The sequence below is a fragment of the Hermetia illucens genome, chromosome 1, assembly GCF_905115235.1.
Source record: "Hermetia illucens chromosome 1, iHerIll2.2.curated.20191125, whole genome shotgun sequence".
Classification (NCBI taxonomy): Eukaryota; Metazoa; Arthropoda; class Insecta; order Diptera; family Stratiomyidae; genus Hermetia; species Hermetia illucens.
In genome coordinates this window covers 114,420,120-114,564,298 of record NC_051849.1, presented here as the reverse complement: position 1 = coordinate 114,564,298, position 144,179 = coordinate 114,420,120, and the positions used below count along the sequence as shown (strand labels likewise).

At 42.4% G+C, this 144,179-nt stretch overlaps 1 protein-coding gene across 1 annotated transcript; it reads right to left on the bottom strand.

Annotated features, from left to right (window-relative positions):
• Positions 1-60,623: 60,623 nt before the first annotated feature.
• On the bottom strand, positions 60,624-108,789 carry LOC119661252 (E3 ubiquitin-protein ligase MARCHF2-like). Its single transcript, XM_038070500.1, has 7 exons — positions 108,650-108,789; positions 108,206-108,590; positions 94,555-94,689; positions 94,413-94,476; positions 65,600-65,752; positions 65,476-65,537; positions 60,624-60,972 (listed from the first exon to the last, which is right to left on the bottom strand). The coding sequence occupies exons 1-7, from the start codon at positions 108,666-108,668 to the stop codon at positions 60,834-60,836; spliced, it is 957 nt and encodes a 318-aa protein (XP_037926428.1). The 5' UTR covers positions 108,669-108,789; the 3' UTR covers positions 60,624-60,833.
• Between the last annotated feature and the right edge of the window lie 35,390 nt (positions 108,790-144,179).

The following is a 144,179-nucleotide window of genomic DNA, read 5'->3' as shown; positions in this document are numbered from 1 at the left end:
TTAGGGGGGAGGCGATCCTCATATATGCGAAGGCAAGTGCAAATTTGCGAATATAGCCATGTGGGATGTCAAATGAAAATCTCAATAAATACTTTCCAAAGCTGACCTCTGTTATGATATTTGATACAAAAAGAGCGGTATGCGGGGTCTGAAAAGTGATTCCTTTTTCACAGAGCTTTCTTTTTCTTTAGTGTCCGTGCTATTCACAAGCGAGGTCGGGTCATCATGATCAGTTGCGTCATTTTGATCTATCAAAGTTCTAATCTGGATGCCGCTATGAGAGTTTCAAATACCCATCCACCAAGACACCGGTGGAAAGTTAATTGTTGTTAGCGCGAACTACATGACCATACCATCTGCGATTGGTGCAACCAAATATCGATCGCGGATGTCCTTATTTCGGATGTGATCAGGGCATGTCACGCCACTAGTTCAACGTAACTTCTTTGTCCCATGGAGGGCAACAGGACGGATGACATTGCGGTAAATTTTAGATTTCAGATGTTCGTTTATACGTCGATCACAAAGAACATCAGTTGCGGAAGGCCACTTTGTCTAGGTTATGTTAATGCGTGAAACAATTTAATAACACAGGTCGGCATTAGATGATAGCGTTGACCCTATGTACCTTGGAGAATAGTATATTGTACACTTATTTCAACAAAATTTTCATATTTGTTTTTAGATAACTCAATTCCAAGTCGACATTTTTGTCATTAAAGATTATTAAAAGAATGGTTGAGAGTGAAAATTAGGTTCAAAGATATAATGGAACACAATTACAAATTCTACCGAAAGATCTTGGAGGTCTTCGCTGCTTCTTCTCAAAACGTATGATCAACCATCTGACCTTAAAACATTAAATTTACTTTCGTCAATAAACAAAACTTGCGAAAAGTTTTTGTGTCCGTACTACTTTGGGAAATATTGCCTCTTTTTAAGGTTTTTTGTAAAACAAGATTTTATTAAAATCGGCTTACTGTCTGTCTGTCACATGTATTTTTCTCAGAAACGCTTATAGCCATCTTTTGGTGGAGAGGTGAGTTACATAGTTCTACGTCATACATAAAAATGGGGGTGTCATTTCTTTTCATCAAATATTGTGTAGTGACCGCAACTTCGCAACAGGAGTGGAATCTCATTCGGTTCGTTCTTAATTAATTTGCTTAAATAATGCATTTCATAATGTGCAATTACGCTAATGTTCGCCGCAGATTGTACATTATTGAATGCATTCGAGCGAATTAATCTTGACAGAGGCGAATGATTTTCCGCATCCGAGGCGCATGCGCATGTTGCTGCAACATAAACGGAACAGAGTTGAAGGCGAGGTAACGGGAAGTGATGCGGTTCTGAGCGGAAGAAAAAGGCGAGAGGTCGAGGGCCGAGGGGCTTTTTCTTGTTTGATTTTTGGCGGGTGATTTTTGGAGGGGAATTTGGAGCTGATATTTTTTGAAAGAGGAGGAATTTGTGGAAAAAGCGGAATTTGGAGCTGGATATTTTTGCGAGGAATCAATTAATATTTGTAAAGACAGTCGAATCAGGGAAAATTGAAAAATTAAGGACGTGAACAGCGCGAACCCTTTGTCGTCTCCGTTCCAGGCAAAACAAATCTCCGGGACTACTTCGAAAACTAGCCGTGTCGTGATTTAAATTAATATTAACCGTAGAAAATTATAACAATCTTGGAAATAAATTGTTAGGCGGCTGCAGTTGATGTAAAATTTTCGAGGAGACTTGCCCGCGACACACCATTTATCTAGCCGGATTTCCTCCCTCTCTCGTCCTCCTTGTTCCCACAAAACCTGTAAAGAGACTTCTTAAAAAAGAAGAAATGACCTGAGGATATCAAGGAAGGGTGGGAAACTCGGATCCGGAGACGTACGGCTCCACGAGGGCGGTTGAGCCGGTTTTTTTATTTTTCAATTTTAGATAGCCTTCTGGTCGTTATTCGTTAGGCAGTCGCGAATTCCTTTGCATTGTCAATTTTGTAATCCGGTGCGGACCTACGCATCGGTATAGACAAGTTGATTTTGTATTAATGACACCTAAGGGATCAAAGAGCTCAAAGGAACCCCCACATTCCCAAGCCAGGCTAGCACGGAGGCGTGCAAGAACGTGTTGACCGAGCACTTTGATGGAGCTTCAATTCCACCACGGTCAACTTCGCCAACTTTTTAGGTTTCTGGGATAGCTCTGCCCTCTAGGTCGTTGTCGGCCACTTAGGATGATGGTTCGGATGATCAGAAAGAAAGTTCATTACAATAGTCAGTTTTGGCATTTGTTGGAAAGGCGGGGAGTCGAAATTTATCATTTCTTTCACGGATCCATTCTCAGAAACTACCCAACCGAAAAATCTGAGAAAATCAAGAGGCTGCCACTATATGTCACCTAGACTGTCAAATACCCTCCATTCCGATGTCTATTCAAATAAAGTTAATAACAGTATATTACTATAAATTTCAGTAATTGGCTGCAAAACCCTTCTTAACATTCTAAAAATTAGGCGATGATGGCTTTACAGTTTCTTACTAGGGCAGAGACAAATCGTCAGACGCTGCCTCACCTCTGCCCTGGGAGCAGCGTGACCGAAGCAACTCCCAGATGTTGAGTGTTTCTTTATATAATTCGTGGAACACAACATGACTACGAATTATATTGAGGGCAAATCTGCCGGTTTTCCGACTTGTTTCGGTCAATCTATAAACTAACGTTCCCCTGTATCCGTGAAAACTTTGCGGGCACTTGGTTTAGGATTATTTTCATAGTTTTGTGTGTGTGTGTTTGAGGTGGGAAGAAGCAAAAACCTCATTTAGCGAGTACGACCTTAGCACCTTCTTGGGAATGTGACCAGTCTCTCCAGACATTTCAACGAAAATGATGTGAAACAAATTTGTCTGAAGTTCTTTGGTTTTGAATAGTCGTCTTTCCCAAGCTTTGGTATGAAGACTACCTTCACCTTTTGCCAAGAGGAAGGCACGTAGCCCAGACCAAAACATCCTTGAAAAATATTACTTTAGCACCGCTGGGTAGATGCAATCCATGCCAGGTGCTTTGAAGTGTTCAAATGATAGTATAGCAGCGCTCTCCTTTTCATTGGTTACAACCGGGAGGGTTTGCAGAAACCCGCAATTCACTGTTTCCCACTTCTGAGACCTATTCTCCCGGGTGGTGTACTTCCAAGAGATTCTGAATAGTCTCAACTCTGGAGTTCGTGAAAGTACCATCATATATTCTAACAGAGTCCAACTTGTCCTTGTTAAGGACTCTGCACAGCCTGAAAGTCTCTCTTTCACCTTCCAGTTCCTCCTAGTATGCTCTAAAAGAGTCTCGTTTCGAATGTTTTACGAGCCTCTTATATTCACGCTGTGAGTTCCAGAAGTTTAGCCAGTCTTGATCTTTACTGCTTTTGCTAGCACGATTTAGAAGTCGTCTGGTTAATTTCCTGAGTCTCTGCAGTTCTCATTTTCACAATGGAACCATTTTACCGCGTTAGCCCCGGGAAAGAGGACAAGCCCCTTCAAAGCACTCTAAAACTGTTCGATTAAGAGTTCTCAATTGATGTTCCATAGCCAAGGGAGCTCAACTTTGTCGTGAAGAACTTCATTGAACTTCATCCAATCTGTTTTACTAGGATTCCGTCTTTGTATTATAGGCTGTTCGCCTGGAACAGTCAGACTAAATTCAAAATAACGGTGATCTGAGTGCGATACTTCATCTAGCACTCGCCAGTTTTTAATCAACTCTAATAAGTTTGAAGTACAGATTGTTAGGTCAATTGCTTCACTTCCTCTTGGTTCCACGAACGTAGGAGCCCACCCTACGTTCGCGATCATCCGATCAGCTAGAAAGATAATATCAAGCAGCTTCTTTCCTCTTGGATTGCATTTGCTACTGCTCCAACAAATATGCTGAGCGTTCGCATCACAACCTATTCAAAGTTCAAGGCCACTTGAATCTGCATACACTGCCAGATCCCTTAGTGCTTGCGTTGGCGAAGGGCACAAAGGTAACTATGACGTTTCTCCTGCCATTAACCTGGTGTTGTAAGTTGACCGCAACAGGATCCTGTGAATAGAATTGTCTCAGCATGTTGCCTCTAACAATTTTTACATCAGAACGCAGGCCCTTGGTCTCGAGGGTCTTTCATCGAAGAAGATCCTGCTCCCCTTGACGAAACCAATACCACAGATTCCCAGAACCCATGGCTCTTGAACCAGAAATATATAAAGACAATCCTGCAACTTTGTCAGCTTTGCTGCCAGTAGATAGGAAGAAGCTTTGGTATGCTGCAGGTTGATTTGACTAACTCTTGTGTTTGTAGCCATAAGTGCAGTCTAAAATGAAAACCGCCACTAACTGAACAATTTGCCGCGTTCAGTGTGGATCTCTCCGGGGCCACCAGCTGGCTTTTTTGCGTCCGATTTCTCTGAATATCGCCACGCTTGGTGGTGTAGAAACGTTCATGTCCTTATTCCCAAGAAACTTCGCAATTTTTTGCAGCGCCTTCCATCCCCAGATAGTCCAGTCATAAAAGCTGAAAAGCTTTTATAGTGGGAACGGGGCAACGCAAACTGGAAAAAAATCCATACGAAGTCTACATTTTACCACCGTCACTCACTGCAAAGCCGTTCCCTTAAAACCATCGCACCTCAACATCGGCCGTTTATTGCCGTCCGGCGAATAAAGCCGCTGATAAAATAGTCTGCGGAATCAAGTAGGTAAGCGGTACATCAACCAAGATACTTGGCTTGGGAATGACGATGTTCAAATGAAGTTCGTGAAAAATCTTACGATAGAAAATGGACCACTGGCAAAGGCGAAGAAAATAAATCGTAACAAACCTTGCAGAATGGGAAAAGCACGACACATCGACCGCGAAATTGATAAACATCTTCAACAGACACGAAGAAGGTTATATCCAACACTTTTTACGTTAATAGAAAAAAGGAGTGAAAAATCGTTGCTTACCGCCATCGACTTTCTAGCGAACGATTGTTTAATCGGCTACTTCAGAGCAGATTTCAACGGAATAATTTGGATCATCGTTCACTTTCACAAACATTGCCACTACAGAAAACTCCAATATGGAGAAATACACTGTGAAAAGGCTTCGCCCTCTTTAGATTGCATTTCTGGATCTAGAGAAAGCGTTTGATCGTGTTCCATACGAACTCATCTGTATGCTCTACGATATCACTTAGTGCAAGAAGAACTCCAGCTCTACTATAATCCGAAAAATAAAAATTCGGGTCTATTAAAAATGCACCTCGCTGCTCTTCTTTGCTTCTTGTTATGGACATTGTCAAACGGGACATCTAATGTCCAGCGCCCAATACACTACTTTATGCAGATGGTGTTTTCCCAGCGCCTAATAGCAAAAATGAGTTCGAGCAAATTGTCCAAAAGTGGAACCATCACCTTATGCAACACGGTCTCAGATTGAATCTGAATAAAACTGAATTTTTGAATTTCCCATGAAGCTAAAATCACTGTTATCAGCAGCTCCCAGAACTGGGGGATTTAAATGTCTCGAGTTAAGTGATATCAGCCAATGGAGAACTGCGTTATGAAATTGCTTCACGCATTAATGCAACCTGAAAGAAGTGGCCTTCCACAACTGGTGTTCTTTATGAAGTGTGACGTATCAAGCGAACGTCTGAAATATAAAATTTACCGTAATGTCGTCCGTCTACCGTTCTCTATAGTTCTGAGTGTTGGCCGAATATAAAAGGACAATGAACGGCGTCTTGTGGTAATGGAGACGAAGATGTTGGGTTGGACTAGTCGCGTGACACGTTTTGATCACATCCGAAATAAGGATATCCACGATCGATATGAGGTTGCACCGATCGAGGAAAAATGATGAGAGAGATGTCTTCGATGGTATGGTCACGTAATTTGCACTAACGGGAATTCACTTGCCAAAATTGGTCTGAACATCGAAGTTTATGGTAAACGACCAAAAAGTCGGCCGAAACAATAGAGACTTGATACCCTGAATTGGAACTTGAAAGTCTCGTAACGGCATCCAGATCATGCCTTTCATAGAACAAAATGACGGAACCAGTCACGACCAAGCGCACTCCTCTTGCGAACGGGGCAAAAGTTAAAGAAAAAAAACAAGATTAAATTTACTTGAATGATGAAATAAACTCCCACACATGTGGTGAATTACATTGCTGCACGTTAAATTTAAGGGGCTACCCATATACTTAAAAGATGCTGACGACATATTCTTCCCCCGATTATGACCATGTGGGGTATCACTGAAGCACTTTTCAAGACAGGTATCATTTTAAACATTGATTACAAAGGCTGGAAATGGGCGAATAAGACGTTGGCGAAAGTACTCCTTCATATATTGAACATACTATATGTATGTATACGTACCATATATGTTTGAAAAAATGTCGTTATGGTGTTCAGTACATAAAATATCAATCAATCGCTATTTGGGGTGTGCACTCTCGAGTCTGTAAACCCGTGAAACTTCGCATTTTTTGTAAAATCTTGATATTGTATCACAGAACATATTCCTTACTTAATCTTGGAGTAAACTCGAGCTAAATATGCATCAAATGCTTTCATTAGCAGCCATAAAATACACGTCAACGCTCCAAGGAACATAAGGATTATGTAGTAAACCCAGTGGCTAAAGGCATCATTGCCACATGCAGTGTGAGTAGAAATATCTAACAAAAGCCAGATAAAGTCTATGGAAAAAAATGGAAAATCACCTAACAACAATGGAGAAGATAACTTAAGATTAGAGGGCCACTCTGACAACAGAGGGTTTTGTAGTGCTTTTCCCGTTGTATCCTACATACAATAGATTAGATACAGCTCGTAACGGGTACACAAAGAAGATTTATATCCTGGCAAGAACTTCTAACAGGTATGCAGCTAGTAAGCAGCATTGATGAAGAGAATAAGTTACCCCCAAAGTATTGGTACATAAGAGGAAAAATATGCTAGAAAAAGAAAGCAGGAAACACCATGGGCATACATTTTACCCATCATATTTTTTTTTTCAACAATTTGTGGACCCTTGTCCTCAGCTGGATTTTGATTGTCACCTTCCAGGGCGAAACCCTAATAACTTTGGAGAGATGAATTGAACACGATGCTATGTCATGTGTTTGAATTCAAAAATGCAGAAATTTGTGGTGAAAAAGACATGCGAATCACAATAAAAAAGTGAACTCTCTAAAATGCATGATGTTGAAGTATTGCAGGTCTAATAAGTCAGAAAGCAACATACAAATTTCGAAACTGATACTTCACAAATGAAAATGTCGGCGGTATGCTTGTTTGCTCATTTGGCGTTAAATTTAGGTCTTATGCATTTCATATTATGTTTGAATACGCTTCGAAATAAATGGAGTATTTACTCTACCTTTCCAAGCATGCCAAGCCACTTTGTGTGTATTGCGTAACCTCAAAATGGCACTGTCGTTTATATCCTAGCCTACTTTCACTCCAGAGCAAACTAATAGCTTACTATGACTTTCCAGTATAATTGCTGCACTTAATGCCATCCGAAAGTCGTAAGCGGCTAGTGAGTACATGTACAACATATTATCATACATATGTACGATATATACATATGTATACCACGTATTCACACATTCGTTAATGAAAAGTGAAGGAGAGATTCTAAAGGCTGCTGAATTTTTAGTTACTCTGCTGGGAATATTGTTTAGGCTCGACCGCAATCTATTACTTTTCCTCCTGTGAGGTTCACATTCACGAAAAAGAAAAAATGTCAAGGCAGCTTGTGTACTATATAATAACAAGTCGGGAAAGCGGAAACTGGACGCTTCATGTATGAAATGATTGTGTATTTTTTTCATAAAAATAATTGAGTGTGCATTTGTTCCATTAGTGCCTAGCACGTAATAAACGAATATATTATGTGAAAATATCTACTTTCGCGTATTATTAACTTTATTTGAACAGATATTGGCATGAAAGATATCTCGGAGGCCTAGGTACGATATAGTGGCAGCCTCCTCTTTTTTTTTAGATTTTTGGGTCGGGTAATTTCTGAGAGTGGGTCTGTGAAAGAAACCACCACTTCCGATGCCCGCACTAACACCACATTTGGAAGGTACTACCTGAGACCTTTAATTTGAAACCCCACATGCACTATAATAGGTTAAAAAAAATGCATGTATAGGCACCCCTCTTAAATTCAACGTAGAATGATATATAGTATGTATATGTGTGAGCATTTGCAGTTCCTACCTTTCCACAAAATTTGATGTCAATCACTATAACGATTTCCGAGAAAAATGCGGCAGGCGAACGGACAGACAGACAGACGGTAAACCGATTTTAATAAGGTTTTGTTCTGCAAAAAAAAAACCTTAAAAGGGATATGTCGAAGGCAGGAACAAGATTTTACTATAGCTTTGCTTGCATCTATTTATCATTATTTTTAGGCGAACAATTATGATACCCTAATTTATATTGAAATTAAAGGCGTCAACCGTATATATGGTTGTTATTATTGTGGGGTATAGCGCATCAACCACAACTGCGCGCCATCGCTTGTGGTTACCTACAAATTTCCTTCAGCACCCCCATGGTATCCCGAGATGCCCACAATTCGTTCTGCATCAAGTGCGCTGGCCGCGACCCCGTCGTTTGCCTATCTTTGGAGAGTGGATTCGTGGGGCAACATCCAGTTCAGTGCCTTCGCCGGCTGAAACCATGCTCCCTAGATAAAATCGATCAACGCCTTCGATGCTCTGCCTCTTAATGCAAATAAGGAGAGTGTGATGGCACTGTCACAACGGGAGCCTTGGCTTTGCTTGTGTTTACCTTTAGTCCAGCTCTGCCTCTCTTCCCAAATCCAGAGTCATTGGATAAGGTACATGACCCAGTGAGAGGGCAATCAGATGTCATGAGTAAGGTGTTTAAGGAAGATGTCATCGTCCATTGAATTCCTCCGCGTCCTCCGGACAGGTAGCATGAAGAACGCCACCGATAACAAGAAGAAACAATGTGGGTGACAAGATACAACCCTGGCGGACTCTACTTTCGACCTCGAAAATCCCCCCGAGATTTCGCCCCGGTGCAGCACGGGACATTTTGCGCCATCATATATCGCTCTGATAATAGTTATTTCAGATTAATTTTTTTTTAAATTAATTATGAAGCAGATTGTTATAAGTACTATTCGTGGAAGATAGGGTTTCCTCCACAAATTTACATGTGTACAATTGAAAAACAACAACAACAATTAATCAGAAAATAAATTTTAATATCTAAGCTGTTTGCCAACATGTGGCAAAATATATTTTCCATTTAAATCGGGAACTGCTGATTTTATATCTGAACAAGATAACAATTTTAATACATAAATGTATGAGTATGTCAAATCAATCCATCAATAAATGTTGCGACTCTTTTTCCCGCAATTTTCTTCCCTAATGTTGTTTGGTGAAACACCAACCAACCGATGTAGTTGCTGGGAGTGTCGTTTGGTGAAACACCAATCAACCAATTAATAAATGATTAACCCTTTGGTGAAACACCAATGGGGAAAGGGTTCTTGATTTGGTGATACACCAACTCAGGTACCGAGCTCGATCAGGCTCTAGCAGCCTCACCAGAGAAGAAGAAAAAGGATGGCTTATTTCCGATTGAACTGAAACTATTTATTTTCCTCCATCAGGTTAATACAAATTTGGTGCATACCTAAGACATACGCGGAAATAGTAACAAATGTTGATGATCACAAGTGCGTACAATATACCTTGCTACCTTGTGGGAAAAAATGTTCGACATTGATCTGCTTAGGTTGCAATTTACATGCACGTGGAATAATGTTTGCAGATGTCAATGCGTTCATTAATTTATTCGCGTATATCTTACGTTTGCATTGCAATATAATGTATATTGTATATATAATATTACAGTATAAAAAAAATATGCAAAATATGAATAAATTAGAAGCATAGAATTCAACATCCTGCCCCCCGCTGATGATACGTAGGGTCATCAGATTCTTAGATGTGTATGGTGAAGTTGTTCGGGCAATTTCCTCTTGGAGCGGGTACTGGTTTGGTCTTCCGTTGTCTGCATATGAGGGTTCGATATTTCCAGGCTAAACTGAGGGTGATGAGAGCTGCTAGGCCAAGCCCGAACGAGCTCAGAACAGTGTTGGGAAGTTGATGGCGATGTATTTTGCTGTGAAGTTCAAGTTGCTGCTGTCTGATTTCCTTCGTTAACTGTTGTATTTCGTTTGCATGCGGATTGGCCCCACTTATTTGATTTTGGACAACTGGCTGGCGTATACATTGTTACCGACAGGGATCAACCTCGAATGGGAGATGGTCAAATTGCTGGAGTGAGTTTGATGTGTCTGCAGTATTATGTGGTTTTGCTTTGCGACACTAGCCTGATTTGAGACTTAAGATGCCTGATCCTTCAATATGCTGGATACTAGTAGAATAAAGACAAACTATGCTTAAGAATGATTCCTCAGTAACAGCATAAATCCATTTATTCGTTTTCGAAATTTCTATCAGGTGGCGGTTGTCATATTGGTTCTAGTTGATAGGATTCTGGTATCGAGATGTTGTTCAAGAGGTCGATTTCGCACCTGTTCTCACTTGCTCCGTGATGATAAATTGGATGTGACTGGGTACATAAATGAGATAAATTGTGTACCATTACGCAATTCGATACTTCGAAATCGGCCACCGGAATAGAAATAGTTGTTGAAGCTGGAATTGATGGAGGGCATCAGTGACATTATTCCATTGATTTACCACTTCTTCCAGTTTCTCTTCTAGGGCCTTGTATCATTGGTCAATTGTTTCCTGGTTCTCTCTCATGATTTTGATCGTTGCGTCCAAGACAGAAGTGTGGTTTTTGAGCAGATGGCATGAACCAATTTTCGGTTTTGGTGAATATCACTCATTTTTTCCGACATTTCCGTGGCCGTAATTCGAATCCAGAACTCCAAATAACGAGCTGGCGACTGTTCCTATAATGTTGAAAGTGCCTCTTTTAATTTTCCCGGGCGTTTGTTGCGTAGCCAGTAGCTCGTTTTCTTCCGCGAGGTGTAAGTAGCAGGTGTCGAATTTGATGAACCACTTGTTCACATGGGTCCCTTGAAGAGGAGCTGCTGGCTTGCTTTCACTATAACCCATAAAGCTGCATCCACTTCTTGTGGAGTCAATGGTTTATTGTTTACCACCAGCCTTGAACCTGTCCGAGTGCTTTTTGAAGGTTCAGTTTTGCCATCCTTATTTCTTAAAAGCTTTATGAAACGGAGGCAATATGCTATCACCCTTTGAAGCTTTTGAAACGAATTCGAATGTTCGATTTTGCTCCCAAAACTGCCTTCTTCTTGCTACGAAATTACCGGGCAAACGATCTTATCAACCTTCTGCTATTCTCTAGTTCCCAAACTGTCCTGTTCTAGACCTTGCTTCGTCCCTGTTTGTGTTCGGCTTGAAACACGAAGGCCACAATGCTTCTCGCCCATGTAAGAATAATGGCCTATAGAACCATAAGTAGTGCTCAAGAAGCTTATCTGGGGTAGTTCCTCTTGGGAGAACATCTGCTGGATTGTTAGCGGACCTCACATGCCGCCACTGGTCTTTGTTTGATATTGCATGAATTCTGGCGAATCGGCGGTCGACAAAGGCTGGACGTACTTCTGTTTGGCCGTGAATCCAACAAAAAACAATCTGCGAATCTATCCATAGGTAGGAAGTAGCTCCTCCGATCTTGAGATCTGCTTTTATACGGGATGCTAGCTCTGCGGCTAATACTGCGGCGGAAAGTTCCAGCCGTGGAATTGTGAGACTTGTCATCCCTGCTGTCGTCTTGGCTATGGGAGCTACTCGAGATCTTGAGCACAGTAGTCTGCTTATTACAGTACCGTCGGCCTTGATGGATCGCACGTATGTCTCAGCACCATATGCTTTCTCCGAAGCATCCGCAAATCTGTGATTTGTATTGGCACTCCTTCAGCGAACACATGTCTCGGAATCTTCACTTTGTCTAGATTTTGCAAGCCTTCCCGATATGGGCACCACCGTGTCTCCAGCTCCAACGGGAGAGCATTCATCATTAAGACGCACCTCCAAATCTTCAAATGAAATCTCTTGCAAAAGATTGTTATGGTTGGAACTCCATTTTCGAAGTTTAAAACCTCCTTTTTTCAGGACGGTCACTAATTGCCTTTGAATTTCCTTTGCAGTTGTAAGATTGTTGGCACCACTCATTATGTCATCCATATAAAAGTCTCTTCTGAGAACTTCGCAACCCAATGGATATTTTTTAGCGTTTTCAGATGCGAGCTTCTGAAGGCATCTTGTCGTAGATATGGTGGGGATGAAGTTCCATAGGTTACCGTACAAAGCTCGTAGCATCTTAAAGGTAGGCTTGAATCTTCTCTCTACCAAATTAGACGGAAGCGCCTTTATCCTTCTTGTAGTCGAATTTGGTGGTACATCATTTGTATGTCTGCCTTGAATGCAAACTTCGGTAGTCGAAATCGCAATAAAATTGTGAAAAGTTCTTCTTGCACGGTTGGTCCCACATGCAATATGTCGCTCAAGGAGACGTTCGTAGAGGTCTTAGCTGATGCGTCGAATACGACCCTTAATGTTGTGCTGCTACTATCTGGTTTAATTACACAGTGATGCGGTAAAAAATAATGCGGGTGAGGTATCTGATCCGGGTTGACTTCCTTCATGTGACCAAGGTCGAGATACTCCTTCATGAATTTGGTGTATTGGCTTTCTTACGTACTCATTCTTCGCAAGCTTGCGTTCTAATGCATAGAATCTGCTCTTGGCGGTGTCCGCTGAAGATCCAAGTTTCTCAACATTGTCTGAGAATGGCAAGCTTACCGTGAACTGGTTATTGCTTAAGAGGGTGTTCTGATTGAACATTTCTATGCACTGTTACTGTTACTCGGTTGTCTGTGCTGCGGAGGCCTCTGGTAGCTGCTCGATCTGCCAAAATCTCTCAATACTGCGCTCTAGAGGTTCGTCCATCGTGCAGATGCCGCATGTAGCAACAGATGCATCTCCTTCCGTCAGCTTTCGTGTAACTATCCAGCTAAGTAACGTGTTCTGCAGCAGCAGCAAGTTCTTCCCTAGTTTGATTTGTCCAACACACAAAAGCTCGTGGTAGTATTCTGCTCCTATTAGCATATCGAGTCGTCTCGATTCATTGCACCTTGGGTCCGATAGCTTAACGTTTTTAGGAACATTCCATGAAGACACCTCAAACGTTCGCGAAGGCTGCGGTGCCACGGTCTGAGGCAGAACAATTACTTCAACTCTTGTACAAACGGGCAGATAGCAATCCTTAAATTGGTATTTATATCAAAAATTCTTAAATTGTTGATAGGCTGCGGGATAGGTACAATAATACTTAAATTATTGTACACCGAAAGAAGAAAATACACTGCTTTCCGCTTTGCTTTGGCTTCTGGGCCCCTTTATTCCTATTCCTTTGTTTTTATACAAAAAATCTTATAACTAAGCAATTTACAATTTACATATTATGTACACATGACCTATTCATTCCGGATAGCTCTGTGGTTAGAGCACTAGGCTGTCATACGGAAGGTCGCGGTTCAAATCTCACTGGTGGCAGTGGAATTTGCATCGTGATTTGACGTCGGATACCAGTCGACTCAGCTGTGAATGAGCACCTGAGTCAAATCAGGGTAATAATCTCGGGCGAGCGCAATGCGTGACCACATTGCCTCCTAGTGTACCGTTACGGTATGGAATGAAGTGCTCTAACACACTTCAAGGCCCTGAATCCAATATGGATTGTTGCGCCAACGATTATTATTATGACCTATTCATTCATTCTAGCACAAGCGCATGTTCAGCATTTTTAAGGTTTTGTATAAAACAAAACCTTATTAAAATCGATTCAATGTCCTGTCTGTCTGTCTGTCAGTGATACGCACTTTTCTCCAAAACGGCTAAACCGATCCGAACGAAATTTGGTGGACAGATGGAAGCTATGAAATTTCACGCATACAGCGAGTGTCCTAAATTTAGGTGGAGTTTAAAGGGGGCTCCCCATACACGCGAAAAGGGGGATTCAAAAATGTTTTTCACCGGATATAGTTGTGTAGGGTATCAAATGAAAGGTCCCGGTTTGTACTTTCCGAAACTGACATTAGTTTTGGCATGAATTGCAAAGTGCGTGAGTAAGGAGTCAAAATGTTCGCACTTGAGGTGCGACAGGACTCATTTTCGGAAACGATCCAACCTAAAAATCCGAAAAAAATCAGGGTGGTGCGCCTAGATGAAATCTAGGCCTCAAAATATGTCCCACTTCCGATATCTGCTCAAATAAACTTACTAATACTATATTACTACTTTTTAGAAATTTACTGAAAAACCCCTCTAAATTCATCCTAGGACTTCCGAATTACGTAAGTACCAGCATAGGGGACAATATTTCGTATATATGTGCTAAATTTCATGGAAATCAGGCAATTAACGCCAAAGTTATAGCAATTCAAACTTAGCAATTTCGCGCGAGTTTACTGCTTCCAAAGCCATTCAAATCAGATGCTGACGTCATAACTACCCGGAATAATTGACATTCGCGTGGAATATTAAAGTCGCAGTTTATGAAGAATCTATTTATCTGGAGCCCAGGTTTTGTGTAAAACACTTATGTGAAATCTAATCTTCGAGAGATGTCCCATTCCGGTATCTGCTCAAATAAATTTACTAATAGTATATTATCAACTTTTAGAAATTGACTAAAAAGCTCCCCTTAAGTTCATCCTATGTGTACTAAATTTTGCACCGACATAGAGGACAGTCTCGTGCATACACATGTCAAGTTCCATGAAATCCAGCTATTTGTGTCAAAGTTATAGAAGTTCAAACTTATCAATTTCGTGCTAATTAACAGCATCGTAAGCCATACAAATAAGATGATGACGTCATAGTTAACGAGAATAATTGAAATTCGAGTGAAATATTAAAATTCCATTCAAGGAGAATCTAATTCTCCCTAGCCCTTTTTTTATATTTGATGTTGGTTAAATAGTTGGTATTTGCTAATAATATTAAACTGAGAGCGTGAAGCGTATGAAGTTGACCATTATCAACACAGGGCTTTCCATCAAAAGATTTATTTAAATCGCTTTCTTGAAAATAGAGGGCAATGGAATTTTTAACTATATTGCACGGAGCTGTCGTGCACTCGTCGCTCCTCACATCTTCTTCCTTTTCTTCGGCCTTCAGTTCATAAGCGGGGTCAGCTCGTGGTGATCGGTTTCGTCATTTTATTTTACCAAATACCAGATCAGGATGTAATCGCGAGACCTTTAAATCACCATCCAGCGTATCAAGCCACCATTTTTTTTGGCCGGCTTTTTGGCTGCTTACCATTCCTTTTGATGTTCTGACCAAAACTGATTGTTGAATTCTCGTTAGCGTGAATTACGTGACCACACCATCGAAAACGCCTCTCTTGCAGTTTTTCCACGATCGATGCAAACCTATGTCGATCGCGGATATTCTCATTTCAGACGTAATCAAAACGTGTCACTCCACCAGTGCAATGTAACATCTTCGTCCCAATTACCGCAAGACGCCGTTCATTGTCCTTTATAGTCGGCCAACACTCAGAACTATAGAGAACGGCAGACGGACGACATTGCAGTAAATTTTAGATTTGGGACGTGCGCTGATACGTCGATCACAAAGAACACCAGTTGGGGAATGCCACTTCATCCAGGTTGCATTAATCCGTGAAACAATTTCATTACGCAGTTCTTCATTGGCAGATAGCATTGACTCGACATATTTATATCGCTCAGTTCTGGCAATGGCAGTAACCTGCCCAGAACTGAGCGATTTCAATATCTCGGGTCAATGCTATAAGCCAATGGAGAAGTACGTTATACTCCTCACATAGGGAAACACAAAACCTTTTATACCTGAAGCGCCAAGCTTCCGGTTTCCCGACTTGTTTTTGAACTGCTATTATGTTGTAATAATTAATATTGTAATTGATTTGTGCGAAAGTAGATCATAGCTTACTGCTTACATAGTTATTCTTGTGTGATTCGAACATTCTGCCCAACTACATGTGCCTAAAGTACATATTATAAATTTGTTATATTTGATTAGTATTTGATTGGCATTAGTATAATTTGGTTGATATTTAATTTGTTGACGGTATGTTGTACCATTTTGTGGTGGGAAGTGGAAGTTGAATCGTTTGATTTAAATCTTGTAGATGTTGGCTGAGATCTGCACACTGTATTTCCGATGTAGCGGCGCGTCCTAAGTGGCATAGTTTGTTTATCCTTTCGGCTACTGATGTTGCAGTTATGCTATCGTTTTTGACGTCGTTCCATGGTATCGTTAGACTTGTCCTGAGTATTCCCCTGTTAGTATATGCGTATCCTAATGTTCGATGTATATTCCACTAGGAATTGATGTTATGTTCAATGCTGTACTTATTGATGGGAAGGAGACACGCTATGACCAACATGGGAAAAAAAACAATTGAAATGTGAGATTGATCATTGGCAGCATGTTTTCCTCGTAATTGGTTCGTTGATTGGTTTAGCAGTTCTTCGTTTCCGGTTGACTTTAGTGGGTTGACTGTTCTGTTTGTTCGCGGAAGGCATGCTCATTCTTGTTCGAACCCGAACCCCGAATGTTCACAGCATGGTGGTCTTCAATAGGTAGAGCCGCTAACTTGACAATTGGTCTCTTGGTAATACGGCCATGTAATTTAATTGTTGCTACGCAAACTAGACCGTCTGCACCAGGATGAACCTCAGTGGATACGAGCTAATGGCCACTTTGATGGAGGATAATGCTCGCTCTTGACTAATACCAGTTGTCCGGGTTCCATGTTCGGCTGTGTCTTCATCCATTTTGGCCTTTGTTGCAACCTTGAGATGAACTCATCTGACCACCGGTTCCAAAATTGTTTTACAATTTGCTGTGTCAGCTTCCATTTTTTCTGCAGGTTTAGTTCTTCGTTCGGGGTTTCTTGCGGGATTGATATGAGTGGTTCGCCGATCAAAAAATGCGCGTGGTTGAGTGCTTCCAGATCATTAACGTCGTCGCTGATGGACATGAGTGGCCGACTATTAAGAACTGCTTCGATCTGGGTGAGAACCGTATACATTTCCTCAATTGTTAGCAAGCTGTCACCGATTATTTTCTGCAGGTGCAGTTTGACGGACTTCACCCCAGCTTCCCATAATCCTCCGAAATAAGGACTGCTCGGGGGTATGAAGTGCCATACAAATCCGAGCACAAATCGCGCCAGGCCACAAATCGTTTGATTGCTGCAAGACACGCTTGTCCAAAGAGATCACTCACAAGCCTCCAAGTGAATGGCTTTGGTCTTCAAGCAGATAAAGAGTGCTATATAGGATTTCATCGTTTTAGCGCCTCTGCCTGATGACCATTTTAGTTGCATTGGTCCGGCAACATCCAATCCGCAGGTTTTGAAGGCTCTTCCAGGTGTGACTCGTGTTTCAGGTAACGCTCCCATTAACAGTTCTCCTTAAAACAGGTTGTGCATTTGTGGATGCATGTTTTTACCAATTTGGAAGACTGTCTTCTGATTGCTGCTTGGGTTACTTGATTGCCTCCATGCAAAGTGCGCAAATGGTATGCTCTTACGATCAATTCGGACAACTTGCAGTCAGGACTTAGAATCACTGGATGCTTACGATCGTCCGATAATAGCGAGTGTCGCAGTCTTCCGCCCACCCTGAGGATCCCCTCAGAATCAGTGAACGGTGCCAGCTGGAATAATTTTGAAGTAGCTGGAACTGGTTGTCCCTTGTCCAACCTTTCTATCTCATCTTTGAAAAATAGTGCTTAGGATAGCCGTACACATGCCGTTTCAGCGTTGTTGAGTTCTGAAGTAGTCAGGGTTGCAGGTTTGTGACTTAAAGCGAAGGCAATTAGGCCACAATTCTAATCACTTTTGCGAAGTCGGAGTACCTCCCCAGTATACTATCGTCGAAAGTAAACATCGCAACCTTCGCAACTTTGCAGGAAGTCTCAGGCTTCCTCTCGAGTGTCGTGGTAATGTCGATTGCCCTTGACGAGTAGTTGATTGGTTTGTGTCCTTTGGTTGTGTCCGTTCCACCACAAGCCGCTTTTGAGGAGCTGAGAAGCAGTCACTCCCCGTGACGCTATGTCGGCCAGGGTTACACTCTGTATCGACGTGTCTCCATTGACTAGAGTTGATCGTGGCCTGGATTTCGCTCACCCTATTTGCGACGAACGTTTTCCATCTGACTGGATGAACACTCAACCAAGCGAGGACAATGGTCGAATCCGTCCAGTAAAATTCAGCTGTGTCGGCAGGGAATTCGCAGGCTCGCTTCACGTGTATCATCAATCTACATAGTAGAACGGCACCGTTCAATTCTAGCCGGGGTACTGACTGTACCTTTAAAGGTGCCACTTTCGATTTCGATGTTAATATGTTCGCAGATATCGTGCCATCCGGATGTATTACTCGAACGTAAATCACCGCTGCAAAAGCTGCCATTGACGCGTCGCAGAAACCATGGAGTTCTACCTTGCAGCGATCAGACGTCTGTATGTATCGTGGTGTTTGAAGTTGTGATAACGCTGGCCACTCCTTCATGTAGGTCAGTCACTCGATTTTCAACTGGTCAGGTACGGGCTTATCCCAATCCAGTTTCTGTAGCCACAATCTTTGAATAAATATCTTGCTAACTATTATGATGGACTGGATCCAACCAAGTGGATCGAATAATCTTGCACTATTGGATGTGATTATTCGTTTCGTAACTGTCTCGTTCGCTGAGATGTAAGGCAGTTTCACTGTAAAGGTGAATATGTCGTCTCTAGGAATCCATTGCAAACCCAATGCCTTGACGGTATTCTCTAGATTGATGTCGACTACGTCAGACGTTTCCCGGTCAGCGGTGCTTACATGCTTCAGAGCCTCCTCAAATTTCGTGGACCATTTGCGAATGTTAAATCCAGCTCTTTTGAGAACGGTCATGATATCGTTTTGCAATTTCGCTGCACCTTCTATGGTCGAGGATCCGGTCAGCAAGTCATCTACATAGACGTCCTTTTTGATGCTTTCATTTGCTGATGGTGACGTGAATTCCTCGTTTTCAGCGACCTGTTGTAGTGTACGTGTTGCTTGGAAGGGAGCACTGCCGGTGCCATAAGTAACTGTGTTTAGCCGGTAGTACTTTATTGGACCTTGGGGTTCTGGTCTCCAAACAATTCGCAGTAAGTCGCAGTCTCGACTGTCGACGAGTACCTGTAGGTACATCTTCTCAATGTCAGCAGCCAATGCGTATTTATGCCTCCTCCACCGCAGCAATATTTCAAAGATGATGTATTGCGTATTTGGTCCCACCATTAGGATATCGTTTCAACGAGGTGCCGGAGGACATTTTATGGGATGTATTGAATACAACGCGAACTTTCGTAGTTGTGCTGTCCTCTCTAACCACAGCATGATGTGGCAAGTAGTATGAGTGTCTGCAAGAAATTTCCGCGGACGGGACCTCGCTCATATGTCCCAATTCCAGATATTCCTTTAGGAATGCATTGTACTGCGCTTTGAGCTCTGGATTCCGTTGGAGTTTTGTCTGTGTCTGGCGGAAGCGTATGACAGCGTCTTTTAATGATGGATGCAGTATGATCGAGGGGTTCATTGACTTAATCGGCAGTCTGACTATGTATCGACCTGACGTTGGATCCCTCTTAGTAGTTCGGATAAACCTGCCTCCCGCAGTCTGCTTCCTCTTGGCTGAGGATTCGCTCTTGTGGCAACTCTTCCTGTTCCCATAATTTTCGTATGCCAGCATCTAGCTGTTCGGTGCTAACCATACTGATGGAAGGTTCTGCTTCTCGTGTTGCTTGGTTGACAGGGCCTGACAGGATCCAACCTGACTTTGGTTTTTTGAGCCAAAACTTTGGTATGCTTTATTCGGATTACGCCATTTTCCAATAGATCGCCATAAACGTCAGCACCCAGGAGGACGTCGATCTTCCCCAGGAATATGATACGATGAGTCGGCTAAATCCTTCCTGTCTCAATTCAGATATCCTATATGGTGTCTTGGACTGGGGAATCTTGTCCGTTATATGTGTTACTACGACAAGAGATAAGTTGAAACATCTTGTCGACCATTTCTCTTTGCATTGGGCAGATATCGCTCCCTTGCTGCTCGTTGAATGACTCCCGATGCTGCTGATTGTCAGGTTTGTCGCTCGACGTGGTAGCCGTAAGAGTTGCGCCGCAGCTTCACTGATGAACGGACGCTGGGACCCTTGGGGACCAATGCACGCAAAAGAATGAATGTGTCTTGGCTGTCCTTTACTAGAATCCTTGCTGTAGCCAATACAACAGCCGTAATGTCGACGCCACTGTTGATAGCATTCAGCGATGAGACTTGTTGTTGTAGATTCGGCAAAGTTGAAGATGGAGCTCTATTCGACGATGCTTGGTGTAACATTGAGTTATGCTTTTTTCACACAGTTTGCACCTTTTGCATGATGAGAAGTTCCTGGCTGCATGAGCCTCGTACAAGCAATTGCACCACAGCCGCAAAGATGCTACCAGCTCTCGTCGTTTGGCTATGTCCGAGTTAAGAAATGTGTCGCATTGGAAAATTCGATGATCGCTCTGGCATACTCGGCAGACGGCTCCCGTTGCTTGTGCTGAGTGTGCTCCTATTCTCACCGTCTTGCGTTGGGTAATCTGCACTGCTTCCAGTATTGTGAACCGTTGATGCAAGAAGGTCGTGCATTGCTCCAAAGTTGGTATCTCGTTCGAAGAACCAATAAATTTCTGTCATTCAGAATTACTTTCAGTGTCCAATTTTTGTTGTAGGATGTAAACCACAATTAAGTCGACTAAATCTGCTCCCAATGATTCAGTATTGGCGCGGAATTGCTCGGTCGTGTCCAATATGCGCTTGGTACTTCACACTAGCTGGAGTGCTGGTCGGTAAACTCCATATGCCCTTCATGTAGGCATTCCCGATGGCCCTCTTGTTATCGTATCGTTCCTTCAGTAACTTCCATGCTGCCGCATAATTATTCTCTGTTAAAATGAGGTGGCGTATCAATTGTTCTGCCTCGCCGTTGACCGACGCACGGAGATATTGAAGCTTCTGCACACCATTTAACTTGTTGTTGTCGTGCACCATGACCTTGGATAAGTGATGGAATGCTGCCCACTGAGTGTAGTCGCCGCCGTAGCGGCCCTGTCGTGCAAGGCTTCGTAGTTCGCCCATGCTCGCTTACAGCGTCTCCTCTCGAAATTAAAAATATTATAGGTTGTATCGCGTCCTCGAATCCTACTTGAAGTTCCGAATCAGACGAAGAACCTCCTCCAGATTGTGTCGTTCCTCGCTGACTACGTTTGTTGTGGATGCTGAACCTCCTTGCTCTGCCTGTCCCGGAGCCATTGTAGTATGCGGTAGTATCGACAAATAACTGAATGTGTAGGATATCTGAAACTATTGGCTCGACCAGATATCCGGCTCGAAGGACCATGTACAAACGGGCAGATAGCAATCCTTAAATTGGTATCTATATCAACAATTCTTAAATTATTGATGGCTGCCGGGATAGGTACAATAATCCGTAAATTATTGGACACCGAAAGAAGCAAGAAGAAAATACACTGCTTTCCGCTTTGCTTTGGCTTCTGGCCCCTTTATTCCTATTCCTTTGTTTTTATACAAAAAATCTTATAACTAAGCAATTTACAATTTACATATTATGAATACATGACCTATCCATTCATTCTAGCACAAGCGCATGTCCAGCATTTTTTTTAACTGCTATTATGTTGTAGTAATTATTATAATATTGTAATTGATTTGTGCGAAAGTAGATCATGGTGTCGATCCACCTATTAATTTAGCTTACTGCTTACAGTAGTTATTCTTGTGTGATTCGAACAACTCTCGTTGAATACCTGGTCACTCCTGATTGAACCTCAACGCTTACTCTTCGATGCGTCTCCACCTTCGGACTGTCCCACTCCTTGCCAATGCGCCTAGGCTTTGCATTAAGTTGCTAGAGGCATATTTATTTTCCTGGTTTTTCTGATACGATGTTGACTTGTGAGCCAGAATCTAAGATCACTCGACAGCTGACTGTAGTTCCATCGGATCCCTTTACGTTAACTAATGCTGTACTAAGGACCACGTAACAGTCAAGTCCATAGCTGTCGTTGCTAACCGCCGCTAATGTAGCCTTCTCGCTTGCCGCCTTAGAAGGCTTTCGACTCGAGGCTAATTTTCTCAAGATCTGTGTTTGGATCAGTCCGATGATGTTTCTTCCCGGGGCTTAAAGTGAACCAAGGTGTTGTGTTTCTTGGAGCACTTCGTGCACCCTCTCGAAGAGCAAGATGATGCAAAATGACCACCTTTCAAACAATTGATGCAGAGCTGTTGTGTTTCCGGAGATGATGAAAACGATCCGTGGGTGATAAACGCAAAAAGTCGTTGCATGCAAAGAGTTGATGCGCCTCTTTACACATCGTGCAACCTATGCTGACGGTAGTGACTAACATCGTTGTTCTTGGTAGCTTCTTTTTGCTCTCCTCCACTTTAATATTCTTGGCACCCAGCGCTTCCAGCGACTGAAAACGAGTTTGTAAGAATTGCAGAAATTAGGCCAGCGATTGCAACTGTTTTAGGATTTGCCAACCACTGCTCGTATAACGTGAGGGTCGTTTTATCCAATTTCCTGAGTACTATGTGTAGGAGTATTGGATCCCAGCTGTCCACCGCAACTCCCAAATTTTTCAACCCATGAAGACATTCTTGTGTGGTGTTATGCAATGACTTTAGAGTTGCGGCTGATGATGTATCTAATATTGCGATGGGTGAACAGGTCGAAGAACTGCTGCCATTGTAAATAATCTCCTTCGAACTTGGGCACAATAATTTTCAGTAAATGGATCCTTACATTACTGGTAGCAGCAGGCCGCTGTGTGGATAATGGAATCAATTGCCTCTGCTACATTACATTACAAGCGTATTTTGGACTTGCTGCTCTAACTGAATATATGTCCTCCAAATTGTATTCCTGTTGCCGCTGGATTCCTCTGATGCCTCCCAGATCTCTTCGGTCTGATCCCAATAGCGCTGAATGGTTCTGCCCTGCATAGTATTGCCGGGATTGCTCCACCAGAAGCGCATTTTGAAGCACTCGTTTTAATGCTTCTATGGCTGACTGTTGTCATCTGACCTGTTTCTGCAGCCCGGCTTCCTCGCGAGAAATGACCGCTGGTTGCTGCTCCATCGTCTTGTGTTCCGACTGAGCCTGCAGCATTTCAATATTTTCCGCAAACTCCGCTGAGTATTTTTGAAAGGCCTCCCTCATGAGATGGTAGTACCGCTTGGCATAGTATGGATGGGTTTGATCATCCCCGAACTGCTCTCGTATTTGGCAGTCGCCTTGCTCGAACACCTCCCACAATTCCAGTAGTTTTTGTTGTCGCTCCCGAAAATAGTTCAATTTTTTTCTCGAGGCTCCATCTTTCCGGTAGTTGGGCACGAGCGATTCTATCTGCTTCCAAATCGCTTCCTGCTTCTGGGTCCGCAAGTCCATTTCGCCGTATCACGTCGGGATCACCAATAAATGTTGGGACTCTTTTGCCGCAATTTTCTTCCCTAATGTTGTTTGGTGAAACACCAACCAACCGATGTAGTTACTGGGAGTGTCGTTTGGTGAAACACACCGACCAATTAATAAATGTTAATCCTTTGGTGAAACACCAATGGGGAAAGGGTTCTTGATTTGGTGATACACCAACTCAGGTACCGAGCTCGATCGTCTCTAGCAGCCTCACTAGAGAAGAAGAAAAAGGTGGCTTATTTCCGATTAAACTGAACTGTTTATCTTCCTCCATCAGGTTAATAAAAATTTTGTGCATACCTAAGACATACGCGAAAATAGTAACAAATGTTGATGATCACAAAGTGCGTACAATGCACCTTGCTACCTTGTGGGAAAAAATGTTCGACATTGATCTGCTTAAGGTTGCAATTAACATGCACGTGGAATAATGTTTGCAGATTTCAATGCGATCATTAATTTATTCGCGTATATCTTACGTTTACATTACAATATAATGTATATTGTTTGTATAATATTACAGTATAAAAAAATATGCAAAATATGAATTCAACAATGATCAATATAATTTTCTACTACCTCTCTCTCTCTACTTTTCCCAAAACTTTCATTTAAATATTTCCACAATTTAGTATAGCAATTTTATAATCCTCATCAATCATGCTTCATATCAAATGATTATTTGGTAAATATTGTAACTTTTGGAACGCGCTCGATGATAGTAATTTGATATCACATTTTAAGGTGATATCACTTTTTTAATATTACATATACATCACCTACCCATCTCTACTGACAATATTATGAGAAATACCAGTGGCTTATTGTTCACCTTCATCTCCACGTATTTCCGTTCAATGTTGCTATACTGGGGGATAGCAATATGAATAATATACGCGGAACGACCCGTCTTGTGAACTAACAGCACATCAGGCTTGTTGTGCGGTACGTGGCGATCAGTTAGAATTTACCGGTCTGTAAGCAGAACCATCAAGAAATGCCTGCCGGCTCATATCGGTAAACCAGATATGTTCCCCTGACCAGCCCATGCTTCTGGTTGATCACTTGACATACAGCATTATGCATGTTTGTGTATTCCATGGGTGCCATAACAGTGCAGACAGAACGCTGAACTACACATTCTGCGCTAGTCGTTCTCCACCCGTTCTTTAATGATGAGACTTTTATAAGCTCGGGTGGAGACCACGCCGTCCTGAATGGCACACTTAAATCACTCAGTGTCAGTAAGGGGTTCCCTAGCACACAGCCATCTGTTCGACAAATGCAAATCGGCAAATGGCTACCAAAGGCAATTCATTGTGTTCACTGTGGATTACATTCGACTTACTTTCATCGATCCGATCTTGGTCTGACTTCACCTTACTCAGAGGATTGAAAGATCGATCCGTCAAGTTAAGTGGAGTGAGCCAACAGTCTTCCTTACAAACCGCAGCATGCAAGGGATTCGCCTGCTCTTTACTGTAGAAATAGGCTCGTAGAGACTTACCGATGATGTTGTGCGGCCATGTCAACGGTACAGTTTGGATGGTGCATTCACACTTTGGACATTGTAGTCCGTATCTGCCGTAGAACGATTTCCAGATCAGTTTTCAGCCAATGAAGGGATAGCGAATACATTCAATGCCCTTATTTTTTCCTTCCCCAACATGATTCATCTTGATGTAATCTCAATACTTTAAGTGTGCCAACTCGCACTTAGCACGTAGGCCATATTTGATTACAAAACGTGCCTGAATCATTCAGTAACAATAAAAGGGGGTTGAATGCCATGCAGCAACAAAAGCAGACTCAACGAATCCCCCTGGAAGACACCTCTCTGTATATATTTCAATATTTTTATTTTTAAGTTCATATTTGGTATTATTTTTTTTTTAACTTTCTTTATCCTTCTACGTTTATTCTTATACCATTTATATTTTTGATTCTTTGTTTTATTTATTTTTGTATTTCTTTCTTTTGTCGTTGCATTTGGTCTCTCCACTTAAGAATGAATTATAGTGAAAATGAATTCGAGCTAAAATCTTTGATTTGATGATTCCATCTTCCACGCGAGTGGTGAAGCGGATATTTTTTTCGTTTTTCATTTCCAGATTTACTTTGTGTGCCTATCATGTGTTATGTTCGCGCATTATCCCAATCGTTATTTACTTTACAGATGCGCTTGAGGACCCATCCATCGGTAAGTTTCGTAGAATGGCACGTGAAGGTCTGATGTCCTACCCCCGTGAGCGGGGTTTGCTCAGAGGTTGAGCGCATGTTGACGAAATACTCCGGTGAAGCTTTAATATTTGCGAACGGTGATCAATTTCGCCAACCTTTTAGATTTTTGGAATAGCTGTGTCCTCTTGGCGGTTTCCGACTGGCTGTACAGTCTCCGACTTGCTGTGAAATAACGATGTCCAAGGCCCGTCTATGAAAATAAGCGCCTCAACCGCAGGTTATCGATGAACAAGCGATGGCAAATTGGCCGATCTATAAAAGCGCTAAGCGTCGAGGAAAATAGGAAACACTTTATCGATTCTCGATCAGAATAGACTGCTTATTTGTTATTTCATACGCGCGGATTTAGATTCTAGGTTTCTTCGAAGTTGAGTGCCAGAAGAAACCATGGTATGATATGCTTTATATTTTCAACATTGCCCAGGATAAACTCTCACAGAGATTCACGCATTGATGGACTTATAGAATCTAGCCCTTGAGACTATTGAGTAAGTCCTTCCTACGATTAGTAGGCCAAAAACATAAACACCATAAAATGTCTGAAAGGAACTGAAAAGCTGGTCTATGAGTTCACAAAGTGATCTAATAGTCTGCCGGAGATAACTGTTATACATTATCCCAATTAAATGTATTTATTCAGTAAATTGTTGAACAATTAATGGTTTTTAAGGTTTTGTGTAAAACAAAACTATTAAAATCGATTCAATGTCTGTCTGTCACACGCACTTTTCTCCAAAACGGCTAAACCGATCTGAACGAAATTTGGTGGACAGATGGGAACTATGAAATCCCACGCATACAGCGAGTGGCATATATTTAGGTGGAATTTAAAGGGGGGATATAGTCGTGTAGGGTATCAAATGAAAGGTCCCGATTTGTAGTTTCCGAAACTGACATTAGTTTTGGCATGAATTGCAAAGTGCGTGAGTAAGGAGTCAAAATGTACGCTATTAAAGTGAGTCAGGACTCATTTTCGGAAACTACCCAACCTAAAAATCCGAAAAAAATCAGGGTGGTACGAAATGATGATGAAATCTAGGCCTCAAAATATGTCCCATTCCGATATATTTTCAAATAAACTTACTAATAGTATACTAACTTCTAGAAATTTATTGAAAACCTCCTCTAAATTCATCCTAGGACTTCCGAATTTTGTATCAGCATAGAGGGCAATATTTCGTATATCGTGCTAAATTTCATGGAAATCTGGCCATTAACGCCAAAGTTATAGCAGTTCAAACTAAGCAATCTGGCGCGAATTAACAGCTTCCAAAGCATGCAAATAAGATGCTGACATCATAACTAACGGGAATAATTGACATTCGCGTGAAATATTAAAGTCACATTTATGAAGAATCAACTTATCTGCAGCCTTTTTTAAGGTTTTGTGTAAAATACTAATGTGAAATCTAATCCTCGAGAGATGTCCCATTCCGGTATCTGCTCAAATAAATTTACTAATAGTATATTATCAACTTTTAGAAATTGACTAGAAAACTCCCCTTAGGCTCATCCTAGGTAAACTAAACTACACGGACATAGAGGACAGTCCTCGTGCATACACATGTCAAGTTTCATGAAAATCCAGCTATTAGTGTCAAAGTTATAGCAGTTCAAACTTATCAATTTCGTGCGAATTAACAGCATCCTAAGCCATTCAAATAAGATGCTGACGTCATAATTAACGAGAATAATTGACATTCGAGTGAAATATTAAAATTCCATCCAAGAAGAATCCTAATTCTCCCCAGCCCCTTTCTATATTTGATGTAGGTTAAATTCTTAGCATTTGCTAATAATATTAAACTTAGAGTGTGAAGCGTATGAGGTTGACTATAATCAATGCAGGGCTTTCCGTCACATGATTTATTTAAATCGCTTTCTAAAAAATAGAGGGCAATCGAATTTTTAATTATGTGACACGGAGCTGTCCCATATTCTTCTTTTCCTTCAGCCTTTGTCCCGTTCACAAGCGGGGTCGGCTCGTCGTGATCGGTTTCGCCATTTTGTTTTATCAAATGCCTGATCAGGATGTAATTCCTATAACCCTATCCAGCGTATCAAGCCACCACGTGTTTCGACCGGCTTTTTGGTCACTTTACCATTGACCAATATTGGTGAGTGAATTCTCGGTAGCGTGAATTACGTGACCACACCATCGAAAAAGCCACTCGCAGTTTTCCCACGATCGAATATAACCCCATATCGATCGTGGATATCCTTATTTTGGACGTCATCAAAACGTGTCACACTACCAGTGCAATGCAACATCTTCGTCACCATTACCGCAAGACGCCATTCATTGTCTTTTATAGTCGGCCAACACTCAGAACTATAGAGAATGGCAGACGGACGGCATTGCAGTAAATTTTAGATTTGAGACGTGCCGCTGATACGTCGATCACAAAGAACACCAGTTGTGGAATGCCGCTTCATCCAGGACTTATTTGAATAATTGAGTAAAGCACGAAATTACAATTACTAAATGTTGAGAACTGATTCCCTCAGTCCCTTAAGAGCAATCAATCAGCCAGCTTGTTATTGAATATGCCTAGCAAGCAAAGTGTTTCAGGAAGGAACAACAATTCTTGTCAAATGCCTAACGACCATCCTTGGACGAGTGCCTCTCGTAACTTGAGCAACTTATTTTCAGGCTACTGAATGATTCGAACAGAGAATTAGATTATTAAAAATGATTAACCTGTTTTGGTTTTAACGAGGCACTGATTAGATCACTAAATCTGTGCTGATAACACAGACCTGCCAAAAATTCTAAAAAGCTGTTTTGATAATTTTAACCGATTAGTATATATTAGTATATATATAAAATATATGAAGTCATATTTATTATTTTAAACATTTATTTTTAAATGAAAGGAGCTTATGAATCTACTTAAAATCGTTGTTACATCACTGCAAGGCTTCTCTTCGTACATCTTGTGAATAGCATTTGGAATGTGCCTCTATAGCATCCACCTGCCATCATTGTTATTCTCCTATTTCCTTCACGTTCTTCTTACTCTTCTCCTTAAATTCCAGCTGAGATGAGAAAAAATGTATGTATGTTTGTTCCGTTCACAAACGGGGTCGGCTCGTAGCGATCCGTTTCGCCACTTTATTTTATCAAATGCCTGATCTGGGTGCAATTGCGTATCCAGCGTATCAAGCTACCTGCCTTTTGGACGCTTACCATCAACTTCGATGTTGAGACCAATTTTGGCAAGTGAATTCTCGTGTGACCATACCATTGCCTCTTTCGCAGATTTTCCACTTTCGGTATGGGATTGCACCGATCGTGGGCAATCTCCTTATTTTGGATGTGATCAAAACGTGTCACGCCACTAGTCTAACGGTTAGTTGGCCAATACTTAGAACTAGAGAGCGACAGGACGGATGACAGCGGTAAATTTTATATTTCAGACGTTCGTTGATACGTCACACGCAATAAAGAACACCAGTTGTGAAAGGTCCCTTCATCCATGGTCATCAAAAAGTCAGTTTTATTCAGATTCAATCTGAGACCGTGTTGCATGAGACGATCATTAAATTTTTGACAAGTTGCTCGAGATCATTTTTGCTATTAGATGCTAGGAAACCATCATCTGCATAAAGCAGTTGAACGTTGGATGTCCTGAGTGACGCTTCTTTGACGAACACCAACAGAGACTATTCGAACTTCACTTTTCGGATTATGGTAGAGCAACTGATCCCAGTGCACGAGTTCTTCTGCTACTAAGTATTGCCGTAGAGCATACCAGATAAGTTCGTGTGACACACGGTCAAACGCCTTCTCTAGATCCAGAAATGAAATGTAAAGAGAGGGATGTTTTTTCACAGTGTTTCTCCATGAGTAACTGCGCAGGTTGTATTGCGTCAGTAGTAGCGCTTCTTGACAAATTCGGCTTGATTCACGGTTATTTCAACGATTTCGGGAATACGGTTGTCAAGAATTCGTTCAAGAATCGTTCATAATATGGAAACTAACCGGATCGGATGGTAATTTTAACATTCTGTTGGACTTCCTTTCTTATTTCATATTGGAGCAGTGGTATTTTCTTGCCAGCCAGTGTTCTACCTTCCTGAATAACCCGGTTAAAGAATTCACTGAGCCACAGTGTTGGGATCCTAGCTCTTCGTTTTCCAGATGCTGATATCGTCAGGTCATGTTGCTTTCCCCGATTTCATTCGTTTTATTGCTTCCTCGACTTCAGGTCGGGAACTGCTGCAAATGTTCGGTAGTGAATTGTGGAAGTGGAGGATGAGCAGTTAAAATCTGCTCGAAATATTTTCACCATCTAGTCCATCGCGGTTCGACGGTTGGTAAGCAAAGTACCGTTTTTGTCATTAATGCAACAGAAGTGCTCGATATCCTATGTATCGTTTGTTTCAGCTGCTGGCAAATGATACTAATCTCTCTCGCCCTCCCGAGTATCCAGTTTATCGTAAAGATGTTTGGAATGGTCCGCTCGGGTCACAGCGATTGCTTTCTTTGCTTCCTGGTTGGCAGTGCTTATAAATTCTCCAATTAGCGAGCATTTTATCGTGAAAAAAATTTGTGGTAGAGGCTTTGCTTTCCGCGGAACTTCATCTGAACTTCGTCATTCCAAAGCCCAGGTATCTAGTTTGATGTACTGCTTACCTGGCTTGGTGACCCTGAGGGTTGCAAAGGCAGCTTTGTGAATCGTATGGATGTCTTCCCGATTTTTTCACATTCATAATGGTTGGTAATCGCGTAAGTGAGATCATTTCTTCTTTCTTCTCATGAAATCGCCACCATTTAATGCGCCCGTAGGCCAGTGAGTTCATCACGCTGTGATATCGGTGACTTATTTCGCAGGAAGGTCAATTACTGACGGTGGTAAAATGCCGGGGTCTTATGAGAATAGAGTATTGCGTTTTACTGTTCCCACTATAAAATGTAAGAAGATGAGACAATAGTTTGATGAGCACATGGCTCATAAGTGCAAGGTCATGGGTTTCCGCAAAATCGGTTTCATGATCGCCACCTTATTGCACGCTCTAAACCGCTTTCTCCCATGGCACCTGTTACTGTCTGCCTTTTCACCCACATGATTATTAATGATGATATAATCGTCAGTACGCACGTCACAAGTCTTTTTATCGAGAAGTTTCCAGAAGGCATCTTTCTCGGCATTATGTCGACCTGTGGTAAGTACGCGGTGAAGAAGTGGATAGTGCGATCAGCTGATATAATGATGAGCTTCATCAGCCGATCATCAAATCGCTCGACTTCTTTAATGGCATCACGAAAACCCTCTGAGATGGCAATGCCAACCCCATATTGACTGTGTGGGCTACCAAAATAGAGAAGTTTATAGGGATTTTTACCGCGTTTGCGTTCTATCCTACAGCTTTTGGCACCAGACCATCGGGTTTCTTGCAGAGCGCAGATATCAATGTGCCTTTTCCGAAGGGCTCTTCCGAATTCCTCGGTATTTCCAGTTAGAGTGCCAACATTTAGCGCGCAGACACGTATTTATTTTGCGTCGACTCACGTACTTACCTCCTAACGCCGTCCATGCATCAAGATCCCTTGCCCTTCTTCCCGGCAAGACATCCTGCCGCATCGAATACGGTGGGTATCCTAGTATTTTTCCGAGGCTTCTTACTCGATCATCATATGTAGTAAGCATGTTATGTGTACATGAGAACTCATACCTTTATCTGATGCTGGATTCAATTCATTGCATCTCTGTTAAAATACGTATAAAGTTGTAAAACTAACTGACTAGTATTTCTCTTTTCTTATTAACTTATAGTTAGAATCCATTCAGAAAATGCTTTTCATATGATGAAAATATCACAATATCTGTCAAGCTCTCAGGGCTGAGACAGGGAAAGTGTGCCAAATGTAAAATCGCATTTTATGGAAAATCCTGACGTCCTGACCATTATGTGATATCATTTCCGTTTTCAGCACATCAGATTACATAAGAATCAGTTGAAATTATTCAAATAGCATTTTGGTTGCAGACCTGTGTAATCTTGCTAACCTCACAGTATTTAAAACAAACAAAAGCGCACTTGAGTTTTTAAAATTTTTTCACCAAGACATGGCGAATAAAAATCGATATGGAAGAGGACGAAACAATTATATTCAAACTTGTATTTGAAAACTAAGACAAGGCATGTATGTTTCGGTAAAGGCTCCTCTAAGCTTGACATTATAACTAACATTCAATTCGACATCTGGTTTAATAATAATCGTTGGCGCAACAATCCATATTGGATCAGGGCCTTGAAGTGTGTTAGAGCACTTCATTCAAGACCGAAACGGTACACCACAGTACACTGTGGGAGGCAATGTGGTCAGCATTGCGCTCGCCCGAGATTATTACCCTGATTTGACTCAGGTACTCATTCACAGCTGAGTCGACTGGTGTCCGACATCCAGTCACGATAACAAATTCCTCTGCCCCCAGCGAGATTTGAACCGCGACCTTCCGCTATGACAGCCCAGCGCTCTAACCACTTGAGCCATCCGGACATATCTGGTTTGGTTTAGCTTAATCCATATTCATTTAGAATATTTGAATGGTGATGTTTCTTCTTTTCTTTAATATTCCTGATGTTCACTTTATCGAATTGGTGGACCTCGGCGCAAAACCGGGATGTCTGGAGTTCCTTATTAAGGCAGGCCTAGACCGGATACCGGTTGTTGCGCCGTTGATGATGATGATGATGTTCACTTTAAATTGTTAAACTTTTACTGAAAGTAAAAGGATATGCTATCTCATATAATAGGTACAATCTAATAAGACAGGCAGAAGGCCCATTTTAGGTTTTGGATTACAGAAAATCTATCAAAATCACTTCACTTTTTATTAAATAGCCAGATATTCTTGTGAAGCTCCTTCCTTTGCAAAGTTGTTCAAAATGGAAAAGATATGGAAGTAGAAGTTCGTTAGGAAGCAAACCTTTTGATTGAAACAATTCAGCAGCTTGCACTACTCGTTGGCATAGTAATTTAATCAGATCATCTCATATCGGGTTTCTCTGTTGGGTTCTCTTAATTTATTCCCAAGCAGCAGGGTGCTTCTGTTCCTTAGAAACGTCGACCTATGGGTTGCTTCTTCGCCTTCCAAAAAATACATACTTAATTTAAGTGGGCAATTAGAGTAACTCTTGAAAATTACAATAAACAGGATATGCACGTAATTTCAGAAAAGCTAAGGAGCACGCACCCCCCAATAAAACAACAAAGAGGAGGGGGAGGGTGTTCTTAACGTGAGAATATTGCACTACTATTAACTACACTCTCTTTGTTGCTCGGTTACAGTAATTTTTTTGTCAACCGAAAAGTAAGGGGTGTCGAATTCCATAGCGTCCTTCCCTGGAATACCATTTGCTCGAATTATACTGAAAACTTCCACCCTTACATTCATTTGCGGAGGCGAGCGGGACACACAAATTCCAATCTTTTAGGAAATGAAGAAAAGCGGTTTGTGGGTGGTGAACGGTAGACAAATTGGAGGAATCAGGCCTTTTAACCGTGAAACACTCTACGAACTGACGGATTTTCTTCCAGTATTTTATGGTTACGCTTTATACATAACATATATTAAATGTATGTATAAATATGACGGGGTATCTACTTATTTATTTATTTTCGCTGAAAGGAGCTTCAAAGCATGTATTGGAAGAATGTTTTGAGTGTGTGATTTCTATTCATTCTTTGCTGAATTGACGTTGTTTCTTCTAAGATGAGGAGTGAATAGAAGTCCTGTTAATGGTGGCGTGCTCGGGTTTAAGAAAATTTCTTTTTTATCGTTCATTTCTTCATTATTCTTCTTTTCCTTTGTGATCCGTGTCTTTTTATCTTTTGTGGTGAATGCGGCATTCTTCCTTCAAAATCGAGGGTTTCGAAAATTTTCCAAGGCATTCTTTTCATTTTTAGTATTGTTCGTTCTACAAGACGTACTTTCTTCCAAGTAGAGGGAAAGGAAAAGGATTTTATCGTTGTATTGACTTTGTAAGCAATGGCTTCTACTAATATTTAAGTGCTAACCAGATATTGCTTATATTGCAGCGTTTCATACACACCAGCCTAACATAGTTGGAAGTATCATTAACCTCTTCCCCGCTCTCTTTCTTTTGAAAATAAACACTGACTTCTTGAGCTTGCATTTGTTTTGTCTGAACATTGAATGAATGAACCTTCTCACGTCCTTAAGAGGAACTACTGTTTATATGCAACCAAATTAGTTTAAAGTTGGCCTAAGCTATCGGATTCATAAGGTTTCTCTCCACAGAAAATTTTACTTGAAGTGGTGGGGATGTAAGATGCAACTATTATGTACCTTGTGATGAACTCTAGACATCTAGCCGGGGTGGTTATGGTTTTTTTTCTACGAGATTTTAAGTTCATAAATATTTGTTTGTATAAAACTGCAATCCTTCACTAGCACTGTATGCTTTACAACAGGTTTTCTTATGGGAGGAACTGCATCATTCTTACATACATATGAACGTAGCTTTAAAATTAAAAAATATTCCTTAGCTTATTCCCAGAAATATAAATACATACTGACGGTATAATTACTATGTTCACCCAAAGCTAACAAATATCCTACATTACCACTTACTGCCGACATACATAGTAGCATAGCAGTGCTTGATGTAGACCTCCTAACCATAAAACAGATTCGCTGGGTTTTTACCGTGCTAAGTTGAAAATTGTTATACTATGATCGGAAACTTTCAGAGTGAGTGACATCGGTAGCGGAGTTTGGTTTATTGGACGTATAATAAGCAGATTTACAACAGGTTAACGAGTTGCTGGGTTTATTGAGAAAAGAGTCCCGAAAGTATGTATTTGCGGGATCGACTCTAAACTGCGGAGTACATCAGAGGATTGTTTGTGGAAGAATATGAACTAGAATACAGCACAGGGGCGGCTCCACAAAGACAGCAGAAGGGTAGGTTATATTCTGGTAAACCCTCTTATTCTATCAGCACAAGGGTTCTATTCTTAAGAAAATGATTCAACTGTTGAAGATCATTCTGCGAATCGCCCTCTGATAAATTTCTCGAATATAATCACATGTTATTTTCACATTTATTTGTGCAGATATCTAAATGAGTTGCATTTTCAGGCCCTAACTTTATATACATAGATGCATGATCCTGATCTTCTCCAATTTGTTTATTGAAAAGGTTCTACTGATTTTGATCCCACATTCTCCTATACTTCATTTCATATAGAAAACAAGATCGGTTTAATATCCCACAGGACTAGATTTTCTGAAGAAAATGTATACCTTTTATCCGGATGCTACATATGGCGCTAGTCTTTTCGTTTTCGTATCGATTGACAAAATTCTCGCCCAGCCTCCTGTCTCAAAATGTATTATATGCGTCCCATCATGTGGTTAACGACATTCTTGGCATGCAAGAATTTTCGCAATTCTGGCAGAGAGCTTTAGACGAATTATCCCTTTTAAACAGTCAAGCATTTTTGGCATTTATTTCCAATCCCATTTATCCCCAATCCCATCCTGTCCTATATCTTTTACGTTCTTCGACATTTTCGGAGATCTCAAAGTTGACAAGCTGGAACAGGTTTTTCTCTTGATCTTGGAGCACATACTGCTGCCATCCCCTTGAGCAGATGCGATGGGTGTTTTTGTCGTTTAGTGATCTACTGCTCGGTCTTTTACTGTGTTCTCCGTAAGCACGTCTGCGCAGCCTTACTATTTCACATTAATCTGAAAAGAAGGGAGTCTCCATACATTCAAAAGAGGGATATCACCAATTTAAGGCATGGGATTTCAAATGAAAGCTTTCGATTAGACGAAACCTCGTTTTACTTTCGATATTATCTGTAAAGGTGAAGTGATCATCTATATCACGAAGCTATTTTCAGAACAAATCAGGGATCTGCTTCTGAAGGACATCTTAACCTCAAAATACCCTCCTTCTCTGATCAGATGATGTTAATAAAAGCCTGTTACTATTTTTTTCAGAATAGAGTATGAACTCGCATTAAGACCATCGAAGGACAATACAATATTACTGTGATATGAATTATGGTACCAGCAAAAATTTTTAAATATTGGCTATACGGTTTCGATCGCAGGGCAGAGGCGATCTCATCAGACGCTGCCTCAGCGCCTCTACCATGCGGAGCAGCGTGACCGAAAGCGGCAACAGGTGGCAATTGGCTCGTTCATATGCAATTCAAAACCGGCTAAGAGTATGAATTACAACGACCGAAATCGCATTTGTTTGAACCTACAACTGGTTAGAGCTAATAAAAATGAATTTTGTTTTGGGATGAGCTTGTCCTTAGCCATCCGCAAAAGTCATCACGAGCCGGACGCCGGACATAGCATTGGTGACTACCACATCGAAGCAATGACCGAGACAGACTTCTACAAGTACCTAGGAATTCTGCAAGGCACCCATGCTCGAGTTGGTGATCTGAAGAATGCTCTGCTGTCCGAATTTCTGCGACGTGCAAAGTTGGTGCTGAAATCGCATCTCTCGGGAAAGAATAAAATAAGCGCGTTAAATGTATTTGCTGTCCCTTCACTGGCTTATGTATTCGGAATATTGACGAAGACCGATCTGGCAAACGTCCAGCGGCAGATATGGACAACTACATCCAAATTCCAAATGCATCATCCAAAGTCTGCCGTGGAGCGGATGAACCTGTCTCGTGACATGGGGGATAGGGGCGTGGTTGACGTGACGGCACAGCATCATCGCCAAGTCGACTCGCTGTGTACTTACTTGTCACAACAAAGATCAGGCGAGTCCCTTGCATGCGGCTGTTTGTAAGGCAGTCTGTGGGCTGACCCCACTTAACTTGAAGGATCGATCTTTCAATCCTCTGAGTGGGGTGAAGTCGGACCAAGAGCGGATCTATGAATGGAAGTGGGGTCAAGCAGTGCACTGCAGGATAGACTGATGCGGAACATAGCTCCCTGAGGCCAACCTATCTCTCTCTAAGGATGAGCTGTCTCCCCTCTGGGACGGTGTGTGCCTTTTCAGGGGCCAAGCCTCTCGTCTACCAAGACCGTTAGTGAGTGGTGATAACCACACCCTGTACGGGGTGACCCTACTATTAACAAAATGCTACGGATCTAGACTGGGGAGTCGAAAAACACCTCCCCCTAATCCAGGGTGTCATGCGAACCGTGCCCATTGAATAGTTTGCAGTTGGGGGTAACTGACTGTATTCGAACGGAGCCTCACTGATACCTGGTCGCCTCAGTGAGTAAGTTAGACCTTACCGTGCTACGGGGAGGGGGGGGGGGGTATGGCACTGGCGGACCTCTTAACCCCCATACTCATGGGAATCAAATTAGTACAAAACAAGAAAAGAAAACAAAAACCAAAAAAGCGAGGCCTCGTACCGCACCAAAACTGATTAATCAGGCGGAGGCACGTCTCCGAATTACTGAGAGCCAGGTGATTACACCCATGAAGGGAGAAGATGGGACGTCAAGCAGTGGATCCACGGTGAGCATTGGTATACTGCGTGGACTACAGTAAACGAACACCACTGCTCAAAGAGCAGGGACCAGCAAAAGCACGTCTGAGATAAATATAACAGACGTCAGGAAGGAGACAGGTCTCAGTGGCGCCGGGGTTAAATGGTACCTACGCTATTTGAAGGAAGGCCTGAAACCAGAAGAGGCCCTTAAGACAGACCTAAGCCATCTTTACCGGAGCCGAGAAAGCGGGGAGCGGCAGAGATCAGCCCGCATGAAGGGAATGCTCCCAAAAAATCCAGACCTGAACCCAAGGGAGGAGAAAACCCGGGCAGGTCAGGAGTGAAGGCAGTACCCAGGAAGCCCGCCATTAGTCTATGCTAGTGCGATCAAGGGCATTCGACTGGCCATACTGCCTAAAAAGGTTTCCCGAGCAAATACTCACTCGGGAGGAACAGGAAATCATTGAGGAACTTGTCGTCAAGCAGATGATCAAGGGTTGGACGTCGTAACTGGTGTTCACCGGGATTCGGCTTTCGACCAGGCCTTATACTGGTGGACTACGCGACGGAAGGCACCGCAGAATGGGTTAGAACCATAGTTCCTAGGATTGCCAGGGCTGGGGAGGGGGTAGAACCGTCAACATGTGCTGGGTATGATATACCAGGAGCCCACATGGTGACAGTTTTTCTGCCAAAGGCCGCGGCAATAGAAACGGAAGACCTTATGAACCTCCTAATTGCTCAGAATGAAGATCTCCATACTCGACTATGGAGAGTCTTCAGAAGCAAGGTGGAGGGCAAGGGTAAACTCCTCACGATCGGGGTAGATGACCGATCCCTGGAGGCAATTAAACGTCGGAGTTGTCATATCAACTACCGATTTGGCAACATACCCATGCATGTGCACAAGGAAAAACTAAGGAAAGAGACCTTGGAGGAGCGATCGGGTGAAAAACTTACCGAGGTCCCTGAAGAAGTCGCGGAAGCCATAGAGGCGGAAAGAACTGGATCAACCAGGGAAATAGACCTGCTGCTCAGTGAAGAGCAGAAGCTGGACGACCTAGATCTAGGACTCCTAGGGCTCGGGGTGGATAGCGGACGCGCTGGAAAGCGCCATGTCGGAGGAGGAGGGTGACACTCCGACAGTGGAGAAGAGCTCCAAACAATAACTGGAGCCAATGGCCAGCACTAAGATAACCCAGATAAACCTCCACCATGCGAGAGCTGCATCTGCAGTGGTTGCAAGGGCAAATTCCAAGGAGAACATTGGAAGTAGTGTTGGCTCAGGAGCCCCGGGTGTACCGGGAGCAGATTCCCGGTCTGCAAGGAGGAGACATGCAGGTAATTTGGGACTCCTCTTGTGAAAAACCAAGAGCTTGCATAATTCTAAAACGTAATTTAAAATACACATGTCTTTCAGAGTTCTTAACCGGGGACCTTGTGGCTATCTAAGTCTCATTGGAAGCCGGGAGGAGCACTCGAGAGGCAATTGTGGCATCAGGGATACTTCCCAGCAGACGAGAGCCGGGCTTCACCTGGAACAAGTCTCAAAGCTGACTGAAGTATTGCGAGGAGAGGGCGTTACCACTTCTTCTCGGCTGCGATGCCAACGCACACCACGAAGTGTGCGGAAGCAGCGACACTAATCGTAGAGGTGAGTACCTTCTCGAATTTATTCTTAGCAATAAGTTAGAAATATACAATGTAGGGAACACTCCAACATTTGTGACCAGCACCAGACAAGAGGTACTAGATATAACTCTAGGAAATATCCTAATGAACGGGATGATCAGGAATTGAAGGGTGTCGGCTGAACCCTCAATGTCTAATCGCATGATAATCAGATTCGACATTAAGGGTAACTCCGAAATAAAAAGAATAATAAGGAATCCCAAGAGAACGGATTGGGACCTACACAATCCTACACAACGCACCTGAGCAACATCATTGCCCACCTTCAAGGGGGCGGCGACATCAGGAGCGAACTGGAATTAGAAACGGTGGTGGAAAACCTCAACACAATCGTCATTGACGCATATGAGGCCAGCTGTCCGGCCAAGATAGTCAAGTCATCAAGGGATGTACCATGGTGGAACAAGAACCTAGCCAGAATGAGAACAGGGGTACGAAAACTCTTTAACCGGGCAAAACAAACCGGGGACTGACGGAGGTATAAAAATGCACTGACTGCGTATAGCAACGCGATCAGGGAAGCGAAATGGAACAGCGTCAGGGAATTACTGTGGAGGGATTGAACAGATCACAGAAGCAACCAGGCTGTAGCCAAAGACGGGGGAATATCCTCTGTCTGCTTGAAAGAGGAAGATGGGACATTCACCGAGAATGATGAAGGCAGGGTACACCTGCTTCTGTGGTCCTACCCCTCGGTGGCAGGCGACCACAATCTGCCTGACACCCCAACAACGAATAAAAGGGAAGGAAAGAGAGCTGGAAACTAGCAAAAGAGGTATGCTCAGAAGCTAGGCTGGGCTAGGATGGGCAGTGGAAACTTTTAAACCAATGGAATCTCCCGGAGTAGATGGCATTTTCCCAGCACTTATCCAGAGAGGCCTAGGAATTATCTTAGAGTCTCTTCTGAGGGTGGTAAGGGGGAGCATAGCACTGGGTTAAATACCAAGGGCATGGAGAAGGGCAAAAGTGGTCTTTATTCCGAAAGCGGGTAAAAAGCATCCTTTTCACCCTAAATCTTTCAGACCAATCTGCCTAACATCGTTCGTACTCAAAACGGTGGAGAAGGTCATAGACAACTATATTAGAACTAACGTTCTAAAGCGTAATCCCGTACATCACTGTCAACACGCTTACCGGAGAGGACGGTCAACTGAAACTGCTCTGTATCAGCTGACAGAGGTACTACGGGATGCCATAGAAACAAAAGAAATTGCACTGTAGGCGTTTTTGGATATCGAAAGAACATTCGACAACACATCGCACACAAAGATACAGGATGCCCTGAGTCGCGAAGGAGTGGGAAACACCTTGGCACTCTGGATGGGCAAAATACTAGAAAGCAGAATACTGGAGCAGACAATAGAGGTACAAACAGGTACAAATTCTATTATCATGAACACCACTCAAGGCTGTCCACAGGGTGGAGTACTATCGCCGCTGATGTGGAGTATGGTAGGGGATGAACTCCTGGGCGTGATAACTAATACTGGAATACAAGTCCAGGGCTACGCAGGACGACACTGTTCTAATCTGTAGGAGCAAATATGAAGATACCCTATGTGATAGAATCCAAACTGGATTAAGGGTTACTAGTGCCTGGTGCAGGAAGGTGGGATCGCGGATCAACCCAACCAAAACGACCATAGTAGCATTCACTAGGAGGCGTAAGCTGAATCACCTGAAAGCCATAACATTAGATGATATGGAGGTGAAACGAGAAAAAGAGGTCAAGTATTTGGGAATCACTTTCTACGCACATTTTTCCATTCGCATATGGTTAAAAACCCGAAATATTCCTTCAGATTTTTTTTCATATTACAAGAAATATGCACATATTACGGACGTAGATTGCACCATTATGCTCACGTTAAACAAACAAACATTGCCTATTACAGAATACGATACTTTTATATGAATGTAAATAAATTGATCGTACACATTTCCGATTTACTTCGTGCATAAAAGCATACATAACATACAGAATACTGCTTGTTCAATATGCAAATTAGAAACTACCCCAAAGCTCACCGTGTTCTGCGAAAAGAAAATTTACACTCTCCTTTTGCATGTATGGCGAGCCCCCTTAAAATTCAACACAAAATGGTGCCACTCGCTGCACGTAAAGGGAAACACAGGTCACATGTTCTCCCCTAATTTCGTAAGAATAGGTTCAACCATTTCTGAGTAAATCGCGTGTGACAGACGGATAGACAGATGGATAGACGGACATTAAACCGATTTTAATAAGGCTTTGCGTTTACATAAAACCTTACAAAAAGAAGGATCTCCCACGAAAGTACTGGTCAGTGTTAGGGCAAAAGGAGCTGACAAACAAAGGGATCGGAGCATAAGCAGGACACTAGTTAAATAAAATAAGGAGTGAAGCGAGGCCGAGAGAATAACTCCGAAACGAAATCGCCAAGAAGCCCTGTTGATAACAGCAAAGAGGACATGCCGTCTGCTGACATTCTACGTGGGGTAGATCCCCCACTTAAGAAACTAGGCGACATTGTAGCGCGGATAAGGTAAACATAAAAACGTAGACTGCTATTCGAATTATCGAAGAAGAAAAAAGACCATGACGCCCTACAAAAAAACGTCAAAGGTTCACTCGACCATTGTTCGCTTTAGTAGGCCAATTGTTGTAGTAGAGTGCAGAGATCAGACGAGGTTACCACCAAGAAGGAAATTTGCGAAACACTCAGAAACCACTTGAAATTAAAAGATGTACAGGAAACGGATGAGAAGAACTTAAGAAATGTCGGAACGCAGACAACGACTCTTACTATTTCCGTTGCGTCCGCTACGCAGATAATGTCTGCGGATGAAATTCGAGTAGGATGGGTGATGTGCAGGCTACGCGAGCGAATTCCCCAAAAAAAGGGCTTTAAATGCCTCGGGTTCAGATACCTGGCGAAGGATTGCACTAGCATCATCGATAGATCGAAACTGTGTCGATGATGTGGAGGAGAAAATCATTTTGCGATTGACTGCACCAAGAACCCTCACTGTCTTTTATATCAGGAAACTAAAGATCTCGATTATAACCATATAACAGGTAGTACCAGGTGTCCAGCCAACAGGATTGCTGTAACTAGCTTTCATAAATGAGAGTCATCCAGCTGAATTTAAATCACTATCCAAGCTGCTCAGTACCTATTACCACCAAAAGTATTTGAAAAGGCAATCGATTTGATTATTGTCTATGAGCAATATAAAAACTTAAACCAAGGCATTTGGAAACGAATGCAAGTGAAGCTGCGATGTGGGCTTGCGGAAACCGAGCTTTGCAATAAACAATGGAGCGGATCGACGACCTCTATATTTACAACTGCTATGCCGCACCAAGTGTGATCACATCAGGATATTGCAATATGCTGGAGAGACTAGTGAGAGACGCCAAAGATCACAACCCCAAAATTGTTGCCGGTAATTTCAACGCCTGGGTAGAGGAGTGGGGAAGTCTTGTAACAAATGAGAAAGGAAAAATCCTACTCGAAGGGAGAGACGGAGAGCCTAAATATCACCCTGGCTGATGTCGGAAGCGTAAACACGTGGAGAACTAGGCTCCATTGTAGGATTTTACATTCGTAAGTGACTCGCTAGTCAATGCATACACGCTGGCATGTTAGCGAGGATTATACTCATAGTCACCATCAGGCGATATATATCACCATTGATAAGTGACCTAGGACAATAAATGTTAACCTGAAAAGACGAAAACCAGATTGGTCATCAGGATCGCTTGATGATACATTTCTAGAGGTATTGCGGGGCCTATTGAGTTCACTGGATATATCAGGCCTGGGATCCTTCCAACAACAGTACCTCGAGTATAAAAACGCACGCAAAAAGTTGCAATGGGCCATCAGGAAGAGTAAAAATGATTGCTTCAAGTGCACTCTGTAATGAGGCAAGTTCTGACCCTTGGGGAAGGTGCGTACAAGTCGATTATTTCGGCAGTAAAAAATGAAAGGTCTCCTTCTACTATCTGCCCCACATTGCTGCGAGAGATCATTTCGGCACTGTTTCCCCAACATCTGGAAACTACATTTCCTTCGATCTCACAAAGTGCCGAAAATATCTCTCCACTAACGGTGGAGGAAGTTCTGAACCCAGTAAAACGAGTACGGGATAACGCAGCCCCCGGTATTGATCGTATCCCCGACATCTACTTCTGAATACAATGGGCAAGGTTTTTGAATGGATAATATATAACCGGCTATCATTAATAATGGCTTTGTTTTATCAGATAGGCAGTTTGGTTTCCGGTGGGCTCGGTCAGCGGTTGATCCCGCCAAAATGGTTTTTGAACGGGCCAGGAAAGCCTTTGACGAAGGAAAATACTGCGCATTGGTGACATTAAAAATGCATTCAATTCTGCCAGATGGAAACATATCAGCGAAGCACTCATCGTGGCACAAACACCAAGCTTCGGACTATAACTTGCCGAACAGAAAGCGAAGATGGTAGTTTTTACGAAACGACGAAAACGAAAAACTGTATAGAAGTTATCTTTTCCTTCCGCGGGTATGATAAAAAAATAACGGACGTTCGGTTTATAAACTTTATTTCTCTATTGTCACAACAAGAATGCCTACTCGTTAAGACTTACTTCTATTTATACATGAAAAATGCAATTACTGTAATTATAAAAGTGCCAAATGTGCAAATACAAACAAAATCCAGTTACCGAGTTCAATGTGCATCGGTTGGCGAACTGAAATTTGCCTACTTATGGGAAGCGTGTGCATACAGATCAGGTTGTGTGTATTCGCATGATTAAGAGTGTAATAACTTAGATCTTCATCAGCTCACATATCGTTCGTTCCCCGCCATCGCTGAAATAGCTGGGAATAACTTTCGACTCAAAGCTTAGTTTTCATCCTCATTTGAAGCTTACTGACAAAAAGCACCGACCATCAGCTCGACATTAGCAAGGATGTTTCCAAATATAATAGGCCCGGAACACAGCCGAGGATTACTTTTATCGCAAGTCGTCAGCTCTGTTCTTTAATACGCGGCACTACTGCGGGCGATAAAAATTGTAGAAAATCACAGACAGTTTCAAGCTGCATATTGACTACGTGCTCTCCGCACATGCTCCGCCTACCAGACAACATCGTACGAGGCAGCATGCGTAATTGCGGGGATGATCCCAGTAGATGTGTTAGCCGATAAAGCGAGCCTTAGCAAGCAAACTAAGCGAATGAGGTGATTGGTTGCATGGCAAACAGCATATGATCAAGCTAATTCCGAAAATAAGGATGTGGACTACACGAAACCATGGCGAGACGAGCTACGACTAAGTGGACATGGTGGGTACAGAGAGTACCTCTATAGGTTCGATTTGGATAAATCGCTAGATTGTCCTACATGTGAAGCAAGCAGAACATGCATAACACGTTTTCTTCGTCCTATTCAAATTGGAACGCCCAAGTGGAAATCTCGGGAATGAGCTGGGGTGCGCGTTAACGGTGGAAAATCTCGTTAGCTATGTGGTGAAATCGGATACCGCGTGGAATGCAATAGTTGGTGCTGTGATACGAATGCACCAACGGCTAAAAGAAGCAGAAGCTGAACTGAGGCGTAGAAGTCAAGCTAATGCAATTAACATCACATAAAGCAAAAGCAACTATTCCATGAGCAGTTAATAAACTGAACAGCCCCGCGAAGCAATACCAGAACGTCCCGCGGGGAGCGTGTGGAGAAAATATGGGACACTTTAGTCGGTAAAAGTCCAGCATGTGCGTCTTCAATTCTAGATGCGTATCTATGATGGATTTCACCTAGCCAAAAAAAAACAAGTCGGGAAACCGGAAGCTAGACGCTTCAGGTATGAAAGGTTTTGTGTATTTCTTTTATAAAGAGATTTGGGTGTGCATTAGTCCCATTAGCACGTAGCACGTAAAATATGCATATATTATGTGAAAATAGCCACTTTCAAGTGATATTGACATTCATAGTCTTGAATTTGCAGAGGACCGACAGATTTGACCTAGTATAACTTTGTTAGTAAAAATGCGATTTTCACCAAATTTGACAGGATCATGATCTATACTGTAGCCTATATTGCTGCAAAATTTTGTGATTCTAGGGAAAACTTAAGGGGGGTTTTCCTGTAATTTACTAAAAATTATAGTAATATACTATTATTAACTTTATTTGAACAGGTATCGATGTGGAGGGTATTTCGGAGCCTAGGCACCATATAGTGGCAGCCCCTTGATTTTATCCAGATTTTTCGGTTTGGTAGTTCCTGAGAATGGGTTCGTTAAAAAAATGACCACTTTCAACCCCCCGCACTCCCCACCTTTTTAATAAAAGTCAAAACTAAGACTGGCTTCGAAAAGTACTAACTGAGACCTTTAATTTGATACTCCACGTGACTATATTTGATGAAAAAAAAAATTTAAACAATTTTACAAACAAAACCTTAAAAACAAGTCGGAATACCGGAAGCTAGCGCTTCGGATATAAAGGTTTTGTGTTCATTTTTTTTCCATTCGTATGTGACTAAAAACCTAAAATATTCCTTCATATTTTTTTTCTCACACTACAAGATGTACATACATATTACACACGTAGATATTATGCTCACGCTAAACAAACAAACATCGCTCATTACGTAATACTATACTTATACATGCATGTATATAAATTGATCGACCACATATTTTAGATCTACTTCATCCAAAAAGATATACATATGCAGATATAAAGAATGTATATTGAACACCGCTTGTTCATCTATCTGAATTACGCACTACCTTAAAATTTCATTGGCATATATATATAAAAACACAAGCATTTCAATCTCCAGTAATTGATATTGATATTTAAATGATCAACGAGTCCAAACTGCTCATTGGACATACAGCAGATGGTTAACGCAATTATTCAGTGGACATGAAGGTTATCGTGCTTATTTACATCGACTTGGTCACGAGCCTAGCTTAGCCAAGCAGGCTAAGAGTAGAGCTCTCCATGTTACACAAAGCATCTGTAAAGCACGTGACGCGTCGATGCCCAGGAGATGCTCATTTCCCACTACAAGACCCAATTATTGGTGGAATAGTGAACTTGCCAGTCTTCGATCGATTTGCCACAGAACCAAACGGACGGCTCAGAGGGCAATAGGTATGATCGATCAAGGGCAAGAGGAGCACGCCTACAGAGAAGCCCCCAAGAACCTGAAGCTCGTCAGCGGACATAAATCCGTGGGGTAGAGCCTATAAAATTGTGACAGGACGATTCAGAGGCGAATCATCTCCGCAAATCACGTGCCCGACACTTTTGTTGAAAATAATCCAGGGTTATTTCCCCAGCAAGAGGGGATTGCTGACACGTTCCAGCGCTCCCTGAATGTGACGCCGATTTCACCAGTCAACAGGGACGAGCTGCTAGAAATCTGCAGTCGAATAGGCGATAGCAAAACCCCGGGTCTGGACGGCATGGCATATGGCCTCCAAAATTCCCATCAAATGTAGACCGGATATATTCGCGGAGCTGTTCGAAACGTGCATGTTTGAAGGTATCTTTCCTGCACCATGGAAGCGGCAGAAGTTGTTGCTGCTGCCTAAGGCTAGCAAACCACCAAGGGAACCGTCCTTCTATAGACCCACATGTCTTCTAGACACTACGGGGAAAATGTTGGAGCGGGTAATTTATAATAGATTATTCACAGTTGTCGAGATCCAAGGGGGCCTTTCAGATAGACAGTATGGGTTCCGTAAAGCCAGATCAACCATTGATGCCATCAAAATGGTTACTGGCTTGGCCGAAAATGCAATTCACGGAAGGGGTTGTACCAGCAAATGTTTCGTGGTGGTGGCCCTGGATGTGAAGAATGCATTCAACTAGGTCAATTGGAACCTTATACGAAAGTATTTGGCGACGATTGGTGTTCCCACCTACCTCGCCGCTATTATCGGTAGCTATTTGAAAGAGCGGCCGCTCTGGTATAATACCAATGATGGACCCAAGGAGTACATTGTCTCCCCCGGTGTCCCACAGGGCTTCGTGCTGGTCCCACTACTGTGGAACATCATGTATAATGGTGTACTTAATCTGTCGGTCCCGGGGGGCCACGGTGATGGGTTACGCCGGCGATATGCTGCTGCTGAGTTGTACGCAAGCGAAGCAATCAGTGTTGTTAAGGCTTGGTTTGAGAGTGCTGGAGTGTCACTCGCGGAAGAAAAGACGGAAGCGATCCTCTTCACTAAGCGCCGTAAGAGACACTACGCCTGCATTAGAATCGGGAAATGTATCATTACTTCCAAGTCGGCTATCAAATACTTAGGGGTGATGATAAACGGAAAACAACTCCGCCAGCCTATTAACATAGTGTGCTGGTCCCAAACCTAGTTAAAGGAGGAGGGTTTGAGGCAACGTACTCTGCACTCTCCTCAGTAAAACAAAAATAAAATGCTGAGATCAGGGAAGGAGATAAATAGAGTATAGTTGGAGTTATTCCACTAGGCTAAATATTACCTGATCTCGCTTGGTGACTCCCGCGACAGGCCGATCAAGAAAACGCATAAAATATAGGTTAAAAACATGATGATCGGATTGAGTCACAAGACTCGGAGAAATGCTAGGACGTCCCCCTCAGTCGGCGGGGCAGGACGGGCCCCGTTCTTGTCGAGAAATGGGCAAGGGTTCTTGACGCACTGGACGGCGTCAGGAAGGTAAGTAAGTTAGTCCGCGCAAAATAAATACGTGTCTCGTCCGCTAAATATTGGCACTTCTAACTGAAAAGAACAGGAAGAACTCGCAAGAACCCTTTCGAAAAGACGCATTGATATCTGCGCTCTGTAGAAACCCGACGGTCTGGTGACAAAAGCTGCGACATTGAACGCAAACGCGGTAAAAATGGCTATAAACTTCTCTGCTTTGGTAGCCCACACACTCAATATATTGTTGGCATGGCCATCTCAGAGGGTTTCTGTAATGGCATTAAAGAAATCGAACGATTTGATGATCGGCTGATGAAGCTCATCATTATATCAGCTGATCGCCCTATTCACTTCTTCACCGCGTACGCACCACAGACAGGTCGACCTGATGCCGAGGAAGATGCCTCCTGGCAACTTCTCGATGAAAAGACTTGTCACGTGCCTGCTGACGATTACATAATCATTGCCGGCGACCTTAATGGTCATATGGGTGAAAAGGCAGACGGTAACAGGTACCATGGGGGAAAGGTGTTCGGAGCGCGCAATGAAGGTGGCGAGCGTATAATCGATTTTGCGGACACTCATGACCTTGTACTTATGAATACATGGTTCATCAAACGATTGACTCATCTTCCCACATTTTATAGTGAAAACGGAAATGGACTATATTATCATAATACCCAGACATTTTACCACTGTCATTGATTGCAAAGTCGTTCTCTGTGGGACCATCGCACCTCAACATCGGCCAGTGATTGCCATCCTACGCATTAAGCCACCGATAAAACGGCGCGAGAGGAACGCACTGGCCCGCGGTGCATTAAATGGTTTCGATTTCGTGAGAAGAAGATCGATCCACAAAGCAGCTTCTGCAACCCTCGAGATCCCCAAGGCGAGTAAACGGTCCATCAACCGAGAAACTTGGTTTTGGAATGATGATGTTGACATGAAGGTCCATGAAATGAAACGCCTCTACCAGAAATTTCTCGACGATAAAACACAGGTGAATTGGCAAATTTATAATAATGCCAACCGGGAAACAAAGAAAGCAGTCGCTGTCACTCGAGAGGAACCATTACAAAAATCTTTATGATAAACTGGACACCCGGGATGGCGAGAGAGATCTGTATCGACTTGTTAAAAGCCGTACCGAACGTACACAGGATATCGAACACTTCTGTTGCGTGACAAAAACGGGGCTTTGCTTATCAATGGTCGAGCCTGCAACGGATAGAAGGCGAGAATACTTCGAGCAGAATTAAACTGAAGAATTTGTTCATCCTCCACTTCCAATCATTGCCGACATTTCGACCAGTTGCTCCTATGAGCGCAAGTCAAGGAAGCAGTAAAACGAATGAAATCGGGGAAAGCCACAGGACCTGACAATATCGCGTCTGAGCTCTGGAAAGCGAACAGTTGGGACCCAACACTATGGCTCAGTGAATTCTTTAATCGGGTTATTCATAGTCCAAAAGAATGTTCAAATTAACGTCCGATCCGGTTACTTTCCCATGCCATGAAGATTTTGGAATGGTTGTCAAGGTATTCGCGAAATCGTTGCAAATAGCCGTGAATCAAGCCGGATTTGTCAACAGATGTGGAACTGCTGACTCAATACACGCATCGCCCTCTTTACATTGCTTTCTGAATCTAGAGAAAACGTTTGACCGTGTGCCACACGAACTCATCTGGTACACACTACTTTATGCAGATGGTGTTTTCTAGGATCTAATAGCCAAAATGATTTCAAGTAACTTGTCCAAAAATGGAATGATCGCCTCATGCAACACGGTTTCAGATTGAATCTAAACAAAACTGAATTTTTGACGACCGATCCCCGTAAAACTGGCACAATCACTGTCAGCGCAACTAATCTGCCCAGAGCTGTGCGATTAAAATACCTCGAGTCAACGCCAATGCAGAACTGCGTTATGAAATTGTTTCACACATTAACGCAACCTGGATGAAGTGGTGTTCCATAACTGATCGATGTATCAACGAAAGTCTCAGATCTAAAATTTATCGCAATGTCGTCCGTCCTGTCGCCCTCTATGGTTCTGAGTGTTGGCCAACTACAAGGGACAACGAATGGCACCTTGCGGTAATGGAGATAAAGATGTTGCGTTGGACAAGTGGCGTGACACGTTTTGATCACATCTGAAATTCGGATATCCGCGATCATTGTGAGAGAGGCGTCTTCGATGGTACGGTCACGCAATTCGTGCTAACGAGAATTCACATGCCAAGATTGGTCTGAACATCGAAGTTGATGGTAAACGACTTGGCTTGATATGCTGGATAAGGATTTAAAATCCTCGAGATTGCACCCAGCTCAGGCATTCGAGAGAGCCAAATGGCGAAACCCATCACGACAAGCCGACCCCACTTGTGAATGGGACAAAGGCTGAAGAAAAAGAAGATAATGATAGACGGAAAACTCAATTTTAAGCGGCATATAAGGCATACTTTCAAAAAAGCATCCACTACGAGTACGGCTCTCGCAAGGATGATGCCGGACGTAAGAGGACGGCGGTATACTTGTAGGCTGTTCAGAGCGAGTTCTATCGCGTTGTATGCAGTCCCAGTTTAGGGGAGAAGCACTGCTGGTTTTAGGCAAGAACAGCCAGGGAGGATACCGTCAACACCTGTACAGGTTTAAATTGGACCCTTCAACTAATTGTCCAAACGCGACGTGCGACGTGCGGCGGGATTAGAACGGACTCAGCGAACGTATTCTTCCAATGTTCTAGGTTCGTGGAAGAAAGGAGGAACCTAGAGGAAACTCTAGGTGAATTGCTATCACCGCAAATTTTATCCGGCGAATGGTAGCTTGACAGGAGGATTGGGATGCGATCAATTCCATGACCTCAGCAATCCAGGATAAACTGCGAGAAGCAGCAGAAGTGAGAAAGAGGCGGTTATGTACTCCGCGGGTACAAGGAAAGAGACCTAGTTAAAGTAAGCTAACTCCCCCGGGGTAGGGAGGAAGTCGAGGGTAGCTTTCGTGGGTAAACATCCCACACTCTGGCGTGCCCAGGTGGAAGATTTCCGCCTCCTTAAAAAAAGACGAACAGACGAACGGATCTGTGAAGAGTAGTCAAATCTCCCATCAAGTGCGACCCCAGCTGGTGGATTGGGGCATACCCATTGATGTGTAAATATGTGTTTGTGCACTTTTCTTTTCTGACTGCGCATGGGCTAGTGTTTGCTTATCGCTGATGCGCGGACCAAAATGGCTATGGTAGGGATACCCAGAACATAAAACCACCATGGAAGACGAGAGAAGGAGGAAACTTACGGTGCAGGGACTCGGAACCCCAGTACCGGCGGCTTTTGGGAGTGAGCAAGCGGGCTCCCGGTCGTCGATATCCCTCGACCGCATTGCCTCGGTGGTGGACAACTTGGCCACCTTGGCATATAATGCTACAAGTGATTTGATTCTGGAGAATGAGATTTTCAAGCGAAGTAGGACCTTACCGAGGTCACCAACACCAAGAGCAAACAAAGATGAACTAAAAGCAGCTTTTTGGACAACAAAAACCGTAACAACACCCACCGTACATGTTCAAGATGCTCGACAGCAAGAGGTGCTCCAGGAAGAAGGAAGGGATCCATTCAGAAGAAGCTCATCAACTTTGAGATCTCCACCAATGCCAAAGATGACGAAGGATAAAGTACAGAAAGGGAGCAGAGCCTCGATACGAAGGAATTAACCTTCACCCAGCTTGGGGCAAAAATAGTTGAGCTGTCCGAGTTTATTAAGGACAAGCAAAACGTGCGCCAAGCCATCAATAATATGGTGAGGGCTATTTGAGTCCTCTATAATAGATCACAGATTGAGGAAAAGAATAATAAGGATACGCCGAACTCCGCTGTGCCAAGAGTATCACAAGCGACCCAAGTGACACCTAACCGTACTATCATCGAATCCCGGCAAAATAAACGAGTACGTGAAAAAGAGGGGGATGATCCTTGAAAAAATCAACAGGCGACTAAGAGAAAAAAAGGCGGACAGGACATTCTGAAAACGAATACCAACAGCTCAGAAGAAGGACAACGTACAGCGAATCTAGCAAACTCGACCAGCGTTGCGAAGCCTAAGACGAACGAAAACGATGGATGGACTAAAGTTACCAACAAAAAAGCGGAGCGAAAAGCAAAAGTGCGAACTCGTCCAAATGTAATTGTTATCTCCAGTACGCGGAAATACTCAAAAAGGACAAAGCTGATCCCGACCTAAAAGATCTGAGCGGAAATGTCAACAGAATCCGAAGAACCCAGAAAGGGGATCTCATGTTCGAGCTGAAAAAATCCAGCGGTGGCAAAACTGATGACTTTCGCACTCAAGTGGAAAACTCACTTGGGGAGAATGCCGCAGTGCGCGCCCAAAAACATGAGACCTACATACAATGTAAGGATCTCGATGAAGTGACATCGAAAGGAGAAATTTTTACTGCTCTGAAGGAGCAATTCAAGCTGAAAGAACTTACCGAGGAGTCTGTTGTGGGCTTACGAAATGCCTATGGTAGTACACAAACGGCCCCAATACGAGTACCAGTGGAGGTAGCGGAGATGTTGTTGGCTGCCGGAAGGGTTCGAATTGGATGGGTTTTCTGCCTTTTAAGAGAACAAATTTGACTGAAGATGTGCTTTAAATACCTCATGTTTGGGCACTTCGCCAAGGTATGCACCAGCAGCATTGACAGATCCGATCGATGCGGAAGGTGTGGGGAGAAGGGCAATATTGTCAGAGAGTGCAATAGGGACCCCAAATGCCTACTGTGCCGAAGTAAAACAGGGACAGGATAACCGGCATATTGCCGGAAGTGGTAAATATCCGGAATGTCCGGAGAAAATGAGGCTTATTCGAATAAACCTCAATCATTGCAGGGTCGCTCAGGATTTACTTGAGCAGACCACGTTCGAATCTGAGATGAAAATTGCCATTATAAGTGAACCATATAGAAACCGTCACGGTGAAATATGGGTCACAGATTCGAATGGTGGAGCAGCGATATGGGCTTTTGGTCGACAGGCCATACAATGTACTGCAAGTCAGGCAACCAGTGGCTTTATGTGAGCGAAAATAAGTGGTGTATATGTATACAGCTGCTACGCCCTACCAAGTTTAACACTGTCCGAATTCGAGCAAATGCTTGATAATCTTGTTCTCGACGCAAGGGGACGAAGTCCAAAGGTGATTGCTGGTGATTTCAATGCTTGAGCCTAGAGTGGGGTAGTAGGGAATCCAATGCTAGGGGGCGCAGTTTATTAGAACCTTTTCTGCAGATGGACATAGCTTTAGCTAACGAATTTGCTGTAAACACCTTCCAGAAAGGGGGGTCAGACTCAGTTGTAGACCTGACCTTTGTCAGCCCCTCGCTGGCGCGTGGTATGTCCTGGTGGGTCAGCGAACGCTACACCCACAGCGATCACCAGGCAATCTTCTTTGAGATATGTGTCGAGCCACAGGGCAAAGAGCTATCATGCCCGAAACCGAAAAAGATTTCAGGCTGGTCTGCAAAATCTTTGGATGAGCAGACCTACATAGAGATGTGGTTAGATCAACCTGATAATGCAGGCGCTTCTGCGAAAAGAGCCGTCCATCTGGCTCAATGCATCGCCAAAGCATGTGACGCGTCCATGCCTAGGAGGTGGTCATTCCCCAGTAGGAGACCAAACTACTGGTGGAATGATGAACTGACTGGTCTTCGATCAGCCTGCCACCGAGCCAGAAGAGCAGCTTAGAGTGCGGTAAGTAGAGTCGATCAGGGGCAGAAAGAGTGCGCCTATAAGACAGCCCGCAAAATCCTCAAGCTCGCCATCCAGCGAAGCAAGAGGAAATGCATTAAGGAGCTCTGATCAGAAGCGGACTTCAGCCCATTGGGGAGAGCTTATGGAATCGTGATAGGGACGATTCAGAGGCCGTTCATCTCCACAGATCATGTGTCCCACCCTCTTGTTAAAAATCATCCAGGGGTTATTCCCCCAGCAAGAGAGAGCACCGACACATTCCAACCACCTCTGAATGTGACGGCAATCCCGTCCAGTCACCAGAGACGAGCTGCTGGAGATCTGCGGTAGAATAGGAGACAATAAAGCGCCGCGCCTGGACGGAGTACCGAATAAGGGTCCTTAAGCTTGCAGTGAAATCCAGGCCGAGCATGTTCGCTGAGTTGTTCGAAGCGTGCATGTCCGAGGGAATATTTCCAGCGACATGGAAGCGGCAGAAGTTGGGACTTCTGCCTAAGCCAGGTAAACCTCCAGGTGAATCATCCTCATACCGACCCATATGTCTTTTGGACACTGTGGGGAAAACGCTAGAGCGGGTAATCTATAATAGGTTACTCCCGGTTGTTAAGAGCCATGGTGGCCTTTCAGATAGGCAGTACGGGTTCCGTAAAGCCAGATCAACCATTGATGCCATCAAATTGGTTACTGGCTTGGCCGAAGATGCAATTCACGGAAAGGGTAGTACCAGCAAATATTGCATGGTAGTAACCTGGACGTGAAAAATGCATTCAATTCGGCCAATTGGAATCTAATACGCGAATCCTTAGCGAAGGTTGGTATTCCGCCTATCTCGCTGCTATCGTCGATAGTTATTTAACTGAATGGAGGCTCTGGTATGACACCGATGACGGACCCAAGGAGTACGTTGTTTCCGGGGGTGTTCTGCAGGGTTCTGTATTGGAGCCACTACTGTGGAACATAATGTACCACGATGTACTTAATCTTCCCCGGATGTCAGGGAACGCTACCAAACTGAGTTCAGTCTACAAGGAGGGCAGCCCTGAGGGTATGCTCTGCCTTCAGGACTGTCTCAGATGATGCAGCATTCGTCATCTCTGGAATTATGCCGAATTGACATCTTGGCAGATGAGATGGCGAATATATACAATACGAAGCCAACCTCTCCTCCATCGCGTACGAAGAAGACTGAGAGGGAGAAATCCATAAATAGATGGCAAGAGTGCTGGGAACGCTCTGGAAAGGGTCGGTGGACTCACAGGCTCACTCCTACCATCAGGGATTGGTTGCGGAGACGACACCGTGAGATTAATAATAATCTCACCCAGTTTCCCTACGGGACATGGAGAATATCTCCAATACCTTCACGGGTTTAAATTGGAGACCTCACCCGACTGTCTAATGTATGACGGAATTCTAAAGTTGCAACTACCCAAAGGAGTGACAATTATTGGCTTCGCAGACGACATCGGAGTAACTATCGTCGCACAAAACATTGATGAGATCGAGGTACTCACAAACGAGGCAATTTTTGAAATCAGGTCTTGGCTAGAGGAAGCTGGTCTGACACTCGCGGAGCATAAAACCGAGGTAGTTTTGATTACAAAACGAAGGAAGCAGACGTCGATAAAGATCAGGATTGGAGACCACATAATACAGTCTCAGCCAGCGCTTAAATACCTAGGAGTTACGGTTGACCAAAGACTGAAATTCAAGTCTCATCTTGAAAATTTAACAACCAAGGCTTCCGGAGTGGCTACATTGTTGGCAAGAATGTTGCCAAATATAGGTGGTCCTAGGCAAAGCCGTCGGCTCCTGATCTCGAGAGTTGTTAGCTCCATCTTGCTTTATGCAGCTTCAGTCTGGGCATCGTCTTTGAAGGTGGAAGCAAACAGAAGAAAAATCGCGGCCCCATACCGATTGAGCGCATTACGTACGTCATGCGCGTACCGTACAACTTCAGATGAAGCAACTTGTGTGATAGCCGGCATGATCCCCATCGACATCTTGGCGAACGAGGGTCGACGCCTGTATGACCCATCATAGGCAATCGGTGAGTCTTATAACAATCGTCGGCAATTGGCACGAAGTGATTCTATTTCGGAATGGCAGAAAAGGTGGGATGATTCACGTAAAGGATGCTGGACACACAGGATTATTCCAGATGTCTCTAAATGAGAATGAGGTTAGTTACCATTTAACTCAATTCCTGAGCGGACACGGAGGGTACCGTGCATACCTTTATCGCTTCGGGCGTGATGACTTCCCGTATTGCCCAACATGTGTGATGATTCTGGAAGATGCGGAGCATGCTGTTTTTAACTGCCCGCGGTTCGCTGCACACAGAGCGGAGGCGGAAATTGACGCCGAGGCACGGTTGACACCCGAGAATATCGTGGTCTAAATGCTAGCCTCTGAAACATCTTGGAGGGCGGTGGAGAAATTAATGAAGGCGATCCACAATCTGCTGAAGAGGGAGGAGCTTCGGAGGAAAGTTACAAATAACGACAGAAGCCGCATTTCATAACTGATCCTGCCCCGACGCCCGTCCTGTCCGAGACGGACAGGCAGACAGACGGATAGTCGGACAGACGGACACACGGACAGACGAACAGACGGACGGGGTGTATTTTGAGGCCTAGACTTCATATGCATTACTGTGATTTTTTTTAGATTTTGCGGTTGGATAGGTTCTCATAACGAGACCTGTTTTACTTTTCGGGGCACACATTTTGAGCTCTATCTACCCTGCATTTCGCTCAATATCAGAAATAAGATCAGTTTCGAAAAGTACGAATCATTTGATATCTCACATGAGCGTATTTTCTGAAAAAAATTACATCCGCCTTTGAAACTCAACACAAAGTAGGCACCACTTGCAATATGTAAAGGGACACACAGAGCACATAGCCAAATTTCGTAACAATCGGTTCAGGCGTTTCCGGATAGACAGACTTTAAAAACGTTTTATTTGACACACAACCTTGACAACAAATTAAGGAATTAAATTTTTACTTAAAAAGCCAGAAATGATGCGAAAGAGACTAGGTAAATAAAAACAAAGTTGGCATCTTGCATTCACTTCCTTGTATCAGGGCCAACAAAAACGACTTGTGAGACATGCTTAAACTTATCTTTTGGAAGATTTACATCTCTCAGCATATCATGTATTTCATACTGAGAAAGTGGTTGGGGCGTTCTATTATCTTTATCGTATTCATCATCAGGACATGGGAGCATCGTCTATAGCTTGTTGAGGTAGAAGCGACGACGAATTACTCAGCAACATTTCAAGCTATTGTCACGAAATTTTGTGAGAAGTATGGTCTTTGAAACCGTGAAAGAAGGATCTGCATTTTTTTCGAAATATGATCACATAAACGTCTTCCCGAAGAATTGGACAAAAAAATCCAGTTGAATATGTCCAGCGTCTTGTCAAATTCATGCCACGAAAAGTGTACTTTAAGTACTTACATATATGCTTTTGTGAACGGAGTGAAGTGGAAATGCTTGAAGACGCATTCGAACAATATTAAGATCGATGTAATAAACTTACAAAAAAATAAAGTAAATTACAAAGAAGATCAGGTTGGCAAATATGACAACAACAACAAATGTTAGTTAATCATAAACTTAAGATAAATCATGTCTAGATGTACTATAAGTAAAAACCTTATCCTAAATTCAGATATATACGTATATGCCCACTTCGTAAGAGGAAAATGTTAGATTGTTTCTTAAGATGAAATGTGTTGTTTTTGATATATGTATATGAATTACGAAACACAGGAAAGAATGAAGAAGAAGCTGCTTGCAAATTGAAAACCAAGCGCACAAAACTCCTCATATGAAAAAATACAAAACCTTCAATGCATGAAGGTCCAGTTTCCCGTTTTCCGACTTGTTTATTTTAAGTTTAAGTATTTGTGGAGCGAAAGTAACAATGGTCTCTATGATGTTCCATCTGATTCAGGGAAGTTTTGAAAATAAAAGAATGTTTGAAATAATAAAAACTTACTTTTCCTATTCGCTAGTGTTGATATATATTTTGCAATTAGCGATATTTCGGGAACCCCTTGTTAGCACTGATGAAGGTAAGAAGTGGTTCCCGAAATATCGGTATTTGCAAAATAAAAACCAATACTAGCGAATAAGAAAAACAAGTCTTTATAATTTCAAATAACTAATCGCTAGAAACACCGCGTAATTACACTCAGGTAAAGAATGTTTTCCGACCAGAGGCCATATTTTAGGAACACAACTTCAACTCATTTCCTTTCTTGGATTCTCGTCTTAGTTCTGAAACGCATTTCATATAACCCGTCCAGACATTTTGAAGTACATTGTCGTTGTTTCTATATATGCAGGAGAGTTAATCTTGAGAATCAACACATTTTCAATATTTTATGCAAAACGAAATATTATTAAAATGTGTAGGATATCAAATGAAAGGTTTCAATTGGAGCTTTCACAAACAGTTCTGCCGTAAATTTCCAAACGGGCGAGTGAGGGGTAAAGATGTGTAAACTTAAAGTCAGGCAGAACTGATTCCAGTATACTACCAACTATTTGAAAACCCCAGTTAAGTGCTTCCTAGCAGTACAAAATTTTGCGCCTGGATAGACGATATTACCATCATGAAAATCCGCCTAATAACATCAATAGTAGTTCAAATGAGATAGATAAGATGCTAACGTTCTAGTTTATGAGAATAATTGTCGTTGGATTAAAAGTCCAAGCTGTTTCAAGCTACTTTTCTATAGTCCAATTTAAGGCTTTGTGTGAAACACAGCCTGCTTATGATCGATTAAATATCTGTCTGTGCGTTTATCCGTCCATTCGACTGTCCGGGGGTATCTAGTTTAAACCTGAAGAGGTACTGGCGATATCCTCCATGCCCCGTGAGAAACTAGGTGAGATTATAATTAATCTCACCGTGTCGTCTCCGCAACCGAATCCCTGATGGCAGGAGTGAGCCTGTGAGTCCACCGACCCTTTCCAGAGCGTTCCCAGCACTCTTGCCATCTATTTATGGATTTCTCCCTCTCAGTCTTCTTCGTACGCGAATGGAGGAGAGGTTGGCTTCGTACTTGTATATATTCGCCATCTCATCTGCCAAGATGTCAATCGGCATAATTCCAGAGATGACGAATGCTGCATCATGCTGAGACAGTCCTGAAGGCAGAGCATACCCTCAGGGCTGCCCTCCTGTAGACTGAACTCAGTTTGGTAGCGTTCCCTGACATCCGGGGAAGATTAAGTACATCGTGGTACATTATGTTCCATAGTAGTGGCTCCAATACAGAACCCTGCAGAACACCCCCGGAAACAACGTACTCCTTGGGTCCGTCATCGGTGTCATACCAGAGTCCTCCATTCAGTTAAATAACTATCGACGATATCAGCGAGATAGGCGGAATACCAACCTTCGCTAAGGATTCGCGTATTAGATTCCAATTGGCCGAATTGAATGCATTTTTCACGTCCAGGTTACTACCATGCAATATTTGCTGGTACTACCCTTTCCGTGAATTGCATCTTCGGCCAAGCCAGTAACCAATTTGATGGCATCAATGGTTGATCTGGCTTTACGGAACCCGTACTGCCTATCTGAAAGGCCACCATGGCTCTTAACAACCGCGAGTAACCTATTATAGATTACCCGCTCTAGCGTTTTCCCCACAGTGTCCAAAAGACATATGGGTCGGTATGAGGATGATTCACCTGGAGGTTTACCTGGCTTAGGCAGAAGTCCCAACTTCTGCCGCTTCCAAGCCGCTGGAAATATCCCCTGGGACATGCACGCTTCGAACAACTCAGCGAACATGTCCCGTCTGGATTTCGCTGCAAGCTTAAGACCCTTATTCGGTACTCCGTCCAGTCGCGGCGCTTTATTGTCTCCTATTCTACCGCAGATATCCAGTCTGTCCGTCTGTCCGTCTATCCGACAAATAAATTCAATAATGGTAAATTACCATATTTTAGAAATTTACCCCTTATGTTCTTCCTAGAAGTACAGGTGACATCAGCATAGGACATAATTCTGAAAAGTTTGAAGCAATCTAACTATTATTAACAAAGTTATAGAAGATAAAAGTTTTGTATTTCAGGTAAATTTATTGCATTCTAAGAGGTGTATGCGGTGAAAAAATTTGTAAGTCAGCTAAAATACGATGGAATACTTTGCATTCTTAGCTATGTGCGGATGTAAGATCGTGCATAGAGAGTTTCTGACATAAGATGAACACAAAACCTTTATACCCGGAAAAACTGTATTTTGAATTTAACATACCTAGATATGTATTTTTAAACTAGCATAACCATCGTAAGAGGAAAAGAAAAGTTAAATACATTGACCTGTGTTATTAGTATCTTTAGTAGACCTATGTACATCATAATTTTTTTCGATTCCTCCATTGGAATTTTGAAACAAACACTAACAGCGATTATAGACTGATAGCTTCTGAAAGTAACAGAACTGTTACGTGCGCCCTTAAACCCCAGTCGGGAAAACTGGAAGGTGGGCGTGTGTTCTCTTATGTTGGAGACTTTAGTTGCATAACACTTCCACTTGTTAGCAGCAGCTGCCCTTCAGCATTCCCAGACGCATATTGAAGATGCAGTTAGTTCATTCCCCCAAACGTGCAAACATGTGACATGTCTTCCTAATCAATTTGATATTTACGTTTCATACAATAAATTTTGAGAAAGAGACTGCCTACTTTTACGGTGCGACCATTTTTCGTTCTAACTTACCCATTCTTTACCGAATTAATAGTCGAATCAGTTCGCTAAAGTACTAATTGAGTCTACTCATTTCGTACCACACATGACCATATCTTCAGCATTGTCTAAAACAGCAATCGTGAAACTAAGTACATGTGTATATAACTCTTGTTATTTTTCAAGATATCGTTCTTTAAGGTATCAACATCAAATAAAGACGGCCTCTCTAAACACAAGTTTGAGATATATCATGTTACGTTATATAGTATATCACCTTTTCCGAGAAAAATATACTCAACTGGTGAAACACTACAGAATCAGCTCATACGATTGGAAAGGTAGGTCACATATCATGCTTCCTTTTTCCGGATTTACGGAACAGAGAAAATCAATCAGTCCTAAGAAAACAGTAAAATGGAAATATTCAGTTCTGTTAATGTTTTTTTATTCAGTTTGTTTATGTTACATGTTAATAAATGTGTTTACAAAGGAAATGATATCTCTTGCGACTGACATACATACATATATGGAATTCCTTAAAAAAGTTCGGTGATCAACTAGGCTTTGTACAACATTAACCTTAGTCCTATTGGGAAAATTGTGGGAGAAAATTTTACCCAATACGTACGGACATCAAATATTCGTTATCCGGATTTCCCTCTCAGTATTTGTAGATGTACGGCTTTTCCTGAGGGAAATTTCTCGATTAGGTTGCACTTTTTCTCTTACGTCAAAATAAATTAGCTTTACTTGACGAGCTGATCGCCACCATCTAAAATCATTCAGAAAAACTTATCACTGGAAAAATCTTGATATGTATACGTTAATGTTTTTGTAAGTTTGAAAACTATTCAACATAAATAATTTCATTTGAGTTATGACTATGCATGGATGGATGAATGGATTTTTAAGAGTTTGCTTAAAGGTTTATTGAAAATAAATCGATTCACTGTCTGTCTGTTCGTCTGTCTGTATGTCCGTTTGTCTGTCTGCGGGGGTCCGAAAAGGGTCCATTATTTCAAGCAACGGTTTTCAAAAACTACATAATCGTGGTCCATACCCATGGTATCCAGGCTCCGAAATATTCTTCCTAACGATTTCTGCTGTAATAATAATTATTATTAATCCGAGTTGTCACAATCTCCGTAGATGGCGGATTTTACGTAATACTAGCACTAAATGCCAAGCATTTAGGCTCCGACGACCATACCTACTTAGAACCTAAAGTGGCGCCGGTGGTGGTGTCCGGTGGTAGGTTAATGGAAGAATCCGTCGAGAACTCCCCGCAACATAGAGCATGTATGCAAAATCGTATATTTTTACGTGGTTTGAACCAGACTGTGCGAGAGTCCCAAGACATCAAGAGAAGCCGTGAGGGATTTAGGTACAATACCTGTAGCTGACAATATTATGAGAACTACAATCACCCGCCCATAACGCCAATGTTCAATGTTGCTACTCTGGGGGATAGCAACATCAATAACATAGGTGGAGCGATGCGTCTTGTCAACTAACAGCGCAGGCTTGTTGAGCGATATATGGCGATCAGTTTGAATTTGTCGGTCCCAATACATACTGTAGCAGAACTATCAAGTACCGCTTGCAGCTCATATTGGCAAACCGGTCATGTTCCCGTGATCAGCCCATGCTTGTATGCAAGGTTTAGATGGATCACCTTACATACAGCATTATGCCTGCGTGTATTGCACTGCACTAGTCGTTCTCCACTCGTTCTTTCATGATCAGTTTTTTATAAGCTCGGGTGACGACCACGCCATCCTAAATTGCACACATAGATCCCTCCGTCTGAGCAAAGAGCTCCCAAGCACACAGCCATCTATTGGATAAAAGCTAGTCGACAAATGGTTGCCAATGACAATTCACGTGTTAACCGTGCATTGCCTTTGACTTCCATTCATCGATCCGATCTTGATCTGACTTCACCACACTCGGAGGATTGAAAGATCGATCCTGCAAGTTAAGTGGAGTCAGCCCACAGTCAGCCTTGGAAACAGTCGCATGCAAGGGACTCGCATGTTCTTCGCTGTAAAAATAAGCGCGCAGCTAGTCGGCTTGGTGATGATGTTGTGCCGCCACGTCAACAAAGCCCTTTTATTTAAATCATAGCAGAAATATATGTGCATGTATGGCTATAATCGAGTTGTGCTACTGCTACTTAATAAATGGTTGTAAAATATACATATAACTGCCAGTTAATATTATTAGGGACGAAAAAGCCACATCTTTACACACATTTTTTAAAGGGAGTTACGTGATCATTCATATTATTTCTCTAAACTCATTTTCGGATCAAACACCTCAATGTAAATATCTTAAAACCAGGCATCACCGCAGTCAATGAAATTTCTTTTCTCGTTCTTGTAATGAATATATTTTTCAATAACAGATGTTTATTAACCATAACCGCAACCATTAGCGCAATCCAATTAGGTATAGGCCTGAAATCATGTTGGGGTACGTCGTTCAAGACCATAATGGCACACACTAGAAGGCAATGGAGTCAGCATTGTACTGTCCAGTCATTGTAAGGGCACAACCGCATCTCGCCAACGCGACGCGATCACAAGATGCAAAATATTTTTTATAGGCAGCTCGACGTCGAGTAGCTGCTAACAATATTTTGCAGCCCTGGATGTCATTTCTAATTATCGGAGGGGTTTGCTCACTGATCAAAATATCAAAACATTCAGCTGGTTGCAGTCAGCTGACCGCATCAGTGTATTGGCATTTTGCATCACAGCAGTTATGCTAAAGGTAGTGTCGTGTCGTGTATCATAGATAGGGCAATACCTTCACCCTGATTTGACTCAGCAACTCACTCACAACTGAGTGGAGTGGTATCCAATTAAAATAAAAATACCTCTGCCGCCAGTGAAATTCGAATTTTTTTGCCCCGTGCTAAACGGCACTCGTTCACCATTCATAGTTCTAGGAGGTCAGGGCAACGCACAACAGAAAGTGTGCGATGTATGCGGCTTAGAAATGCCAAGAAGGATCACAAAGGCATTGGTGGAAAAGAAGCTGGAAAACGATAAGGTTATTAGTGACCTCACTACATTTTTTGGGCTAGCTATTCGTCGACACGCAAATTCGAGAGAAGGAATGAAGCAAGAAATTTGTACAACTTTCTTCCATAAATGTTCTACAGACGAAAATCTTCAGCATCAAAATTGTCCAGCAGGCGGTGCAAATGGCGCAAAGGGAAAGCTAAAGGAGAACTGGATAGTTTCCACCACGAGAAGGCACCTTTGAATGAAGAAGTTTAAACAGTCATCAAACCAATCTATGATTCAAGATTTGTCACGAGACGATCTGTTGAACAGATGTTTAGGAGTAGAGACCCCGAATAACATGAGTTGTTATAATAAATGCCTTGATCTGGACGTTCGCTCCTAAACACCTTCATTCTAGGGCCAAGGTCGTAGAAATAGCCACTTTTCTGGCTGTAATTATTTTCAATGAAGGATTCAATGGCATTCTCAAAATCCTAGTGACAATGGGATGTCAAGTTGGTCACATATGTCAGGTTTATGTCGACTGCCATAATGAAGCGCGAATTTGGCGGTCCGAGCGACGATCGACTAACCTCGCTAAAAGAGCTCGAATTGAAACCAGAGAGCAACAATCGGCCTTACAAGACTTTTTTGAAGAAATGGAGAGAAATGGACCAGGTATAGCAGATTAATGGTGAGTTAAAATTTTACTGTTAATAATCACATTTAAATTTTCAAATGCGTTTTTCTCGAAACTGCATCTTGAAAATCGGCTGCCACCATAGCTCAAAATCTATCCAACCAAATTCTTTGAAATTTGCACAACTTCAATCACAATCGGAAGGGTTGATTTTTTATTCATAAAAAAAGTCGAAAAAAAAACACAAAAATCCAAAAAATTAAGTTAAGCCCAGCAAAAATTTACCTTTTAATATTTTCTAATTTTCCTAGTTTGCGGACCGTGGAATATTGTCCACATTGAAATGCCGTTTAGTTTTTTTCCTCAGATGAACACAGCGCCCTCCAGCATGGCAGCAGAAAAACACCTTTTTTTGGAGATGGGTGCATAAATTGACACGTATTCCGACAACTAGCTATGATATCAAGCTGAATAATTAATCGCATATACTAGAGATATCAATAAACATATGGTGAAAAAGTACACGTTTCTATCTTTATCCAGTCCTCCAAAATAATTTTTCAAAGAAAGCCAAAAAAACGGTCTTCACACGGGATGACCCCCTTAACCGATCGAGGAGTAACTTAGTGGATAAAGTGGACTTCGTTATCAATTTAGATAGGTGTGTGCATATATACATATATAAGCCTCTTAATATATACATATACATACATATATCTGTAGATTTGGAAATCTTTGAAAGAATGTTTTGAATTTTTAGCTTTTTTAGCTTCGAAAAGAAAATATTCCTTACATAAGAGGAGTACAAAACCTCTATACTTGAAGAGTCCATTCATCCTTCCATCAGTACCTGTATTCCGACATGTTTTAGGAAGAAATGACTGGTAAGATATGGTAGAAGGCACCTAGGAGGAAGGACGGTTATTTGTCTGTTCCTAGCTATAGTCCAAGATCCATAATCTGGATAACACCGTCAAGCAGCTACCGTGTTCGTAATTCAAAAGCCCCAGAGTTCGACATCGTAGATTTATGGATATAGTCGGTTAGCAGGAAAAAGTTTTGTAGTTCCCTTAAGCAATTGATGTGATGACTTTACAGTCTGAGTTCTCTGAAAACTTGGTCAAGATAAGCTAAAGTATCCTTGCTTTTTGGCGGTAACACAAAAATGTTGTTGAGAACATATTAAAAAACCAAGGCTTCAATGAAGTGCACAATTTCGTTTTTGTAAGAATGTGTATATCCTACCGAAAATGAATTTTGCTAAAATTAAAAATAAATAATTCATGCGATATTCAGACATGTGAGTAACAGTAAAAACATAGTGTTCTTTCAAGTTACTGATCTGCTTACTAAGACTGACCTTTCTCTAAACTAAATCTGACCTTTCTCTCAACTCCTGCTTTATATGGAGTTCGAAAGCTATCACAAGTAAAAAATCGTTACAGTACTTTTATTAAGACCGCAGTCTGGTCCGAAAATACTGTTTAATCTCCAATATATACATACTAGGTGAAAATTATATACAAACTTATATGAAAATGGTAGGGAAACCCTACCAGGAACTCCCACTAAACAAACAAGAAAGGCCATCTAGGCTTAAGAGCAAACTTCGCTTACTTACCTATACCAAGGAACCAACTGTGATTTTAACATTACAATTAGATTTACAATATACGCAACCGTCTGGAAAGAATACCTCTGTTAATTATGTGATAGCAACATGCAACTTCATGGGAACATCTTACCACAATTAGAAGAAATACGATCAGAGGCCCCTGGGTCCACAATCGGGAGACTGTGAGCCGACTATTGACTTGCAGCATGTGAATTCCGATTAAGGAAATTGCCGCAATCCCAAAAGTGACGATCGTTAATAATAAACAAACTAAAAAATCTGTCTGGAATATAGAAGAATAAATGAGCAGAAAATACATATACATATTAGCTGTTTGAATCCAAAACAATCCAAGGAGGGAGACAGCAGGATTCGATTTTGAAATTGCTCTCTTTATGTATTTCCAGTGTATAAATATTTATTATTTCATTTTAATAGTTTAATAGTGCTAATTTGCTTTCTCCTTGTAATTGTCTTTATATAATAGGAATGTATAGTTGGGTTTGAACTCAAGCACAATCCGATATACCTAGTATAGTCAAGAACTGAATCTTGGTCGATATAGCCGGTAGCCCTCACCAGGTATGCCAAAAGCATCCGGATGGCTCAAGTAGTTAGAACGCTGGGCTGTTGTAGCAAAAATCGCGGTTCAAATCTCGCTAGAGGACAGTGGAATTTGTATCGTAATTTGGCACCGGATACCAATCGATTCACCTGTGAAATCAGGGTAATACTCTCGAACGAGCGCCATGCTGTAGTGTATCGTTTCGGCCTTCAATGAGATGCACATCAAGCACCTGATCCAATATGGATTGTTGCGTCAACGATTATTATTATTATTATCAGATATGCCAAAGAAACTCATGCGCTGGATTAAATTGCTCCTACCGCCATTGGAAGATTCTTGTTATGGACACTACCACCTGGGCGATTTAACGACCAACGCCCTACATACTGCTCTATGCAGATGACGTTTTCCTGACGTCTAGTAACAAAACTAATAACCAGTAATTTGTCCAAAAGTGGAATGATTGCCTCATGCAGCACGGTCTGAGACTGACTCTGAACAAAACCAAACTTCACGTTCAATGCCACTCATCTTCCGAAAATTGAACGATTTATATCGCGATTCAATGCTATCAGCCAATAGTGAACTGCATTATGAAATTGCATCCCGCATTTACGAAACTTGGACGAAGTGCAACCCAGAGCAAACGATCTAGTTTTGAATCGATCGTGGATAAATGCAATTTGCACTGACGAGAACACACTGTAAAGATTGGTCTCAACATCGAAGCCTATGGAAAACAACCAAAACATAAAGCCTTTGCTGTCATGCGAAAATGTATTGTAACATCCTCGATTATCGCAAATACCTCGAGTAATCACGCGGATGGTTTTACACTACAGGAATATGTCAATTGGAAAACAAAGACGGCGCAAATATACAGGAGGGCTGCACAAGGCCATACTCTTACCTACATGCCCGCCTTATATTGTCCGCCAATGGAACATAGTTCCAAATTTTCCTTGCTATTTTTCAACACTCTTCCGGTCTAACGGTACGGTAACATCGATTATAAAGCGCGCCCATTCTTCCGTAAGAAGCATTACTAGATCAACGCGACTGTGATAGTAGTAGTTTGACTAAGTTATACTTCAAACCAGGATTTGGATAGAGAATCTTACGGAATCTTTGCCAGATATCCTGCACGCAGATGTTAAGTAAAATGCGACTAAAATGGATAAAACTGTTAACGAAACTGAAGAAAGGAACTCACCTCACGACCTTTGGTAGTCGAAAACGGAGTAGAATGTACGCACCCTCGTAGACAACGATAGCGCATTCTCTAAACCAAATGTGAATTCCCACGATATAACCTGGACATTCTAAGATAAGATGGTGGGACTCGAGAGAGTATTCCTCTGTCCCTTCCGACAATATGTTTTTGTATTCTGGAAAGGCAAGCGGTCGCAGATACGAATCCGGTGGCGGATTGTCTCTAACAGCTATCTTAACCTCGGAGCCGATTTCTGACAAACTTCAGGCTGCAAGATTCCGGTCCAGGTTAAGGAGTATGGTAATTGAATAGTGCTTTGCACCAACAGTGTGATCGTGACTGGTGATCTGAGTTTCAAGATGGGGTCTGACAGCTCGTCACTCGGCGATGTAATCGGGAAACATGGTACTGGCAGAAACACCCAACCCGCCTGAGAATATCGATGAGTATTGGGCCACCATCAAAATGCTCTCTTCTTCGATGCTACGTAAGTCGTTGGCTTCAGTGTATTGATGAAGGGAAGGGGTTTGGAGTCTCTATTGACCGCTGTGAGTGCTTGCAGGTGTTACGAACTCAGATTCAGTGCAAAATCTCGAGCAGTGTGCGCATGACAAAGTGGAATTTGTTATTGCACTAGTAAGGGAAGTGGAAGATACCGCAGAATGCAATGATTTCAGAAATGCAAACCGCAGCGCGAAAAAATTTGATTGATGTCGCAATCCAAAGAGTTATTTATCTCTCAGTTTCTGCAGATCTGCTATTCCGGGCGAATATCTTGGGAATGCGAGGCCTTCGCTAGAGAGTAGAAAATGGAGATAATCGTTAAGATTCCAAAACAAACCGGAAGCTCGGCGCTTTAGGTATGAAAGGTTTTGTTTGTTTCTTCTGAGAGTATACTCGAGTGCGGAAACTATCCCATTTGTACGGTAGTCCGCTATGTATATGCACTTAGCATGTCAGACTACTTACTTTAGTGTGATATCGATATTTAGTTGCAGGTAAAGTCAACTTTGAGCTACTGTAACTTTGTTAGTAATAGTATGCTTTTGTAAAACTGGGGATAATATGCTTCGTATTATACTCTATACTACTACCAACTTTTTTAACTGGGATAAACTTAAGGGGGGACTTTTACTCAATTTCCCCAAAAATATGGTAATATACTATTATTAACTTAATTTGAGCAGATATCGATATGAAGAGTAGTTTCTGAGAATGGGTCCATTAAAAGAATCATCATTTTTCAACCCCCCCCACTTCCCGCCTTTCCAACAAATCTCAAAACTAAGACTGGCTTCGAAAAGTACTAATCGGGAGCTTTCATTTGATAACCCACATGACTATATTCGGTGAAAAAAAATGTTACACCCCCCTTTTGCATGTATGGGGACCCCCCTAAATCTCACCTAGAAGGATATGACTCACTTCATGCTGGGGCGTCCATAGTTCCCACCTTCTCACTAAATTTCGTGTTAATCGGTATAGCGATTTCTGAGAGAAGTGCGTTTGACAGACAGACAGAGATTGAATCGATTTCAACAAGGTTTTGCCAACTAAACTTTAAAAAGGAACCTTTTCTGCATATGTATGACAATTAGAGGAATATATACGTGCTCCCTGCCTTCGCAAAAATAATAAAATAATAGCTATAATAATCCAGAAGCGAAAGTTTGATGGATAAAATGCGCGCTGGTTTCCTCTCCGGATCTTTCTACGTTGACCACATTAACAGCCTACCCATCATTCTGGAATTTCTAACGGAGTTCACCTGCTCGTCATTAATTTCAAGAAAGCTTTCGATAGCGTGAACTGAGAGTGTATTTGCCGTGTTTTGCGTAAGGGTCCCCCCCTATTTGTAGAGACTAATAGCTATTATCAGAGCAACAAATGTCCGCATCGAGGTAAAGTCTCAGAGGGATTTGAAGTGGATGTTCTTCTCCTTATTTTCGGTGGCGTTCTTCATGCTGCCCCATCTGGAGGGCATGGATGAGTTCAATGGATGACGACTTCATTCCTCAAACACCTCGACTATGCTGATGACGCCTATTTGTTCTCTTACCAAGTCGCTCTAGATTTGGAAAGAGAAACAGATAAAATTGGATTGAAAATAAACATCAGCACAGCCATATTTCCCAGCTTAACTGATCATGACACTCTTCCGATTTCCATTAATTGCCAGATCATTTAAACTGTCGAGCAATTTGCATATCTAGAAAATATTGTTTGTTCATCGCATTAACAGCACAAGATCCGCCTTCGTTGCCCTGTCTGATATCCGGAAGTGCAGTTATCCCCTTACCAAGATCAAGTTGAGCTGGTTCTGGGTTAGTGATCTTTCTGTGTTTCTATATGGTAGTAACACATGTTAAGTGACCTCCACTGTCACACGAAAGCTCCAAGCCTTCCAAGTATCATCGAAGTATGCTGGCTTGATGCTATTTTAAACGAAGAATTTGATCAATGCACAGATTTACCCACTGTGGCTAATCTGATCGGAAGACGGAAATGGTAGTGGAATATGTCACCTATATTTTGGAAAAGAAGGCGGTTGTTACCTACCGTTTTCACTAATTCAGTTGAGCGATGAGTGAAAATAGAGTGTTGTTTAACGATCGTAAATGGCGCATTCGGATGTACTCCAAATAGTGACAAATCTTTGAATGCCACCGTGTAGCATTGGCTTCGAAATTTTTCAAAAGGTGGTAAAGTAATACTAGATATAGATACAAATTCTATATTGGTATTTTCAATGATCGATTTTGCATTTATAATGCAAATATTGAACACTATGAGCATGAAACCCGGCCGAAACACTTATAATATGCGCTGCTTGAACAATTCATAATATAGATAAACGATGTGGAGAGATCGGCGTCCGACGCTGTGAACTAGGCGAGAACCGACACAAAATTGCTAGGGAAGGCAAGGCAGGTGGGTTAGGGCAATCTAGAAGGGTAGTCGTATAAACACGAAAAAGGAAAGAGGGGAGCGGAAAGGCGAAAGAGGAAATATACGAGCGGAGAGAGAAAAGAGGAAATATACGAGCGGAGAGAGGAAAGAGGAGAAAGAAAAGAGGAAAGAGGGAAAGGAGAAAGAAAAGAGAAAAGAGGGAAGAGGTAGAGATAGGGGAGAGGAGAGAGGAGGTAGAAGAGAGGACATACTTCTTAAAATTACACGGTTTTTTTCTTTACTTTGCAAAACTCAATTTTTGTTAATAATTTTCAAGCTATTTCAAAAGTGGAAAAGAGGAAATAGGCGAGAGGAAAGGGGCGAGATGGGGAGAGACAAGGACAGAGGAGGGGGAAGCGAGGAGAGAGGACACCACTTAGGTTTTTCTCTTTAGGTTGGAAGGTTCAACTTTTGTTAATCATTATCAAACGACATTTTGCCGTTTCAACTTTTTTATCAATTTTTGCAACTCAATTTACAAAAACTTCCTACGAAATTGACTCAACGAAAACATTGGGGAGCCGTCATTTTAACAATTTTAACAATTTAGGTAGAGGAGAAGGTCTAAATGTGGCCCCCCCTTTTGTTTTTCGAGCATGAAAAGAAAAATGAAGATCGGCATGTCAAGTTTCATGTGCTATGCATTTCAATATTCTCCTGGTCATTGATTCGTAAGGAAAAAACATGATAAAATTCCATATATTTTTAACAAAATCGTATATTTCGACGTATCCAAAATTTTGGTTTTGATGTAAAGTGTGGGTAATATGGCACCCAGGGGGCCATATTGGAAGTATGAAAAATTCTTTAAAAAATATTCTCCAAAACTTAACAATTAAGTAAAAAATAAACAATAAATTACCTTCTTTTCTTAAAATTAAGTAAATCCATTAATAAAAAAATAATAATGAACATAATAAAAACGAAATCAAGATAAAATACATATAAAATAAAGTTATCGGCAAAAATCGCAAATATAGTAATCTCCTTCGTTTCCCGCACAAACGCAATGAGCCCATAAATTGCATCCCTGGCATTGAATCTACTCCTCCCCTTGTTGGTCATTTGAATACCTTGCATCACAAAATAAGCATTCTGCATCTAAGCTCGTTGGTATTTTATCATTTGAAGGTCCTTCGTCGAAGCTGTCGGATTGTGTGTCTAAATGATTTTCATCTGAGACAGTGGTTTTCCCTCCACGGCTACGACTTTGGATATTGTCAGGATTCTGATTTCCATCTGAAGCACTTGATGTACCTGCCAGGTGTGTTCTATATGCAGAAGAAGTGAGTACTTTTCGCCCTCGATTCGAAGTTTTATTTTTAGGTTTTGGTATTGGTTGAATAATTTCTGGTAAAACTATGATGTTTAACTGATGATGCAACAACTCATCTCTTTGCGATGCAGTCAAATTTTCCTGTGTGTTGCTCCCTGGGCGGTTTTCGGAAGTGTTTTCATCGTTATAAACTTGAGCTTCTGCTAAAAAATCTGCGCCAGAAAAAATCTGCGGATTAAAGGGGTAGATTCCGGTGACGCGAAATCCATTTGCAGCGATTTCTCCTGTTGAGCTTCGTAGATAGGCTCGACCAAACAATTCGGCGATATCGTAGGGTTTAAGCAACCGATCGGAATGCAACAAGAAATTTCGGATTTCTTCACTATAATAGGTTTTTAGTGCCCCCATAAAGGTTTTATCCAGGGGCTGCAATTTATGCGTGGTGTGAGGTGGAAGAGTAACTATTGTTACATAGTTCTCATGAGCTAACTCCAGAAGTTCAATGTTACGAGTGTGGTTGTAATGCCCGTCGAGTATTAGCAGTACAGGCGACTCCTTAGTTGGATTTGTTTTAGAAAGAAAATGACGAAACCAATCGGTGAATAAATTCGTTTGAATCCAGCCGGATGGGTGGACTTTGCCGATAGCACCATGCGGAGCTCCTTTCATAAGTATATCGGAATAATTTTTTCTGGGGAAAATCATCATGGGTGGTATAAAAAACCCGGAAACATTCATACAGCAAACCACGGTCATCAATGATCCTCGTTCCGCAGCAGTTAAAGCACCTATTTGTTTTTTGCCTTTCTTCCCAATTATTTGAGGAACTTTAGATTGAACGATTGTCAGCCCGGTCTCGTCAACGTTGAAAATGCGATCAGGAGGGTATCGAATTTTTTCCATTTCCGCCTTCAAAATCTCAAAAAATTCCTTTACTGCCTCACGGTTAAAGCCTTGAACACGGGCAAAAGATGTTCCTAATGGTTTCCTTAAAGAAAGTTCGTGTTTGTGTCTTCGTAGAAAAAGGTCTAACCACGAACGCCCTGCTATTTCCTTTGTAAAATTGTTGGGTATGTTATTTTTCAAAGCTAACTGATAGGCCATTCGCCGAACATCTATTCGTGTTAGACCATAGTATTTCGCTTCCATTAGAAGAATATACTCCACGAGTTTCTTTTCTATATTAAGTGGAAGTACAGTTTTCCTGCCTAGCGGTTTTTCAACAATTTTTTCAGATTCTCCTAGATCGTGCACCAACCTTCTTAATGTAGTCCTCGGTACGCCAAACATTTTTACGGCTTTTTTGTAACCCATCGTCTTACTCCTGACTGCATCTATAGCTTTTTTCATTTGTTCCGGGTCCCATGTTTTCCTTTTTTTGGCTACGGTTAACATAATGCTGTTCCGGGGCATCTATAGGAAACAATGCAGCAATCTTTAATACTTTTGTGTTTCAAACATCGATTATGGCCCCCGGAGGCCATAATCGAAACCGAACGGGGGGCCATATTAGACTTATGCAATCACAGAAAAAAAAAGCAAAAAATAAAACGAAAAGTAAGCCGTGCTTCAGCATTACCTTGATATGTAATACTGCTGAACCTGTAAAAACTTTTTAGCACAAAACACCATTTAAACACGCCACATTTACAGGAATACCGACAACAAATATCTTCTTGGAAGAAAGTTAGAAGAACACAAAGAACAGAAACTAGAATTTGTCTCTACCATTTGTCATTTAAATGACATATGGATACATGAAAAAACAGCTGTTAAGATTGTGGTTGTTGCACAGTGGCGTTTTTATCTGTGGCTGTTTTGTGTCGCGTAGAATCGTAGGGGGCCAAAATACCAGCAGGGGCCAAATTTAGACCTTCTCCTCTAAACTTTTCATGCACACCCCACCGCATCTGTAATAAAAGCCGTTTTAACGAACATTAATTTGTTGTTTGATTCCCTTTATTTTTCAGAATCTTCAGTGCTTTACCCCCTTAAGCGACATTCCTGCAAACCCAACTGCTTGCTGATATCCTTAGTGAGACAAACAATTTAATGTTCTTAATATACTGCTACAATGTGCCATGTTAAACTTGGAAGTGATGAAACGATTCCCGATCCTAATGCAGTTGTAATTGTTTTTCCGGCGATTAGTGATGAGGATCGCTTCCGCCTTGTCCTCCGCGAGTGTCAGTTCAGCACTCTCTAACCAAGCCTTAACAACACTGATTACTTCGCTTGCGTACAACTCAGCATCCTCGAGATGTCGTCAGCGTAACCCACCACCGTGGCCTCCTGCGAAAACGGAAAGTGAAGTATATCATTATACATGATGTTCCATAGTAGTGGGCTCAGTACGGAGCCCTGTGGGACACCTGTCGAGAAAACCTACTCTTTGAGTCCATCATCGGTATTATACCAGAGTGTCCGCTCTTTCAAGTAGCTATCGATAATAGGGGCGACATTTTCCCCATAGTGTCTAGAAGACATATGGGTCTGTAGGAGGACGGCACCCTTAGAGATTTGCCACCCTTAGTCAGCAGCACCAGCTCCTGCCGCTTCCAAGGTGCAGGAATGATACCCTTCGACATACACGTTTCGAACAGCTCCGCGAACATCGGTCTACATTTGCCGTCAAGGCCCGGGGCTTTGCTGTCGTCAATTCGACTGCAGATCTCCAGCAGCTCGTCCCTGATGGCTGATGGAATCGGCGTCACACTTATGGGAAGTTGGAAGGTGTCAGTACCCCCCTCTTGAGCACGAGGGCACGTGGATCTGTGGAGATGATCGGCCTATCGCGATTTCATAGGCGCTACCACAGGGATTTAATCCGCTTCCAAACAGAGCTCCTTAAGAATTCCCTCTTACTCCGCTGGATGGTGAGCCCGTCTGTCTGCCTATCCATCTGTTCGTCTATCCGTGTGTCTGCCTATTGTCCGATGTCACACGAAATTTGCTCCGAAACGACTGGAGCAATCATCTCCAAATCTGGTGAGAATATGCTGTCAGTGAACCGCTACACGTGCAACGGGTGGGATCATTTTGTCTTAGGTTTAAGGGGAGACTCCTCATATATGCGGAAAGGGAGAGCAAACATTTTTTTTTTTAACAGAATATGGTCGTGCTGGTTATCGAACAAAAGGGCACAATTAGTACTTATCGTACATGACCTTATTTCTTATATTAGGTGAATTACAGGGCATTGAAGACTCAAAACTTTTCCCTCTTAAAATAAAACAGGTCTCGTTCTCAGAACCTACCTAATGCATCCATGCAAAACTTAGGCATAAATTTACCAGAAAACTTAACTTGAGTTCATTTTATAAATGCAAAGCATAGCATAAGTGATAATATAAGGCAGAATTTTAGAAAGTTTGAAGGCAATCGTACTATTAATAACGAAGTTATAGAAGATATTCCATGTGGATTTATAATAGCCGAATAGTTCTGAGCCCACCGTCTACTAATGGCAACTCGGTCGGGTCCGCTCTTCAATAGATGGCGCGATCACTAGTCTAGGCGGAAACCTGGCAGTTTCGAACAAAAGTTCATACCCCTGTCTGGTAACAAAAATAGAGACAAATGACGCCTGTTTCTGGTTTCGGTCCCGCTGCTCTAGTGGGTGGAGACGCGAGGTAGCGTTTGATGAGGTTGCCTGCGCTCTGCGATCGAAACTGACTAACCGAACAATTTTTGTGCGGGTCAGAATCATGTATGAACGCTTATTTCTATGTTCTTTCTGTTGACTTCAAGTTCTTGAGTTTTTTTTCAAAATATTCCATGAAATTGTCTTTTTTGAACTTCTTAGCTTTGATTGCATTTATAATCTTCTCACCAGAATTAAAGGCCTGTGGCGCGGCAGGATCTGCAGCATTCGAAATTTATTTCGGATGTTGCGGATGCGGACGGGTAGATGGCGCTGAACTCAGAAACTCTCCACTCACTCGTTTTCAGAACGCACCAGGGGAGTGGAGAACCAGCGGTAAAAAAATGCCGTTGGTTGGGACAGTAAGGACCGCATGGAAATAAGTCGGTCTCTTCTGTATCCAACCGCGGCGCGGATCACAAGCTCGTGGAAGTTCTGCAAAGTTTGTATTACAAGCGCTCAGTTGCATGGCGTGCATATAAATATCAGAAATAAAAACATGCGAATTTTGCGGGATTAACGTTGTTATTATAATTAGTAGTTTTTTATTGAAACCTTTCGGTACAAATAAATAAAATCCTTTGAAATGTTTTCAGACGTGCGTCAGTAGTGCAATATAATATGATTTGAGTGTTCTTTTCCAAATGATTACCACTTCCAGTTTTGCATTTATTACTACACAAAGAAATCTCTTAATTCCAAGCTAATTTGGTAGACGTTTTGATCATTTACCAAAGGCCTGTCAATTTTGTTTCTATTTTTCGAAATAACCAAAAGTCACACGTTGCTAAAGGAGTGGAGTATGCAGATGCACAAATTTCTTCGATACTTCAGAGCGCAATAAAGTTTTTGGTTTCTTCTGCAATATGCAGTGTGAGCCTGTACATGGATATGGTGTAGAGAATAGCGTTGAAGTTTCTTTTTTGGCTTGCTCTCCAGCAAATTTTTGAAAACTTTCAGCACATTTCTGTTTACCAATTTGCTGTTACTATTTGAATTTCCACAGGAATAGCAGCTACAACTTTGGCTCCGGTGAAATAAATTGACATTATCACTTTTGTTGCTGACTTTTGTGGCCTTGGCTTCACGGCAGATTGACTTTTGGTCTCCATACCTTGGCCTGTTGTTTGGTTTCCACATCATACATATACATCACTAAGCTTCGTCACTTGTGCCGATTTTGTTGAGGATGCTAGACTGGACAGTTTTAGATGTCGGAAGGAAATACATATTTAGGAAAATGAACGCGTGCTTTCTTTTGAGCATCCCTTAAAATGCGTGAAACATATCGAGAAGATTTTTTCGTGTTTCTCAGACGATAATGAAATATTTTTGACACAGCCATGGCGTGCGAGCATTTCTTGAGTCAATCTGCGAAGTTCGTTCATTTTAACTTGCACATTCCTATTAGCAGTCGAAGATTTGGGACCCTTCGTGCGCTTCGTCCTTCAAAGGGGTGTCCTGTTTGGTATCTTCCAAATACATTTGTTGTAGTTTTTAAAGAGGTTGCATTCACCACATACGCATTTTGGGGCTCATTAAAAATTTGCGTTGCTTCACCTAACGTCGCGAAACCTGGAAAATAACGCATCGATTTCATGCTGTACTAGTGGCAGAATTTGTGCAAGACTAGCATCATCAAATGTATGATTTGATTTTAACCAGCTCTTTCACACAATTTCACATAATATATCGCCAAAACTAAATAGCCTTCAATTTATGAAATTATGTACCTAATTAAAAATGAAAGTGCCACTTTCCCGAACTGTTAGTCCCGCCGATTGAAATTCACAAAACTATTTATATGTGAAGGGCTGTCAGTTTCGGATTTGTTTCGAAAGCATCAGAGAAAGTATGAAATATTTGAAATAATTTAAAAACTGCATACTACATCTTATGTAGAATATATAAAAAAAACCAATTGCATATTTCATTTCGGCAGAAAAGTGTACTCAGGGTTTGAAAAACTCGGGTTTGCAGTCGAGGCGGGGATGAAAATTATGTGGATCCCTTTATATCCTTTTTAATATGTTTGCCTATGTATATAATATTTATATCAGCTATACCAGGAGAAGTTCCAGCAATTTTCCAGCCAAAAGACAAAAATATTTTAAAGTACCACGTATTTTAATCGAGCTCTATCCACAGTATAGTTGAACCCCTATGAACCACAACTGGAAGTACTTTCTCAACCAAAAACTTGTTTCTGTATATGTTACTTCTGGTTGAAGCAGTGATGAGGTGTAATCACCTTCCTTCTTTGCCGAAACTGCTTCCTTTGTATTGCTCCTGTTTACTCCTTTGTGAAGCTGGGCAAGTGATAAGCCAACAGCAATGAATACGAAGGCAAGCGTTTAAGACGGAAGGAATTCTAATCCGGGGAAACGACATGGAGAGGCTGATACTCAACGCACATGAATCATGGTGGACATGACAATTTTTGACAGCGAAAATGATTTTGGTTGTGTGTGAACTATGCTCTTGTCGCAAATGTCAGCAAAAGAATTCAATCGGATCCACGAAAAATCAAGGACTTACGCTCATTTCACAAACGCCTGCGACATTTTTTATTAACCCAGGAGTCAGGAATGCCAAGGTAAAAGTGTTCCGCTCTGCAAAACCGGACGACCACCTAGACCCAATCGACGCCGCCAACGAGTAGTCGAAGGAGATGAGGATTGACGGTCCGACGGGGGCTGACAACCCCCCACGCAAGCAGATCATGCTGAGGGTGACGCAGATAAATCTGCAGCACTCGAAGTGCGCCTCGGCTAATCCGCTCGTCTTCCTCTTAGAGGAAGACATCGACATCGCATTGATACAGGAGCCCTGGGTCGGAAGCGACCGAACCATCAAAGGGCTCCAAAGCAAATATTTTAATTTATTCCACAGCACAGGAGACGCTGATCAGGATAGACCTAGAGCATGTATTCTTGCGAGGATGAGTCTGCACGCTTTCCTGTGCCCGGAGCTGAGTTCCAGTGATCTAGTTGTGGTCAAGCTGGAACAGGCGGGGGCAGAGAACGTGTAATATTTCCTCGGCTTACATGGCTCATGACCGATCAGCTCCCCCAGAAGAACTACAACTATCTGACGAATACCATAACAACAAAGAAAGCCAACCTGCTGATAGGCTGCGACGCGAATGCAAGGCATACGCTTTGGGGCAGCTCTGAAATCAATGAAAGAGGTGAGTCATTCTTTGATTTTATTATTACTTCAAATCTATCGGTGTGTAACAGGGGCAGCACACCAACCTTCCATTTCCCATGCTCGGAGAACAGTCACGGTTAAGAGGAGGTTCTTGATATCACCCTAATAACCGACAATGGGATTCTTAGGGTGGAGGACTGGAGAGTGTCTGACCAGAGATCCTTCTCTGACCACAGTTAGATACTCTTTAGTCTAGATCTCGCCGCAGAGGTCTCCAAGCCCTTTAGAAACCCCAGGAGGATCGACTGGAGAAAGTTTGGTCAGGTAATTAAGAACAAACTCTACGGTGCGGAAATTGGTAGGATTGGCATGACAGACGAACTGGAGTCAAAGGTCGGGGCTCTGGAGAAGGCATTTGATATCGCCTTCGAAGTCTCGTGCCCTGCTAAGTACAGCAAAAAGACCCTGCCACCGTGGTGGAACGAAGATCTCTCTAGTCTCAGGACTCTCTCAGCTGACCAGAGAAATCTTCAACATCTGCTACAGGCAAAAATACTGGCAGCCATACAAGGACTGCCAGAAGAAGTACAAGTCGGCCATCAGGACCGCCAAGAGGCGGTCTTGGCTGGACTATTGTCAGAACATTGAAAGCACTAGTGAATCCGCGAGGCTCAGTAAGATTCTGTCCAAGGAACATAAGAGCCCATCCTTCCTTAAAAAGTCGGAAGGCTCCTGGACGGAATCTTCTAGCGAAACCTTGGAGCTGCTGGTTCAAACGCACTTTCCTTCCAGCGAGGAGGACTGTGAATCAGAACCTTGCTTGGAGGGTTTACGGCAACCCGAGCTGTGGGAGACTATCAATTAATTACCGAGGATAGGAATCGACTGGGCTATAAACAGTTTCTCCGCATACAAGTCTCCTGATCTCTTTCGAGCTGAAGACCCTAGAACGCGTCCTGGACATTCACTTAAGGACGATTATGGAAAGAACACCTTTCTCTAAGTCCCAGCATGCCTACCTCAAAGGAAAATCCACAGAAACCGCCCTCCAGGAGGTAATTGGCACTGGTTGAGCGGTCGCTGCAGTACAAGCAGTATACCCTTGCTGCCTTCTTGGACTATAGAGGGAGCTTTTAACAACGTCAGTACCAATGCCATCAAGGAAGCCGTGACCGGTATTGGATTGGAGGGGTATCTCACGTATTGGATTATATCCATGCTGAGTACCACGATAATCCAGTCTGATCTGGGAGGCAACCACTTGACCAGAGCTTTGAACAGAGACACGCCCCAGGATGGCGCCACCTCACCCGTACATTGGACAGCAGCGGGGCGAAGGTGGTGGCGTATGCCGACGGCTTGGTGATATTAGTATCAGAGATTTTTCTGTCCATTATGAGCGAGATCTTTGAAGGAGCGTTGCGAAAGGTGTGCTGTGGGCCGCAAGATGCGGACTCAGCAGAAACCCAATCAAAACGCAACTGATGCTATTCACCACCAAGACAAGGATACATGAATTCCATCTACCACGGCTGAATGAACAAAGATTGGTTCTTTCCTCTAATGTAAAGTATCTGGGTGTAATCCAGGATCCTAAGCTAAATTGGAGGTCGAACATAGAACTAAAGGTTAAGAAGGCCTGTCTAGCCTTCTATGCCTGCAAGAGAACCTTTGCAAAGAAATGGGGTCTCCGGCCGAGGATGGTTCTCTGGATGTACACCGCTGTACATCTGTACTAACGCACGGCTCTATTGTATGGTGGCAGGCTTTGAAGAAAAAATACAATAGAATGAAACTTAATAGGATTCAAAGAACCGCGTGTGCAGGTGCTATGGGGGCTCTACAGTCCTGCCCGGCAGATGCTCTCAATGAACTCCTGCATCTCCACCCCCTAGACCTCCACAGTAAATATGTTGCAGCGTGCAGTGCCGTCAGACTACGTGAGTTCGGATACTGGGACAGCGAAGTCCCATGGCCACAGCAACATCCTAGATGAAATACCTCGAGAAATCTGGGCATCCCCCACGGACTATGTCACACGCAAGCTGAACTTTCACGAGAAACTTTGCTGTGGACCTTCCAACCAGGGCAAAGTGGAAGACCGGTGGCGTGCTGCAAGACTATGACACGGTATTCTTTACGGACGCACCAAAGATGGCCTATGGAGTCGGTGCGGGGGTTTTCTCGAATACACACGGTGCATTCAAGTCATATGGTCTCCCAGGTTTCGCCAGTGTATTCCAGACGGAAGTACTGGCGATATTGGAAGTCTGTCGATGGCTGGAACGTGAATCGAGCCCCAAGCATAGCATAGCCATTCTGACCGACATCCAAGCGGCCATCAAGGCCTTGTACTCAACGACGACATCTTCCCGGCTGGTGGGGCAGTGCAGAGACGCGCTCAACCATCTGGACGGCACGCTCAAGGTCACTCTCCTCTAGGTTCCCAGGCATAGGAACATAGAGGGGATGAGCGGGCTGACGGATTGGTCAGGCAAGGCTCTGCTTTTGGCAGTCCCTCGGCAAAAACAGCCCGATCACGAGAGCTCCTCTGCCAGACGCGTGCAAATGCATTCAAGATTACGGCGGTCTGCACGGGGCACTGGCCCACAGCAGGACAGTGCCGCTAAGCTCGGCATACCCTACAACTCGCATTGCGGAAGGAAGGAAAACCCTCATGCACTTTCTCTGCGATTGCCCAGCTCTCGCTCGAGTCAGGCTGCGGACACTGGGTAAACCATTCTTTGGGGACCTCAGAGAGATTTCTAGCTGTAGGGAGAGAGCTGCTTTCCTTCGTGAATACTACAGGCTGGCTCTGAAGATCCGAGCCGGCTGGACTATGCCTCCCTGCTCCCATAACAACAGTCACGGTCTTAAGAGTTTGTGGCATCAAAAGGGCCCACCAAAGCGCTAATTGAGCTCCTCGGAGCGGCCACTGATACCTACCTACCTACCCCATTATTGTTTTTAAGGTTTTGTGTAAAACAAAACCTTATTAAAATCGATTCAATGTCTGTCTGTTTGTCTGTCTGTCTGTCACACGCACTTTTCTCCAAAACGACTAAACGGATCCGAACGAAATTTGGTGGACAGATGGGAGCTATGAAATCTCACGCATACAGCGAGTGGCATAAATTTAGGTGAAGTTTAAAGGGGGCCCCCATACATGCAGGGGGGGGAGTCCAAGGGGGGATTCAACATTTTTTTTCATCGGATATAGTTATGTAGGGTATCAATGAAAGGTCCCGATTTGTACTTTCCGAAACTGACATTAGTTTTGGCATAAATTGCAAAGTACGTGAGTAAGGAGTCAAAATGTACGCACTTGAAGTGAGACAGGACTCATTTTCGGAAACTAGCCAACCTAAAAATCCGAAAAAAATCAGGGTGGTGCGCCTAGATGAAATCTAGGCCTCAAAATATGTCCCATTCCGATATCTGCTCAAATAAACTTACTAATAGTACATTACTACATTTTAGAAATTTACTGAAAAACCCCCCTTAAATTCATCCTAGGACCTCCAAATTTTGTACCAATATAGGCGACAATATTTCGTATATATGTGCTAAATTTCATGGAAATGAGGCAATTAACGCCAAAGTTATAGCAATTCAAACTTAGCAATTTCGCTCGAGTTTACTGCTTCCAAAGCCATGCAAATCAGATGCTGACGTCATAATTACCCGGAATAACTGACATTCGCGTGGAATATTAAAGTCGCATTTATGAAGAATCTATTTATCTGCAGCCCTTTTTAAGGTTTTGTGTAAAACACTTATGTGAAATCTAATCTTCGAGAGATGTCCCATTCCGGTATCCGCTCAAATAAATTTACTAATAGTATATTATCAACTTTTTGATGGAGCATAGAGGACAGTCTCGTGCATACACATGCCAAGTTCCATGAAAATCCAACTATTAGTGTCAAAGTTATAGAAGTTCAAACGTATCAATTTCGTGCTAATTAACAGCATCCTAAGCCATACAAATAAGATGCTGACGTCATAATTAACGAGACTAATTGAAATTCGAATGAAATATTAAAATTCCATTCAAAAAGAATCTAATTCTCCCTAGCCCTTTTCTATATTTGATGTTGGTTAAATTGCTGGCATTTGCTAATAATATTAAACTCAGAGCGTAAAGAGTGTAAGTGTATATCAACACAGGGCTTCCCATCAAATGATTTATTTAAATCGCTTTCGAGAAAGTAGAGGGCAATGGAATTTTTAGCTATATTACACGGAGCTGTCGTGCACTCGTCGCTCCTCACATCTTTTTCTTTTTCTTCAGCCTTCAGTTCACAAGCGGGGTCGGCCTGTGGTGATCGGTTTCGTCATTTTATTTTATCAAAAGCCTGATCATGATGTAATCTTGAGACCTTTAACTCCCCATCCAGCATATCAAGCCACCATTGTTTTGGCTGGCTTTTTGGTTGCTTACCATTGCTTTCGATGTTCTGACCAATACTGGTTGTTGAATTCTCGTTAGTGTGAATTACGTGACCACACCATCGAAAACGCCTCTCTTGCAGTTTTTCCACGATCGGTGCAAACCCGTTCGATCGCGGATATTCTCATTTCAGACGTAGTCAAAACGTGTCACGCCACCAGTGCAATCCAACATCTTCGTCCCCATTCCCGCAAGACGCCGTTCATTGATCTTTATAGCCGGCCAATACTCGAGAACTATAGAGAGCGGTAGACGGACGACATTGCAGTAAATTTTAGATTTGGGACGTGCACAAAAGAACAGCAGTTGGGGAATGCCACTTCATTCAAGTTTGAGGAAAAACTCTCGATAACTCGACTGTCTCAACCGAGAACTGGAAGCAGACTGGGCTCTGGAAAATAATACTGTGAAATATGGCGGTACAAAGCAAATAGTTCAACAGCAGGTGATATCAGCTCCGCAATAACAGCAGCAGGTTGTGCTGCAGTAACAACAAACTGGTTTACAACTGCAGCAACAATATTACCAGCAACAGGTAATATTTTTCTAAATATGAAAATATTATTGACTTGTTCAAATTTATTTAGTTATTTGATTTAAATATCAATTTTTGATGTTACTATTAATTCACAATAACATATTTACAATTTAATAATTTTTAAAGATGATTCCTTCTCCTCGGGCTCCTTTCTGTCTCGAACTGACACCGAAAAATAATTTTCCCTGTCAAAAATTGTTTTCCGATGTCACGGCCGTGCGTCTGAAACGCAAGTTGCTCATTCCGCAACAGTTTTACTGAGGCTTCTGTCATTCTTGCTACAGGAAATGAAGTTAATGTTAGTTGCGGTGGGCAAATGTGTTCATGAAGCTTTTACAGTACAATTGACAAACAAGTCGGAATGTCGGAAGCTCGGCGCTTCAAGTATAAAGTTCATCTTATGTGAGCAACTCTCTATGCATGTAAGCAACTCTCTATGCACGCTTCTTCATTCGTACATAACAAAATATTCCTTCATATGTTTTCAAACAAAATATGTTTTCAAACAAAATATGTTTTATGTATGTTTATCCTACATAGACAAACATTTCCTATTACCGTATACTGATGCGTGCATATATATGACGTATCTTGACGCATTCCCACTTTACTCTGTGTACGAAAGCATGCATATGCACTCATATGTCCATCTTATTGAACACTAGCCGCAAACTTTATTAGCACCTACATATACATGCACATGCCTCTCTTCAGCAATTGACACTTATATTCAAATAACTAAAAGAATCTAAAACAAGTCGGGAAACCGGAAGCTGGACGCTTCAGGTATGAAAGTTTTTTTGTGTACCTCTTTTATAAAAACATTTGAGTATGCATTTGTCAACTATTACGTAGCAGAAATATATACATATATTATGTGAGAATATCCAGTTTCAAATGATATTGACACTCCAAGTCTTGAATTTGCATAGAAGCGACAAATTTGGCCTATTACAACTTGGTTAACAATAGTAGGATTTCCACCAAATTTGGATCATGCTCTATATCATAACCTACATTGTTGCAAAATTTCATGGTCCTAGGATGAACTTAAGGGGGGTTCTGTAACCAATTACTAAAAGCTATAATAATAGTATTATTAACTTTATCTGAACAGATATCAATATGGAGGGTATTTCGGGGCCTAAGCACCTTATAGTCATTTTCAGATTTTTCGTTTGCGTAGTTCCTGAAAATGACCCCGTTAAAGAAATTATCATTTTCAACTCCCCTCATTCCCCACCTTTGCTCACATGACTATATTTGGTGAAAAAAAAACGTACACCCCCTTTCGCCACCTCGCCTCCTCCTTAAATTTGAACTACAATGATGTAACCCACGATATGCATGAGCGTTCACAGTTCTCACCTTTCCATCAAATTTGGTGCCAATCGCTACAACCGGCCCCGAGAAAAATGCCTGTTACAGACAGACAGACGGACAGATGGACAGACGGACAGACGGACCCTGTGAGGAGTGGCCAGATCTCCCATCAGGCGCGACCCCAGCTGGCGGATTGGGGCATACCTATTGATGTGTAAATATATGTGTTCATGCACTTTTCTTTTCTGACTGTGTATGGGCTAGTGTTTGCTCATCTCTGCTGCGCGGACCAAAATGGCTATGGCAAGGATACCCAGAACATAAAACCACCATGGAAGACGAGAGAAGGAGTAAACTTACGGTGCAGGGGCTCGGAACCCCAGTACCGGTGGCTTTTGGGAGTGAGCAAGCGGGCTCCCGGTCGTCGATATCCCTCGACCGCAGTGCCTCGGTGGTGGACAACTTGGCCACCTTGGCATATAATGTTACAAGTGATTTGGATCTGGAGAAGGAAGTGTTCAAGCGAAGTACGACCTTACCGAGAACACCAGTAGCAAGAACAACCAAGGATGAACTAAAGGCGGACCGTTAGACGACGAAAGCTGTGACAACACCCACCGCATATGTTCAAGATGCGCCACAGCAAGAGGTGCTCCAAGAACAAGGAAGAGATCCATTCAGAAGAAGCTCGCCAACTTTGAGATCTCCACCAACGACAAAGACGATAAAGGATAAAGTACAGGCAAGGTCAATAAACGCCAAAAGTGAAGGAGCGTATAAAAGGAGCAACCCTGTGAGGGCTTATAGGGAGCAGAGTCCCGATCCGGAGGAATTACCCTTCACCCAGCTTAGGGCAAAAATAGTTGAGCTGTCCGAGTTTATCAAGGACAAGCACAACGTGCACCATGCCATAAAGAATATGGTGAGGGCTATTAGAGTTCTCTATAATAGATCACAGATGGAGGAAAAGAATAATAAGACCACGCCGAACCCCGCTGTGCCAACAGTATCACAAGCGACCCAAGTGACACCTAACTGTACTATTATCGAATCACAGCGAAATAAGCGAGTACGTGAAAAAGAGGGGGATCCCATAAATAATCAGCAGGCGGCTAAGAGAAAAAAAGGCGGATAGGACATTCTAAAACCCAGCACCAACAGCTCAGAAGGAGGAAAGCGTACAGCGAATGAAAGAAAGTCGACCAGCGTTGCGAAGCCCAAGAAGAACGAAAACGATGGATGGACTAAAGTTACCAACAAAAAAGCGAAACGAAAAGCAAAAGTCCGAACTCGCCCAGATGCAATTGTTATCTCCAGTAAGGGCAATCTGTCCTGCGCGAAGGTACCCAAAAAGGTCAAAGCTGATCCCGACCTAAAAGATCTGAGCGGAAATGTGAACAGAATCCGAAGAACCCAGAAAGGAGATCTCATGTTCGAGCTGAAAAGATCCAGCGGTGGCAAAACTGATAACTTTCGCACTCAGGTGAAAAACTCACTTGGGGAGAATGCCGCAGTGCGTGCCCAAAAACTTGAGATCTATATACAATGTAAGGATCTCGATGAAGTGGTATCGAAAGATGAAATTTGTACTGCTCTGAAGGAGCAATTCAAGTTCAAATACCTTACAGAGGAGTCTGTTGTGGGCCTACGAAAAGCCTGTGGTGGCACTCAAACGGCCACAATACGAGTACCAGCGGAGGCAGCGCAGATGTTGTTAGCTGCCGGAAGGGTTCGGATTGGATAGGTTGTCTGCCGTTTAAGAGAACAAACCTCACTAAAGAGGTCCTTTAAATGCCTCATGTTTGGGCACTTCGCGAAGTCGTGCACCAGCAGCATTGATCGGTCCGATCGATGCAGAAGATGTGGGGAGAAAGGCCATATTGCCAGAGAGTGCAATAGGGACCTGCCTATTATGCGAAGCAAAAGAGGGACAGGATAACCGGCACATTGCCGGAAGTGGCAAATGTCCGGAATTTAGGAAGGCGCTCACTGCAATGACAAGATGAGGTTTATTCAAATAAACCTCAATTATTGCAGGGTCGCTCAGGATTTACTTGAGCAGACCACGTTCGAATCTGAGATGGAAGTTGCCATCATAAGTGAACCGTATAGAAACCGTCACGGTGGCATATGGGTCACAGATTCGACTGGTGGAGCGGCGATATGGACTTGCGGTCGACAGGCCATACAATGTACTGCAAGTCAGGCAGCCAGTGGCTTTGTGTGGGCGAAAATAAGTGGTGTATATGTATACAGCTGCTACGCCCCACCAAGTTTGACACTGCCTGAATTCGAGCAAATGCTTGATAATCTGGTTCTCGACGCAAGGGGGCGAAGTCCAAAGGTGATTGCTGGTGATTTCAATGCTCGGGCCCTAGAGTGGGGTAGCAGAGAATCAAATGTTAGGGGGCGCAGTTTATTAGAAGCTTTTGCGCAGAGGGGCATCGTCTTGGCTAACGAAGGTGCTGTAAACACCTTTCCGAAAGGGGGGTTAGGTTCGGTTGTAGACCTGACCTGACCTCCGCAGATCACGTGTCCCACTCTCTTGCTGAAAATCATCCACGGGTTATTCCCCCAGCAAGAGGAGAGCGCCGACATGACTTTCAACTACCTCTGAATGTGATGGCAATTCCTCCAATCATCAGAGACGAACTGCTGGGAGATCTCCGGAAGAATAGGAGACAATAAAGCACCGGGTCTGGACGGAGTACCGAGTAAGGCCCTTAAGCTTGCCATGAAATCCAGGCCGGACATGTTCGCTGAGTTGTTCGAAACGTGCATGTCCGAGGGAATATTTCCAGCGGTATGGAAGCAGCAGAAGTTGGTGCTTCTGCCTAAGCCTGGTAAACCTCCAGGTGAACCATCCTCATACCGACCCATATGTCTTTTGGACACTGTGGGGAAAATGTTAGAGCGGGTAATCTATAATAGATTACTCCCGGTAGTTGAGAGCCAAGGCGGCCTTTCAGATCGGTGGTATGGGTTCCGAAAAGCCAGATTGATGCCATCAAATTAGTTACTGGCTTGGCCGAAGATGCAATTCATGGAAAGGGTGGTACCAGCAAATATAGCGTGGTACTAACCCTGGATGTGAAAAATGCATTCAATTCGGCCAATTGGAATCAAATACGGAAATCCCTAGCGAAGGTTGGTATTCCGCCGCAATTGTCGATAGTTATTTAACTGAAAGGACGCTCTGGTACGACACTGATGGCGGACCGCAGGAGTACGTCGTTTCCGCGGGTGTCCCACAGGGCTCCATATTGGGCCCACTACTGTGGAACATCATGTATAACGATGTACTTAATCTTCCCCTTCCGGAGGAAGCCACAGTGGTGGGTTACGCTGACGACATTGCACTGGTTGTTGTCGCAAAGCATCTCGAAGATGCTGAGTTATACTCCAGCGAAGCAATCAGTACTGTTAAAAGTTGAAGCTCAGGTCTGACACTCGCGGAGGAAAAAACAGAAGCGGTCCTCATCACGAAGCGCCGGAAAACAAACTATCCCTGTATAAGAATCGGGAATCATATCATCACTTCCAAGCCGACCATCAAACACTTGGGGGTGGTGATAGACAGGAAGCTCAGTTATAAGCAACACGTGCAGTATGTTTGCGATAGATCGTCCACTGCTAGTATGGCCCTGGCGAGGATGATGCCGAACGTGGGAGGGCCACGGAATACCTCTAGGTTGCTTATAGCCAGGGTGGTGGCCTCAATCATGCTCTATGCGACCCCAGTTTGAAGGAAGGCATTGCAAATGTCAGTTAACACTAACAAACTGACTGCAGTATACAGGAGGACAGCCTTGAGGGTATGCTCTGCCTTCAGGACTGTCTCAGATGATGCAGCATTCGTCATCTCTGCAATGGTGCCGATTGACATCTTGGCAGATGAGATGGCGAATATATACAATGCGAAGCCAATCTCTCCCTTATTGCATACGAAGAAGGCTGAGAGGGAGAGATCCATAAATAGATGGCAAGAGCGGTGGGAACGCTCGGGAAAGGGTCGGTGGACTCACAGGCTCATTCCTGCCATCAAGGAGTAGGTTGGAGAGACGACACGGTGATATTAATTATAATCTCACCCAGTTTCTCACGGAACGTGGAGGATATCTCCAATACCTTCACAGGTTTAAATTGGAGACCTCACCCGACTGTCCAAACTGCGATGGAGTCCCAGAGGAGCCAGAGCATGTATTCTTCCACTGCCCGAGATTTGTGGAAGAAAGGAGGAGTCTAGAGGAGACTCTAGGAGAGGTGCTGGTATCGGAAAATCTGGTGCCGAAAATGCTAGCACATCAAGAGAATTGATATGCAGTCAACTCCATGATCGGATCTATTCAAGATAAATTGCGAAAGGCAGGGGAAAGGGTAAGAGCACGGTCACGTGTGCCGCGTGTGGAAGAAGGGTGACAAAGCTAGAGTGAGCTGACTCCGCCTCGTGATGTAATACCTTATGGTGGTTCCGCGGGGCACAGAGGGAGTCGGGGGTGGTTTTAGTGGGTAAAAATCCCACACGCTGGTGTGTCCAGACCACCTCCACCTCCTAAAAAAAACAAAAAAAAAGGACGGACAGACGGACAGACGGACAGATGGACAGACGGGCAGACGGACAGACGGACAGACGGACAGACGAACAAACGGACAGACGGACAGACGGACAGACGGGCAGACGGGCAGACGGACAGACGGACAGACGGACAGACGGACAGACGGACAGACGGACAGACCGGACAGACGGACAGACGGACAGACGGACAGACGGACAGACGGACAGACGGGCAGACGGACAGACGGACAGACGGACAGACGGACAGACGGACAGACGGACAGACGGACAGACGGACAGACGGACAGACGGACAGACGGACAGACGGACAGACGGGCAGACGGACAGACGGACAGACGGACAGACGGACAGACGGACAGACGGACAGACGGACAGACGGACAGACGGACAGACGGACAGACGGACAGACGGACAGACGGGCAGACGGACAGACGGACAGACGGACAGACGGACAGACGGACAGACGGACAGACGGACAGACGGACAGACGGACAGACGGGCAGACGGGCAGACGGACAGACGGACAGACGGACAGACGGACAGACGGACAGACGGACAGACGGACAGACGGACAGACGGACAGACGGACAGACGGACAGACGGACAGACGGACAGACGGACAGACGGACAGACGGACAGACGGACAGACGGACAGACGGACAGACGGACAGACCGGACAGACGGACAGACGGACAGACGGACAGACGGACAGACGGACAGACGGACAGACGGACAGACGGACAGACGGACAGACGGACAGACGGACAGACGGACAGACGGACAGATGGACAGACGGACAGACGGACAGACGGACAGACGGACAGACGGACAGACGGACAGACGGACAGACGGACAGACGGACAGACGGACAGACGGACAGACGGACAGACGGACAGACGGACAGACGGACAGACGGACAGACGGACAGACGGACAGACGGACAGACGGACAGACGGACAGACGGACAGACGGACAGACGGACAGACGGGCAGACGGACAGACGGACAGACGGACAGACGGACAGACGGACAGACGGACAGACGGACAGACGGACAGACGGACAGACGGACAGACGGACAGACCGGACAGACGGACAGACGGACAGACGGACAGACGGACAGACGGACAGACGGACAGACGGACAGACGGACAGACGGACAGACGGACAGACGGACAGACGGACAGACGGACAGACGGACAGACGGACAGACGGACAGACGGACAGACGGACAGACGGACAGACGGACAGATGGACAGACGGACAGACGGACAGACGGACAGACGGACAGACGGACAGACGGACAGACGGACAGACGGACAAACGGACAGACGGACAGTTTTTGTAAGCTGAAACAGGCTCTGTTGGCTGACAACAACCGTGCGCGGATTTCATCATCGTAGCTGTTATCGGTTGTGATTTTCGGCATTAGATAGGAGAAATTGTCAACGGTTTCAAAGTTGCATTCTCCTATTCTTATTCTTTCTGTTTGACCAGTGCGGTTTGATGTTGTTGGTTGGTTCGTCTTCAGTGTTGACGTTGCTACCATATATTTTGTCTTGCCTTCATTGATGTGCAGCCCAAGATCTCGCACCAATCGCCGCTGGTCGATCTGGATGAAGGCAGTTTGTACGTCTTGGGTGGTTCTTCCCATAATGTCGATATCGTCGGCATAAGGTCAGTAGTTGGGTGGACTTAAAGAGGATCGTACCTCTTGCATTTACATCAGCATCACGGATCACTTTGTCGAGGGCGAGGTTAAAGAGGACGCATGATAGGGCATCCCCTTGTCGTAGACCGTTGTTGATGTCGAATGGTCTTGAGAGTGATCCTGCTGCTTTTATCTGGCCTCGCACATTGGTCAGGGTCAGCCTAGTCAGTCTTATTAGTTTCGTCGGGATACCGAATTCTGCCATGGCCGTGTACAGTTTTACCCTGTCCATGCTATCATAGGCGGCTTTAAAGTTGATGAATAGATGATGAAACTGTTGTCCATATTCCAACAGTTTTTCCATCGCTTGCCGCAGAGAGAAAATCTGAGGATAAACTTAAGGGCGATTTTCGAGTAAATTTAAAAAAGATGGTAATATATTATTATTAACTTTCGGATCTTGCGGAACTAAAGACGGAGGTGGTCTTGATTACCAAACGTAGGAAAAGGAGTACGTTTAATATTTGCATTATAGCACATCATCACTTGGGGGGGTGATAGGTGGTGCTAAAATCAATTTCAAGAGATACCTGGAATATGCCAGTGAGAAAGCGGCAAATATCGACGTATCATTAGCGCGAATGATGCCTAATATTCGAGGTCCAAGATACAGGAGGAGGGCAAACATGACTTATCGCTTAGTGGCGCTAAGGGTGTGTAACGCCCTCAGAACAATATCAGGCGAGGCAGGGTGTTGTTTTTGCGGAAATGGTCCCGATTAGCATTCTGACAAGTAAGAGAGGCTAGCTGTGCAAGAAAAGGAGAATGAATCCACCTGACAAGATACAGAATACCGAAAGGCGAGAGTCGCTGGAGAAGTGGCAGCAACGGTGGGATGTCTCGCAGAGGGGTCGATGGATCTGCCACTTAGATTCCACGTATTGAAGACACGGCGAAATTAACTGCCATCTGACACAACTCCTGTCAGGGCATGGGCGTTGCAGGAACTATTTGGATCAATTCAGGCTGGATGATTCTTTCTTTTGTCCTGAATGTGGTCGCATACCTAAGGACCTTAGAGCATGTTATGTTCCACTATCCACCGGTAAGGGCTGGCTAGAGAGTTCTGGTCTGATACTTGCGGAGGAAAAAACGGAAGCGGTCCTCATCTCCAAGCGCCGTAAAAGAAATTATGCCCATATTCAAATTGGGAATCATATCATCACTTCTAAGCCTGCCATCAAATACTTGGGACGCTCAGTTATAAGAAACACATGCAATATGCTTATGACAAAGCATCCACTGCTAGTGCGGACCTGCAAGAATCATGCCGAACGTGGGGCCACGGCATGCTTCCAGGCTGCTTATAGCTGCTCTATACAGCTCTAGTTTGGGGAAAGGCATTGCAGTTCCATTTAACGCTAACAAACTCAGGCTACAGAAGAACAGCCCTAAGGGTGTGCTCGGCATTTAGGACTGTCTCAGATGATGCAGCATTCGTCATCTCTGGAATGATGCCCATTGACATCTTGGCAGATGAGATGACGAATATATACAATACGAAGTCAATCTCTTCTTTATCGCAGACGAAGAACGCCGTCAAGGGGAGATATCTAAATAAATGGCAAGAGCGTTAGTAATGTTCGGAAAATGGTTGGTGGACAAAAAAACTCATTGCAATCAAGGAATGGTTAGAGAGATGGCACGGTGATATTAATTACAATCGTACCCAGTTTCTCACGGGACATGGATGATATCGCCACTAGCTGTTCAGGTTTCTGTCTGGTGCGATTTTAGCATGTCAGGAAGACTGGGATGCGATAAACTCCATGGTCGCATCTGTGCAAAGCAAACTGCGAAACGCAGGGGAAACTAGAAAAGCACTGTTACGTACGCCGCGTAGAGACGAAAGGTAACCAAGCTAGAGTGACGTAATACGTTATGGTGGTTCCACGGCGCTTAGGGCAGTGGGGGTTGGTTTTAGTGGATAAGAATCCCACACGCTGCCCTGTCTAGTGTCTTTTGATGATTTCCATCTCCTCAAAAAAACAACACAAGTCGGAATACCGGAAGCTCGCGCTTCGGGTATAAAGCTTTTGTGTTCATCTTATGTGAGAAACTTCAATGCACATTTTTCCGTCCGTATATAGCTACAAATTCAACATAATCCTTGATATTTTTCCAAACTACGAGACATACGTACATATTACAGCCATAGATATCACACTCACCCTAAACAAACAAACTGCCTATTACCGAATACTGTACACATATATGCACGTATATAAATTGATCGTACTCATATTTCCGATTTACTTCTTATATCTATTTGAATTAGGCACTACCCGCAAAGTTCATTAGCACGCATATATTGTATACCTATCATACATACACACATGTCTGGCTGACAAATAACTAAAAAACTAAAACAAAATAATTCTCTGGGACCCAATTCATAAGAACTCATTTCGTTGTGGTTCTGACGAATTGATACGTGATGATGACGTCATGCAGGTTGTAGAGTGCACGAAATTCACAAAAAATTGTAAAGTTTCACCCCCTATAACTTTGTTAGTAATGATTGGATTTTCTTCAAACTTGACCAAACTATGCATTATGTTCTTCATTACACGCATGCCAAATTTTGTACTTCTAGGATGAACATAAGGGGGGTTGTCGGGTAAATTTCTAAAATGTGGAAATATACTACTATTAACTTTATTTGTGCAGATATCGGAACCGCATATATTTTGAGGCCTAGATTTCGTAGAGATGCATCACTGTGATTTTTTTCAGATTTTTCGGTTGGATAGGTTCCGAGAACGAGACCTGTTACACTTTTTGGGGGTCATATTTTGAGCGCTCACTCCTCCATGTTTCACCCAATATCAAATATTGCACCAGTTTCGAAAAGTACTAATTGAGACCTTTCATTTGATACCCCACATGGCTATATTCTGTGAAAAAAAAATTTGCACCCTCCGTTCACATGTACGGGGAGCCCCCCTTAAACTTAACACAAGATGGCGCCACTTACTGCATGTAAAGGGATCACCAGATTACATACTCTCACCAACTTTCGTGACAATCGGTTTAGTCGTTTCCGAATAAATCGGGTGTGACAGACAGACAGACAGACAGACATTCAGATAGACAGACAGACGGACAAACAGACACCGTCTCGATTCTAATAAGGTTTTGTTTCACACAAAACCTTAAAAAAACGGACAGACGATCAAACGGACAGACGAACGATTTTAATAAGGATTTGTTTAACATAATATACACAGTTAGACTACTTCAAAGTCAGCATTTCCCTCCTTTTCTAGTTTGAAAAGGATGATCGATTTGGTTTTCATAGAAATCTGGTATTTTCATGTGATGACATTTTCTTTCAAGTATTACCTGAAGTATACGTAAGTATTGGACAAAACCAACTACAACAGCCCGAAAAATTGCTTTCCAATATTTTTTTCTTAACAATGGAAGGTTACAATGTATTACACGGAAACATAAAATATTTTGTAAAAATACACGGCAAAAAATGCTAAAGCAGGTATAAATCTCTCATCTGTTTAACATTCTTTTAAATGGGGCATTACCTGGAATAATTCTCTGTTATTTGGATGTCGATACCACAACAGTAGTGACTGCCAAAAGCGATACCTAATATTATAATAAAACAAAAAATGCCATTGACAAATGTACTAGCGTAATTAATATATTTAAGTAATACATAATTACCTCAGACACACTTTCGTCGGAAATTGGTATTTACATAACTCACAGTGAATGGTCCCGGAAGTGTTCAGCCAATATTCCAGGCACGACTTGTGCACAAATGCTAGCGTACCTTTACACAGGCAAGGCGAAATTAACCTGGAAAGAGCACAAGGGTTTTTTCTCTGTATTATTAAAAAAATTTGCAGTACATACATATGTCTATTGATATCTAGCAGACTGCGAATCGCCCACAGGTTTACGAGTTCATGAAATTTTCTCATTGGCCATTGATTCTCAAACAACTTTAATTTGAAACTGGTTGACGTATCCCTTTCTGACTCATAAGGACATTAGAAATTTGAAATTTATGGCAATAACCCAATTTCTTTGTCGCAGTTGAAAGAAAAATAGGTGGTCTCAGTCAGGGAAGCACATCGTCTGTGGTGGTCTCAATTCAACAAAAAAATCCTTTCTATTCGGTAGACTTGTCGAAATATACAAAGCCTCAAATATGCAAATAATTTTTAAGAATAACAAAATGGCGGATTAAAAAAATCAAAATCACATTTTCTTATGTTAAAAATATTTTTGTTAGAGAATTACATATTTCAGAGGTTTCGCATATCAGCATGGGTTTGTAGAATAAGGAATCCAAATCACAGCTGAAATCGGCTAAGTAGTTTTTCGCGAATACTTCCCCGAACATTTGGAAACGTGGTTTCGCGTGAAACGCGTTTGAAGTTTTGACAATAGATTTTTCGTAGGAGAACTTACTAACGAGATGCTACAAAATTCTCTCTCGTATAATGTTACGATTTCTTACTTTCTAATAATGTAGATTTTTGTATAATGCTTACCTCCTGGTTAGTTGACTATAATAATATTGGGCCAAGGATATTACATGGAAAGGACCATTGAAGTAGCTGCTGCCTCGCAGACTACAATTAAAGGTTTTACTTTGCTTCCGAGAGGAGAAGAAAAGAATAGGACAATCTGCTTGGTCATGCATTAGTTAAGCGGATCAGTGCATACGTAAGTGAGGGACTGTAACTGAACTCAAAGTTGACACCACGAGGGCTACTTTTTGGTCCAGAATTGGGAATGTTCCTACAGATATATTAGAAATATCAGTTGATGGAAAGTAACCTGGATCCCAATCTCACAGTCAATATCCTGTCGAAAACCGGGACCTAAGTGATTAGAGTTGCGCGTTGTGGCAACTAGTATCAAATTCCGCGTCTATCATCGCAGAGTACAAACGGCAATTTGGCAAGGACGCGAAGGAGGAGCGCTGTCCAGAATGCCACTTTCTAATTCCGCTTAGGCCCTGGATATTCAGCTGATGTTACCGCAAATCTCCCTCAACTTGGAAAATTTGCAGTTTACCAACCGACGAATTTTTACAATCTTTAATGGCATTTTTTGGCAAACAGGGAAAACTTTGAGTGCGTATTGTCTTCTCTCTTTTCTCTTCTAATGTCCTAGCCAAAGGGCGCATGTCGCTGGCTTCTTTCCAACGCAAATATCCGAATATTTTTAATTTAAAGCGTGGATTGTACAAGTTCACCTAGTGGCAGTGGAAAGTTATCGTTTTACGAATACCTACAGATTACGTGCATAAAACATGGAATTAAATTTCCTAGAGGCTAAGGCCCCATTAATTGCATAAAACTTCTTCAGAAAACATTGATTCGTAATACAAATTGATTCTGATATTGATTGCCTTTTTCAAAGATTTCACACCACTTTCTGATAGATTGTTTCAAATTTTCAACTTTAATCGAGCCCTAAGCCGTCAGGGCTCCTTCAAGTACTTTCAGGAAAATATTCACTGGTTCCAAATATTGTATTCTAATTGACGTCTTGTATCCAATTGTCGTCATCGACCGTAGTCAACATTTTCATTTAAAAATTGGGAAAACCTCTCATACAGAGGCTATTCATGTATCAAAACAACGCACCATTCTGCATTTTTTAGTTCCTAATAGCAAATTTTTATAAGCGAAACGAATTCGAGTGAATAGAAGTGCGTGCTTATAAGGACACGTCCTGTATGATGGCATTTACTATCACTTGTGTCTCGAGAACTGATTCTGAGTGGTGAGTTTTCATCGCTAAAAGTTGAGAAATTCATTGTTCAGAAGTATTTTCAGTCTTAGCTTATCAATGGCTAATTGCATTTTCCGACTTCGAAATACTGTAATTATCACTTATGCATATAAAATGCAAAACAATGAATTCTATACATACATACATATGTAACACTCATTTTTTGATCAAACCAATTTTCCTTCGTTGCTTCACTGCCACAAGAATCAAATGCAAACTAGAGGTTATAATGAAAGTAAAATTATATTAGCAATCGAAAACCTAAAACGTAGCCAAGAAAGTGAACTTGGTCGGCTTGCATAAAAAAAGCAAGTCGAAAACCAGAAGCTCGACATTTTGTGTATTTCTTAGGTAATTATTATCCTAGCCTAACACCAGCCAACATTGCCCGTTACCGCTTGCTATTGCTTACAGCACATATAGTACATACATATTGATCGTAAGCATCTGTATTTTTACATATTTCATATGAGGAAGAAAGATGCATCGTCCATTAAACTCCTTCACGTTCTCCAGGCATGAAAGCATGAAGAACGTCACCAAATAATATGAAGATGAAACCCTGGGGGACCTAACTTTGGACCTCACAATCCTTCGAGACTTTACTGGGAACAGCGCCGTAACATTTTGCGACGATCACGCGGATATCCCTCCAGTTGTAACAATCAAAAAGGGTACCTTTCTTTGGAATCTTCACGATCATTCCCTTCTTCCAGCCTCTAGAGATGGTCTTGGATTCCCAAGATTTCCATATGAGTGTAAGTAAGAGATCGGCAGTAACAACAGGTCCAACGATAAATATACAGGTTATTAAAATTATTTATATATGTCATAATATTTAAATTAGAATTTATTATTAAATTATTTAAACATATTATTTGTCTTAATCTCAGACGGCTATTCGGAGTTGAGGGGTTGGAGCACAAAGCTGTCGTACGGAAGGTTCAAATCTTACTGGTGGCAGCGGGGTATCGTGATTTGACGTTAGATACCAGTTGACTCAACTGTGAATGAGTACCTGAGTCAAATCAGAGTAATAACCTCGGGCGAACGACCACATTGCCTCCAACAGTTAACTGTGATGTACCGTTTACCGTCTTGAATGAAGTGCTCTAACACTCTTCAAGGGCCTGACACAAATGGATTGTTGCGCCAACGATTATATTATTTCCGAGTTATCAAAATCTCGGCAGATGCCGGATTTTACCTAATACTAGCACTAAGTGCCAAGCATTTGAGGCTCGGACGATCCCTACCTACTTAAAAACTAAAGGGGCACTGGTGGTGGTGGCCGGTGGTAGGTCAGTGGGAGAATCCGTCGAGTACCCCCCGCAACATCGAGCACGTATGCACAATGGTGTACTTCTGCATGGTTTGAACCAGACTGTGCGAAAGTCCCAGGACATCAAGGGAAGCCGTCAGGGATTTAGGTACAATACCTGTAGCTGACAATATTATGGGAACTACAACCACCCGCTCGAGACGCCAAATTTCTTTGATTTCACGAGCCAATGGCTCATAGTTCACCTTCTTCTCCACGTATTTCCGTTCAATGTTGCTATTATGGGGGATAGCAACATCAATAATATATGCGGAGCGACCCGTCTTGTCAACTAGCAGTACAGTCAGGCTTGTTGTGTGCGGTATGGCGATCAGTCAGAACTTGCCGGTCCCAATACATGCTGTAAGCAGAACTGTCAAGTACTGCTTGCGGCTCATATCGGTAAACCGGACATGTTCCCCGTGATCAGCCCATGCCTTATATGCAACGTTTTGATGGATAACCTTACATACAGCATTATGCCTGGTGATGTACTGCACCGGTGCCATAACAGTACAGCCAGAAATGAGATGGTCCAACGTCTCTAACGCCGAACCACACATTCTGCACTGGTCGTTCTCCACCCGTTCTTTCATGATGAGCTTTTTATAAGCTCGGGTGGCGACCACGCCATCCTGAATGGCACACATGAACCCCTCCGTCTCAGCAAAGAGCTCCCAAGCACACAGCCACCTGTTCGACAGATGCAAATCGACAAATGGCTGCCAAAGACAATTCACGTGTTTACCGTGCATTGCCTTCGACTTCCATTCCTCGATCCGCTCCTGGTCCGACCTTCACCCCACTCAGAGGATTGAAAGATCGATCCTTCAAGTTAAGTGGAGTCAGTCCACAGTCTGCCTTACAGACAGCCGCATGCAAGGGGCTCGCCGTGCTCTTTACTGTAAAAATAAGCGCGCAGCGAGTCGACTTGGCGATGATGTTGCGCCGCCACTGTCAACCACGTCCCCTACCTCCGATGTCACGAGGCAGGTTCATCCGCTCCACGGCAGACTTTGGGTGATGCATTCGGAATTTGGACATAGTTGTCCGTATCCGCCGCTGGACGTTTTCCAGGTCAGGTCTTCGTCCACGGCAATATTCCGAATGCATAAGCCAGTGAAGCGATAGCGAATACATTCAACGCGCTTATTTTATTCTTCCCCGAGAGATGCGATTTCAGCACCAGCTTTACACGTCGCAGGAATTCGGACAGCAGAGCTTCCTTCAGATCACCAACTCGAGCATGGGTTCCTTGCAGAATTCCTAGGTACTTGTAGAAGTCTGTCTCGGTCATAGCTTCGATGTGGAGGTCACCAATGCTATGTCCGGCATGCGGCTCGTGATGACCTTTGCGAATGGCTTGGATTCGACATTTGTCTAATCCAAACTCCATCCGAATATCACGGCTGAACATGTCTATTATTCGCAACAGCCTTCTAAGATGGTTGTCAGTACCAGCATACAGCTTGATGTCATCTAGGTACATCAAGTGTGTCAGCTTCGCACTTAGCACGTAGGCCATATTTTATTGCAAAACCATGCCCTCTAGCATCATTCAGTAGCCATGAAAGGGGGTTCAGTGCTATACAAAACCAAAGAGGACTCAATGAATCCCCCTGGAAGATGCCCCTCCGTATACGGATGGGCTCTGAGGTATTAGCACCCTCAGATGTACGGACTGACAAGGTGGTATGCCACCCTTGCATGACTGTCGCCAAAAACTTTATTAGTTTCGGATCAATGCGATACAGGATGTAGGATATCGATTAGCCAGATATGCGGAACGCTATCAAAAGCCTTGGCATAATCGATATAGCAACTGAAGAGGTTTCTTTGGCCTATAGTTGCTTGTCCTACAACTACCGAGTCGATAATGAGTTGCTCTTTGCAACCCCTTGACCCAACTCGGCAGCCCTTCTGCTCCTCGGACAGAATGTTGTTGGTCTCGAGGTACGCATTGATCCTTCCACTAATAATGGACGTGATGAATTTGTAGAGGGTTAGTAAGCAAGTGATCGGTCTTGTGTCTGCGGGGTCCTGCACCGTGTCCTTCTTAGGGATAAGGTAGGTAATTCCCGCAGTGAGCAAAGGTAGAAATTCCTCCGGCCGACTCATGACCTCATTTATACTGCGTGCCAACCGACTGTGTACGCTGGTAAATTTCTTATACTAGAAATTCTGCACCCGATCCAGACCTGGGCCCCTCCAGTTCTTCGAGATGTTTATGGCTCGTCGAACTTCCTCTTCGGTAACATCCGCGAAATTCATGCCAGGTGTATTGGCATGGCGGGTGGCTTCGGCGGTGATCCACTCAGCATGCTCAGCATGCTGGGCAGGTAACCCCCAAAGTCCACCCCAATACTCTTTCGCTTCCGTCACCGAGAACTGTATTGTCTGGGCGCTCTGTTGGGATTCGTTGAGAGATCTGAAAAAGCTCCGCTGGTTCCTCGCGTATGTTGCATTCTGGACACGTCTGGAATAACTTTCGCCATACCGTCGTAACCGACTGCATATGACAGAAAGTTTCTGTTTTAGTGTGTCCAGAATTTCAACTACGGGTGTCTCACAGGGGATGGCATAGTTCCGGTAAACCCTCTGCACTTTATTTCTCACCCGTCGGCTGGCATTGCCAGTGCTGATCTGAATCAGTCTAGCAATGTCCTGCCTTAGTGAGTCCCGCCGACGTTCCAGACGAATTTTCCATGGTGGATCTCTTTTGTCACTCAAACCAATAACGCGAAAGCGAATCTTCTGACCGTGCAATCTGATAGCCGCAACTGCACCACAATACACAAGTGATTGTAGTTGCAGCAGCGACATATCAGCACACAGTCGAGATGCAATCTCATCATTGATTTGAGATAGAATTCCCGGAGTTGCTGGAGATGCATAGAGCCTGGGAATACCTGGTCTATGCAAAGGATCCATATCCGAGAATTCTATACACGCTCTTTGGAATTCGTCCCGAACTTCAGCGGAAACCTCAGCTGGACGGTGGAGAAGAGTGCTTCGGCGAGTACTGAACCTGTTGCCTGCAGTGCGGCGTGGTGTTGTTGATGCCGCCGCCTCTGCCCCCATCGACTCTCGGTCACCAGTTTCCCCGATGACTTCAAGTCGAACACGTTCCCTGATGGTGGCCGGGATTGTGTCACTGCGAGTGATGAAGCGGTACTGGTCTGCGACTCGCTACACAGTCACGTGCGCGAATTGCGGGAAACGCTCGACGAATCTCTGGTGCAACAAGGGGCGGTAAGATGTTATACCCGCCCCCGCCGTTATTTCGTAGTAGGAGCGGATGATGAAGAGGTTCATTTTTTCAGTCCATTTCATCCGCTTCCTACGCGAACCTGCTGAAGTGGTCGCCACAGATTGTGGCGAAACAGCTGCAGCAGGCGGAGCTGTGCTCCTGGTCGTCGTGGCGCCTAGTGGTGGTGTATTTTATCCCTAGCTGCCAGGCGTGTAGATAGCTTCCTTAGTGAGTAATCTGCAAGACTACAAAGTTCCTGCACTTTCCTCACCTACCCCCTGAGACGCTGCGGTGGCGTACAGCCATTCAGACTGAAGCTATCCATCCCTCCTCCTTTCACAACCGGGCTTGGGACCGGCTTCGGCGGAGTTCAACGATTATAATTATTATTATTATTATTACTAGGCAGACTCAACTGCCCGCTTAACTACTCGATTCTCTGCTAAATTCTGTCATGACACCGAAAACAATTTTCGCTGTAAAGAAATTTGGTCTTCGATGTCATGGTGACCGCGATTCACCCTTCCGTGAGTCTGACGCGCACGCTGCTCGCTCCACCGCAAATAACGATGTGTCTGTAGCCCATCAAGCCCAGCAACCTTTTAACCCTTTTAAGTGCATTGACGACCGAAATGGTTTTTCTTTTATTTGGAAAGAGAGCTCGTATCCACATGTTACGGTGGCTAGCCATTTCATCTACAAAGGGAGGAACTTCACCGGATGTGATACGGGTAAGAACCGTGGTGAAGTGTTCTTTCCACATTTTCAGCTGCTCCTCATCGTGAATAAGAAGTCAACCGCTAACGTCGTTCACAAGACCATTGAAAGACCATTAGTGATGTGGTATACGTTTCTAAACGCTTCCTCGGTTCAGGATGTTACGATGCCCTTTCAGGACGTGGCAGGTTCCTCTGGATCTACCGTCATATTAGCAAGATAGTTCTCTCGTCCTCGAAGTCGAACGACAACTGGATGAAATGACGAACTTGGGGGATTGAAGCTGCACAACCCTTGGAGAAATGGCGGACTCAGTACGCGGAAGTAAGTCACCACCAGAGGCCGATATTAGCTCCTCTCTTGTTACCCATATCCAGAAGACAACTCTGGAATTTATTGCTGGTCGCAAAGCAGTCAATCGTACGTTGTCAATCAGTTACAACTCGACTCATGGCAATAAGGAGGGTGCAGAAATTCACAAACCTCCTATCATTATCGTTACCGTCACCAACACCGTGCTTCCCCATTACATCCCACATCGGTCATTCAGCGACTGGCTATTATCATAATAAGTAAGCGGTATACACATGAATGTACGCTAGTACCAGTGTTATTTACTTTAATTAATTAATAAAGGAATATGTTACATTTATAAGAATGTACGCATGCTTCACATAAAATTTATACAAAACCCCCGCCCACCCCTCCTTGGGTCAAGAGTAGCATAGGTCCCAGGGCGAAACGTGGATTAGTACCCACGATGGAACATAAAAAATGGGAAACGTCTGCTGAACCAACACCAACAGCTCTACTGCCAAACCCTACCTCCACCTCTAAGTGGTGACTGCTCTTTCTTACCGGAAAGCTGCAGACGGAGAAGGATGAAGGCGAGTCACCCGGTCCTCCAGGTTGGGGGTTGGGTAGGACTGACAACCCTATACAGAAAATACTTTTTACGAAACCACAACAGGAGCCTCGGACTGGATGAATTTTACAACGACAAACCCGGAAACGAACAAGGAATAACGAATTGCACATTTACTCATGGAACGTGCGGTCCCTGTACATATGCTCGAAGTAGATTTCTTAGTCAGCCGAAAAATAAGACCTGCTATTATCGGCTTTGAAAACATAACCGAACCGCTATGCACTCTGCGGTTGCGAGGCAAATTTAGAAATAATAGCCCCTCCCCCCCCCGTCTCTACAAAGGAGATTGCATAGTCGGAGAAGGATACCTTCTCAGTATAGCCAGGGTAAAACTGTACACGACCATGAGAGAATTCAGTATTTCAACGAAATTGATAAGACTGACTACTCTGACCGTGACCAATGTGCGACGCCAGATAGAAGCAACAGGATCACTCTCGAGACCATCAATGAAGGCAAGACAAAATATATGGTGGCAACACCGAAAACCAACCAACCAACAAGATTAGACCGCACTGGCCAAAGGGGAAGGATAAAGATAGGAGACTACAACTTTGATACCGTTGTTAATTTCTCCTATCTAGGGTCGAAAATCACAACCGATAACAGCCATGTTGATGAAATCCACGGACGGTTGTTGTCAGCCAACAGAGCCTATTTCAGCTTACAAAAACTGTTCCGCTCGAAACGTCTCACCATAGGGTCAAAGTTCTTACTGTACAAGACAATGATCTTGCCAGTCCTCATGTATTCCTCGGAGACTTGGGTTCTTGGCAAGAAGAATTGCGAACCCTTGGCCGCGTTCGAGAGAAGAATCCTCTGAAGAATTTTTGGCCCGCTACATGAGGATGGACGATTCCGTAGCCTACATAACGACGAAATCTATGTGCGATACTATGACCGTCCGGTTGTGCAAAAATTCGCCTCAATAGGTGACGGTGGGCGGGTCAATTAATCCGTATGGATGAGGATGATCCCATCTGGAACGTCTATAAGGGCGACATCTATGGTAGAAAAAGAAGACGAGGCAGACCCTACCTAAGATGGAGCGATGGCGTAGGTCAGGATGCCAGACAGGTTTTAGGGATATTGGGAATTGGGGCTTCGGCGCAAAACCGGGATCTCTGGAGTTCCTTATTAAAGCAGGCCTAGACTGGATACCATTTGTTGCGCCGTTGATGATGATGAAATCCAGCCGCGGTGAATACAGATTTCCGAAAAGTCATCAGGAGAGAGTTGTGTGCCAAGTGGCAACAACGGTGAGATAACTCCGACAAGGGCCGGTGGACCTATACATTGATCCCGTGTGTCGAGAAATGGGTCGACCGAAAGCAGGGAGAATTCAATTACCACCTGACACGGTTCCTTACGGGACGCGGTGGCTATAGGAAGTACTTGCATCGCTTCTCGTTGGACGAGTTTCCAAACTGTCCTGAGTGCGGTGCTACACCCGAGGACCCAGAGCACGTTATGTTCCATTCTCCCAGATTTCTGCAGCAGAAAAGGAGGTTGAACAGCATCTTGGGAGCGGACATCGAGCCCCCCAACCTGGTGGAAGGGATGAGGAAAGCTGGAAGACGGTAAATGAGGCAGTAGTCGTGGTGCAGACAAAACTCCTGGAGTTGGATCGAGCTCGGAAAGCGGCGGCACGGAAATGCGACATGGACGAGCTGGTGTAGCGAACCAGAGCCTCCCCTGCGAAGCGATACTTCACGGTGGTCCCGCGGGGAGGGGCGGAAAAGTAGGGGTGGTTTTAGTCAGTGTGAATCCCACACACTGCTGCAACCTGGAGTAGCAGCATCTTTGTAAGTTTATCTATCAGTAAAAAAAAAAAATCTTGTGCCAAAGATTATAATTATCTTACATTCGATGGCATTAGTGTGATATCTATAACTGTTTCTGATTCCAATAAAAGTTGATTTTAAGGGAAAGATAAAAAAAATTTTATGTAGACAATTTGAAGCAGCAAATTTGGCTAGATATCTGCAGAGCAGTTTAACTTACTTGCTGTCTGAAATCAACAGTACCCGCTATGATCGACTTTGGAGTCCACAAGCTATTCTCCCGGAATCATCGCGGTTATAATCAAATCGGACATTGGTCAAGTGCCTGAGCAGAGAGAATTATCATTTATGAGCTATAAAAGATGTGTGCAGGCATTTGGTTGGTGCACATTGTTTTTCATAGAATATGGCCTGTGGCCCTGTGCGGTATTAAATTAAAGTTACTACGTTTCGAAACTGGTCATGTTTTTAATATTGGATGAAAATAGGGGGAGGGACTGCTCTCAAAACATATCCAACCGCAAAATTCGAAAAAAATTACACTGAGACAGCTATACGAAATTTAGCCTTGAAAAAACATTCAGTTCGAATATCTATTATACATAAATAAAATTCATAATTTAATACTATCATATTTTAGATATTTACCCGAAAACCCCTCTCAAGTTCATCCTAGAGGTACAAAATCTGCATCAGTATAAGGGATAATGTGGGGTAGGTAGGTATCAGTGGCCGCTCCGAGAAGCCCTGGTTCGCCGTTTTAATACCATAAACCAAGGACCAGAAGTCCAGCCGGTTCATATTTTCAGAGCCAGCTCGCAGCATTCACGAAGGAAAGCAACTCTCCTATCCTTCTAGAGCTAGAAATCTCACTGAGGTCACCAAAGAATGGTTTACCCAGCGTACGTAGCCTGACTCGTAGGCGGCCATAATCTTGTATGTATTTGCATGCTTCTGGCACAGGTGCTCTCGTGCGCGGGTTTTGTTATAAGCGGGTCAAATCCTTCTTGACTTGGCAGAGGTGGGGAGACTTCATCATCTGAGGTCCGCGGCTGCTAATATTATTAACAGTTATAGAGGGTCAAAGTTTCCCATTTCATGTGCACTGTGAGGCATGTACGCCGTCATCACCATGTGTCAATTCATCTATACCCCAACACAATAAGCTCATGTAAACGAAAGGTCACATAAGAATATGTTCTTTTTGCTTTTTCAACTTTTTTGGTCAAGAAAGACATATCTATACATATGCATACACTAGTGAAGTCTGCGGGTAAGTGTAAATATTCACATACATATCAAGTCATGAATATGTACAGTATTCGTTAATATGTTGACAATTTTTCTTTTTTAGGATACCATACTTCACTTATGTAAGGGTGATTTGTGTTCCTAAAACATGGTCATATACCATTATCAATTTTCCTTCTGCAGACATCGGAATAACGTGAACGGAGATAATGCCTATTTCTTGTATTTGAATAAGGTTTCGTTTCACACAAAGTCTTGAAAAGTTCACAATTGTGACATGTATCGTTGCCGTTCACCCCTTGGTGGGTTATAGTGTGTTCACCGCATCTGCACACCATCGTTTACGGTTCACTGAAATGTGCCTAAGCTTCCGTCACGGCTTTCGGAGGCGTCCACACTCCTTCTCTACTGTTCTGCGCCAAGTTCCCTTGGGGTGACCCACTCGTCGGCCATCTCAGGAACCGAAGTTGATGTGTGACCTATTCATTGCCACTTCTGTTTTCCAATCATATCGCGAACGGGTGACGTTTGAAATGGTATCAAGCTTATAGCAACGCAGAAAGAGAATTAGCACAGAACAATCTCAACTGGATCATGACTATTGAAATTACTGCATTTCTAGATTGTATGCACTGTGTGTGCAGAAATAAATGACCCCACGGAGAGGTCGTCGAACCCAGCGGCTTTACCTCGTTTAAGTGAAATAATAGTCGAATTGAGAGACAAGAGACGAAACTATAACGAATGTAACACGATTAAGAATCGTGGTGAAGTATTCCTTCGACCCATTCAGTTGCTCATCATCTCGGATGAGGAGTCCAGATATTATGCCGCCCCACCGAGACGAGGCCAACGACCCGTTTAGCATATGAGAAAAGAGTTTTTTTTATAGCAGCCCGATCCTCACCGATATTCTCAGCTAGATAGCTCTCCCATTCTAATAGTCGATGTTGAAAGTTCAAGTTGGAGCGGAAGTCTGCAACCCGGTGAGAAGAAACGAATGCTCCACGCGAGTGAACTTAGGTGACCATCAGCGCGTGATTCCTTTCCAGGAAAATGTTAGCGCCTCTCTTGTTATGTACATCTAGAAGACAAATCCTAAATCTATTGCTGATCCTAAAGTGGTCAATCTGTTTGCTTGTAGGGCGTCGGTTAACTAACTGACCTCAGGGCGTGCTCTGTGCTATAATAGTCTTCCACCAATGATGAGTCGGCGGAAGGTGCAGAAATCCACAAGCCTAATACCATTACTTTTATGGCCGCCAACACCGCGCTTTCCGATCATATGTCCGAGCAAGGTGTTGTCAGAGCCCAACTCGGCATTCATTCAGGCATGCGTCCAACTGCTCATACAAAGCATCCTTCTTCACTATACCGGAAGTCTCTGTTGGAGTATAGTACTGCTAAATTGTGATGCCCACTAACCTGGATTGGCATTTTGCACTCAAAATTCTGTCAGAAGCAATTCCCAAAGGTCACGAGAGCGTGCCTTGTGCTAGCAGTTAGAAACAACCCGAAACCGGATTTGCGTCTTAGCTTTGCAGAATACAAAAGCACATCGCAGCGAGAGGGAGAGGAGTACTCTACTAAGTCGCACCATCTTACTTCACTTAGTCTCAGAATGTCCAGCTTATATCGTTAGAGAAGGCGAGCATTCTGAGGATCTCCACTATTGTTGTCGAGGAGCGTGCACACAGAAACCATAGTTCGTTTTTGCGGTGCGCAGTGAGGTGAGTCTTCATCTGAGACGTCGTAGGCGTTTCGGTAGTGGTAGAGTTCCGGAATAGGCAGGTCGCTAGCCAACAAATTTCTATCTCATAGTCGCCCTTCACGACAAGAAAGGAAGAATGGTGTATTTTTAAGCCACAACTCACAGGGGGATAATATGACCACTATTCAACCTCAGCTGCTTTGTGGATATAAAACTTGGCTGCAATTGAAGGCTACGAAACAAGATAGATCTACTAGTGCAGACAAGAGTGAGGCGAATGGAGAGTAAAAACATTGAAGCATTTACTTCATCGAATCGAGGATTTTGGCCTGGGGCGAATCGAGGATTTTCGCCTGGGGAAAAGGAGAATGAGAAATGGATGTTAACCCTAACAGAGGTAATGTTCTCTCAGCCAGCTAAACCAATGTTCTCTCACAGATCGTCTTACTTGATGACCGAGACCTCAGTATTAGGGTCAATGAGAAATCAAATTTCAATATCTGAAAAATACACTAAAATTACTACACTTCCAAGACAATAAACAAATAAAATGTGTATAATCTACAGAGATATTGAAAAAAACAGACTAGTTTGTGATTACCTTTCAGTTTCTTCACCACAATGACAAATACGACAATTCAGGGACCCAACCGATCCTATGGAAAATGTTCCGTTGAACTGTGGAGGAGATGCGCTAGCTCTTGAGCACCTGTCATATTTCGAACATGCAGCAGAACTTTGGAAAATATCCAGTCCTATCTCGCTATAGGATTCATTCTGCTGTACAGTTGGTTGCGAGTGATCTGGTATCTGAATCTTACACTCTAGCATATTCTCTAATTTGTTGATGGTAACAACTGTTAAACTATTGCTTTTAAGTAGAAGATTCTCCTCGTTGTCTTCTTTCTCGAGTTGGTCATCTAATACTGGAGCGATGCTTTCCGCTTTCAGAGGAGAATTTTTAGTCGTATTACAACCTACAACATCTATTGCAAGACCCAAGTATTATTGCAGCCTTTAGTTCTTCCAATATCAAAGTGCTCACCATCATCATCATCTTTCATTTCAAAGTTATAATATTTAAGCAGCTCTGATGAAAAACGGATACCTAAAATTTTGACACAATTTCATTTCTTTAAAATTAATCCTGAAAATCGTTTTATAAAAGTGTCATACCAAAGTGACACAATTGCCAGCATGCTGTGGTAAAAAAACCATTTCACGTTACATCGTCTTGTTTAAATCAACAAAAGACCTCGAAATTTGTAGGACGTTTCCATAATTTTGTTGTGACGTCTAAAGTTTCCAAAAAATGGAGAAAGCTAACCAAATAAGCTTTAGCTTTTATTTTACTGAAAGGAAGTTTAGTGCGATTTTTCCATTAGCAAAGGAGATAAAGGACATAAACCACACTAGCCTCGAAGCCTAGAGAAAAAATCACGCGAATATAATTCGTAGTGAGGACGTACATTAGTGTTCATCCGAATACCACGCTACCTGTAAGCTTCGTACGCATTTACATGCCCGGGGAAACTGATACTGATATAAACATAATCAAAATAAAAGGATAATAAAATAAAAATAAAGTGTTTCCAGGCAGCCCTCCGTACATGTGGGCTTTGAGTATCTCAACCGTTTCACTTTATTATTATCCCAGTTGTCAAAATCTGGGCAGATTTAGATACATTACCTGTAGCTGATAATAATATGGGAAGTACCACCACTCGATCGAGACGCCAAATTTCTTTGATTACCCGAGCCGGTGGCTCTTCTACATGTATTTCTGTTCACTGTTGCTATTAAAGGGGATAGCGTCATCGATGATATACGCGGAACAACCCGTCTTTTCAAGTTTTTTGTGCGATATGTGGGGGTCAGGAAGAACTTGCCGGTCCAAATACATGCCGCCTGTAAACCGGACATTGTCTCGTGATCACCCCATGCTTATATGCCAGGTTTTAGTGAATCACCTTACATACAGCATTTTGCCTTTTCGTGTATTACACCAGCGCCATTACAGTGCAGCCAGAAATCAAAAAGTCCAACGTTTCTAACGCCAAACCACACATTCTTCACTGCTCATTTTCCATCCGCTCTTTCATTATGAGCTTTTTATAAACTCGGTTGACGAAAACGCCGTCCTAAATGGCACACATGAATCCCTACGTACCAACATACAACCTGATGTCGTCTAAGTATATCAAGCGTATCAGCTCGCACGTAGGCCATATTTTATTGCAAAACCAGCATCATTCAATAGCCATGAAAGGGGGTTCAATGCCATGCAAAATCAAAGGGGACCCCTAGAATACAGCATAAATGTTTAGTATATAAAGCTAGTCATTGAATTGAAATAAAGAGTTTTCTGAAATCAACTCAGCGTTATACACACATTCTACAAAACACTCATCACAGGGATTTGTGTGATCAGGGCCTTAGAGCGAGTTAATTAGTATTAGCACCACTACCCTGTCGATAATGAATTGCCCTTTGCAACCCCTTAAACCGAGTCGGCAGCCCTTGCGCTCCACGTCTAAGGGAAGTTCTGAGCGATTAACCTTGATCTACTCTCCATTGAGGCCTAAGCACGCATTCCTGCCCCGAAAATATTTTGTTGTATACATGGAGTTTTAGATACCAACCGCGGGTAAGGAGTTAAAATGTACACACTTAAAGTGAGATAGGACTCATTTTGAGAAACTACCCAACCCAAAAATCTAAAAGAAATCAGGGCGATGCGCTTTAATGAAATCTACGCCTCAAAATATCTGCTCAAATAAACTTACTAATATTACTAACTTTTAGCAATCGTCGTCGGTTCGTCCCAGGTTTTCCAATTTTGCAACAGGATAGAAGCTAGTATCGCTCATATGCAATCTGGTTATTAGTATCAAAGTTATAGCAGTTCAAACTTATTAATTTCCTGCGAATTTACTGCATCTGAAGCCATTCAAATAAGATGCCGACGTCATAATTAACGAGGCCACTCTACATTCTCACTTCTTCACAACCTTTTTAAGGTTTTATATGAAACGAAACCTTATTAAAATCGGTTCAATGTCTGTCTGTCCGTCTGTCTGTCTGTCTGCTACACCCAATTCACTCGGAAACGGTTAAACCGATTATTATCAAACTTGGTGCGAACATGATTCATTTCTGATATTGGGTGAAACATAGGGTAGATGGGGCACAGAAGTGTGTGCCCCAAAAAGTGAAATAGGTCCCGTTCTCAAAACCTACCCAACCGAAAAAATCTGAAAAAAAAAATAGAATGATGCACAAATAAAGTTAATAATAGTATATTACCATGTTTTAGAAATTGACCGGAAAGCCCCCTTTAAGTTCATCCCAGAAGTAGAAAAGTTCACATCAGTATAGATAGATTATAAATTCCAGAATTATAGATAATATAATTCTGGAAAGCTTGAAGGCAATCCGACTATTATTAACAAAGTTATAGAAGGTCAAAGTTTCATATTATAATTAAATTAACATGTATGACGTCATCATCATATTAAATGCATATCTAGGGACGGTCGATGGGTCAGTTTTCCTTTTGTGCAGTGTCAATTACTCGAGATAGACATGGGTATGCATATGCATGTGTGTACCTGGTTACCACCGGTTTTTAATTTACATAAGTAGCATAGCAACTGTGGGGTCACACTATTGCTACTGACAGTCTTAATCACAGTAGACTCAATCTAGTAGTGCTTCTCAAGGATGAACGACCGTGCTTCATATTCGATGTAGCCGTACCGTTGGACGGGAATACTGTTGAAAAACAGCAAGAAAAAATCCGAAACTACGGCCCTTTGGCGGACAATCTGAAGCAGACTTGAAGACAACAAACGATCGAAGTAGTCCCAGTGGTAATTTCAGCGATGGGATTAGTCCTGCAAAATTTAGATAAAGGGTTGAAAACGGTCGATATTAGGGCTGAACCATACAAGCAATAGTCTAAAGGGTCCTGTCCGGTAACAATATTGCCTAGTGGGCTTTAGAGTTGATTCGCACTGTTTTTGTTTTAAAATCTATATCCCACTGTGGGAAAATCGGGATGTAGCAATACATTTTCGCATGGTCGAACACACTCGGCGTTGAAACATACCATCGCTGTAATGCTTGCTCTTTGGATGTTGCCTCCCGCCCATTCTCGACTTGAACCTGGCGCTATTAATACGGGGAGTAGTATTCAGCTCAGTGCCATCGTCGGAAAAAAAGCACATTTCCTAGATATACGAATTGATCGACGCCTTCGGTGCTCTGCCCAGTCTTGCGGATGGGGAGAGTGCGATGACACGTCATACAGAGAACTTTGGTTTTGTTGGTGTTTATCTTCAGTTAAATTCTATTTGTCTCTCTTTCTAAATACAGAGCCATTTGGCCAGGGACCATGACCCGGTGAAAGAGTAAAGAGATGTCATGAGCTCAGTCGGGGTGTTTGAGGAAAGTTGTCATTGTCCATTTACTGCCTCCACATCCTGCGGACAAGGCAATATGAAGAACGCCACTTGTAACAAGAAAAAATAATATCGGTGACAGGGTGCAGTTGTGAAGGACTGTGGCATTGGATCTCAAAATCGCCAGAGATTTTACCTCGGTGCCACATGTGATATTTTGTGCCATATATCGGATGGCGCAAGTGGTTAGAGCCCTGGGCTGCCGTAGCGGAAGGTCGCGGTTCAAATCCGACTGATGTCAGAGTGACTTGTTATTTTAGCGGGATATCGAATAGCGATCGATTCAGCTGAGTACCTGAGTCAAATCAGGGTAGTAATTACGGACGAGCGTAATGCTGACCATATTGCCTCCTAGAGTGTACTGTAGTGTAACGTCATGGCCTCGAATGAAGTGTTTTAACACACTTGAAGAGCCTAATCCAATTGATTTGTTGGGCCAACGATTATTATTTCCCTAGTAGTCACAATCTTGACAAGATGCCGGATTTTACCTAATACTAGCACTAAGTGCCATGCATTTAGGTTCGGAGGATGCTAACTACTTAAAAACTAAAGGAGCGCTGGTGGTGGTGGCCGTTGGTAAGTCAATGGTAGAATCCGTCGAGAACTCCTCGCCAAACTGAATACGTATGCGGAGTAGTATATTTCTGCATGGTTTAGTGTGAGAGTCCCAGGACATCAAGGGAAGCCTTGAGAGATTTATGTACAACACTCATAGCTGACAATATTATGGAAACTACAACCACCCGCTCGAGATGCCAAATTTCTTTGACTTCCCGAGCCTGTGGCTCATATTTCACATTCTTCTCTACGTATTTCTGTTCGATGTTGCTGTTATGGGGAATAGCAATATCAAAATATACGCGGAGTGACCCGTCTTGTCAACTAACAGTACGTCAGGCTTGTTATTTGGAGTATGGCAATCAGCTAAAACTTGCCGGTCCGAATGCATGATGCAAGCAGAACTATCTAGCACTGCTTGCGGCTCATATCGGCAAACCAGACATGTTCCCGTGATCAGCCTATGCTTGTACGCAAGGTTTTGATGGAACACCTTACATACAGCATTATGCCTGTTCGTGTATTGCACTGCACTGGCCTTTCTCCACCCGTTCTTTCATTATGACCTTTTTATAAACTCGGATGGTGACCACGCCGTCCGGAATGGCACACATGAACCCCTGCGTCTCAGCAAAGAGCTCCCAAGCACACAGTCATCTGTTCGACAAATGCCAATTGACAAATGGCTGCCAAAAAGAATTCACGTTTTAACCGTGCATTACCTTCAACTTCCATTCATCGATCCGCTCTTGTTCCGTCTTCACTCCACTCAGAGGATTGAAAGATCGATTCTTCAAGTTAAGTTTAATCAGCCCACAATCTGCCCTACAGGCAGCCGCATGCAAGGGACTCGCCTGCTCTTTGCTGTAAAAATAAGCACGCAGCGAGTCGACTTGGTGATAATGTTGTGCCGTCACGTCAACCAAGCCACTACCTCCGATGTCGTGAGGCAGATTCATCCGCTCCATTACAGACTTTGGATGAGGCATTCGGAATTTGGACATAGTTGTCCGTATCCGCCGCTGGACGTTTTCCAGATCGGTAATCGTCCACGTCAATACTCCGAATGCATAAGCCAGTGAGGGAATGGCGTATACATTCAAAGCGCTTGTCTTATTCTTCCCCGACATAAGCGATTTCAGCACCAGCTTTACACGTCGCAGAAATTCGGACAGCAAAGCATCCTCCAGATCACAGCTCGAGCATGGGTTCCCTGTATAATTCATAGGTTCTTGTGGAAGTCTGTCTCGATCATAGCTTCGATGTGGAGGTCACCAATGCGATGTCCTGGCTCGTGATGACCTTTGCGGATGGCTTGGATTCGACATTTGTCTAATTCAAACTCCATCTGAATATCACGGCTAAACATGTCTACTATTCGCAACAGACCTCTAAGATGGTCGTCAGTACCAGCATAAACTTCACCCAACTCGGCAGCCCTTCTGTTCCCCGGACAGAATGTAGTTGGTCTCGAGGCGCGCATTGACCCTTCCATTAATAATGGACGTTACGAATTTGTAGAAAGTTGGTAAGCAACAACCGGTCCTGTGTGTGCGGGGTCTTGCACGAGCTGTTTATGGCTCGTCGAACTTCCTCTTCGGTAACATCCGCAAAATTCATGCCAGGCATATTGGAATGGCGGGCGCCTTCGGCGGTGATCTACTCAACATGCTCAGCATGCTGGGCGGGTAACCCCCAAAGTTCACCCAAACATTCTTTCGCTTCCGTCACCGAAAACCGTACTGTCTAGATGCTCTGTTGGGATTCGTTGAGAGATCTGGATAAGCTCCGCTGGTTCCTAGTGTATGTTGCATTCCGGACACGTCTGGAATGACTTCCGCCATACCATCGTAACCGTCTGCATATGACAGAAAGTTTCTGCTTCAGTGTGTCAAAAATTTCAACAAGGGGTCTCACTAGGTATGGCATAGTTTCTGTAAACCCTTTGCACTTTACTTCTCACCCGTCTGCTGGCATTGCCAGTACTGATCTGAATCAGTGTGGTAATGTCCTGCCTTAGTGAGTCCCGCTGACGTTCCAGACGAATTTTCCATGGTTGATCTCTTTGGTCACTCATACCAATAGCACGATAGCAAGTGATTGTAGTTGCAACAGCGACATATCAGCACACAGCCAAAATAAAATCTCATCATTGGTTTGCGATAGAATACCCGGAGTTGCTGGAGATGCATAGAGCCTGGAAACACCTGGTCCATGCAAAGGATCCGTTTCCGAGAATTCAATACGCCCTCTTTGGCATTCGTCCTGAACCTCAGCGGAAACCTCAGTTGGACGGTGAAAAGAGTGCTTTGGCGAGTACTGAAACTGTTGCCTGCAGTGCAGCGTGGTGTTGTTGATGCCGCCGCCTCTGCCCCCACATTGGGTCTCTCGGTCACCAGTTTCCCCGATGACCTCAAGTCGAACGGGATTGTGTCGCTGAGAGTTATAAATCGATACTGGTCTGCGATTCGCTGCACAGTCACATGCGCGAATTGCGGGAATAGCTCGGCGAATCTCTGGTGGAACAACGGGCTGTAAGATGTTGTACCCGCCCCGCCATTATTTCGTAGTAGTAGCGGATGATGAAGAGGTTCACTTCTTCAATCCATTTCATCGGCTGTTTATGCGAAAATGCTGAAGTGGTCGCCACAGATGGTGGCGAAACAGCTGCAGCAGGCGGAGGCAATGCTCCTGGTCGTCGTGGCGCCTAGACGCCAAACTACTATCGAAAGCTTTCTCGAAATTAATGAAGAGCAAGTGCAGCAAAAATCTCAATAGCGCCCACTGTTCCAAATTAAGTCGTGGGGCGTTGATGTGGTCAATGCAGGAGGATCCAAAGCGGGAACCAGGCGGTTCTTTGTTGATCAAGGTTGCGAGATGTATTCTGTGCGTTTCAGGGTTATTTTAACTATTATGTTTGCGACGGCAGGGAGCAGTGAGGTACCCCTCCAATTGTGACACAACAAACGGATACTCTGCTAGGAAAGGTTTCGGGTTCCCAAAATTCCCGTACGAATAGAAGCAACAGATCTGCAGTACGTGCAGGTACCGCCATAAATAAGTCTGCGGGAAGAATGTCAAACCCAGCGGCTCTACTCCATTTGAAGTGCATTCATGGCTTTCTGATTTCTCCTCTATTTGGAGGAACGTGTTACGTATGTTACAATAACTAGGTATATCCACAAGAGGAGGAACTTCACCGAACACATCCAAGCTTTTCGTGATGCGGTGTACGCTTCTGAAAATATTAGGATCTGCGGACATGTTCCGCTGACCAGCGAAATAAGCAAATTCTCTCTTGTCACAAGCCTACACTACGCTAAACTTCCTGGGATTTCGCGCACTAACGAAAGTACGAGCGTTACACACCTGCCATCACTCGCTTGCAGTGAGGGGAGCCTTAAACCTCTGCCATTCATCGATCCGCTTACACGATTTCGCAGTTAGTCAGATCTTATGACGCCCCTTCGGGACGACGACCTGTGTGGCATCCGAGAAAAGAGGATTTTTAAGGTTTTGTGTGAAAGACAACTTTATTAGAATCGATGCGATGTCTGTCTGTCTGTTTGTCTATCTGTCCGTAACACGCAATTTATATCAGAAATGGCTGGACCTGCTGCCGTGAAATTTTGTGAGAACGTGTGGCCTCTGAATCCCTTTATATATAGTAAGTGGTACCATTTTTTGCTGAGTTTAAAGGTGAGGGGGCTCATACATGCAGAAGAAATATGCAGAGGGTTTTTTCCCAGGAAATGGCCATGTGGATTATCAAATGAAAGGGTTCAATTAGAATTGTTTTAAACTGGTCCCATATTTGATATCGAATGAAACGTAGGAGCAAAGAAAACGAAGATAAATTACTCGAGATATGTGTATTCATATGTATATATATAATGGAGCTTTGGGGTAGTGCCTAATTGAGACAGATATATCTGTACCTTAAACCAGCGGTATTCAATATACTGTATATGTACGTATCTACGCTTTTTTGCACTAAATAAATCTGAAATATGTGTTCAAGCAATTTATATACATAAGTGCATGTATAAGTACTAGCATATTCGTAATAAGCAATATCTACCTCTGTAACGTGTGGGTATATGTTGTAGTTTTTTTTTTGTGCGTACACGGAGGTGGAAAATCTTAGAAAGACACGTCCGCCGCAGCTCCGCCGCCCAAACGCCGGAACTACAGCGGGCGCGTGTGGGATTCACACCCACTAAAAACCACCCCAGGTCTCTCCAGCCCCAGCCCCGCGGGACCATCATTGAGGTATTACTTCGCGGGGTAGGTTTGCTCTTAGGCACTCATCCTTCTCCTATTTGCGGCTTTCCTCCTTCTTTGTCCCTTCAGCAACTCCTCCTGCATTTGGATGATTGCGGAGCCAACCGCAAGCCACTTCTCCTCGGACTCCAGCATCTCAGTAACCAAGCTCTCCGGGGTCCCGCTCCTGCCCAGCACCTGGTTTAAGCTCCTTCTCTCCATCGCAAATCGTGGGCAGTGAAACATCACATGCTCTGGATTCTCCGGTATGCCATCGCATCTGGGACAGTTCGGCGAATCATCCAACCCAAAGCGGTGCAGATACTGCCTGTAGCAACCACCGTGCCCCGTGAGGAACTGGGTAATGTGGTAGTTGGTCTCCCCATGTTTTCGCTCAAGCCACACCCCAATATTGGGAATGAACCTGTGCGTCCACCGACCTTTCGCAGACTCGTCCCATCTGCGTTGCCAGAGATCAAGCGACTCTGACCATGCCGCATTTCTACGCTGTGCATGCCCCTCCATATGTCTCGCATTGTACAGGACACTCATTTCTTTGGCCAGATGTTAACCGGGATCATGCCTGCCACCACCAATACTGCCTCATCTGATGTGGTTCTAAAAGCACTGCAAACCCTCAAAGCCATCCGCCGGTAAACCGAGTTCACCTGCTTCCGTCTCTGAGAGTTTGCAAGCGCCTCTGCCCACACAGGCGACGAGTAGAGCAGGATAGAGCGCACCACTCCGACTAGCACCAACCTCCGGCAATGTTTCGGCCCACCAATATTTGGCAACATTTTTGCAAGTGCCGTGGTGGCACTGGCTGCCTTTTGGCATGCATACTCTAGGCACTCCCTAAAACTCAATTTGGTGTCAATTATTACCCCCAGGTATTTGATAGTCGGCTTTGATACGACCGTATGTCCACCGACCTCTACTTTTACAGTATTATTTTTCCTGCGTTTCGTTATCAAGACCGCTTCCGTTTTCGCGTCCGCCAAGGTCAGCCCGGCCTTTTCTAGCCAGGACTTTACCGCTCTAACTGTTTCTGTTGCGTGGACCTCCACATCTTCTGGGTGTTTTGCTGCAACAACCATAGCTAGGTCATCAGCAAAGCCGACAATCGTAGTCCCCTCTGGGACGGGAAGAGCAAGCACCCCATTATACATGATATTCCACAACAGGGGACCAAGTACCGATCCCTGTGGTACCCCGGCTGTGACAATGTACTCGCTGGGCCCTCATCCGTCCCGTACCAGAGAGTCCTCCCTGAGGGGTAGTTTTCCACCAAATTCGCTAAGTATCCGGGGACACCTATGTAAGCCAACGCCCGTTTAATTCTATTCCAGTTGGCCGAGTTGAATGTGTTTTTGGCATCCAACGTCACCACGGCACAGCAGCCGCCAGAAATCAGCGCACCTTTTGCCAGGTTTACCACCATGTTAATTGCGTCCACCGTAGAGTGGGCGTATCGGAAACCAAACTGGCGTTCCGACAAACCATTGCTGGCTTCGACGATGGGCAGGAGTCTGTTGTAGATGACTCTCTCCATCATCTTCCCCATTGTATCCAACAGGCAGATAGGACGATAAGACGCTGGGTTTCCAGGTGGCGTGCCAGGCTTCGGAAGCAACACCAACTTTTGCTTTTCCCACTGGGCAGGGAATATTCCTTCTTTTAGGCACGCCTCGAAGGTGTTGGCAAAAAGTTCGGGCCTAGTCTTCACTGCCAGTTTCAAAGCTCGGTTGGGAATGCCATCCAAACCTGAGGCCTTGTTATCACCGAACCTACCACATATTTCCCGCAGCTCCTCCACAGTTACAGGCGGTATTATGCCGTCATTTAGCCGGACAAAAATTTGCTTTCCCTTATTTTCGTGGTGAGGGAACAGAGTGGTAACGATCTGTTTCAGGAGGCGCGGACAGGTTACCTGGGGTGATTTCCGCAGCCTTTTCATCACCACTCTGTAAGCCTCGCCCCAAGGGTTTATGTCGGCATGGTCGCACAGCTGTTTGAAGCAGTTCTTTTTGCTCCTCCGAATGGCTTCCTTTAGGCGGCCACGCAATTGCTTGTATGCCTCCTCTCGACCGTCCCCACCGGGTTTTCCCCTGAGCCTCTGGCAAAGCCTCCTTGCCCGAAAACATGCGGCTCGCAAACTTGCGATTTCGTTGTTCCACCAGTAGTTGGGTTGCCTACTGGGGAGTAATCGCCTTCTGGGCATAGTAGCATCGCATGCTTCCGTCACCCATCGAGTGATCTGGGTGGCTTTCTCTCCAGCCGTACCATTCAGGGATATGTCGGATTTGAGCACTGCGGAAAACGTGTCCCCCTCGAAAGCTTTCACTGTCCAGCCAAGTATACCACCCGGCATTCTGCGGAAACTCTTTTTCGAGCTCGATCCGCCCTTGATCTCTATGCAGATTGGCTGGTGGTCGCTGTGAGTATAGTCCTCACTGACATGCGAAGCGATTCTACTGGCTATCTGTAGTTTGAAAAAATATGAAGAAATATGTTGGGTTATATATGATTGGAAAAATGTGGGCAGAAAGTTTCTCAGATAAGATGAACATAAAACCTTTAAACCCGAAGCAACAACTTCCAGTATTTCGACTTGTTGATTTTTGATGGCTCATCGATATCCTCAGGTGGGTTACTCAATATATCTACAGTCCGATCAGCAAAATAGCTCTCCCACTGTCGAGCGACAATTGGATGATACAAGCGGTCAATGTTGAACTTAGGGGGTCGCAGCTTCCAAAACCTGCAGGAAATGGCGGACGTAACGGACAAACGAACGTAAGCGACCATAAGATGGTAGTTCCTCTCGAAGCCGATGTCAGCGCCTCTCTTGTTACACACATCTACGAGACAGCTGCTAAATCTGCTGCTGTTCGCGGAGCGGTCGATCTGATTGCTCAACTGCTCAACTGGCCTCATAGCAGGCTCTGTGTTTGGACAATGTGCAACCAATAATGGGGCCGCGGACCTTGCAGAAATCCATGAACCTCCCACCATTATAGTTGCTTTTGTGAAGACCGTGTTTCCCCATCACCTGTTCGATCAAGGTGTTATCAAATCCCACCCATGGCGATCGGAATGTTACCTTAAGGAAACCTCCCCTGACCTACGTTTAATTGCTCGTAAAGAGCATCCTTCTCCACTATATTTGAAGTCTTCGTTGATGCATAGCATTTTCTAATTGTGATGCTCCTTAACCTGGGCTGGCATCAGCCAGAAGTTTATCTCCCAGGTCAAGATCAAAATAAAGTCCCATTTGCAACTAATGTCAAAGCTAATATCAGTTTTGCAAAGTGTGAGACCTTTTACTAAAAAAAAATTTACACCTCCGGTTTTAACGGTTCGCAAACTAGGATAATTGCGATTCATTATGCAGTTTTTTCTATACATTAAGTAGTGAAAAAACAACAAAATCTACGATTTATCTTTCAATATTTTTTAATAATCCTAGTTTGCAAACCGTGATATACTCCACACGTTGAAATGCCGTTTATTTTGGTGTCACCCGAAAAACACTTTTTTGGAGATGGGTGTATGAGCTGCTCTGTGCTTCTATAATGAACTACGAAATCGGGGTAGAAAAATTGTTACCGACCCTCAAGGTATTATTAAATACTTGGTGAAATGTTCATACTTGTATCTTTATTCACAAAAAATTCCCCAAAAAAAAACGTAAAAATGCTCTTCACACGAGATGACTCCGTTAGGCCAAGCCAATAAGATGCTGACGTTATAATTAACGAGAATAATTTATATTCGAGTGAAATATTATTAAAAATTCCTTTTATGAAGAATCTACGCTTTTTAAGATTTTGTGTAAAATAAAGGGCAGTGAGGGTTCAAAATATGTACCCCTGAAGGAATAACAGGTCTCGTTCTCACCTATCCCCCCAGAAAAATCCCAAAAAATTCGCGATAGTGCATCCACACGAAACCTAGGCCTCAAAATACATCCCCTTCCGATATCTGTTAAAATAAATAAATAATCTCCCCGCGATCATTCCTTAAGTTTCTTCTGGAAGTACAGAATTTGGTGCGAATATAAGTAATTATATAATGCGCAATTTCGTAAAGTTTGAGAAAAGTCCAACAACTATAACAACTATAACTATTATATATAGAAGGTCAAAGTTGTGTAATTCACGAGGATTTATCCCGCTCTAAGACATTCATGACGTCATTTTAATATAAAGTGGAAAAGCGGCCAGCTTCCGATATCCCGGTTAGTTTGTATCTGTTGTATGTCAACTTCTTCTCATTTACCGATAATGTTGAATTGCAAGTGTGAAGCATATGAGGTTGACTATTATAAATGTAGTGCTTTCCAGATCAAATTGTTTGCGTAAATAGCTCTTTAAAGGTTAGAAGAAAGAAAGAAACTATGTACGCACAAAACTGACATCCACTTACCGCTCTTCACACAGGAAAACACAAAACCTTTTACACCTAAAACGTCTAACTTACAATTTCCCGACTTGTTTTATTTTTAAGATTTTGTGTGAAACACAACTTTATTAAACCGAGTCTGTCTGTCTGGCTGTCTATCTGTGACAGAGAATTTACTGGTAAACGGACGCTCCATGTGGTCTGTATGTCCCATTATACGCAGCAAGAGGCGCCATTTTGTGTTGAGTTCGAAGGGTGGCTCCCTCAAATATTGGCCGAAACATAGGAGTAGGGTGCAAAATATGAGCCCCAAAAAATGAAACAGATCTCGTTTTCAGAGCCTATCCAACCGAAAAATCTGAAAAATCACAGTGATACATCTATATGAAATCTAGGCCTCAAAATACATCCCATTCTGATATCTGCACAAATTAAGTAAAAAATAATATACTGTCATGTTTCAGAAATTTAGCGGAAGACCCCCTTAAGTTTATCCCAGAAGTACAAAATTTGACATCAGCACATATAATTATAACTATGAAAAGTTTGAAGGCAATTCATTTACTATTAACAAAGTTGTAGAAGGTCAAAGTTTCGCAATTCAGGTAAATTTATGCCTCCTTAAGACGTGTATGACTTTGTTGGGTTTTATTCCCCAATATTTAAACAACCGTCATCTCTTAATTAATATTTATTATTTCTATTCGATATTAGACGCCACATTATTATCTTTATAACACAATTTTTGTACATATTAAGTAGCTCTTCCCGGGTCGGCGGACGTGAACAGAGAGCGTTCATTTTGGACAAAATTTATTTATTTAAAATTTGTCTTACTGACAAATGTCATAACAGCCACAACGTCATCATCATATAAAGTGAACTTATATGGACGGCAGAGTCCATGGGGACGTTCTGGTTTTCCTCTTTCCTTTCTTGACCTTTTTTTCATATGAGAGACCCCATCAACCATTTTCGGTTCCCTTACGTTTCGCTTCGGTTTCCGACGATTGCGCTTTCAATTCCGTTTTTCAGAACTACTAACGTGCCTTTTTTCGTCTTAAGAGCCTGAAGATCTCCGGAGGTTCACCATCTCTCTCTTTCACACTATTTTATTAGATAGCAGACCAATGACGCGTTTACCAGCGATGAAGATGCCTACAATATTCTGGCGGTCACCTGCGGTTTCTTCAGGTCAGGGACCGGCCAAACTAAACGTGTATGGGAGGCTTTACATAAATATTTCATCTTGGAGTTTGGGAAAACCTGAGCGAACATTTTTAATTTTCAGCAACTATGAACTTCGGTAAACATATAATGAAAATACTTCACATAACGAAAACACAAAGTCTTTTATACCTGAAACAACCAGTTTTTGCCTTTCTGACTTCCTGCACTGTTAACTTACGTTCTTAAGGTTTAGTTTACCACAAAAAAAAAAAAAATTGATTGTCTGTTCATTTGTCACACGGAAATAGTGATGGCTACCCATACGAAATTTGGTGGAAAGATTGCAGTCAAGGTTTCCACACACGAACGAATCAGTTTCAATTTTGACCTCACAGCAAGAGATTTTGATGATGAATAGTTAAAAGTTGTCGGGTTTTCAACAGTCTTGTTAGGAGGACAATGAACAGCGGCTCGCAGTCATAGAGACAACAATGTTGTGGCATAACGTACTATGGTCACTACCGAAATACAACACCTCTTGACGAGAACCCATTTGTTAAGAATGGTCTGAACATCGTAATCAACAGGGAACGACGAAACGGATCTACCGAAAGGGTTGATAGTTTGATACACTAGATGGCAATTTGGGACCGTTTTGAATCCATCAGTCCAATAACCTAGCAAAATGGCACAATCAATCAAGATGGGCGAAGCTCGTTATTGAACGGGATAAAGGCTGAGAAAGAAGAGGAAGAACTACCTGTCAAATCTCCCGGGATCCAATTCAAGAAGACTAAAGACAGGAGATGAAACTCCCTAGGTAAGCTTTGCAGTTTTGAAGGACAATATTGCGTTCGGCGAGCGGGGCTATTCAGTCAGGATCGCAGTTGCCTTCTGCGGATCATTATTGACATTGATTCTCATGATGTAAGTGCATCTGGCCAAGTTTGATATAGGAATTTTCCACCTTGATGCCAAAACCAATCATAGAAGGCGGCGATCTGAATAATATTGAAATGACACTTTATCAATTTCGTATTGTATTTATTTATGTATGTATTGGTTGTTTATAGATGGCTACTTAGTTGCATGGATTCGCACACACAGGAGTGCTTTAAAAACACGATACTCGGCCTCAAAGCGGATGATTCATTTTTTCTCCTGCTTTTTTTGACAAATTTCACCTTCAGTGTATAGTCTTCTTGATCCGATTTTTATATATACATATACACAATACGGTCCTCTCCAATAGGAAATTTACGTCCATTGGAAAAGCTAGCGTCAAAATGGAAAATGTAACCTATCCACTGAGAAGGATCGTTAAATTTCGGACACACCAACATTAGATAGCAATCAAAAAAATATGACAATTGAAATGCCAATCGTAAGAATAATAGCTGCGTGGCGCATTTTTCATATATAGAATTTGCTTCAGAGTCGGCTGTAGTTAACTGTTCAAGAGAATACTAAATCGATTATAGAATCTCAAAATAGAACCCTCTGATAACATCCCACCTGTTCTCCAAGTGTACCCTGAAATATGCGAACTCACTTGTGCTAACCACGAAACTCAATCTCAGCCACATTCCGTAAAAGTTTATAGAACCGAAATAATAAATTTGTTCCACGTGCAAATTTTCGAATACAGTCCTGCGCATCTTGGAGAAAATTAAATCCAAGTTTTTCTTTATATGGCTTGCTTTCCAATCATCGCAAAATTCAATAGCTGTCGAGGATACCTTTCATAAACTTGCCAACATTTTAACGACTCCTTAAGGATCTCTATATTTGAAAAGAACGCAAGATTTTGTGTGCTATCCCCAAAGCATAAAACTAACAGGATTTAAGGTCGCTGCATCCTGCCCAAAAGTGCCCAGTCTCAGTATACGCGTACATCCGAAATACATCCGTATATGTATCTAAGCGAGCAGCGTAAGTTGAAATTCCATAAACGGAGTCTAGCTTCCTTAATGGTTCTAAGAGTTGTTTGTGTTGACCGAAATAACACAATAACTGCCAACAATGCTTGCACTCGCTCCTACTTTTATCCAAAGCTATTCAAAAGTCCGTAGCCTTTCTTTGGGATTTCCGAACTATTATGCAGCTTTGGAAGATTTTCAGCTATTGTGGTTGGGGTTTATTTTTCTTTTGCAGAAAGTCGTTGCGATACTGTTGGGGATAGAGTAAAAGGTCATGAATACGAAGCTGGGAAGTGGTAATACTGAGAAAAAGACCTATATATTGTAATATAGTATGAGCGCAGGATATCTCCTTGTACTGAATATGGGATGATAGTGTTCTGATACCCGAGAAGGTGAAAGTGAATCCGGAACAATAGGAGAAATGCTCTTCCGTTTCAGCGGCTCGCTCATGTGGTCAATGTTGACGAAGATTGGGAATTTCTCCATTTCATATAGCGTGAATGCCAATGAAACACCTAGGCGTTTTATAGAATCGGTGGAGTATTTACTATTAAGAGAAAGGGAACTGAATAATCGGCATGTGCTGATAAGGGTACCTGGGGCATTCGTTGTCATGGTCTACATTCCTGAAGCCGCAGCGATTGAGACGGGGAAGCTTCTACGCCTCCTCCCCACTCGAAACATGGGCCTCTACCCACAGTTATGGAGAGTTATTAGAAGCAAGGAGAAGGGAAAAGGCAAACTCATCAAGATCGAAGTAAACGGCCAATCCCTAGAGCCAATTAAAACTCGTTACTGCCTCACCAATAGCATAGCTCTACTCGTGCACAGAGGGAAATCAAGGAAGGATACTTCGGAGGACATATCGCCTGGAAAACGGTCTCCGAAAGAATCACAGTGGTCATAGAGGCTCAAAGGAAAGGACCGAATAGCGAAATGAAGCTACTACCCACAGAAAAGGGGAAGCTGACCGACTTTGATCTAGTCCTTCTAGGGCTCAAAGCAGACAGCGAAACGTAAAGAAGTTCCATGTCGCATGACAATTTTCCGACAGTGAAGAAGAGCTCGAAGCACTAACGGAACCAATGGTCAGCACTAGATTAGTGCAGGTTAACCTCCACGATGCAAGAACCTCAGCTGAAGTAATTGCACGTTCCAGGGATAACAGTCGAATGGTACTGGCTCAGGAACCCTGGGTGTACCGGTGGAAGATTCGCGGTCAGCAAGGAGGAATTGTAGAGGCAATTTGAGATTCTTTTTGCGAAAAACCAACTAGCCTGCTTCATTCTCGAAAGAAATTTAAAATATATATAGGCCTTTCAGAGTTTCTAACTGGAGACCTCGTTGCTGTCTAAGTCTCACCGGAAATCGGAGGAAGAACTCGAGAAGCAGTCGTGGCATCAAGATACTTTCCAGGAGGACCACACCCGGATCTAGCCGACATTTGTGTGCGCAAAACCCTAAGGATGCGGCTTGGTAAAAAATTCAAGGGTGTTGGATGAGCCTTCTAACACACATTAAGAGCAACTCGGGAGTAAACAGAGAGAAGCTGTTCGGACAAGGACAGTCAAGGTCGTCAAGGTACTTATCCTGGTGGAACAGAAACCTAGCCAGAATCAGAAATAATAATAATAATCGTTGGTGGAACACTCCAATTGGATCAGGGTCTTGAAGTGTGTTAGAGCACTTCATTCCACCACAACCACAACTGTGGTCAGCATTGCGCCCCTGATTTAACTCAGGTACTCATTCACAGCTGAGTAGACTGGTATCCGGCCGTCAAATCACGATACAAATCCCACTGCCACCAGTGAGATATGAACCGTTAGCTTCCGTGCGACAGCCTTGCCAGAATAAGAAAAGAGGTGCGAAAACTCTTCAACCATGCGAAACAACCCGGGGGCTGGCAGAGATACAAAACAGCACTGACAACGGCAAAAGAGGTGAATTGGAAACTAGCAACAGAGGTATACTTGGAAGTTAGGGTAAAAGTAAGTACAAACCTTTAAACCACTGAAATCACCCGGAGAAAATTGGCATGTGCTCAGCACTACTCCCGGATCTCGTCTAATACTGGTAAGGGGCAGCACATCCTTCGGACATATACCAAGGGCACAGAGACGGGCCAGGGTGATCTTTATTCCGACAGCGGGCGTAAGAGACCAATCTTTTTAATATCGTTCGCACTTAAAACGGCGAAGAAAGCCGTAGACAACTATATTAAAATGCCCTGCTACTAATGTATGTAATACAGGACGCCATTAAAACAAAAGAAATAGCACGGTGTGCGTTTTTGGACACAAATATGCCTTAATCCGCAAGAGATTTGGAAACAGAATTTTAGAGAGTAAACAAATGGAAATACCGACAGGTACTGTCATAAACATTACTCAAGGTTGCCCACAAGGTGCGGTATTATCATCGTTAGTGTGGAACATGGTAGTTGATGAATTTCGAGAAGAGCTGACGGTCACTGCAATACAGGGTTACGCTGTTGATATTGTTTTAATCTCTGAGGATACCCTATGTGACTGAATCCAAACTATACTGCGGGTCACTAGTAAGAGGTTCTGTAAAGCGGGGCTGTGCATAAATTCAGCCAAGACTAATATAGTACCATTCAGTAGGAAGCGCAAACTTAAGAGTCATTAGATTACACGGCATGGAGGTGAAACAACTAACAGACGTGAAATATTTGGGAATCACACTAGACCAAAAGCTACTCTGGTAGACACATGTTGAAAACATGTCGGAAAGCCACAAGGGCGCTGATGGCTTGTAGGTCCATAGTAGGGATAAAATGGAGTAGGACACCGAAAATGCTGCACTGGATATACACTGAAAGAGTAAGAGCAATAATTCTGGGCACACAGAACTCCATTGAGCACAATAGCCAGGGAGTTATAAAAACTTTAAAAACTGGCTTGCGTATGTATCAGCGAGGCAACGAGAAATCTAGGGAAAATTGATAATTTTTTTCGGCGGCATCCGGAATTACTGATACCAGGGGATAACATGCCAATTATCACAATTATTAATTATCTATGAGCAGAGTGATGAAACCTCCATATATGTTCGGGGACGATGTCCGGCACTTGTGCAAAATAGGTTCAAGCACCTGGGAAAATACTAAATGCCAGATGGCTGAGACATTTGGAAGTAGGGAACAAAATAAAGTTTCTGTCGGTTATAGATTTAAACAAGATAGTATAGTTACAATACTCTAGGTATATTTTTTGTACAATCTTTTTTAGATATATTTTATTCTTTTCATATTAACATAATGTCGGCTGATGCCGAATTTTAAGTACATTGAGCACTAAGTGTCAAGCAATTGGCTTTAGAACTCCCTACTTACTTTAAATATCAGAAGAACTTTGACCTTATAACCGGTGGTAAGTCTTTTAGAAGACAGCTTCCTCAAGATCGAACAATGCATTGTGTATTTTCGCAACCAGTTTCTCCCTGCAAGAGTCGCCGGACAGGGAACTTTTGCGTATATGTAGTTGACTGTGTTATGTTAACTATAACCACGTTCACGGGTGCCAAATTTCTTTGACTTCTTCAACCATCATAATAATATGTAGGACGGGAACATCAGCAATATACTAACAGAAGGTTATGTTTACAGTGCGGTATATATCGATCAGTTTTAACTGATTTAATACGGTTGTCTCATACATGCTATAAACATAATTATCGAGTACTGATGCTGTTCGCACCAGTAAATCGGACATGTTTTCATGGTCAGCCCCTGCTTATATGCAAGGTTATATTGATGCGTCATGTAGCATACTTCTCGCCTGCATAATGTGCCTATATACATAGTACAGTCAGAAAAAAAAGACACAAAGTTTCTAATGCCGAAAAACTGGCTTTTCTCTGTTCAATAGATGAAAGCAAATCATTTATTTACCAGTGGTTGGCTTCAAATGTCACTAATCGATCCATTTCTACTCCTTAAGTGATTTCAATGAACAATCCTTCAAGGAGTCAGCAAGAAATCTGCCAACCTAGGTAATATTAACAAACACTATTATTATCATTAAGGGAGCTATACGCTTTATAAATTCAGACATTATCACTAGAGTTATGCTCGATTGATTGGAACGCACTCCCTGTATACAACACGCGCGGTTCTATAGGGTTCTATTTCTCTAAATAGTCTTGAGCCGTAAATACAGTCAACCAATTAAAAAATTGTCCAGTTAGGGCAATACACATTGAAGTCAAATATCTCGAAAGGCCCCCATCAGACTTTCGAGATATTTTACTTGTATTGTGTCAAACAAAACCTTATTAAAATCTGCTGAACCGATCCGATTGAAATTTGGTGGACATATGGGAACTCCCCATACATGTGAATGGAGGGTGCAATTTTTTTCCACAGAATGTGGCCATGTGGGGTATCAAATGAAACGGCTCAATTAGTACTTTTCGAAACTAGTACCACATCTGATATCGGGTGAAGCGTAGGAGAGTGATGGCTCAAAATATGACCACCAAAAAGTGTAACAGGTCTCGTTCTCAGAACCTATCCAACCGGCAAATCTGAAAAAAATCACGATCTAACCGAAATCTTGGCCTCAAAATACATCCCGTTCCGATATCTACACAAATTAAGTTAATAATAGTATATTATTTTAGAAATTTAGCCGATAGGATAGCATAGTGTAAAACTTTAGGAAAATCCAGCCAAACAAAGTTATAGAAGGTGAAACTTGTACATTTTATGTGAATTTACCTTCTAAAACATGCATGACGTCATCAACACATATCAATTCGTCTAAACTACAACAAAGTGAGCAATTACTCCAGACAGATGTATGTATGTGTTTATATGGTATGCATATGCAAATGAAGTTTTGAGGTAGTGCCTAATTCAGATAGACATATTTGCACATTAAACCAGCAGTATTCAATATACGTACTTCATATGTACATATGTATGCTTTTGTCCACGAAGTAAATCGGAAATATGTGTACGATCAATTTGTATAGGTGCATTATAAGCATAGTAAGCAGTAATAGACAATGTTTGTTTGTTTAGGGTGAGCATAATATCTACGTCTGTAATATGTACGTATTTCTTGTAGTTTGAAATATGAAGGAATATTTTGGGTTTTTATATGACATACGAATGAAAAAATGTGCGTAAAAACTTTCTCATATAAGATGAACACAAAACCTTTATACCTCTAGAGCCAGCTTCCGGTATTCTGACTTGTTCGTATCTGTTGTAGGTTGTCTTCTTCACATTTTTTAACAATACTGGGCTTCTTGTGTGAAGCGTATGAGGTTAACTGCTGTCAATGTAGTCATTTCCAGATCAAATTATTTATGTAAATGGCTTTTTGGAAAGTAGATGGCAATTGAATGTTTAACGATGGACACAGGAAACAAGCGTCTAGCTTCCGGTTTCCCGAATTGTTCAATATATTCTTGAAAGAGAAAAAACATTTCTTATGTGTGTTTTTTACCGTTATTATTATTATTTTTGCCAGAAAAATAGTGATAAAACCAAAAAATTTGCGTTTTGCACAGCCAAAAAAAAATTCTGTTTGATTGTATATGGAATTTCAATCATAAGTGTCTCACTGCGGATAGCTTAGCCCCATTGGCCTGCGCAGCATGACAATCGCAACTATACCACAAAGCACAACTGATCTAGCATGTTTTGAGTATCTACAGGGTGCGGCAGCATAACTTCCTTTTTTCAAAACTCAATAAAAACTATTGTATGCATCGGAAAATATTTATTTATTTTTTATAATGTAGGTACATGTCTAAAGTTTTTATTTATATTGTTCTGAAGATCAAATCTGTTAGGTGACGTCCCCCATTCTCCATACATTGCGTAAACCGATTTCTGGCGTTTGTCATGACTCTTGTTAGCAACATTGACGCTCTCACTGCTTCAATGTTCTCAGGTGATCTAACGGGCCGAGGGACTCCAGTTCTTCCTTTTGTCGCACTTGCAGTTTGTCTGAATGTAGTGACCCATGTAAAAATTGATTTGCGATTCCGAAATGCACGCTGTGTTGCAATAACCGAACATCCGCTTGAAAAGTAAACCTCAACGGCAAAGGCACGCTCCTCACTATTCCAACGCATGATGGCGACTGATCTGTGTCGGGACAAAGCGTTACAGTATCCCCTCTTGAACGAGACTACTAGCGCTCCGCTATGACATCAACTAACTGAGTGGCGCGCATTTTAAAAAAGGAAGTTATGTTGCCGCACCCTGTAGAATATCGCTATCAAATCAAAATAAATACATAGCATCTGAATAATTTTGTCTGTTAGAAACGACTGGGTAGTCAATAGAGAATCTAGTTCAACAAATCAAATTAATTTTCAAATAAAAGAACAGCTTTCCTTCACCAATCAAAATTAAGCATCACTGATGACTATTATTATCATTGGCGCAACAATCCTTATTGGATTAAAGGGGTCATCCCGCGTGTCGAATCCGTGGAACCGATTTTTTTGGCATCAATCGTATCTAGATACAGTGTAGAATATATGAGCAAAGTGATTTTTTGATATTCAGAGTCGTTCGGAAATTATAGTGTTAAACACGTAATAAGTCACATGCCAGATTTTTGCATATTGAAAATCTGCTGCCACTATAGTTCAAAATCTATCCAATAAAATTCTTCCAAATTTTCACGACTTATTCGGAACATATTTCTATGGTCCGCAAATTAGAATAATTGCAATTCATTCAGTAGTTTTATTTATTAATTAAAGAAGCCTTAAAAAACAGTAAAATTCACAAAAAAAAAGATTAACATGGCAAAATTTAATAAAATGCCTTTTATTTTTTTTTTTCTTTAAGATGATCGCAACGCCCTCTATCGTAGCAGCAGAAAAGCACCTTTTTTCGGAGATGGATTTATAAATGGCTCTCTTATTGAATAATGAACTATGCTATCGGGCTGGCAGAATTATTACGTATATTAAAAAATAAATGGTGAAAAATTCGTATTTGTATCTTTCACATGGGATGACCCCCTTAAATTGTGTTCATTTAAAACTGTAACAGTACACTTCAGGATTACAGTACCCCATAGGAGGCAACGTGGCCAACATTGCGCTCGCCCGAGATTATTACCCTGATTTGACTCAGGTACTCATTCACAGCTGAGTCGAGTGGTATCCGACATCAACTCACGATACAAATCCCACTGCCACCAGTGAGATTTGAACCGCGACCTTCCGTACGGCAACCTTGTGCTCTAACCACTCAGCTATCTCGACACCTGAATTTAATTTTTAATAAAAAGTATAAGAAAACTTAAATACCCGTCTGACCTCCGAAGGAAGCGTCGTTGGACAAGGTAAGTACTCAGATGGGAAAACACTTCCAAATATTCTATTTCAATTTCCTAGCAAATTTTGAACATTAAACAATAAACTTAAGGATTGTTTTTTGGATATGTTGTAAGCGCAAGACATTTATGGTATATATGCACATTTTCAGTCCTTTGTCATTTCAGAATTTTTAGAAAACAAGTCGGGAAACCAGAAGCTGTGTGTTATGTAAGGAATTTTCAATGTACGCTTACCCATTCGTACATAGCTAAAAATTCAAAATATTATTAGGCGTATTTCCAAACTTCAAGATGTGCATGTGCATACACACATCTTCAAGGCCTAATTATTACGATCAACCTAAACAAATAAATATTTTCCTCTTACTGTTGCTTACATACAGATACCGTGAGTGTCAGCTAAATGTGCTAGGAAACTGTATAAGATATCAAAAAATAAGCATGTCACTAAAAGCAGCATGGATTTTTCTTTAGAATCTTTAATTAATATATCTCAAATTTTCTTTTATTACTAATTGCAAAAATAAAAAACAACAAGGCGAGAAACCGGAAACTGGACGCTTCAGATATGAACGGTTTTGTATATTTCTTTTATAAACCCATTTGCGTGTGTTTTTGTCCCATTTGTACCTTGTACGTAATATATACACATATAAATGAGAATATCCGCTTTCGGGTGATGTTGAAATTCATAGTCTTCAATTTTCAAAGAAGCAACAAATTTGAGGTATTATAACTTTGTCAGTAATAGTGCGATTTCCACCAAACTTAGTAAGATCATGCTCTATATATATAGCCTATATCACTGCAAAATTTCATGGTACTAGGATGAACTTAAGGGGGGTTTCTAACCAATTACGAAAATTGTAGTAATATATTATTATTAACTTTATTTAAACAGATATCGGCATGGAAGGTATTTCGGAGCCCAGGCACCATATAGTGGCAGCCTCCTGATCTTTTTAAAGAAGTGATCACTTTCAACCCCACGCGCTCCCCACCCTTCTAACGAATGTCAAAACTAAGATCGGCTTTGAAAAGTACTGATCGAGACCTTTAATTTGATACCCCACATACCTATATTTGATGAAAAAAAATTTTACACTCCCTTTTGCATGTATGGGGACCCCCCCCCCCCCCTTAAATTCGACGTAAAAGGATGTAATTCACTGTATGCGTGAGCTTTCACAGTTCCCACCTTTCTACCAAATTTCGTGTCGCTATAACCACCTTCGAGAAAAATTGCTTCGGGTAAGCAGATGGACAGACGGACAAACAGACAGAAAGGCAATAATTTTAATAAGCAAGGGTGATACCTGTCGAAAGACCTAAATGGACATGTTCGTTGATTTGCTTATAGTGTATTCATCGAACGGAATATACTTGTATCTTAAACGTGTTAAAAATTGATGCTGCCACCCATAATTGGTAAACCTCCTGGCGATCCTCCAATATGTACATATATTTTCTTGAAACAATACGAAAAGGTAATTTTCAATATATAGCTCCCGGCTGTTGAGCACTAAAGAAGTTTTCAGATTGGTGCACAACCAATTCTAGTTCTGTTCGATCCAGATCATCTTGCCCTATGAAACCCCAGTTTGTAAAACGGCTCTAAATACTTTCTATAATGTTATATACATATAACGGAATGTGAGATAATACTTTACAGGCAGGCTTAGATCCTTCCAGACGCTAGGCCGAAGATCCCGAAACTAAAGTTTACTTCGGCAACTATTAACATTATTGCTGCTGTTCATAGAATTTTTGCTGATCGTTTGGCTAGCGAGATTACTGCTACAGAGGTTCAAAGTGTGATCTACATTGCAGCTACCATGGTTATTCGCCTCCATAATCAACATCTTGGAGCGAATAACAGAGGTATGCGTAGGAAGGACTTTACCCTTCTGGTTATTTCGGACTCAATAAAAGAGTCGAAAATTTGAGAAAGGAGATTGACCGTGTCACGCAAGCATTTCTTGGAAATCCATCACCAAGAGTGCACAGATGCGTTGCGAACATCATTGGAAACTAAAATCTGTCCAATGATATGCCAATCGAATAAATCCTCGGGGCGCTGAAGCAGAAACTTGCGGTATGCGCCACTCGCATCCGAAGGTAACAAAAAAGCGTTCAGGGAAGGACAAACAACACCTTGTTCTTCCAGAACCAATCGGGGATTTTATAAAAATCTCACCAACTCAAGTCGGGAAAGTAACTTCAATACAGATCAGGCAGAAGACTTCTTGAGAAGTGTTTGAAGCGAATCCAGCCGTTCCAATTTAGAAGCAGCGTGGCTCCCACACCTTATGCATTCATGCAGGGTCCTCCCCGAAATGACCATGCCTGACATAACTGACGTCGACGTAGAAAGCGCCAGGAGTTGATAAGATTCACAACTTCTGGCTGAAGTGGTTCAAGAGCATTCACAGGGTATTGGCAAATCATTTTAATCAGATGATTGTCGATCCGAAATTAGTTCCACAATTTTTCACCAAGGGGATAACTTTTCTCATCCCTAAGGAACAGTGGGCCTTTTGCCCTTCAAAATGTCGACCAACTACTTGTCGTCCTACCATCTACAGTTCGTCAGCGAACATCTCAAACCATCTTGATATTCATAAATTGATAGCTGAGGAACAAAAAGGATGCGCAAAAGGCTCCCGAGGCTGCAAAGAACAGCTTATAATCGATACGGTCGCTATAAACCAGGCTGTCCATCAGAAACGAAATATCTCGACAGCCTACATGGATTATAAATCAGCCTTTGACTCCATATCATATTCGTGGTTACTACAAGTCTTACGCTCTATAAAATCAACCCGAATGTCGTTCTTGTTCTGAGAACAGTAATGAAGAATTCGAGCACGAAGCTATCGGTATCCTCACAAACATCAGGAGAGATACCAATCAGACGTGGCATTTTCCAAGACGACTCTCTAAGCCCGCTATGGTTTGCATTTGAATCCGCTATCCCATCTCTTGCATGAAAGCAAATATGGGTTCCAAGTCAAACAAGGCATATTGTCGAAATGTACATTGAGCCATTTAATGTATATTGCAGACATCAAATTGTATGCCACGAGAATCAGCTTCTCTCGTTGCTGGACATCACCATCCAGGTTAACAGAGATATCGGCATGCAGTTGGGTTTCGAGAAATGTCGCATAAAAGCAATTGTTGCGGGAAAAACACACCGACAACGAAGGATACAGCCAAAATAACATCCAAATTGAGAGTATGGATTCGGACGATGTCTACAAATACCTCGGCATATTGCAAACAACAACACCTGCTGTGGCAATAATTAAATCAAAGTTGCTGGGGGAATTTGAACTGCGTCTGGATCTTGTCCTTGAAACTGAGCTGCACGGGAAAAGTAAAATCATGGCGATTAACACCTTCGGCATTGCCATCCTGCTATACACTTTCGGTGTGATAGAGTAGAGTAATACGGATTTAGAATCTGTCAATAGACGGGTAAGGATAGTTCTTGCAAACAACAACATGCACAATAGAGCTGCCGAAAAATTCAGGATCACTATACCACGTCACCAGGCAGGAAGGGGATACTTGATTTGAAAACCTTGCACTATAATCAATCAATTATCTTCGAGAGTTTTTCTTTGAGAAACAGTCCTCTAGCCAATTACACGAGGCTACCGTCATAGCAGATAATAAATTATCTCCTTTGATCTTGAGACGTAGAGAATGGGATCCCATGTCAAATGTTACTTCAATCCAACAGAAGATCGACATGTGAAAAGAGAAACCCATTCACGGAGGTCATATCAAAAATTTGTTGTTGTCAGGCATTAATATCCAGGTCCAGCAGGTAGCATCTGCGTGCATGATGTTGAGCAGTACTGAGTACACCAGTTGTCATAACTCCGTCTGCAAGATTTTCCATCAAAACCTTGCGTTGAATTATAACTTAGTGGCAACCTATCATCCTTATTATAAGTATACTCCACAGAGAATCTTGGAAAATGGTCTGGTCAAACTACTTTGGGATCACACTGTTGACATCGACCAGTGTTAATCACAACAGACTCGATCTAGTTCTGATTCTGAAGGAACAACGAGCGTGCTTCATAATCGATGTAGCCGTACCGTTGAATCAGAACACTGTTGAGAAACAGCTAGAAAAAATCCGGAACAACGGCTACGGCAGTTGATATGAAGCAAATTTGGAGACTACAAAAGATGGAAGTAGTCCCAGTGGTAATTTCAGCGACCCAAAATTTGCATAAAGCGCTGAAAACGCTCGATCTTAAGGTTGGGCTATATATACAGATGCAAAAAGCGATCATTCTTGCAACCTGTGCTGTAGTCCGAAGAGTCCTCTCCAGTAATAATTTGGATTCGTACTGTTTCCGATTAACATCAATATGTCACCGTTTGAAGTGTTTGCGACAATCGGGATCGCATGGTCCCACACTTTGCGTTGAAACGCATCATCGGTGTGATGCGGGCCTTTGGATGTTGCCTTCATTGCCTTCTGGGTTTAGTCCAGTCACTAAAGCTTTCAACCTCCGATTTCTTTCCGTCAAGACTGATTCACATGAAATTTGGGCGGTGGTAGACGGTGGTATAACAAACAAAAGCTGTATAGCGCCGATTAACTTTATTTGTGCACATATCGGTATGTACAGTATTTTGGAATCTAGGCACCAAATGGTGGCAACCTCTTGATTTTTTCCATATTTTTCGGTGGGGCTATCTCTGAGAATGGGTCCGTTAAAGAAATGATCGGTTTGGACCCCACGCACTCCCCACTTTTTCAACAATTGTCAAAACTAAGAAAGACTTTGGGTGCTAACAGAGACCTTTCATAGGTGGATCACATGACTATATTTGATTAAAACAAAATTTACACCCCTCTTTAGATTTATGGGGCCCCTCCGCCACTTAATTTTGCTGTAGGATTATGTAACTCAGTGTGTGTGTGAGCGCTCACAGCTCCCACCATTTTACAAAATTTGGTGTCAAGTGAATCCGAGAAAAATGCGTGTGACACACAAAGAAACAGACGGATAGATCTGCGAGGAGTTGCGGCCCCAGGTAGCGGAGAGAGGCATACCTATTGATGTGTAAATATGTGTTCATGGACTATTCGCTTCTAACTCTGCATAGGCTAGTGTTTGCTCACCTTTTGTGCGTGGACCCTAATGGCTATGGGAAGGATACCTAGAAAATAAACATGGACGAATTGAGAAAGAGTAAAGTTACGGTGCAGCGACTCGGAGCCCCAGTACCGGCGGCTTTCGGCAGTGAGCAAGCGGGCGGATAGTCGATATCTTTCGACCGCAGCGTTTCAGTGGTGCACAACTTCACCACCGTGACATCTAATGCTACAAGTGTGTAAAATACTGTAAACTTATTCACTTTATCATCGCCTACTATGTATTATTTTCTCTAAAAATACTGTAAACTTATTCACTTTATCATCGCCTACTATGTATTATTTTCTCTAAAAATACTGTAAACTTATCATTGCCTACTATGTAATATTTTTCCTAAAATACTGTAAATTGATATGTACCGGCCTACTAAGTATAGGTAAAAATTGTATAAAAAAGGAAATATAAATTAAAAATACGTAGTTCGTTGGAACTATCAAACTCAAGCTTAACGTGTTTCATTCTGTGGAGTCCAAGCAATTCGCTGCTCCCATAATTTACACTGCTTGATTAGGTCATTGTGGAGTTCAGGCAATTGCTGCTCCCATAACTGGTTAGTCTGGAGTTTTGGCATTTAGCTGCTCCGACTAACCATAATCTAATCTAGAAAGAAAGAAGAAACAGGGATTGCCAAGTGGACTGGCAACAACCACATAAGGTGACACATCACATGGCGACCGTGACAGTCTAAAGACTTCATACATAAGTAACAGTCTAAAGACTTCTGCTTACTAGCGTTTCTACTTATTATCGTGAAAATTTGGAAATCAAGGTCGTGTAAATGAACGACATTGGGGAAAAGTTCGACCAGCTTTACCAGAAAATCTGGCAATTGCTCAAAAAACCAGAGCAAAACAATGGAGGCATAACACTATATAAAATTGGAGAGCAACCACCACGCTGGAAGCCGTCAGAATCAACATCGACAACTACGGTTGATGATAAACTTGCGGGACCTCGACGCCTTACGATAGAAGAATATAAGAAACGTACGAAACGACTATCCAATAACGAATCTGTCAGCGCTAAAGGAGGACGAAGAAGAGAACTCCAGCGGCAGTTCATAAAATATAAACGATTAGAGGAAATCGCAGCTACACCAGAAGAGACCAACAAGTATAAATATTTAATAACCAAAGTTAAAAAAGAAATAAATTATTTAAAAAAAATGCAAAAAAAAAATAATAAAGTTAATCAGTAAAATAATATAAAAAAAAAAAATGTTTGTTCCAAATTAGAATTATGATAGTTTAATAAATGTAATAGTAATAAATAATAAATGATTTTTTTGTTTGTTCTAAATAATGTTAGTATTTATATCACATGATTGAAAGCACGACAATATAACAATATAAAAGTAGATGTCTGAAAATGTTATTCTTTGCTTTTTCTAAATGGACAAATTAGAATCTCTAAAAGAGAAACTTCAAATTACACTAATAAATCTACGGAAAAGTGTAAATCGTCCTTACAGTGAAAAAACTATACGTGAAAAACGCGAATTAATTGAACAAACACTAATAGACGCAAAATCGACTGAACAAAATATACGAACAGACGTTAAAACAGCAACTCTAATTAAGGGAGTTTGCAAGGAAATACAGCAACTATCTGCTGAAATACTTTCAATATTAGACAAACAACAATTAGGGAACATGGCTTTCGACATTAAAACAGCCACAGCTTTAGTCAAATACTTTGACGGAAACCCAGAGGAAACAGAATCCTTCATTGAGTCAGTTTCACTATTGAACGAACTCACACCAGTAGAACACAAAGGTATTCTACTTAAATTTGTGAAAACCCGGATAACCGGCAAAGCCAAATACACGGTATCCGAGGAATTAAACACAATAACTAAACTAATCGATAAACTGAGAGTAAAATTCTCTATAAAAATATCGTCTGATGCCGTTCTGGCACAACTTAAAAGTTGTAAACAGGGAAATACCAAATTAACTGATTTTACAAATAAAATAGAGGACTTGTCAAGGCAATTGACAAGAGCCTTTATATCAGAAAAAGTCGCAGAGGGCGAAACTGCAGAGAAATTAGCCGAAAAATTTGCAATGCAAACAATAGCGGAAAATGTTTCGAACAGCGAAACCTCATTAATTTTGCGTGCCGGTAATCTTACAAATCTATCCGACACAATTGCAAAGGCAATTGCAGTCGATAAACCAATTCCCAAAAATGTCTATCATTACAAAACAAACAGAAGAGGTAACAATCACAATAATAACTTCAATAACCAAAACCGACGTAATAATCAAAGTTTTAATAATACCGCAAATAGAAATTCATATGAAAATTTTAACAGAAACAATACTCCAAATAGAAACCAAAATTATAACCGCAACCAAAATAACAGGTTCAGAAATAATAACAACAATTACCGAAGACCCTTCTGGAACAACAGTAACAACCGACAAAATATAAACCATTTGAGTTCGGGGGAATCCCAACCCCCTCAGTCGGTGCTAGAAACCAACCAAAATCGGTTGGGGGGAAATCAATAAGAAAGGTCACATTCCATACTATAAATCCATCGCTCACAAGCTTTGTACGAGCTTTCGTTGACATGTGCAACACAACATGTACCTTTATAATAGACACAGGAGCTGACATTTCTATATTTAAACGGGGAAAAATTGACAATAATCAAATATACTATCCAAATAACACATGCACAATACAGGGCATTACTGGGGTACAAAAAGAATCAATTGGTGCAACAAAAACCCATATAAAATTCGATAGTACTCTTTCAATTGAGCACACATTCCAAATAGTTGCTAATGACTTTCCACTAGACGCAGATGCGATTCTAGGTTTAGACTTCCTTACTAAACATAGGGCAATAATCGACTATGACACCTGGATATTGACAATTAATATCAATAATATTCTTCATGAAATTCCAATTCTAGATGGTCCTACACGGAACACAATCTTAATCCCGCCCAGATGCGAAGTAATACGCAAACTAAACAATCAATTCTTAAACGACATAGTTATACCCGGACAAGAAATACAACCCGGAATATTCTTAGCAGGATCAATTATTTCTCCTCAAAACCCACTAGTTAAAATCCTAAACACCACTTCAAGTACAGTAAAAATCAAAAACCTCAACCCTCAATGGGAACACCTTTCGGATTATTCTGTATACAACAATACCGATAAATTGCATAACACACAAAGAATGCAAAAATTGTTAAATACATTGAACGTAGAACACGTACCAGAATATGCAATAAAAGACCTTAAAACACTATGCCGAGAATTCGCGGATATTTTTAATATGGAAAATGAGCCATTAACCACCAACAACTTTTATAGCCAACATATCCAGTTGAGTGATAACTCAGCGGTATACACAAAAAATTACCGTATACCTGAAGCCCACAAAACAGAAATAAATCGTCAAGTCAAACAAATGTTGGACGACGATATCATTGAGCACTCAACATCGCATTTCAACTCACCTATACTACTAGTCCCTAAAAAGTCATCAACAGGAGATAAGAAATGGCGTTTGGTAGTTGATTTTCGTAATCTTAACAAAAAAGTGGTAGCAGATAAATTCCCACTTCCCAGAATAGATGAAATTCTTGACCAAATGGGTCGAGCCAAATATTTTTCCACTTTAGATTTACTATCTGGATTTCATCAAATACCTCTAAAACAATCATCGCGAAAATACACAGCTTTTTCTACAAACCAGGGACATTACCAATTTACCCGCCTACCCTTCGGACTAAATATTAGTCCCAATAGCTTTCAGAGAATGATGACCATAGCATTATCAGGTTTATCACCCGACACAGCTTTCTTATACATTGACGACATAATAGTCACTGGATGTTCGAAAAACCATCACTTAAAAAATCTAACGTCAGTATTTCAGTGCTTACGAGCCAAAAATTTAAAGTTAAACCCTGATAAGTGTAAATTCTTTCAATCAGAAGTAACATATCTTGGACATCAGATCTCTGCCGAAGGAATACAACCTGATCCTTCAAAATTCGAAGTCATTAAACAATTTCCAGTACCAAAAAACCCAGACGAAGTAAGACGATTCGTCGCATTCTGTAATTATTACAGACGTTTTGTCCCAAATTTCGCTGAAATTGCCCTACCTTTAAATCAATTGTTGCGTAAAAATGTGAAATTCGAATGGACACCACTGTGTAGCACTGCATTCGACATCCTTAAAACAATATTAATGTCCCCACCCATACTTCAGTACCCTGATTTTAAACAACAGTTTACAATATCCACAGATGCATCCGAAAATGCATGTGGAGCAATACTATCACAGACAATAGATGGAACTGAATTGCCAATAGCTTTCGCAAGCAAAACATTCACTAAAGGTGAAAAAAATAAATCTACCATAGAAAAAGAACTAACAGCAATTCATTGGGCAATAATGTATTTCAAACCATATGTTTATGGAAGACATTTTATAGTAAGAACAGATCATAGGCCACTTATTTACTTATTTGGGATGAAAAACCCATCATCTAAACTAACACGGATGAGGCTTGATCTAGAAGAATATCAATTTGACATACAGTACATTAAAGGTAAAGAGAACATTGGCCCAGATACATTATCTAGAATAGAACTAGATATAACAGACCTGACAAACCTGAAAAATGTCTTGCAAATACAAACAAGAGCAATGACCAAAAACACAAATCAATCAAAACTCATTCACAATACTTCAGAAAACCGCATTACTAACAAAAACATGCAGCCTGATCAACTGCACGTTTTCGAGGTTCTATCACCTAATGAAGTAATGCATTTACCGGAATTGAAATTTAATATTGCGCAATATAAAAATAAAAATACTGATATAGAGATAAACGTAATACATAAAAATAAAGTCCAAATAAAGCGGTATATAAATCTAAATAATAACCAATCAATTGAACCCGCATTAGTGCAGGAACTCACAAAGTTGGAAAAATATCTAAACAATAGGTTTCAGATCAAGACTCTGAAACTATCGGCCGAAAGTGAATTATTCACTATATTAAATACAACCGCATTTAAAACGCTAGCGAATCATACTTTGAAAAATATGGATATCCAAATATACAAACCACTAATTACGATAACGGACAAATCGAAAATAATAGAAATATTGCATAATAATCACTCTACTCCAACAGCAGGACACATTGGACAGAGTAGAATGTATAAAAAACTTCGTGAAATATACAAATGGAAAAACATGAAAAAAACAATCGCTAATTATATTAAAAACTGTAGTTCATGTACAAAAAATAAACATCAAAAACAAAATAGGGAATTACTAGAGATAACAACAACACCAACCAAAGTATTCGATACCATGTCCATAGACACAGTTGGACCGTTTACCAAAACCAACCAAGGTAATAAATACGCTGTAACTATGCAGTGTGATCTGAGCAAATATGTGATAATAATACCTATTCCAAACAAAGAAGCGAACACTGTTGCAAGAGCAATTGTCCATGGATTCATATTAAACTACGGACCCATGAACAAAATAAAAACAGATCTCGGTACTGAATACAAAAATCAAGTATTCTCAGAGATATGTAAATTGCTAAAAATTGAACAAATATTTGCAACACCAGCTCATCCTGAAACCATAGGAGCTCTAGAACGTAACCATAAGTGTCTAAACGAATACCTACGAAGTTTCGTTAACGAAAACAAAGACGATTGGGATGATTGGGTACAATACTACTCTTTCCGTTACAACACGTCACCCAATTCCATACATGGTTACACACCATTCGAGTTAGTGTTTGGAAAAAAAGTAAATATACCCTCAGAACTCTCTAAAACAAAACCAGAACCAATATATAATTACGATTTGTACAATAATGAACTAAAATACAGATTACAAAATTCCATTAGCAAAGCCAAACAACTTCTAGAAAAAGCAAAGAAAAAGACAAAGAACCAAAATGACCCAAAATGTAACCCATTATCATTGAAAATAGGAGATCAAGTTTTGTTATCCGTCGAAAACAGACGAAAACTAGACCCATTGTATGAAGGTCCTTATAGCATAATATCAATTGACAATGTAAATTGCCTGATAAAAGACCAGGACAATAAAATATCTAAAATTCACAAAAATAGGTTAAGACGAATAAATAAATAAATAAAATAAACAAAATTGCTTTGAAATTGCCTATACTGTTATAAATATAAATATACCACCTAATTAATCAATACCAATACAATACTATTACAATAAGTAGACTTTAAAAATATTACTCATTATTGTTAAAAAAGAAAAAAAAAAAACTTCTAACTATACATAATATAAACAATAAAGAAAAAACGAATTGTCTACCGTTCCTAAAGACAATTCATTTTTTTCAAAAGGGGTAAGGTGTAAAATACTGTAAACTTATTCACTTTATCATCGCCTACTATGTATTATTTTCTCTAAAAATACTGTAAACTTATTCACTTTATCATCGCCTACTATGTATTATTTTCTCTAAAAATACTGTAAACTTATCATTGCCTACTATGTAATATTTTTCCTAAAATACTGTAAATTGATATGTACCGGCCTACTAAGTATAGGTAAAAATTGTATAAAAAAGGAAATATAAATTAAAAATACGTAGTTCGTTGGAACTATCAAACTCAAGCTTAACGTGTTTCATTCTGTGGAGTCCAAGCAATTCGCTGCTCCCATAATTTACACTGCTTGATTAGGTCATTGTGGAGTTCAGGCAATTGCTGCTCCCATAACTGGTTAGTCTGGAGTTTTGGCATTTAGCTGCTCCGACTAACCATAATCTAATCTAGAAAGAAAGAAGAAACAGGGATTGCCAAGTGGACTGGCAACAACCACATAAGGTGACACATCACAAGTGTTTTAGTTTTTGTGAAGGAGGTATTCAAACGAAGCACAACTCTGCCAAAAACACCAATTGTCAAGACAAAGAATAATACGCTAAAAGGAGACAGGTGGCCAAAAAAGGCTATTTCGACACCCATGGATATGATCAAGAGGTACTCCAGCAGCAACAAACAAACATTCAGGAGAAGCAATCTGGCCAAGACTCACCGAGAACAGAGCCCTGACCACGAAGAACTACCTTTTATGCTTGGGATTAAAATAGTTGAGCTACCAAAATTCATCGAGGACAAGCACACTGTACACCAAGCCGTTAAGAACATGGTAAGAGCCATCAGGGTGCTTTACAATAGGTCGCAGGAAGAAGAAAGGAAGCCTAAAGA

Coding starts and splice junctions, on each gene's coding strand:
- LOC119661252 (XM_038070500.1), bottom strand. Junction 94,690..108,205: donor TGTGGTGAAGAAACTGAAAG/GTAATCACAAAC, acceptor TGCTCTTTCCAG/GTTAATTTCGCCTTGCCTGT. Junction 94,477..94,554: donor CCGACGAAAGTGTGTCTGAG/GTAATTATGTAT, acceptor TTATAATATTAG/GTATCGCTTTTGGCAGTCAC.